The sequence below is a fragment of the Pempheris klunzingeri genome, chromosome 4 (genome assembly GCF_042242105.1).
Source record: "Pempheris klunzingeri isolate RE-2024b chromosome 4, fPemKlu1.hap1, whole genome shotgun sequence".
Lineage (NCBI taxonomy): Eukaryota > Metazoa > Chordata > Actinopteri > Acropomatiformes > Pempheridae > Pempheris > Pempheris klunzingeri.
In genome coordinates, this window is record NC_092015.1 from 13972439 (window position 1) to 14109448 (window position 137010).

At 42.0% G+C, this 137010-nt stretch overlaps 3 protein-coding genes across 3 annotated transcripts; all 3 read left to right on the top strand.

The window, feature by feature from the left end:
• The first annotated feature begins 6194 nt into the window (after positions 1-6194).
• elna (elastin a) lies at positions 6195-41800 on the top strand. The gene is made up of 32 exons (XM_070829392.1): positions 6195-6439; positions 16776-16856; positions 17200-17247; positions 18131-18220; positions 18507-18533; positions 29769-29819; positions 30040-30120; positions 31060-31089; positions 32140-32214; positions 32700-32774; positions 32957-33004; positions 33108-33170; positions 33572-33595; positions 34271-34345; positions 34538-34579; positions 34665-34751; positions 34833-34883; positions 34992-35090; positions 35359-35394; positions 35535-35756; positions 35927-36112; positions 36332-36481; positions 36703-36834; positions 38049-38210; positions 38321-38404; positions 38500-38541; positions 38784-38867; positions 38968-39006; positions 39794-39919; positions 40471-40605; positions 40797-40882; positions 41783-41800. The coding sequence occupies exons 1-32, from the start codon at positions 6364-6366 to the stop codon at positions 41798-41800; spliced, it is 2625 nt and encodes an 874-aa protein (XP_070685493.1). The 5' UTR covers positions 6195-6363.
• A 566-nt stretch (positions 41801-42366) lies between these two features.
• Positions 42367-54952, top strand: LOC139200160 (uncharacterized). Its single transcript, XM_070829396.1, has 17 exons — positions 42367-42448; positions 44378-44404; positions 44501-44515; positions 44653-44682; positions 44880-44906; positions 45523-45549; positions 45732-45779; positions 47693-47752; positions 47838-47912; positions 48047-48088; positions 48293-48328; positions 48669-48737; positions 49200-49238; positions 49736-49792; positions 51866-51901; positions 53185-53265; positions 53359-54952. Exons 1-17 carry the CDS (start codon positions 42367-42369, stop codon positions 53403-53405), a joined length of 798 nt encoding a protein of 265 aa, XP_070685497.1. The 3' UTR covers positions 53406-54952.
• A 1136-nt stretch (positions 54953-56088) lies between these two features.
• Positions 56089-104049, top strand: limk1a (LIM domain kinase 1a). Its single transcript, XM_070829531.1, has 16 exons — positions 56089-56198; positions 60364-60463; positions 79259-79397; positions 93723-93832; positions 95009-95224; positions 95541-95646; positions 96174-96385; positions 96745-96931; positions 97161-97247; positions 98707-98838; positions 98990-99049; positions 99501-99566; positions 99990-100158; positions 100323-100378; positions 101248-101405; positions 101501-104049. The coding sequence occupies exons 1-16, from the start codon at positions 56141-56143 to the stop codon at positions 101667-101669; spliced, it is 2025 nt and encodes a 674-aa protein (XP_070685632.1). The 5' UTR covers positions 56089-56140; the 3' UTR covers positions 101670-104049.
• Positions 104050-137010: the final 32961 nt, after the last annotated feature.

Sequence of the window (137010 nt, forward strand, 5' to 3'; positions counted from 1 at the left end):
CACACTAAGAGCACACACTAAGTAAACTAAGGTACTTAGTACTTATCACATGCGGTGAACTCCCTTGTGTTGGCCACAGAGCTGGCCCCAAGAGTTCCGTTATGGGGGACATAAGGAAGTTATAACAATGTCAAGGAAGTGTGTTAGTATGCCTGTCGGAAACAAGTGTCACTGCACTTAATTTGATCCCTGAGAAATGGGGTTAAACTAACCGCAACTGGATTTTTATTTTGTATATATGTAACTTTGATCTGTAAAAGCAGGAAATTTCAGTTTTGTTGTTCCTTAATGATCTCGGGGTTGGCTTTTAAAGTTGTGAAAAGTTGGTGAAATGCATGGGAATGCTGATAGTTTTGGGTTTCCCATGTCTTGGTACAACCACAACAGCATGTTGTTAACATCTCATTTAGTGGCTGTGGTATCTTAAGCATGTCTGTTGCTGGACACCATCTGACATGATGAAAAGTTGTTTCATCAACATTTTGTATTGCCCATGAATTCTGCTGCCTACACACTCTCTCACTCTTTAGTGGCACAGTGCCGGACTTTCCAGCCCCCGAGTCCCAAAGAAGGCCTGAGAAATACTCTGATAAGCCTGAAAATTAAACATTCTTTAAATAGTTAAGCGTTGCTTTTTACTGTGAATTGTGCCACTGCTTTACCCTGCCAACACTTTTTATAGGGCAGAGGCATAAGACATAAGGCAAAAGTGAGAACTTATGGTTGGTGCATGTGTCACTATAATTTGTAGTTGATGTGGTGGAAACCATTGTGCAGATTTTGAAATTGCACTCGATAAGAATTGACCTTTTCTTTTTCTTCTTTCTATTGTAAAAGTGATCATTTTAAGTGGGAACATAGTAGCTGAAAGTCTTAAAATGATCACTTGCAAATACCAAAGTCCTGTAATGACACAAAGTTGTTTTAATTTGTTATGGACACTGTTGGAGATGTTGACCATATATTTGGCAAACTTGACTGACCTGAGCTCTACAGCCTTAGTGCAGACTAAACTGTGTGCAACCCTCCTAAACGCTGTGTAAAGCCAAAAACATTGTACTTGAACCAACAAAGAAAAGAATGCACTCACACACTGCTTTCATAGTGGTGCTCCACCCAAACAACTAATAATGGAAATGACTGTCTCAATACACTAGTCATGTTTAAAAGATAGCATGATTCATTTTTGTTTATCTTTTATCCTAATATTTAAATTTTAAGCTGATAAATCCGTCTATCTTGTAAGCCCTAGCGAAGCTACACATAGACAAACCGAATAATAATGGTCATTCTACCAAAGCCAGATATCAAATCTGTGCTTTATTTTGCACCATATGTAACCAAACGCTTGGCCCGCCTCCATATGTGATTGAAACCTACTTAGTGAATTTAATGATCACTGCAAAGGCTGACGGAGAATGGATACTTTGAGACATGAATGTTTTACTTGAGTGCAGGCAAAGCTCTCCTAAAGTTGGACTGTTGTAGATTTTGATGCCAAATGTGAGTCACCCTGCTGCCTGGTCTGGTCCTTACCAGAACTCATCAGTTTTCCCTGAGTGCCTGGGCTTGGATCTGATGTTCACTGAAACCTGCCTCTTCTATGGAGCAATGTTAACTGCAGAAAAACCACATCTGGAGTGTGGTCTGGATGTGTGCATCACACTTTGGAGGTTGGCCAGTCTACTTGTCTGTGTGTGTTGGTGACACCACAGTCTACTGAAAGAATGATGTTTGTACAATACCAGGGAACTCTTCGTTTGCCAGTCTGTGATGGTTTTCACTGTGGTGTCCCACTGCATAACTTTTATGACACAGGCTGAAAGAACACCTTAATTTGCGGGCTGATCATTGTGATTGACCTTTTGCATGTTCTTTGGTAGCTTAAAACTAATACTGCGTGGATGGGCCTCAAATCAATGTGAACAGTGTCAGCTTTTGATCAAAACAAGATCCAAGAATCTTTGGCGATGGATATTATGCTCCAACGACCCAAATGGGCTGGCCAACTTCAACGTCTGTGATTATTGCATGATAACGATCCCAGAACTGATCCCGTGCAGCACCCCACAGCAAGATGTAAACACTTACCCTGTGAACAAAGGTTCATTGTACCAATGGTAGTACATGTGTAGCGTGTTAAACTGCAATTTCCCCACACAAGAAAACAACAACATCTGTATCAGCATGCTAGTCGTTTGAACCTCAGACCATCACAGGCAGCCAGTCAGAATCAGATCACCATGGATGCCACCAATAGAGGTAATGTGTTTCTGGTCAGGCAGCAGATGTGGGAGCTATCACTTCTGACATCATGTCCCTACAGTATGAGTGGGTTGGAAAGGAATAGTGGGTGGGTTCGAGCCATAGTCTATACAATTTACATATACCTGAATTAAGTTCTATAGTGTAAACATGTTGAAAATTGAAACCACCCCCTCTATGCATTTGTGCCAGTAACTTTAACTGATTATCTGCCCATTATTTCAGCATCTGATCAATTTGAATACACGTATTTTTGCCAGTAACTTTTTCTGTACTCTGCCAATAATTGGTTTAATTACCACCCCACCTCTCCCCATGAATTAAGCTTATATAATCTTATATAAAGCTTATATATAATCAGAAGCTACATTGCAATTAAATCCTGCATGGAAATGTTTTGGTTGTAACAACCCGGCAATTCTGTCTCACTTCCTCACAATCTTTGCAAACCTTCTGAATGATTTACTCCATACAAACATATGAGTTTCATTTGTAATTGTGCATGGCATTTAATACTGCCAGAAAATACATCCTCCTGTGCTTTACACTGAAGCACATCCTACTGTACTTTTTGGACTGAGAGACAGCTCTCCTAGCCTCAAGCTCATCTCAGCAAATTCACTAAATCAATCTGTTGTCTCATATTAGTTTTTAGAGAAATGCTGTAGTTGGTTGCTGAACTGGGGAAACTCACTCATTAAAGTTTAGAGCAGAGAAGTAATTAGTGTATCTGCTAGTGAATAAAGCCTCCATTGCCTTGGAATTTAATATACTTCTACCTCAGTGAGTTGATACGGTTTCTGGCGATGACCTCAGAAGTTGTCCTTACAGACTTAATTTCCCTTCCACGAGAGCCAAAAGTATTTGGAAGGTTGATGCGGATTATATTGTGATGCTCTGCCAACTGTGCCTGCAGAAGTAGAGCCATTAAAGCAAGAGTCTTTTGTAATCCTTCGTTGTCTCCAAGAGAGAACCAAGGATGCCGGCATATTGGGCAATGTAATGTGACAAAGACACAAAGTCCAAACTCTCATAGAGATTGTTGTCAGACCCATTTTACAGTGGATTCGATTGGCCAGCAACTCCAGAATTCATGCTTGTCCACTAGCTAACCACACATTTACATAAAATGATGTATGTACTTGTTTATATGTAAAGCTAAACAAACAGTAATACCGCCACTGTCATGAAATATCATTTATCTGAATTTTAAAACAAAAGGTACAGTTTGATCAATTGCTCAGAATATTGTAAAAGTTATTAAGGTAAAACACATGATTGAACACATTTTTCAATTGTGAACAAGGTCGCATTAGTTAACTATGAATGTGCTGCTGACTATACTGTAAACTTTAAATTCTATTTCAATTTCTCATCTTAAAAAAAGTCAGAAGTTATCACAGCAACATAATTATTATGAAGAATGCACACTTTATGGTATAATTAACAGTGAGTTCTGTGTGACCTCCTATCATCCTTCACCAAAGTGTGTTCAGTCTCAATCTTTTTGGCAAAAACACTGTTCAACTCAGCCCAAAGGAGGAGTACCAGACATGAGCTAAAATAGACATTAAGACTCGCAAATAAATGGAGAAAAACACTACTCTCATCCAGAATACACTTTTGCTTCCCAAACAGACTTCTCAGCTGGGGCTCTTGGTCTTAAATCAAACATGGAAAGAATAGCACCGTGCAGGACACAGCATTAGATCAGCGTCCTCCTGATGTTTGGATTGTATCTAATGATTTACTGTAATCATAAGAGCTGAGAGCACTTCAAATGCTTCCTTGTTATTGACCATAATTGATTTTTTGGACTTATCCCGTGTGGTATTTGCCTTGTATGTGATGAGTTCACTGAGAAAAACAGATGTTACGCTGGTTGAAATCATGACTCCAGTATGCATGATATAGGAATATTGTAAGCTGTGAATGGCGTGTCAGGGCACCTTAGCTCAGTGGGATCACAGGTGTGTCCTGGGAAAAGAAAAGCAAAATTAAATAGTTTAATAAAATCCAAACAAATCAGTGCGCTTATAAACAAACCTGTTCTGCTGAACTAATAACCAAATCTGGCAGCTCATTCTAATTACTCACTGGCCCACTCCATTTGTTTACATGCAGTTATGTGATGTATGTTAACTGCCTCACCTATTTTGACTACAAGAAGAGTAACAAGAATATTAACTCAAGTTGACGTCTGACATTTAGGTCACATGGTCTAGTCAATTAGATCCATGTAGTTTTCATCATCAATTGCTTTGTTTTTTACTGTACCTCTACCTAGCGACGCAATTACCCATTTATTTTTGATTGACTTAAATAACCAGGAACATACAGTCGTATGCTGTACATTTGTCCCCAAAGGTATGTTTATACTAAACGTAAGGAGAAAATAAGTTGCATCACAATTGTAAGTTGCACAAAAACAGATTTTCTCTATGCTGCACCAATGGTGACGGGGATTCATTGGCTTGAATGTAAGTTTTGACTTGAGAGAAAAATGCATCATCCTTCACTGTATGACTGTACTTCATAATTCAAGCAAAAGTATGCTTTGATTTCAGTCCGAACAAACCTTTAACAGCTGATATTGTTAGGGCGCCTGATCTAACTTAAAGGAAATGAGCATGAGGGAATATGAACACTAATGATGGACGTCACTACCATGAAGGATACTGTGTGTCTTGGAAAGCAGAACCCATTAGCATGCGTGCAACAGCCCAGTCTGTCAGGTTTGTGTCTGAGAGAGTAATGACTTTGGCTGCAGCTCATGCCAGTAAAAAGTACCTCTGCTCAACCTTTTCTACTTGAAATCCCAAAAATGTGTCCCAAGGCAGAACAAGAAAGATGGACAGTGACAACCCTGTCAGCGGTGAGGTGTATCCTAAGTAATGTCCACGCATATTAAGCCAAGATGAATCTGCTCACAGGTGTCTGTAGACTAGAGGATGTGTCCTCTTAGTGATAGATCTCCAGCGCAAATCTCATTGACGCAAGGTCTGTGAAACAGTTAGTCAGCCGGGAGTTTACAAAGTTGTTTTAAAGTGATTTGTTGATATTGCAGTTGTTGAATAAAGAGGAGTTTTAAAACATACGTTAGAAGATACAGTGAGGCTTTTTGGAGCAGCTGTTTTTTCTCACCAATCCTTATTTTCACCAGTGTGTTGAGTTACTGTTAAAAGTTACTGGTTATAAGGCGATGATTGATCAGTCAGGGGAGAAGTCTGTCAGTGCCTGGTCACAAGCATACAGGTGCTGAAGCCCTCTAAGGTTGAGAATGGACAGAAGTTGGTCCTTCCACTGCTTCTGATCTCTGACAGTGACGATTATCTTGCTGAATTGGCTGTGAAACAGCACCCACTATCAAACTGATGCTCCTTATGATGGTTTCTCATGTCTGTACCACTGTGACCAGCTTCCACTAAAGGAATTGCCAGACACTGCTATTTCCAGCTTACGCATGCAGCCAGTGACTTTGTAATGTCTTGTTCTGATATTGTGTGGACACACGCTGATAGTTGCTGCGGTCATTTCCCTCTGCCTCAAAGTTTTCTGGATCACTTGCTCAAGAGAAACAGTAAAAAAAAACAAAAAACAAACGTCACTGATTGTGTTGAAAACCAACCAGCTGAAAATTAGAGCCATAGAGAACAAGTAATTATCTGGGTTATGTGGTTTGCTCTTCCTCAGCCGCTCTCTTTACTGTTATAGATAAGTATGCTCAGTATCCATGCAAATGCTTGGCAGACAGTTCAATTCCTTCTGGATGGAGGGGGGGGAGGGAGGGTTGTCTCTCTCTCTCCCCCTCCTGTTTGCGTCTCTCTTCTCTTTCTCTCTTTCCTTGCTGGCAGCAGCGTCTGTGCTGTTGGCAGGAGTGACCAGAATAAAAACAGCAACACCAGACACAGAGAAGGAAAAAAGCAAAGTGATCCATTGAACCAGAGTCTTTGCCCTCTCCTAATTACGTCGCGTCCCATATCTTTTCCCTTTTTTTCCACCGTTTTCCCCTGTCTTTAAGAATCCGTGCTAGTGGTAATTAGTCAGAAGAGAATAAAACCAGCTGATCGGGAGAGGGGTGGTGCATTTTGAAGCGAGATGGCTAACAGAAACATTCTGTTGCTCTTCTGTGGACTCTTCCTCTTTGCACTGATTCAGCCCTCTCTTCAAGGAGGTAAGTGTGTGCTACAGGTGAATAGAGCCACAATCTTTGCTGCATCAGTCACAGACTTAGAGCAGGTGCAATTTCTCAGTCTGTGCCTTTTTATTCCTCACAGATATAAAACAGAACAAGAATAATTTTGTAGATGCTTCTCAGCTACAAGGTATCAAAGAATACTTTCACTCATTTTAAGTGAAACCATTAATATAATATACAAACCATGTATTATGTAAATGTTGCAGTGTAATCTAGTCTAAACTAACTGAAATAAAAGTAATGTGTTCATTGCTAACCTGGATTATTTTACTGTTTCTTCCTGCTTAATGTCAGCTATAACTTGAAAAAAACACAGTTTAGCAAATGCATTGTTATGTTTTTGTTTTTTAAATGATTTTGTTTTTGTAATTTAAAGCCCCCGTGCTGCGATCATGAAAGTTTGTTTAGTCCTGTGCACACTGAATCCCAGAACAGTGATGCTCCATCACAGCACTGTTGAAGAAGACACTATGATAAATAAAAAAGAAGTTATTTTTGCCTCATGTTTACATGTCCCCTGCTGTTAGTTGGAGGTGCGGTCCGTTACTGTCCAGAGCTTGGTCTGATATTTGTGTCCCATGCCTTTAAAGTGTCATTCGGGTTGATAGGAGGACATCACTCTGCTACATGGTTCTCTCCACTAGTTCATCATGGATGTGTGTTTTTAATGCATTTCAGACAGTTAAATTGCATTTACACAAACACATGCACACACCCATGCATATATGGGATTTTTTAACATGGCTGCAGACCCTGTCCAATAACATGTCAGAAAGAGAAAGCTCCAGCTGGCCCCTCTTACAAAAAAGTTTAAATCCACCCCTGACGAACTCCCAGGTGGAGAGACTGTATGTGTGACGCGTTTACAGCCTTGACCCGGTCTGGTCTTGTAGATAGAGGACTGCTCTGCCCAGAAACCATGCAGCAGCTACATACAGATTTGAGGGTTTAGCTTCAAGTGCAGTCTGAAGTTACGGCTTATGTGTTTCAGACAGAGAGAGAGAGAGAAGTCGTGAGCATGTCTTTCCTCCCACTCTCATTCAACCTGTGAGTTTGCCTTTTCTTCCCTCTCTGCACTGCTTTGATTTGGTTCTTGGTCTGTCTTTTGGCTGAGATTCTCTGAGTTATTCAGACCCCAACTGGAAAACATGTTTAGCATCTGTGGTTGGGTATGCTGCAGTCAAGTCCATTTTTTGTTGTATTTATTTGCTTAAAAATCACAGCTGTTTATGTTCCTTATGTCCAAGTGTCCTTTCAGATGCATTATGTTTAGATTGTTAGATTCCTCAAAGGAATGTTTTGTCCTTATAAAGTCTCATTTTCCCCTGTGTTTTGTTGGCCTCCTCTGATTTAATCATGTTGACAAAGTCTACCAAGTCTGTTTTTGTCAGTTCATAGATTGTATCATCTAAGAAAATATTCGCCCTTCTTCTCTCTGTCTCAAAGCAATATTTATGTTTACTTTTCAGTGCCAGCCACACTTCATTTGAGATTTTGAGGTGCATTCAGTCAAAATATATAGCAGGTAAAGGAGCCAACAAATATCAATATTGGCATAGCAGCTCAACTTTGATCTCAAGTGAGTGTTGAACCCGTCTATATCAAACCTTTCTCAAACTAGTTCCATCTGTGTCTGTGCATTATAACCTGGGGGGGAAAACACTCAGCACTAAAGGTCCAAGGTTCAATTATCTGCAAGTAACTTGAACCTCATTAATACCCCCTCCACTCATTTGATGCCTCTGCATAGAAAACACCTCCCGCTTGCAAAATTCGCAACTTGAATTATGATGCTGTGCAAGGCCTGTCTGACCACTGACAACTGTACATGAGTTACAGTCCCAGAGAAAACATCTGGGAAGCAGTTCGATAATAAGTATGCCCCCTGTCATGTTACTCTATGACCTTGTGCGGGTACTGTAGTACGGGTTCTCCGTCGTATGATGGAGGCGGCAGACTTGCTCTACATCCTACAAACAAACAACATCTGTCATATGGATACAGTGAGTTAGATGCTATTCTTATCAAAATAAATTCGTGTTGACACAGTTTGGCTACGTTTGATAACTGAATCAAGCTTCAGATGGTTTATGAAATTATTCTAATAGGTTCTTCGACTTAGGGCGAAGGTTAATTTAATCTTATTTTTCAATGCCCTAATGAAATGAAGAGTAAACACCTTGCAAATTTGTTGTGAAATTATACCAGCATTGGTTTTATAGTCTTTACTTGTATGTGTATGGGTGTGGCATGTAGTGTTTCAAGTATCACATATCTCTGTGTCTCACCCTCACATATGTTCCTCCAGACAACCTCAACAACCAACAGGTTGGACTTTTGCCAAAGTCATTAGTTTTTTAGGACGGACACAGTTAGTAGCACAACTCTGATGGGCAGAGACCGATGGGAGATGAAGAGGGAAAAATAGCTGCTCTGTTCCTTCACAGTCTCCAAAGAGTTAAAGAGGTTGTCTGATGTTTTCTTTAGTACTGCTGGAAGCCAGTTTGCCTCATTTGGCACTGGCCAGGTTCAACCCAGAGACTTCATAGGAATTTTAATACATTAATCAGTGACACTCGTCTGGCTGTTGGTGTAGTTAAACGAAATCAGTGCAGGCTGGATGGCATGCCCGAGCTGTCACAAAACACTAGTGATGAATTGTAGCACTATCCTAGCGCTGCTGATAGATACCCAAACTGATTGTCTCGATTCCACAAACAAGTGGTGCTTCAGGCTTTATTGGTAGCGTGTCTTATGGACACCTCTCTAGCTCTTATGCCTCCTCTGACGAGGTTCAGTGCCAAGCACAGCACACTGGATTAATGTGACACATAGGCATCCCAGTAGTCGACATCTCTACCCTGTAATTAAAGAAATAGACCATTTAAAGTGCCATCTGAGCAAGAAACAAGGTTTTTCTTCAGTTAGGTTTTTGTTTATTCTCTTCAGCTTCTTTAATGCTGGGCCCACCAAAGTAATTTAATTTGTTGATGCTGAATAGTTTGGTGTAATTTGCAGTTAAGTGACCTCATTCCGTACTCATTTGAGAAAGAGCCTTTGGGTTACAAGCACTGACTGACCAGTGTTTGCTATTGTGAAAGAACTGTTATTACATGTATTCGTGTCTTACTCTGGCACACACCCTGGGAATGTGTTAGGAGATTGGACAACTCCATCCACGGTTTAGTTTTACATCAAAGCATGTTGCCTGGCTGGGAAACCAGTCTCTGCATCAAAGCTTCTCGCCAAAAGCAATTACATTTTGGCCAACAGGTTTTCCTATCACCGTTTTTACTATGACTACTGTTAAGAGCGTTGTAGGGATCAGAGCAGAGGTTTGGGATGGATGGATGGATGGTTTTAATAGACACATAATTCAAAAGGACTGCACTGCAAATGTCGGGTGTACAAATCCTTTGCGCTATACACATCGTTTTTTTACTGTTGGTAGTCTTGCCTCTAATTTAAGGGTGTCCCACTTTCTTGGGGACGGAACAAAGTTAATCAGCGACAGTAACAAATTTTGGGATGGTCATGGGATGGAGGGTAGAAAAGTATATATAATTGCAATTAAACCGTAACATTAATCTCTGACGAAGTTGTACAATTGTGAAAGAGTACACAAATCAAGGCTGTGCATGTCACGCACAGCCAGAACTAACTTTGTAAACCTGATGGAGTGTTTAATGAAATCCAGTTCCTTCATAAATGGACTGACTCGTTGATTTGCAATCCAACGTGCACATGACTCTAAGGCCCACAGCGCTCTTACTTATGTAGACACGATTGCCCACGAAGATACGAGGGCCTTCATGTTGTGGGGAGTCCTCGCCATTGCCAGAAAACACATATTAGTTAGGTATTTCTTTAACTCTTACAGTTAAGTTGTGGATAAATGTCATTCCTAGCATCTCCCAGAGTCTGCTGCTTTGGTCCGCCATCAGCCAGTGCCAAGTGTTCGACAAAGAAGCACATTAAGTCAGATGATTCGTTCCAGCCACAAGCAGATCTAACCAGGCTGTTAACTGCTAGGAGCAGCCGCACGGGGCCACAGACCTGAAAAGGCTCCTGTCAGGAATGTTTTCATCCTGATCCGCCACTGCCTACCGATGTCCAAGCTCCTCTAGGTTTACAAACAACATGACAACATGAGCACAGCATTAGTATAAATATTGTTTTAATAAAAATCCATTGAACTGAGGAGAAAAGGTGGTAATAAAATGAAATTCTGATTAAACACATTACGTCAATATAATCAAAATCCTCTGGCATTAAAACACTGTATGCTGTGTTGTATTATCTCAGTGCACTTTTTTGTGGGAGAGGGAGGAGGTAAACGTGGCACCTTTAGGCCTTTGGCGTCAGCACGTTGATCTAAACCAAACAAATTAGGATTTCTGCAAGTGTTTTGTTGGGTTTTAGCAGCACAGATACGAAAGAACATGTCCAGTTTCCACATACTGACGTAAAATGTCTGCAGACTGGACTGGGCTGATCAGGAAGGTTTTGTTCTTTCACATAAATCATAGATTTTATACTTTCCCCCGTTCAAAACTGTAAACTGCTTATCTTTGCCAAGATAAAAGTGAAGTGGAAATGTCTATATCTTGTTCATAAATGTGATTGATGATTCCTCACCTGGTCACGTTCTTTCACACAAATCAGATACTGAGCTACAATATTTCAGAGAGTTCATTCCAAAGAATAATTTAAGTTATGAAAACAAAAACTGATTCATGTCCTATACTCAATATTTCAGCAGCCTATACAACTCATTTTTCAGCTGTTTCCTGGTGTCACATGTGTTAATTTTGCATATATTTTGTGGAGGAAAAAAGATACTCCACGTTGTATTTGGTCTGACATTTCAAATGTGATTAATGATGTTTCATACAAAGGCACGAGAAATGCAAGGCAAATAAAATTGTGGACATTATTTAAACAGTAAATAGTGAATTTAGCCCTTAATGGTCCTTTGACCCCATAACTGTGTCAGTTCTACTGTATAATATGATCACATAAATCATTCTCTGGAATGGAGTTCACATTATGAACTTTTTGTTCCACTAGCTTTTTGTGGCTTCACATTGCTGATGGTTATCTTCAACCGTGGCTTATGCTTTTGTCATGCTCAGCTCCGAAATACTTAGAAATGAGAGTCCACAGATGTTACAAAATCCTATTTTAGTTTCAAAACCATGTTTTTCCTAATCCTCTAATGATTTCCTGTTAACTTCAAATGGGATGGCTTCACCCAAAGACAATGATAGGATTAGAGTCAGGTCTTATATTGGCATATTGGCATCAGCAGAGGGTGAGTTTGTTTGACCGTGCACACTTTAAACTAATGTCGTACTTCAGAGACGTGACGTTGCGACGAGGCTGGGCAAGTGTTGATAGGGAAGGTGGAGGCAGGCTAAGAATAAGATGGATTTTCCAATTTAAATTTTTACTGTCTTTGATGCTCCTCACACTGTCCTCCTCCACCCTCCAACACACTGGAAAATAGACAGTGCAAGGGGTGACTGATAGCAGGCCAGCTGTCACATGTCTGATAACGGGAGATGTAAGGGTGCCAGGAACCACAGTGTTTGCTTCACTGCACTGTTGCTCTGGGTTGCAGTATGAGAGCTTTCCATGAAGAGAGAACCAAACCTCCACATCTGGGACAGTGGTTTGGATACGTCTGAACACAGCAAACAGCTGTTAGTTGCCAAAAAAATAAAATAACTGTATCAAAAGTGATGGAAATAGTTGTGCAGAATTGTGGAAATGTCAGGTGGTTGAAGTGGTTGTACACACATTTCCTCAGGACTTCCCCAACTATGTGAAACTCAGCACTGTGATCATGAATGGTAATGACCCTGTAAGTCTTTTGTAAAGGATGAAGAATGCTGTAATTAACTTATTTGATATTGCATGTGTGAGTGTTGGTTATGGACTTACTAGAGTTTGTTTTGCATGCCCAAGTACCATGCAAATCATTCAATCAACTCTAAGGCATTTCATTATTTAGTAAAAGGCCAAATATTAAACAACCACAGCGCAGGGTCGTGGAAATGTCACATTACTCACCAGCTTGATGTAAATGAAGTAAAACTAAACTCTTTCAAGTCACAAAGAGCAATTGTAAAAACTGTCATTAACATGGGAGGTACTAGGGAAAAACCCGTCATTGGCTGTGGGTTTTTTCAGTAACAAAACAAGTCCTGACTTATAATTTCCTAAGTTCACTTCTATTCAGTCATTATTTGTGGGCCCAATAACCCATATCCCCCATAAAATGAAGTGTTTGAAGCCAGTATAAATTTTCCACATTGACTGTGATTTGTAGATAAATTCATGAATCACATAGATTTCTTTTGCTGTTGGCTGTATCACTAGTTCTGATTCTCGGGCAACACATCAAATAAATGCTCTTGCCAGCTGAATAGTTGATAAACATGTCACCTCTCTTGTTCCAGGTTGACACTCAAAACATGACATGATGCAAAAGTAAACATACAAGGCGCTGGATACGTTCCTTTCCACCTGTTAGCTTGTGTCTGCCGGACTACGTCATTTAATCAAAATCCATAACAAAGGAATCTGAGAAAACAAAACACTCGCATACACATGTGTTGCAGTTTGAAAACGATTTTTATCTAATCCTTAGAGCTTTTTACACATTGTCCTCTTTTTGTTGTATAAATACAAATTTTAATCCCCTGGAAACTAAATTCTAGTTATGAAATTAATCAGCAATTGTGCTGCCTTATTAGTTTTGGGATTTATCTTGAAAATGTCAAGTGGTGATAGGAATTTCCTATCTAAAGGGAAAATTTATCCGTTTGGGTCATTTAAAAAAAACCTATTGACACATTAAGTAGGACTTAATGTTGTTTAGTGGAGTATTTTCTTATCCCTGATAAGAAGTAAATGATGTGTTGTGATGTTGAGATTTTCCGCACAGCTGCACAGACCATAATGCATTGCAGCCGTGATTGAGGGTGTGTTGTGAGTAAGTGGTGCGACTTGAAGTTTTACTGAGCAATGGCTATTACACTAGCTCTCTATCTCAAACCCCTGATTAATGGCCGTTCAGAAATGTTTTCTGGGGTCTGCTAAGGGATTTTATTAAATGTTGAAAATCACTATGACATTTTAACATTATATTCATTATATTCATATTATACATTATAACAATTTAAGCTGAAACAAAAATATTAAAATGCATTCAACATCAAAAATGTTATCCATCTTAGATTTTCACTGGATGGGGCACTCAGTTGTAACAAACACAGTCTAAAATGTGTGTTAATCCAGCCACCACGTCCCTGTGGACTTTCCAATGGGCTGAAACACAAGTGGAAATAATAAAATTTGCCCACCAGATCCATATATGTACTCCTTAGATATGCCTACATGTGTTAAGCATGTCTACAGTCACCCTCAAGGTCACCTCAGAACATACAAAGCTAAAGTAAAGTTTTGAGGGTTTGTTTTTGAATATTGCATCGGTTCACCTGTCGACTGACTTGTATCTCGTTTCAATTTTGCGTGCAATCGCACTGCCTCTAAAAGATGGGCTAAGGGTGGGGCCATCCTCCGGCCCCGTGCACACCAGCTCAGCGAAAGGTGGCAAATTATCACGGCCTCTCTCTGCAGTAGCTACTCCTACAGGTTGGTGGGGATATGCTATGGTTGGATGAGATTGGGCTAAAAAAAAAAAATTCAAAAAATTTAATTGATTATTTGAAATTGTTCACTAATCAATGGTAACCCATGATTATCCCACAAGGCAACAGCTAGATAATGCACTTGAGACTGAGGGTTTCCTAAATGGCCCCCACTTTTTTGCCCACATGCATTGATGTTCCCTCCCATCAATAACCCATGAAAAACCCAAATGGACATTTCGACAGCAGTATAATTTATAGACACTGATCCACCACTCGCTCTTTAAGCACGCTGTCTGTCAGTATGTCTGTCATTAATTACTAATAAAAGTAACTACGTGGAAATAAATCTTCAGGGTATTCAATTTAACCAACATTCATCATATCACAAACACTAAGGGCAAACTCTTGACTGGAGTCAACTGTGAAATAAATTCTGTCTCCTCTAATCCCTTGTGCTCTACAAGTCAGTCTTGTCCTTAACACACATTCCAGCACATTCCCATGACCTGGCTGAGTTCATAAGGAATGTAAGCGCATGATGATGATGATGATGATGATGATGATGATGACGATAATTAGGATAATCATGAAGAAATCTTCAAATTTATTGGGATAGGTCAGGTCACTTGGCAGAGGTCATTGTGTGCCTTATTTGGATGCACGGTCTCAATGAACCCAGTGCACTCTGTTAAAGTGGTACAGTAGCATGATGGGATTTTAAGAAAAAGGAAAACTGGAGCAGACACACACTCCCTCTTGCCTCGCTTCCAATGCCGAGACAGGAAATCCTCCTTTTGATTGTGAAATGAAGGAGCAGAATTGAGAACAATCACCCATGTGGTGCCTGCACCTGAGATCTCTGCCATGCAGCCAGTGGCATGGGCAAACACACACACATGCACACACACAGTTGCATTGACTTAGCGGTTTGATAATTAAATACAGAACCGTTGACATTACTCATTCCTCAATTTTATTTGAGCCTGCAGAATTTCGAGTTCTCTTTAGTTGGTCAAGGCCAAACCTCAAGAAATCTGATCAGGGCTACCATCGTCCAGCTCCCAGATTTTCTCAGTGAGGATGAGTTAAAAGGCAACCTCTGTCTCCTCTATCCATTTGTTCTTTCATGGAGTAAATTTTACATTTCAGCTGAAAAAAGCACAAATTATGACAAATTAGGACAAATATTTCACATGACCTTTCTCTGTAAAGCCCTGTTGGCACACTCCTTTTTAAATCAAAAACAGACAAATGTTGTTACCCCTTTCAAATAGTGCAGTTTTGGAGTTTCTAAGTAACGACTGATGTTGTCCTTGATCTGCAGTAATTCTGCAGTACACACTTATTACAGAGTTTGTACCTTTCTACCCAAACAAAACCATATTCTCTTGCTCATTTTCTCTACAAGCCAGTCATGCTACACTTCTTCGCTCTCAGTATCCTGTATATGCTGTAATATCTTCGCAACCCGCCCAACAGTTGCTTTTTGACACATGTTTCTGGATTTTGCACTTCACTGGTTTCCTGCATTGATTGGCATTGACTGCTCATTTTCTTAACCTTGGCATTAGAATAGAAAGAAAACTGATGTTATTGTGGCACAAACCCATTTAATACTGTATGTCACAGCTTGTTAGTGTAAAGGTCAAAGCCTTCTTCACTGCAATGGAGCAATAAGAGACTGCATAGATATTTACTTTTTGGCATGTCTCTCAGTGGCATGTGTCATGAATTTTCATCCAACTAGACTGGACACTAATACCTTGTAATGTTCTTCCCCTAATGGCCACACTCGGTGGACAAAACTCAAAGTGCAGTGTTCACACAGTATTCGCTAATAAACACATGAACGCCTTTGACATGTGTTCTAAATTAATTGGCCTCCCAACACATGTAAGAGCCATTAAACATAATCATTGTGGTCCTGCAGCCCCATTCTCTCCATTGCGTTGTGATTTTAGTGATATAAACCAGGTTTTTCTCTCAAAAAATACAACTTTGTAATTTTGGCCTTAGCTCACTGGTCCCGTTGGATTTAGCTTAGTTGTCCCAGAACAAATGCAGGCATTTTTTCATCCTCCCTGTCTTTATTTCTATTGCCGTTCCTTGCACACATGAGGCCACTATGTCTGGGATCCAGAACGACCATCTCAGGATTTGCTCTGGGCTTCAGCCAGAAATCAGGCGAGAAATGAGGCGAGGGGATGTAGGTGGGGGTTGAGGGTGTCCACAGTGTTGCAGCAGCTCTCTGAAAGAAGGTTTCCAACTGCAATACCTCATCAGGATGAAAACAATTGGAATTTACTCCTAATCAAGCCTTTAAATTTTCTTAATTTTTTTTCTTGCTTTTGCCGAGACTGAAGCTGCTGTGTTCACATTTCATAGTGCACCCCATCACTGCTATGACCTGGGGCAGATGTGCATGCCAAGGACAATTTTCAGTTTTGCTGTCTGGGTCACAGATGATGAAAGTGTACGAGAATGTTTATCTAATAAATGGGGTCATCGTTTAGAAATGCCGTTAAAAGTGTTGCAATTAAAAGAAAAAAAAAATCATTGATGGCTGTGAACTTTTTGGCCCCACTTTCAGCTCGTGTCACAGGTGTTAGTGATAGAGGATGATGTTTTGGTTTCTCTGTTGTGTGTTCCAGGTGTGTATGTACCACCTGGTGCTGGGATTGGAGGAGGAGGAGGAGTAGGAGGCACTGGACCAGGAACTGGATTCTTTCCAGGTAACAGAGCCTCCAATGACTGTCTGGATAGTTTAGATAAAAATAATCCAGAACACAGTCATAACAAACAAAGTCTGCTTATCTTTAGCAGAGGTCTAACAGTTAGATTATCCTGCAATAGGCCAGAGGTTTTGCTAAAAAGAAATACCAGTCTAAGAAAATATGAACCTGAAGTTAAAGTAAAAGAAGAGATGCTTACAAAATGTGTGCAAAACGGCACAAGATGCCACACCACACTCTCCTGGTGTCAGCTGGTGTAATGATGAATTGCTGTCTCCATCCGTACGTCACACCATGTAGGAATACCATAACTCAATACTCTGCATGATTATTGTTTTACAAGGGTCTGCTGGAGGAGTCGCCACAGGCTATAAACCAGCTAAAGCTGCAGGTGAGTAGAAAAGATGTTAGATTTATGATTTTTTTCCCCATATAAAATGTGTTTTTATGGATAGCATCTGGTTTATCACAATTTAGTGCATGCAATACTTTTTCAGTGATTTGGACAGAAGAAATTAAAATTGTTTGTTTTGTAGTAAATTAGATTGCAAAATGTTTAGAAAATAGTTTCAAATAGTGTCATTTCACATATTTATAGCAGATAAACTCTGCATGCAGAATCACAACAGTTCACTAACCGTAGGCAATGTCCTGGCATTGCCTCAGCTCCCATCTGCTTACCCTGTGCACCTTCTTTTAGCTACAAGTACTAAAGCCATGACTGGAGGAAGACCTGATGTGATGACTCTATTTAATTGTGATATTCTTATACCGTGAGTTGAAAATTAGTTGGATGTTTGTAAGTGACATCTGAGTGCTACGTGCAGACGAAAGTTGGAGCACTCAACAGTGTAACATTTACTGTATATTAACAAAAACAAGAAGAAACAGATTGCTGATCTAAAGACAAATTCTCTGTCAACACTCAGCTTTGGTTTGGTCAGATCTTGGGGAAACACATGGTGAGACTTCCTTGTCACACCACCGCAAGCTAAGAATAATTAAATCTCAAGGATATTGTAGTGGTAATAGCTATGTGCTCGGGCCCAAACACTGTTGTTAAACCGGTTTATTGGAGTACTTTATGAGGTTTGAGGATTGGAAATTTCAGGCCTGTAACACATTTCTCCCATACAAGCTCAGTGACTGTCTTAACAATGGCAACCGTAATGATAATGAAATAACTTGACGTTGTTAGTAAATGATAAATGTTGACCACAGTAATGACACTTGTGATTACATTGACACCTGTCTCTGTTTGACCCTGACTGTAGGAGGTTATGGAGGTGGAGGGCGTGGTCTGGGCCCGGGTGGTTTGGTGCCAGGAGGTGTTGGGCCTGGTGGCATTGGAGGACTGGGAGCAGGTACGAACAAACCTCCAGACATATTTTTGTGTTTTTTTTCTAACAAAACGGGCATGAATGTGTCATAAGCAGAAAGACTGTCTGTAAAACTGTGTTTGTAACACATGCATTTCTCTTGAAGTGACATTTGTATCTTTAAAAAATCACATTAGTTGAATTAAATCAGATTAATCACATTACAAAATTAAAATGGTTGCAATGTAAATCGCAAATGTTTTAATATTAAAGGGGAAAAGCATGGCCCCAAACAAACATTTTATTTTTTTACTTGTTTATCACCCAACAGGACAAGGTGGAAAGGCCCCTAAACCAGGTAAGGTGGTCCAAATTTTCTTGTGGAAAACATAAACAGTTAGTAGTCACAACCTTGTGCTCTTTCTTGGTTTACATTACAGAGAAACAGTCGTACTGTGATAGAGGAAAATTCCTCTGCATTACAACATCTGTCAAAGTGCCCTGAAAGGAAGGAAATAAAATGTATTCTTATGGGGTTGGTAAAGTGGGTTAATGTATAGACTGCATTACGTTCACACACTAACAGAATAGGGAGATCTGCACAGATGCAGGGCAGTAGCTAAAGAGAAATCGTCTTTTGATTGGTTGTCACCAAGTTTTCCTTATCACGCCTGTGTTTTCGTCTGTGTTGGTTTACACTGGCCAGGCAGCTGTTTGGAGGCGTCCTGACTGGGTGGGACAATACGGCGATTCCACCACTCCTACACCTCTGCTGTGTTAGGGAGTGATGATTGGCAGAGTGCAAACTGCCATCAACGCCTGCCAAACAATGGTGCCACAGCACTGATTAATGTTATTGTAATGTTAGACCCTTACAATATCTGGAAGCCTCCGTGTTGAAATGTACCACGACCCTTCTCTCCGATACCGTACAGTAAATATTTTCTTTTGCTGTATTAACAGTCTGCACTGCATTGGTGCTTCAGCAGTGTTTAGCCGTCATTTCATTTCTGTAAACATTGCTGATACCATCTCAGCCCACCTCTATGTGCTCAGAAAGATAAGGAACCAAGCAATCGTCTTATAGTCCTGATAACACATGGAGCAGGTTACAAAAGGGTTCCTCTGGAGTGCTACAACTCCACCCTCCAACAAGAGTTGCAGGGTAGCCATTTTGTGAAAATGACCTAATATCAAGTATTTGGTGGAAGTTGATTTTGGCTGGGATCAGCAGAGGCTCACTTAGGAAGTGTGGCCCTGGCTTTTGTATGCATTTCAGTCCTCCCTCTCCCTCACCAGGCATACATGGCAGAAATTACGTTAGTGAGAAATAGGAAGCTAAACTATGTTAAAATCAGCTCCTTGTGTTTTTGAAATTATAGCAATTTGGGCCTGGGTGCTGCCCTCCCACGCTCCATACTAATCTGCTGTGAGGAAAAAAATCCTCCAACACAGAAAGAGCAGCTTGGGATCAGCTAAGGTTTTACAAATTTCTGAAATGAAAGGAGAGGCTTATATTCACTAAGGGGTTCTAATATGTTCCGCTTCACAGTTGTAATTGTGTTCAGTATTCTCTGAATGTTGGTTTCCCATCTGTGGTGGTGTGTGATTTCCATTCTATCAGAAGAATTATCCAAATCTGGATATGACAACTTTCTTCATAACTTACAAGTATGAAGTTTCCATTAATATACATGTGCACACAAGTTCACCCGCAGGTAAGCCTCTCACAGTGGCATGTTGAATTCATCTGCATCAGTTAGTCAGTGTTTGGCTTGTGCTCCAGAAAACATGCCAGAAGAAATTATATGCTACCGGCATATGAAAAAAGTTGACCCTTTTTTTTTTTATTAATCGTCAATATATAAAGCAGAATTCTGTTACTAAAGAGACACAAATGCAAACAAAGGTAAACCACCCTCAGGTGCAAACTCACACATACATGCAGAAAGCTGCCATTCATCCTTATGTGGAAGCCAAGCAGTGACATTGCATTCCACAGATACGCACCTTGCCTGGCCAGTAATGGAGAACAGCAGCTGGCTATGTGAGTAGCGTGACTGCAGTGAATTGCAGCGTAGCTCATGCAAGACCTTGTAAATGTTACACTAATTGTGAAGCCTGTCAACATCCAGCTTTGACAATACACTGAAAGCTGGAAAGAGGAACTTTGTCTTTATGAACAGCTGTTGGACACCGTCTCCTTTCCTGTGTTCCCTCAAGCTAAGGTGGATTTAGTCCTAATGGTGTTATTGCCAAAACTTGGCTTTCGTAGGCTAGCCTCTTGTCACTTTCAGGCACTGCGAATGCTGTTAACGAGAAACATAGCGGTTACTGTTTTAGCTGTTGATGTAGTTTTATTACACCATTACAAATAGTCTATTTTTGGTTGAGAGGATATATCTGGGTGGGATATCTACAGTATGTGTCCATGTTTAGCATGCCGTTCGACTGTCCAAATTTAAGGTGATAGGAAGACAGACAACATGCAGTCTATGCCACCTTTCGGTCACTGTCTGGAAATTGACAATAGCAATGTCACACAACACTACATCAATTATAGAGCACTGAATAATGATTTAATATATGTAAGCAATTTCATTTAGCATACAGTAGATGGATAAAATCACTATTTTATTTCTAATACTTTGTCCATTCCCATTACGAGTGAGTGAATGACTTCAGTTCTTTATTAGTGTCAAGGCACATAAAGTGTGTGGGAGGTGTGTGTGAAAGAGCATAGTAATGACTAAAGGAAAGAAATTGAAGGCCGGCTGGCAGTGATTCTTTCGGGGCTTCCCTTGAGTTGACATCAGCAGTTAACTCAAACAAAGGCCCCATGAGCAGCCAGCCCATATTGTGTCATCATAGACATTCTTGTACTAGTTTTGTTGTTCGCGGTTGGTCCAAATGGAAACAAATCTGAAGGTAAACCACAAAAGATAAGTAGGAAGGTGGAGGCTTCCTGTCAGTCAAAATGAAGCTGAAGTTGACCATCAGTGCTGCTTTGCATGACCACATCATACAATGGGTCTCTGAAGTAACTCCACTACCATCCAGCCGATAGAAAGAAGGAAATTGAAAATGTGATGATATAAGCCCACTGCACAACCTAACATTGTAATGCAATACAACTCAGCAGCACCACAAACAGCAGCCTGCTACATGAAGGTCGGATTCAGTGCAAAGCTGCTGAATTAGTCTGCGTTAGTTTTAGATAAGCATACAAAATAAACTGGCAGCTGAGTATATAGTCTTTACTTCTTATCTCACCTTTATTTTGGCTCTTCATCGCCACTGAATAAACATACCATAAGAGAGGTCATGGAAAAATAGTAAAAATAGCCAACAATTAGGTGCAAGATAAAAATCATTTTCAGAAAATTCATGTATCATTTAAGGTGATGGATTATATTGGTCAACGCAGCAGCATGTCTCTGTGTGAGGCTTTTGTTTTTTTGACAAGAGTTCTGAAATCTTGGATCCTTTGACTTCTGTGATGACAGACCAGCCTGTAGTAAAACAGTGAGTTGAAGCTTCTCACTGCAGAAAATACGTAGGTGGTTTTGAGATTTCACAGCCTGGTGCCAACGCATGGCTCTAGTTTGAATCTGGTGCTCAGATTTAAGACAGTTGCTAGAAATATTGCTCATGTGCAGTTACTAAGAAAATTCTTATTTCACCACTCACACACTCATGGATAGTTTTAGATACTATGTGCATCTTGAAACCCTTTGGTTCATATCTGGGCCATTGTTTGAAGAAGCACCAAGTGTAGTTATCTGCTCCACAACAGGCAGAGTGAAAAAACGCAGAGAAAGGGAAAGATAGAATGCATATGGGGAGGACAGAGAAGAGACTGGGTGAAGCAAAGCGAGCGGAAAGGACCAATAACTTTTGCGAATGTCATACGTATGTGCATACGTATGTCATACGTATGCACCCACCATTCACAAACACGCACAATATTTCTATGCACATTCATTTGCACAGCACACATGCTCAGAGAGCTTACTCAAAGAAAGGACACTGATTGATTGAGGTGAGGATGAAAGTGTTTAGCCAAAAGAAGATGAGCTTGGAGGAGGTTTAGTCTGCTGGAGCACATGTGCTTTCCATTACTGGAGCTCAGACCTGTCCACTGAGCTGCCAGAGACTGGAAGCATCTGCATGTGAATGTGCATGACTGTGAGTTTATGTAAATATGTTTATGGTCTTCATATGTGCGTAATTAAAAGTGTGAGCACGAACACAAACATAAATACCGAATATGTATCCTGACATTGGCATGGGGGACGATACAGCATATCCTCCAGCACACAGACAAACATCCACAGACACAAACCATAAATTAAGTGCTGCTTATTTAGACAGACAAACTCACACAGATGGCATTTTCCTTTATTCTTACCCACTCATCTTTCCTCCCCCCTTCTGCTCAATCTGTTCTACACAGAGTCGAGCTTTCATTATTTGGAACCTGAACTATCTGTAGAGGAGACGTTTTTTTACAACAGGGTCACATCACCCCCACGCTCCACCCAGGCCGCTTAATATACACAAAGCCAACACAGCTTGTTCACTTTGGAAATGCCTGTAGCTTCCCAAACAGTTTATCTTGGACAATGTCACTAGACATTTCTGTTAGTGTGTTCAATAATCTCACAAATTAATCTCAAGAATTAAATTGATATCAGTGTGAAACAAGATAAGATAAGGGCTTTATTAGTTTTCATTTGTGTCTAATCAGTCACGCATGTCACACATTACAGTTTCAAATGGTGGAGTTTTCTCCCCACAGCTCCCCAGCCTTTCACCAGCCTGTTCTCTGTAATGTTTGTGTGGTTGTTCTCTAGTGAGCATGTTACCACCAGAGCAATTATTTTTCCATGTTCACTGTGTTAGTTGATGAGCCATCCCTTGGCACGCTCTCACAACCTCTCCCCTGCTCTGATTGCCAGCAGGTCTGGAGCATGAACCACTATCCTTATCCATCTGGCAGAACAGCTCAAGTATTGTTTATGTAGTGATGGAGAAATTTCGTGCTTTGATTTCCCTAAGAGTCCATCAAGACATGTCACCAGTTCAATGACCTCGTTGCAGTCATTGGTAGAAGTGGACGAAGAAGTCTGAAGAAGTCTGTTCGATCTGAGGTCCTGTTTTGTGGATTTGTAGCAGACATACGCAGGGCTGAAGTGTAATGTAATCACAGGAGAAGGTCTCCTTAGTAAGTCATTTATTCTATATAATATGTCTTGTATTCTCAGTGCAGTTTTTGTCATTTTCAAAATAGAATTCACTGGAATTATCTCATCTCAGTGAAATGCTTTGGATTTCTGAATTGCTCAATATTTATCTAAACTCAGTGCTGGACTAAATGACTGATGAATGGCTTTTAAATGACTTCAGCTTTGGCCCCTCAGGCCTCCTAGGTGTCCTGATGTGCTAGTGCATGTAGCAATACTTCTACATACATGTAATGTTCAATTTTGTAAACAGCTTTCCCACTGTCAGTGACACAATTTATCTCTTTCGCTAGTTTTCCTTTGTAGAGCCTCCCATATGTTTGTCATGGTGAAATGCCTCAGATGGCTGCACAATGATCATAGCCTTTATAATGACCGAGGACCTAACGTCAGTGTTTCAAGTGTTCTTGTGTTTAGTTGAGCCGACCTGTCGAACACTAGTCTCTTTTCTCAGCCCTGAGTTGTCAGAAAACTATTCAGTGGAATGGCAGTTAGATGCATATGTGGACCATCTGGGAGAGGAAACACACTTGGCCAACTTTACATACCGTGGCCGCAGGCTGTTTGTTGACTAGTTTTCTCACCCTTTGCATAATTTGTTCGACTAAACTTATTAGAAATTAGAAGATTTTAAGAATTGGATTCTCCCAGTGCACATGTACTGTACTCTGTGTACTGCTGTATACTCTTAATGCTTGCAGCGTGTTTCTGCCTTGTCTGCATGCCTGTACACTACATGCTCTGAGTGTGAGTGCCAAGCTAAAATGAGCGATGGTTTGAGCCCTGGGTTAGGGATACTCTTCAGACAAATTCAGGGGCTCAGTGCTGGCAGAGCAACTGTGACATTCCTTTAGAAGTAGATAAAAAGTAGAGCAGCAGAGGCTCTCAACTCTCACAGAAACAGGGAAAATGCTGTTTGGTAGACTTGAAAGCTTATAGCATAGCATGTTCTGCTTGACTTGTAGCATAAACAATGGCATCACAAACTCAATGCATTTGGTGTAAAGCATGGTGTACATATTAGCACAGTTTGAGTTAAGGGACAGCAGTAATGGTCTTTGCACAGATGTGTTTCAAATAAGGCATGTGTCTGGGGAGGTGAGAGACTCACAAGAGACTCAGCCACAGACGTCACTTGGCAAGGCAGCCTTGTTTGGCATGATGGCAGTGCATGTAATCCGCAAAACGTGTAATGGTGACTTTTACAGTTACTGTTAATTTGGAGCCATTTGTAAGAATAGCTCAATGCCGAGATGTGTGTGTGTGTTCTGATGCCCAAGTGCGTGGGTTGGTGGGACGCTCCAAAGTTGCTTCATCCAATGTTGCTTCTTACCACATAACGAAACACAGCACATTCTTTTTTTTAGTATGATGCTTCGCCTATGAAAATAAAGAATTACCACCCACATCAACAATAGCTAATGGAGCAGTTCAGAAGTTCAGTTTTATTACACCGATTTTGACCTTGACGCTGCCCTAAAAGCGAAGATGTTTAAGAATGTGGCAACCTTAGACCCTTTTTCCTGTTTGTCTGTAGGAGCACTGGCAGTTGTGCACTCGGGGTCATCTGGCAAAGAGGGAGGCTGAGGCTTTGGGACCTCTCATTGATAGTGTCAATGACTCCATGGAAAAGGAAAGCAAAAACAATAAAAGGCCCGCCGCCAAAGTCGGCTGGCTCACACCGGAGGGAGAGCGTTTGTGTGTAGTGGTGTGACTGTGTGAATGTTTAATTAGTCCAACATGGGACCAGTCCTCCTTCTCAGAGCTGGGTGCCCGTGACTGACAGCGCAGAGAACCTACAAGTGACAAGGACCAGGGGAGGTCACGGGAGAGGGAAAAGGAGAGGAAGCAAGGGGAGCGTCAGGGTGTCCACTTGTCTCACGCGATCTGGAATCGCTACAGCACCTCGCATCATTCTGCTTTCATCCAGCTTGTCCTGCGTCACCTCGTAAGAATGCAATCCATCCACCAAATTGGAAGTGGAACAGTGTGATAATTTGATGCTGATAAAAATCTGGTGTCATGACAGTGAAGGACATAATGATGGGCTTTGCTTTCAAAGTGAAAATTTATATGGGACCACAGCCGAAGACCCGAATCTGCCTGTCAATCAGGGTAAAATGCTGATTCTCTGGGGACCCCCAGAGAGCTTTTGAAGATGAAGATATTGTGAACATTTTCTATCTAATTACAGAAAATTGCAGCATTTGCAGTGCCACAGCACGCCTCTGTGCGTCTTGCACCTTTGTGTGTTTGTGGTTTGATCATTTGTGATGGTTTGTGCAGCTAATCCAGTGTTTGGCTGAACACAAGACTCACAATTAATCATTGTTCTGTGACCCTCCTGTCATTTTTGCATACGTGACACAGGTGTCCAACTGTATCAAAGCGACATATGAGCTGTGATCTCGTTCCTTGGCTTTTCAGTAAACAAACATTTGTTCTTAGACTGCCTTCCTGATTAAATATGAACTGAAACAAAGAATACGTTGAGAAACAAGTTCCAAACATTTCCTGGACATTCCTGAGCTCCGGCTCCGAAGTCTGCTTTCTGTGCGTCTGCCGTCAGTTACAGTGGATCTCTGCCATGGAATTCTTTGCTCTCTTAAATTAAACCCTTCACCAGGCCCAGCTGGTTTACAAAGTCGAGAGAAGGGGAGAGGTAGACGATGGAAAGGAGCGATCCATCTTTCACTTCTCACGTTTGGCTTCCTCTGGCTGCTGCTATTAACACCTCATGTCTGGTCAGCGCAACCCCTTAGACACCTTTTGGAGAAGAAAGAGCGGGAGAAAAAAGAAAAGGATGGAGAAATGGAGAACCAGAGTAAGAGAAATTTTGAGCTGAAGACAATGTTTTGATTAATGGCTCTTGTATTCCTCTGGTTCTGACACTGAGGATTACCTTACCTAACCCCAATGGAGCATGAGCAAGACATTTCATTTTTTAGATTGAAACCAGATATTTCTGTTCACACTGGCTCATATCCATCACTTGTACTGGACCCGAGTTTGAGAACATGACTGGTGACTGAAGGAACTAGCCATGCTGTCTGGCCAGTTTTATCCCAATGTCAGTCTTCAGTGAAAACACCAATGCACATGACATGGTGCAGCAGGAGGCAATGAATACGGCAGCCTGTCCTTCGTCACATTTTCATTCCTCTGAAAACAAGAGTACTTCTTTTTCAGAGAAGGTCTAGACTTGGGTTTGCTTGTGTACCCTCACTGAGATCATTCTCAAACCCGTCACCACAAATGAATCACCACTGTTGGGCAATGCTCAATTATTCACTGCCACACCATCCCAAATTTCATCTCAACAACCTGCTGGTGCACTTGTCACTACACAGCTGTGAAAGCCAGTGGTCTTCTCTGAATGGAAACTGGCTAGTAAACCCCGTTTCTGTCACACTTCTTTTTAGAAATCTAAATGGAGGAAACTATGATGCACTGCCGTCCTGCATCGTTTACCCTCCAAAATCCTTGGCCCCCGGTCCTCCCTCCTGTGTAGTATTGGGTTTCTGTCCCTTCCATCTTGTATTCGGTGTATTGACCTTTTGTAGTGTTCTTTTGTCCAAGGTCCAAAGACAGTTGGGGTTTCAAGTGGTCTCCCAGGCTTTTTAGTATGCCTTGAGGATCACCAAGAAAATACGCCACTACATTAGTGTACAGAAATCCTTCAGCTTGTCAGCAATCATCTAAATACTGGGAGCAGCACCAAAGAAAAGCGATGATTCGATATCAGGGCCATGGTGCAGACTTTCCATGTGTGTGGTTCAGGACAACAAACAACATTGGTGTAGACTTCCAATAATGTGTGAGCTAATACAGGTCTATTTGTGTGAGCTGACGTGCTGTGAGAATAGCAGTCCAACAAAAGCATGCTTGTTTGAGCTGACACGATGGTGTAAATATGGCTAAACACAGAGCTTTTGTACGAAAACTGTAGCATCTAGCTCCCTGATATACAACCAGTGGATGGATGCCAAACCGACAAAGGGTCCAGATATTGTTAGCATGTCCTCTAACTTTGACCCTGAAAATATACAATCTCCAGAGTAGTATTTGTTAGTTGAGAGCCTCTTATTTTCCCAGTGTCTAGTGATGTCAGCGCTACATAAGATAAACTTTCTTTTCCTTTCTTCCTTGTCTAAACCGTGTGTGTCTGCCCAAGGCCTGCACTCATGGTCACACACATGCAGACACACAGTCTGCTGGGCGGACTTCTGTGTGTCTGCATCTTGTCTCCTGGTCTCAAATCAGAGAGTTGAGCTCAACGTGGCAGGTGCTGGTTGACCCTGAGCGCTGCTGCCAGAGCCAGGTTGGGTCATGCACATGTGAGCACAGGTGGGCCAGATGATGGATGAATAAGCTAAAAGTCTCCACACTGCTGTCTGTCTTCACTCTCTCTTTGTGTTTTCTCCTCCGAGACATGCATAATCTCTCTGTTGCACAGACCATACACGTAGACTGGCCAAGGAAGCATTCTGTGGACCTGGAAGCTAGACCAGACCAGTAATTGTCAGCAAATTTACACATGTCTCGTAGCTATCTTGTTTTTTTGTCAGTTTCCTGTCAGTTCCTAAACATTTATATGGTATGTGGAGCACACTGATAAAAATGAGTGAGATGGATTTGTTGTGTCAGCACAAGAGACACTGGAAAAGGGAAATCCCTAGATCAGTCTGATTTATATGAGAATTGATTGCTGTTGTTATTACTGTGAGGTGTGTCTGACGATGGTTGAGCAATCGAGGAGAATCAAGCTGAAATGTTTGAAAGAGATGGATTATTGCGAGGGCGCTTAGCTTAGCGTCTGGGCTCGCATTGCATGCTCAGACCGTTTGCCAAGCCCTTGGCGAGTCCAGTGCCCACATTTGTTTTGACTAGGTCATGAAACTCCACACCTCCATCTTTTCTCTCCGTCTCTCCCAGCACACTCCTCCTCCCTGTCAGTATCATCACCTGCACTCTGTAGACTGGACTCCAGCCTCTCATCTCACCAGTCTGATCTGTCTCCCCCTCTCTCCCCCTTTCAGCTCGTTTCCCATGCTTACTTGCTTTCACCCCTAGACTTTTTGGCTTGCAAGTATTGATGAAAACAGGTCCCTTGGTGGATTGGCTTGCTGGCAGTGTTTAAATTTCTTCTTGCTTCAAAAACAGTCATTACTCCAACATGCTTGATTAGAGAGCGTGTTCAGCCTCTTTTAGTGTAACTGAGAAATATAACTCTGAGAAACATGCCCCTGGCATGTTATAAAACATGCAGTCCCATATGTCAGCCCTAGACTATAGGAATATATCACTTAGGCAGTTATCTGGAGAAACTTAAGTTCAACTTAATGAATCCACATTTGAATAATATCCCACCTTCACTCAATTTTTCCATATATTATAAAAACATTGAAAAGCATTACAGTTTATTATAGTGTGTTTTATGTTTTTGAATGTCTGACAAATCAAACATTCATCATTTTCCTGATGTGTTAAACTTTCTCTTTTTTATTTTAAATTGGACATTTTTACATATCACTCCAAAGGAAGGTGGCAGTTGGTTTTCATTGCTTATTTACATTTCTAGTTCATATTAACCATTATACCTTTATTCAAAAGTATTTTCCAATTTTCACTCCTCTAATGGAACTTATAAATATGTGTGTTTCCAGATTTATGGCTGAGATAAAACAGAACTTAGTTTAATATTGTCTAAGTGTTATTTTCCATACAGTGGGCTCCACCTTTCCATTTTGTCTCCTAATAGTAATGACCTTTCAATGCACAAGCAGGTGGTAAGCATTTTATTGTCAGTAAGCAGAAACCCAAGCTGGGATATGACTTTATTCTTATGTCAAATCAAGCCAGAAGGTTTTGCCGCCCATAGATTACTTTTGGACTTTTGGCCTCAGAAAGAACAGACTGCTCCCTCCAGTGTTTAGAATACAGCATAACCAGATGGTCAACCATGTTTGAAGTTTTGTCTATCATGTTTCTCAGTCAGCGGAGGTCAACTCTTTCCCCTGCGCCCAAGGTGCAGTCCTTGGCTCTAGAAACATAAGTGTAAGCGTTTTCAATCAAACTTAATGAGGCACACATGATCTTGTGTCATATTTCATGTGCTTTGTTTTTTTTTTTAAATGTGCAGTATGTAATATTCGCAGGTCCTGGAAAATGTTTTGATAAAAGATGGAGTGATGAATAAATCACTTGTTACTCATTATAGCCACAGTGAAGAAAAACATCTTCTCTTTGACTCTCCTTGTTTGTAGTAGAGTTTGTAGTATGGTAATTCTCTTACTGTTTCTGTCTCTGTACCTTACTGCCCGTCTGTCATTTTCTTTCCCACCCAGGTTATGGCAATCTAGGAGTTGGTGGTCTTGGAGGTGGCGGCCTGGGAGGAGGTGAGTTATTGTAGCGTGGCGCTGAAGCTGGAATTGGTGGTTTGTGCAAGCAGAGGTGTAACATTAAGTTGACAGAAGGTTAGAACATCATTTTCTCAGTATAGCATCATACATTTTAAAGCGTTCTCATGAGGCTTCACACCACAGGCCTAAAATGGATATGTGTGTTTGAAAGTTTTCACTGCTCCACAAGCCAGCTTTGCCCCTTTGTTTCATTCAGGTGGTTATGGTGGATATGGTGGATATGGTGGAGGTGCTGGGGGCTTTTTCCCAGGAGCTGGACAGAAGGCTGCTAAAAGAGGTACAGCACATGGCAGAAAATGTCTGGATAGAAATATGACTTTCTTTTAAAGGGAAATGACGGCAACATTTAAGTGGCGCCTTGAAGTGAATAACTGGTTGATACTGATTGGATGATATTCTATAATTATACTCATAAAGACATCTTTTTTCCCCCAAAGAAGATTGTATTTACATAAAAAAAAAAGATTTCATTAGTAATGTCATTCGAAATATGTTGAAAACTATGATTTTGGAAGGTATCAGTTACACAGCAGATGGTTTATATCCTAAATATTTCAATATGTTTGTAAGATTTAGGAAAGATTGTGCACCAGCGATTTACTGTAGGTTTGAATCCTGGCATCTTTTATTTATGGATGCCTCCATTAGAAACAACAGAAGAGCAGTTTTTTTTCCCTCAGTTTTTAAATGAGTATTCGTTCAAAAACTGCTGTCAGTGCAGAGGGCTCAGTGATGGAAAGTGGGGATGGATCAGTGTCATTTGTTTTGGTGGCTGTAGTGATATTATGTAGCTTTCTACTCAAATTCCTTTGACCCAAGTTTGATTCTTACATTTATTTTTTGGCTCGTGGTAAAAGATCCCTGTAAAGGTGGAATGGAAATGGTGTGCCATTTACAAACAACATCTCTTCTTTATGTTAAATTACCTTTTGTGTGGCTTATTGAAAACTCCAGCACTTGAAAGTTCATTATGAAAAACGCAGTTATCAGTACAGGTATCATCTAGATTAGTGGTCAATAAACACGATAAATATGGTTGGTTTATGCTTGGTGCAAGAATTATCCCACACTACAACCAGTCGCTGTTCTGTCACCAAAACACTGCAGAAACAACAACTAAGAAAACACAATCATTCTGGTAAAGCTCCTTGAGGGTTATTCCCTAAATCTTTTGTACTGACGAACACTGCTGAAAGTCTGGTTGTCCTAATCACAGGTGCAGGAGGCCCTCTGCTACCACATGGAGGTGAGCCAACCCTTATTGTATGAACTTGAGCTGTGCTGAATACTGGCACAAAGCTGTTTTAGAGCTTTGATAGATCTGCATGCTCGCATGTTATGAGAGAGCCAAAATGAATGTTTCGCATTAATAGTAACTCAGCATGAAAACAGGCTTTTTGGCAAATGCATTTATGTTTTTATCATGTACCTGCACACATCGGACAGTTTGAACGTCAGCAGTGCCCAGTCTGACCTTAAAGTCTGTGTATGTGCACATGATTTGCTTTAAATTAGGCAGGCTGATTAAGCATGGACTCAGGAGGGCCCAATCATGGCCAGGACTGTTCTATGGCAAAGAGCCTGCTCTTAAGTACTGGTTGGCAACTTCAGTCCCTAGAATCAGTCTATTCTCTTTTCATGACACTCAAAATAACAATTCATTCCTCTGAAAAAGCGCAGATAAAAAACTTTCCCTTGCCAAACCTTTCCTCACCAAATCTCCCAGGCCACATAGTTAGGCAGTGCGCAACGTCTGTCGGGCAAAGAATGAAGAATTCAAGATTAAAAATGTCTTAAAAATTTAAATAAATAAACCAGTGTGTTTTATCCTGCTGCCAACCTCTGTTACAAGTGAAACTGACAGCTCATTTCCTGCATGAGGAGATAGCCAAAGAAATGAGGCATTTGATGAGGCAAGGAAAATGCCATGCATACTGGCTGCCTCTCCTGATTAGATTAAAAGTCAGCTATGTTGCTTTTGATCATGAGGTGATGACAAGCTAGTAGGACCAGATTAACTACTCTTAATACCAATGGGCAGCCTAAGGATTGGCTCCCTCATGAAGAGGTGAAGTCTGGCACAAGCCTTACACCTGCTCATTACTCCTGTTCAGGATCACAGGGCCCTCTGGTGGTCATGGGATGTACATCGAATTCTTGTCTTGTAAGGTGTCATTACTCTGATGTTTACAAATGTGTTAATGAAGTCAGTTTAAATGAATGAGACTATAACCTCAAACTGGAAAGTGCATGTTTGTATCATATATTTATGTCTGTACGCTTGATATGCAAACAGGGACTGGAGGAACTGTGCTTGGTACAGGAGGAGTTCCTGGAGGCACAGGGACTGGAGCTGCTGTGCCTGCTGGAGGCAAGACACATACACACACACACACACACACACACACACACAAAAGATTTAAAAGCATTACAGTTTATTATAGCGTGTTTTATGTTTTTGAATCCCTGACAAATCAAACGTTCACGTCAGGCAGCATTTTCCTGATGTGTTAAACTTTTTCTTTTTCTCATTTTTCATTTTATTTTGCACCGGTAATGTTTGTCATACTGTGAAAGACCACAACCTTTTCAAGCCCCAAATTGGCTCTTTAATCAGGTACAGCGGGACTGATTTCTTTGACAAAGAGCCATTTTGGGCTCCAAACGCAGCCCCTTTTAAATGTAATAAAGGAAGAATTTTAAAGAGAGCAGTTATAAGTGTTGTGAGTCTTTGGGAAGCAGGAATAACAGTTATAGTTGTTTGGACTCAACACTTGGACAAGAAAGATGTGGGCATGTTTTCACACTATATATTTGCCATACTCTGTTCAATGAGCCATTTCATCTTTTTTTCAGCACCTGTTATTCCTCAGACAGGCCTTCCAGGGGGGGCTGGTGGTGCTGCTGGAAAGAAAGCTGCCAAAGTGCCAGGTCTCTGCTGTTTTTGTGGTGGTGTTTTGTCATAGTGATTGACAGAAAATGTAATTTTCCTAGTCAGCGTAGCCATGAATGCTTAGAAAAACACATTATTGCTGCTCATGCATGCCAGATGCCTTTCACGTTTTAAATGTGTATGCAGAAGTGCAGTAATATCCTCTCATTGGCTGTGGCAGGTGTGGGTGTGCCTGGACTTTACCAAGGTGGACTGGTGCCAGGACAAGGTTTGTTTCTTTCATAGATTAATCTCAAGCACATTTGTCACTATTTGTCAAGTATTTCTCCATGTGAACAAAGATTCTTTTGTGCTGGTTTTGGCTCTTTAAGGGTTTGGCGGACGGGGTGTTCTACCTGGAGTGGCAACTGGCACCGACCTGAATCCAAAATCAAGTAAGGTTTAGTTTTTTTACCCACGACTGTTGGCTGACTTTGTATTTCTTTCATTGTCATATACTGGCACTTGTGTTGTTTGTCTTTGAATGCCTTAGTTTTCAAAATAAAAATGTGGGGAGCGCAGCAGTTCTACCATGGTGAAACAATAATGAAATATAGTACATAATATACACAATACTTCAGCAGACACTAATACAAATATGTCTTCAATGGAGCACAAACAAGAACAATAGATAAAAATAACTAAATACATGAAATAAAAAAATAAGATAAGTCATTTATCCAAAAATGCTGTTTGTCTGTATGCAGCTTATTCAAAGAGTAATACAGTGCACTTCTACAAGGTGTGTTTAGTGTCATGGCCAGTGCTCAGTTTGCTGTGTTTTTGTCTCTTGCAGTTGGAGGACAAGGACAAGGACCAGGTAACTTTACCTATGATTATTGCTGTATTACAAACAGCTATATTTGTATTTTTGTCATTATTACTGGTATTTAAGCCAATGTTATCTTTTAGTAATACAGATAAAATGATTCAGTCATGCGTTCTTCTCTTCACACCTGTACTACTGTAGCCCCTTGTATACCAGCCTCAGTGTCGGAGACGTAACTCAGCCTGATATTGTGCAGAACGCTGAGGTCACCTTTGACTTTGCCTCACTTTTAGCCATTTCGGATTGGTTACCAGTGTCTTTTAGAATCCATTTAAAAAATGTACTCACAAAGCTGTACATGGCCAGGCACCAGAGCAAAGGGCCCCAAAAGGCCTCTTAGATCTGTTAGGTTGTTTGCTTTGGTGGCATTCCAGTTTTGTAATAGTCTTCCAGTTACTATTCGATCTGCTGACACTGTTGATGCTTTTAAATCGCATTTTAAGACACATTTTACAGACTTTACAGACCTTTTTGCCTTACAGCTACTCTTATTTGTTTAGAATACAGTTCTGCTGTACAACTGCCCAATTTTAAGTTTATTTTAACTTCTACTTTCTTAAAATTGTGCTCATATTTTGTTAAATGTATTTATATTTTATTCTTCTATTATTATTATTATCATCATCATCAGCTGATCAGGATTCCAATGTATTTCCTTTGTCACAGGAGGCCGTGGGTATGGTGGACCAATGCAGCCAGGAGTCTTCCACGGATACCCCCTCAAATCACCCAAAGCACAAGGTGCTGAATCTATACAGTTACTGTGTTGTTCAGAAGTTTCATCATGATATGATGTGTTCATTGCTACTACTTGAACTTTGTTTTTTCTCCAGCATCTTTCTCAAGCCTTGTGGCTTTGTTGTACATGATCATGTGTACATTAGCAGCATCATTCTACCTCTTCGTCCTATCAAGGCTTTTTTTTCTCTTCAGGTGGCTATGGAGCAAAAGCTGGAGGAGGCAAACAACCTTTTGGTACAAATATTTCCTTACATTTTTGCAAATATTTTTGGATTTAACTGGGGCGTCTGTATAAATCCAGGGGTTAATGATGTTTCAGCTTACGGCGGCTATGGTAACGGTGGCGCTGGACTTCCAGGAGGATTTGGTGGCCCTGGGTCAAGGGCCGGTTATCCTGTTGGAACTGGTGTGTGTTTTTACAAATATTCTGTTTATTAATATGCAGTAGAAATGTAGAAAATACCAAAACATTTTTTTCTTTCTGCAGGAGTGGGTCCCGGGGGCATCTCACCTGCTCAGGCTAAAGCTGCCAAATATGGTAGCACATTTCATTACCAAGATGATGCTTTCACATCAAAACAATATATAAGTTGTGTAATATCAGTACAAATTTGCACCTTACTCAAATCTGTGCTCTCTGCTCCAGGTGTTGGCGGTGTTGGCGGTGTTGGCGGTGTTGGCGGTGTTGGCGGTGTTGGCGGTGTTGGTGGTGTTGGTGGACAGTATCTAGGACAGGCACTAGGAGGTATAATATCTGGCAAAACACATAAAAAACAAACCTAAAAGTCTATAGCCATGCCACGCGTCATCTTGACTGAAGAGTTCATTACACACCAGGAAACAGAACTGTTGGATGGTGGAAAATGAAAACACAAATTTGGCAACCTTCTGTCCTGACTGTGGCCTGGGATGGCATGTTAGACCCAGCTTTACATTGTCAACTTTCATCTTTTAATATATTAGTACTATAATCCAAATATGTCACTCTGAACCTATCCTTAAATATTTTACAGGAGGATATGGAGCTGGGTCCAAGGCTGCTAAATATGGTGAGAACTTTCCTGTCTTTGTGTGTCATAGAAGCATATTTAACATCACACACTGTCACACATAATTAAGTACTTTAAGTGATAGAAAAGTAAGTAAAAAACATACTTACCTGTTTTTTCTAATGGTGTTCCCTCGACAGGTATTCCTGGGGGAGTACCAGGAGGAGTACCAGGAGGAGTACCAGGGGGAGTACCAGGGGGAGTACCAGGGGGAGTACCTGGGGGAGTACCTGGGGGAGTACCAGGAGGAGTACCTGGGGGAGTACCAGGGGGTGTACCGGGAGTAGTACCGGGTGGGGCACCACTTGGAGTACCAGGAGGGGTTGGTGGATATTCACCAGCAGCTAAAGCTGCTAAATATGGTATGATGTATAAATGACATTATCATATACATATTTGTTTCAACCTAACTTTATGTTGTGCTATGAGCTGTAAAATGTGTTATTATGTGTTCACAAGTACAAAATACTTAGAGTAAATATTAGCTGTGTATATGTTTTGTCTTTCCCTGCCTTGGCCATATGTACTGAAGGACTTGGAAGTACAGGAGGACAAGCACGACCAGGAGGATTTGGAGGACTTGGGGGTCAAGGAGGACAACTAGGGACAGGAGGATATGGAGGACTTGGGGGTCAAGGAGGACAGTTAGGGACAGGAGGATTTGGAGGAGTGGGAGGAGGTGGAGGATATTCTGCTGCTGCCAAAGCTGCTAAATATGGTATGAGATTTTTTTTTTACTCAAGTCTCTCTTGCAAAAGAGGTCATGATCTTAATGACATTACCTGATGTTTGTTATTGTGAATTTGTTTCAATACAGCTAATCAAGTTGCTTTTGTCTTCCTGATAAATAACTATTACGAGTGTATTTAAAAAAACATGTTGACATTATTTTTGACAGCAAAAGGATGGTGCAATTTCTTAAAATTGCTTTCCACAGGTGTAGGAGGACTGGGAGGAGTAGGAGGACTGGGAGGAACAGGAGGACTGGGAGGAGTAGGAGGACTGGGAGGAACAGGAGGACTAGGAGCAACAGGAGGATTGGGAGGAACAGGAGGATACTCTGCTGCTGCCAAAGCTGCTAAATATGGTATGAGATTTTTTTGTTTTACTCAAGTCTCTCATGCAAAAGAGGTCATGATCCTAATAACATTACCTGATGTTTGTTATTGTGAAATTGTTTCAATAAAGCTAATCAAGTTGCTTTTGTCTTCCTGATAAATAACTATTAAGAGTGTATTTAAAAAAACATGTTGACATTATTTTTGACAACAAAAGGATGCTGCAATTTCTTAAAATTGCTTTCCACAGGTGTAGGAGGACTGGGAGGAGTAGGAGGACTGGGAGGAGCAGGAGGACTGGGAGGAACAGGAGGACTAGGAGCAACAGGAGGATTGGGAGGAACAGGAGGATACTCTGCTGCTGCCAAAGCTGCTAAATATGGTAATTAGAAATTGCTATTATCAAATCTCAGACCTAGTTATGTGATCTGGACTTTTTGGCAGCTGTCATGTGTGAGGCTGAAAATACAGGATAGAGTGCTTTAACAAGAAAATCTAAAAACCAAATACTGGTCCTAGTTGCTTTTCACAATATTCATCTCTAGGTGAGATTTTGAAAAAAACTATACACAAGTATTGGTACATTTTGAGCTCTGATCCGCTACTTAAAATAAATTCAAAGATTTACCCAAAGTAGCGCAAACGTCCCCCTAACTAGAGACAACTAGTGGTGAAATCTGATCTCATCCCAGCTACAAAGGCTACTTTCCGTGATCCTTCATCAGCAAATTATTGGTGTGGTTCACACTCTCAGTGCAGTTTTACATAAAAGTACCACAACAGGCAAAATAATGAAAGTAAGGGGCACTCAGTCCTGTTCCGAAAGAAATCTACCTTATCAAATGCCCACAGGGTTTAGCATGTGTTGGGAAAAGATTAAGAGCGCTAAAAATAAGGATAGCAGAGCGCAGGAGCTGCATCCAGTCCCAGGCCCAGTGTGGTAAATCACCCACTGGCCTCTCACAGATGGTAGAACTATGACAAGAGGAGGTGATTGGATCCAAGGATCATTATTAAACATTTGTGACTTGGAGCAGCAGTGCAGGCAGAGAAAGCCCGGGCAGTAGGCCATGGAAGATACCTAAAAGGTGCTGAGATTGAATACAGAGGGGTTGAGATCATAAGCACAAGTCTGACTACTTTATTCTTTATAAGATAAGATAACCCGTTATTGATCTCTAGCCAGGAATGTGGTCGTTTGCGCAGCAGAAGGGTAGCAATAAGTTAAGATAAGTAGGGAAAATAAAAGAATAAGTATAAGTATAAAACACTACAATAGATATATCTTTGACACTGCTCCCTTTGAATTTACATGATCCCTGGCACTGACTATTAAACTTAAATAGAGGCTGCTTGATAGCACTTTAAGAAGCAAAGCCACTAAAATAGAGGTGATGTTGCAACCCTCTTAATGTAGCATAGACAGGAAAAGGCTAACTTCAGCTGCAGGTGTTTTTATTGTACAAATTCTAAAGTCTGCTCAGGTGAAGTACTTCATTGTTCTCCATACTCCAAGTTTAATTGCCTGCAAACTTCAAATTTACTATATCAAACCATAACAACAGCTTTACATGGAGATACATTTGTCTTGCACAGGAGCAGGGGGACTAGCGGGAGCTGGAGGACTCGGAGGAACAGGAGGATTTGCAGGAACAGGAGGACTTGGGGGAACAGGACTCGGAGGACCAGGAGGACTTGGGGGTGCAGGAGGTCTGGGAGGTGGAGGATACTCTGCTGCTGCTAAAGCTGCTAAATATGGTAACTAGAATTAAATCACTGGAAAAAAATCTTTCAGACTAAAATCTTTGCATTGTAAGTGGTGTTTTAAGTGAGTGCACATGATTATATGATTCAATTATGCATTAAAGGTCTGGGTGGTGCAGGAGTAGGTCCAGGCGGTGGTGCAGGTGGAGTAATTCCTGGAAGAGGTCCATTTTTACCAGGATATGGATGTAAGCATGCCACACACACTTTTGATCTACATGAGTAATGAAAGATATTTTATCAGAAAATTCTTTGATCACTTTTTAATGTTTTTGTGTTGCAGCTTTGGCGGGTGGTGGTGGTGGTGCCGCACCCTCTAAATATGGTGAGTCTGTGACTTTCTCATGAAGTGTAGACAGACTGTTTTCTCTTATGCAGTGCTGATCTTCTCACTGATCTGTCACTGATTGTATATACAACACATCTAATTTAACAATCACAAGTTTGGGAAAATTGCACCATAAATGCATTGGTAGATTTAATTTGGATTACTAAAATGTCATTGTTCATTAAATGTTCTTTCCAAACAGTGTAAGACAGATCAGATTTTTGTTCACTCCTCAACAGGAGTCCCAGGCGGAGCAGGCCTAGGAGCAGGCGGAGGTCTAGGTGGGGCAGGACAGGTACTTCCTGGTGGCGGTGGCTATGGTGGTAAGTCATTAAAATGATCCATCGGTGTAGACAAAAAGCTGCTGTTTCCTTTATGATAATTCAGTATCATGTAACAAAATCACATGTTGCCTCCTGACAGGTTTTGGAGGTGGTGCTGGAGTCAAACCCCCGAAGTATGGTGAGATGCCAGGGGCTGAGGAGGGTGGATGTGACATGATGTGATTAGATGCCGTTTACATTCTTTTTTTTTTAGATATAGATTTAATAGAATAGATAAGTCCCATTAGTTGACTCTATGTCAGCATTGGCCTTGCAAGGCTCAGGGCTGATTTAAAACAGGAGATGTGCTAAACCATTTTCAACCTATGAAATGAAGATTTTTATAGATTTTGTAAGAAATGTCAATATTAACACCAGCAGTGATTCATTTCATTCCGGTGCAGTCATTCATCATTTATCATCTCCCACTGGGTTATGCTGGTAATGGGTCTGTATGCAGCCCCTGTGCTCTGCTACCCTCGCTTTTAGTGCTCTTCATGTTTTTCCTACATATAACAAACCACATGGCCATTTTATAAGGTAAATTACATTTCTCTTGGAACAAAATATGGTGCCCTTTACTTTCGTTTTTTTCCTGTATTTTTAAGTGTGGAGTACCTCTTAAAGAAATTGTTTTATTTATTTATGACAATCATCTGTCATTGCTGTGCTCTCTGGATCTTAGACCCTGTTAATGCGATGGAGATACTAATGTGACAGACTGTTAAGCTGAGAAAAAATGTAAATGTGTAGCGGCACTGGTTAGAGTGCGTGTGTAAATGTAGTGTTTTGCTAAAGGTGTTACTCATTCAGAAACGTTTTCTCATGTATGAATATATTCCGATAGTAGGGAACAGTTTCCAATAACGACTTTATCTTATCCTAATGATGCAACCTGTTCCATTTCCCCCAAATCGGCGTTTCAGGAGGACCTGGAGCAGGGTTAGGAACTGCAGGACTTGGGGGGGCAGGAGGTCAACTAGGAACAGGAGGATATGGAGGACTGGGTGGAGGTGGACAGTACTCTGCTGCTGCAAAGGCTGCTAAATACGGTAGGCGAAATGAGCAGTGGAGGAGGAAGGATCTTTTAAGTAAAAGTACAAATACCACAGTGTAGAAATACTTACAAGAACTCCTGCATTGAAACTGTTACTTAAGTAGAAGTATGTAAATATAATCAGGAAAATGTACTTAAAGTATCAAAAATAAAAACACTGTCCCCTGTGACTGTTATACTACTCTATATGATTTTTGTACATAATAATGTAATAATTCTGAAAATCATGAGAAATGATGTCACAATTTCCCATAACTGAAAATGACACATTCACAATGTTTGATTTGTCCAACCAACAGTCCAGACCTCAAAATTATTAAACGTTCTTTAAAATTATTTAAAGAATGAAATTAATCAGACTTAGTTATGTTCCACTGCTGCAAATGAGCACATAAATACTACACAGTCAGAGACATTTTCTTGTGGATTAACTAATTCTGATAGGAAGGGTAACATTTTCTAACTTACAAATGTTTTTTCTCACCTACTATATCTTATCCTATTTATTATCCTAATGATGCAGCTGGCTCCATTTCCCTTAAATAGGCGTTTCAGGAGGAGCTGGAACAGGTTTAGGAGCAGGACAGCTGGGAGGGGTAGGAGGAGCAGGCGGACTTCCTGGTCAAGTACCAGGACTAGGAGGTGGACAATACTCTGCCGCTGCAAAAGCTGCTAAATACGGTATAATAACTAAGCACACAAACACCAATATCACATATTTAATGAAACTTTTTATTTGATTTCAATCATGAGTGCAAAAACTACACATCCGTTTTCTTGTGTATAAACTGATTTTCATTGCTGGGGCACAATTTTAGCATATTGTAACATTGATTCAACTTTCTGCATTTCCCTTAAACTATGTGTTCTAGGAGGAGCTGGAACAGGGTTAGGAGGACTGGGAGGGATAGGAGGAACTGGAGGAGTTGTACCTGGAGGTACTGCATGTGCATGTATAGTGAGATAAGGGTATGTTTTTATGAAGGATATCCTGATGGTGTGAAACCACCAAAATATGGTAAGGAGGACTTTGAAACAACTGTAATAGTTTAGTCATGTTATACTGAAGAAAAAGTTCCTTTTTAAACCACTTGATAAAATCATCTGTTTCTATCATTACCCAAAGCTTGTACAGCATCCCAAACCCGTCTGTCTTTATTGTCACCCCTCTTTATAAAGTGGAGTACAGTACACAAAATAATTAATGAATGTGTTTCTCCTGGTCCAAAAAAGCAACATTCATTGGGAGTGAAGCAGACATTCAGACCGCACATAAGATGTGGAGCACAAACAAGATAAAAAATAACATGCTTATAATTAAGTGTAAATAAATGTGAATTGAAGGAACAAATGTAAAGTGAAGTAGCGCTGTAGCAGCAGTAACCAACAGTTTAAAAGTAGTTTATGGGCCCATTAAGATATTAATGTGTGCATGTAGTAACCAGAAGGTGGCAGTGCAAACCTACCCAGTGTGCACTGGAGGTCATGGTCTGAAAAAGCAGGAACCAGATTCATCTGCAAAAAGCAGAGATGCTGCCATGCTAGACACACGCATTGTCGTATTGCTGCTCCTGAAGGTCCGACAGTTGTTATAAGCTTAAAAAATTATCCCCAACTCTGGCTTCCTTCCCAATAGAGAGGTGATCTTCCTTGCCCTTAGTGCAAGTTTTCATATTGTGTGGCCAGCATGACCGGACCCTCACATCTGGCAGGGTCATGGATACATGACAGATACATTGGAGCCAATACTGTTAGTACTGAACTGTACTGTATTTTAACGGGAGTCAGACTTTTACAACACAGGACAACTTTTACAGCTGTTGCATCCGCTTGCTTACCTCCTGTTTGCCTCTCGCAGGAGGCGTCACTGGGGTAGGACTCGCGGTGCCAGGAGCTACTCCAGGTACAGCTTTCGGCGGTGTTCCAGATGGTTCTGCTGTTGTGCTACCAAGTGGTGTTCCTGGAAAACCGGGTAAAGCTTAGAGTACAGTTTCTTAATTCTATTAGATGAGCCTTATTTTATTAGATGAGCCACATTGTGAATAATCTTTTCATTGCTTTTACAGCAAAAGATATAGGTCCTAGTGGAACTCCTCAGCCAGGTACATGAAATGCCAGTAATCATTTATTGTACACACATTTACTCACAGCATATGGGGCCATTTTACACAAGGCAAAGGCGTCATTTCCACTTTTTACTGTTTGGCAATTATACTCTTGGGATGACTTCACCTGTACTGCACCATCATTTGTCCCCTCTACATCTTCTTCACCCATTTCCTGCCCACAAAGCTCACATGTTGTTTGTATTGCTATTGCTACGGCTACTGCTACCAATTGTCCAACTCTAGCTAACGTCCTCCCAGCTGTGGCGGTATCAGGGTCCACCTTACAGCTTCTGCCTTTTCTAGTCTCTCTCACTCCACTCCTGTTTTAAGCACAATGGATGAACATGGAACCTGTTGTCTTTTGGCAGAGCCCACGCCTATTGCAAATGGCAAGGCCACAGAGGTCCCACAGCCGAGTAAGACTTGCTGTTTGCATGAAACCTTTGACCATGAAGTGATATCTGTGGTACTTAATATAAAATTATAGTTGAGTTGTAATGTATTTGCTACTCTGTTGTAGTATGGGACAGTCCACTCAGTATTTGTGAATATGATGGTTTCTCCAAAAAGAGACACTGAAACTATAACTTTGGAATTTTTAAACCTGGACCCTATTTTTACACCTTAAGGGCTGGAGATGACTGTGGTCCAGTAGATCGTCTCAGCCAGCAGCCGTGAGCAGGTTACAGTGGCTGTAATGTTGACCTTTGGGGCAGCCACGCCCTTCAAAATGTGTTCACTACATCTACACATCTGACTGGCTCAAAGGACACTGCAGCCATTACATCTCAGTCTCAGTCTCTTGTTTGCGGCTGCCGGTGGAGGTGACATACTGGACCATTTCCAAACTTTTTGTATCGATCAGTTATTTTGAATCCAAAATATAAAAAATCAGGCCCTGGTTTAAAAACACAGAATTTGTCCTTTAAGAATCTGTTCAGGTCTACATCAGTATTTAAAGCAACATCCAGATTCAGCATTTTAAAGGTTACAGATTCAAATCCTACAGGCACACTCTGTCCTCTAAATGTAAACAAAAGTGTCTCCCCACCACCTCTGGAACCTGTTAGTGCTTTTGGTTAATTCGTTATTGGAGACCCAATAGCTTTCCCTGCTTTATTTTCATCTGTCTGTAGAACTACATGTAGTTGATTAAACAATATGTGAATGTACTCTACAGAAATTACAGCATGGGACTTAAATCTTCTGATTTTTACCTCCTCTTCTCAAATACTGTTTGGAAAGATTTAAAAAAACTGTCCTTAGCGTCCATTCATTGTTTCACGAAGTAGTATTCTGCTTCATTTTGGGACCGTAAAGACAGGCACTGTTCAATGACTTCTTTCAGCATTACACAGGTGATCTAATAAGTGAATCTGGTGTTTTTTGCCATCAGCATTGTGTGCTCTGTCAGAATAACTTTCACATATTTACATGTAACCGCTCATCTGATAGGAAGGGTAAAATGAAGTCAGTCTTCATGTAGTGCTGAAAGAGAAGTTGATTTGCCTGTCTTGGTCCTGCTTACGTCCCCATTATTATCTCTGTTGTGGCCACAGGTTGCCTCTTCTCAACAGCACGTGTCTTGTGCACCTCTTTTCTTTTTACTAACAGCTCACTGAGTTTGATGGATTACTTTATGCAAATACTAGCTGTATTTTTTTTGGATTATAGCAAATCTAATGTCTTCATTTAGTAGGCTTTCAGATGGAGGTGATAGATAAATGCTGGAATGTCATTTTTGAGTGCTCTTACAGAAGTAAGATGTCTACCCAGGTTTGTTTTGACTACATGAATGCTTGCATCTGTCAAATTCTACAGCGGGGGATTTTTGCGATGTTACCAGGGTTTAAATTTCATAAAACCATTGCCATGAAAGTCTCATGATAATTTGATCTTGTTAAGTTATGCATGTATGTATGTGAAGCCCCTGCTATAGAACACCACCTTTCAGTGGATTGTTGTTTCGTAAGTCTGCCATGTTGACATGATTTTTCTTGACATGCTAAATGTTTGTTTTATATTATTTTGAAACGAACGTGTCCTACTTCCTGTTTTTCCCATTCCTTTCTTTCCAATTTGTTAAACTAGGTTCTGTTTTGTAGTTTAATCATTAATAGCAACTGATTGGCAACAGACAAAATTATTGTTTAATATTTTGAAAGACTATTTGACTAATTTTGCTTTTCATTCTTTTTTGCATTTCGTACTCCTGTGGTGGATCTGTGAAACCAGGCGGTGGGTTCAAATTAACTGCATTTACTATATTTAATTGTGTAGTTTGATTCAGCCTGTTCTAATATACTTCTATTCTAATGTACTTCTATTCTTGTCTGCTTTGACAGTTTCAGGTGGAATTATTCAGCCTGGTGGTAAGTTGTACATATGATTTTTTTAATCAATAATTTTACTGAATATATTTATACTCACTGTATCTTAACTTCATAATACTTTTTTTTATTTTGCAGCTGGCACAGGTGTTGGTAAGTTTGTCATAAAATTTGTCATATTGAAATACACCAAAGACTTACACTTGACAATCTATTATTTTGCACAATTCGCATGCCGACATTCGATATTCGTCAAAACTTAAAGCACCTTCGGTATTTAAATGTTACAGGTGGAGCAGGTGTTGCAGCACCCTCTGGTGGTAAGAGCAGCTTTCTTTTTCTTTTGCATGTGTACTGACTACAGTATGTGCCATTAATCAATTATCATTAAATACAATATTCTGTTGGATTTGAGTTAAGTATAATGTTTTGACCCCCTGTTACTCTATTCGCTCTCCTGTTCTGTCTATTATTTTACGCTGGATTTTGACTGACGTAAACTCTGCCTGTGTTTTAGTTGGTGCAACAGGCCAAGGTCCGCCTGGTAAGTAGAAACAAACTCTAATGTGTGTTTAGTTAAACTGTTCTCAGCACTATTCCTCAAATATGCTGCCCTTTCTGCACATTTTAAAGTAGAAGCAAACCAAAATAAGAAAAGTTAAAGATGCTACTCGTACTAATAGTTGGAGTGATATGTAACAAATATAACAGAAGGATTACACTGTGATAGTACACCTTGTAGATGACATCATTGTTTACCTGGTTATCTGACTTTCATAGTTACCTGAATAAACAAATATTACAACAAATAAATGATTATATGTTAAAAACCTTTATAAAAAGCAAGCATCATAACAGCAATCAAAGTAATTTAGCTGCAGTTGAGCCTTTGAATTATCACCCAGTCACTAGCTAAAGCATCCTATAAAGCTTTAATACTGGATGTACAGTATTTGCTTTGGTGTTTGGGTCTATTATGTTGTTCTTTTTCCTCAGAAGTCTTACGTCCTACACAATTTCTTTTCATTTTGATGACGTTTTTAAAGTAGTTTTAATAGGCTTTTTTCTGTGGGTTGTTTCATTTTTATTTAGTTATTTGAATCATTAAATGCAATGTGAAATGTTAGATTGTTCATGTTTTAGTCTCTTTTCTCCTTTAGTTTCAACTGGAGTCCAACAGCCTGGAGGTAGGTCAACATTTACACTCCATGTCGCTTGTAGCCCTCGAGTTATGTTTTGTTATTCAAACTTAATGGGATAGGATTGATCTATCTGGCCACATGGTGGAGACAAAGATAAATATGACAGTCATGGTCGTTTGTCTCTACTGCTGGCTGTTTAACGCTATACTAAACACTGCTGTTTTCAGGTGTTGGTGTTGGCACAGGTGTCAAAGCACCTAAACCATTCCTACCAGGTAAAGATGGCTGACATTTACCCTCAAAAGGCAAATCTTGACCATCCTGTTAGATCATGTTACTGGAAAACAGACAACTGACACACTTATTGACCAATTGTACATAAAGGTGCTCAATATTCACGATTACCATGAAACTAAACGCTCCTTATCTGTGTGACTCTGAAGCAGAAACAGTTGTATGTAAATAATGCTTAACGTTAAGCTAAGATTTCCTAAAGAATCTGATTTTGGCAGAGGTGCAACTTCTATAATAATATAATAATATCTAGATTTATATAATTTGTTATAAAGTGTTATATAAGTGAATGTGCTATATTTCAAATCTCAAATATTTTTATTGAGCCCAAGTAGATTACACAAACATTACATGCATCCATTCTCTACACCGCTTATCCTTGAGGGTCCCGGGGGGCTCGAGCCAATCTGACATTGGGCGAGAGGCGGGGTGCACGCTGGGCAGGTCGCCAGCCAATCACAGGGCTGACACATGGAGACAGACATTAAACTGTGATGTTGGTGCTCATTTTCATTTGCATAAAAGAATTATGAAATCATCTTCATGTACGTTCACATATGTAGAAGATATCCCGTAGAGGATGTAGGGTTGCACCTTGAGACTGGAACAGAAGAGAAAGGAAACATTTGAAAATAAACTAAGTAAATAGAAATAAACCCTCGTCCTCCCCCCTAGTCATCCCCCTCACTCACTCATCCATTCATCAAACATAACGAGAAATTTTAAGTGTAAATTACTGCTCAGGAAGTGCCACGTATAAGGTGTAACACAAAGGTTTGTCGACTTGTATTATATTGTGGGAGTTTGCCCTTTAAGGTATATCTACTTCTTTCTAAAAGAGATGCACTGATTAGATCAAGTTGGAGGTAAGAACCGATGTTTCATTGAAATAAGTACTAGTTCCTCTGCTGTGGTGAGGCAGTAAGGCTAAGAAATAACATTAATGTACATTAAAGTGTGTTGTATTAATGGTGCAGTCACAAGAGTGGGTAGTTGCTCGCTAATATCAGTACTGAGAATCGTTGCTGTCTGTGGATGCTTCCTCTAAAACACCCCAGTTTGTAGAGCAAACACACAAACAGCAAGTCTGTCAGGCCTCATCATTTCAGAATCAAAACATCCCAGTGACGTTATCAATACACTTCTTATGACCTTTTCATTGTGATAGATTGTGCTCTCTCACACCGGGCTGTGTTTATCTTACAGTGCACATTCTCTTCAGACAGTCAATGACTCAAACTTAAATCGATAAAAGCAGCAGTTAATATGCAGGAAAAGCTACATCAGGCATTTCTCTACCCAATTAGACCTCCGATAGACTGAACAGTCATCAGTTTTACTCATCTGCAAGTTTGCTATTCTGCACTATTTTACCTGTGATGGACATCAGAACAAGTCCAAGGTGTTTTTCCTGCATTTCATTCAGTCCGACTCAATCAGATGAAGATCAAGATAAATTGTATTGTCCCGGAGAGGGACATTTCTTTGGCTGCAGGAGGAACTGTAGAAGACAATAAAACAAACCAGGACACATTAAATACTAATATTACAAGCATAAACGTTGTGAGGACGATGTATAATAAAATCAGGGGGTCTTCCCTCTCAGAATCAGAGGAAAGACCCACTGATTTTTGTGTCTCCGCAGAAACAGAATTTTCAGAGTAATAAAACTTCTGATGATTTAAGAAACAGTTCACTGGACTGGTTGTTAAACTAAATCATGCTTTTAGAAGTCATTGAATGTAATCTAACCTAGTAAGATAGATGTTAGCTGGAGAGGATGAAGCCAGCACGGACCAGGATACAGACACTTTTATTCCTCAGTCTAACGGGGAAACATCTGTTCAATCTTCTGACTTCACACCTCCAGTCTTCTAACACTTTTACTCCAAAGGTACTGGAGTAGGTGTTGGTCCAGGCGGTGGTGGCTATCCCTATGGTGGAACCTATAGAGGCAAACTCCCTATATTTTCCTTCTAACATTTACAGAGTTGGTTTAAGTTGCAGTGAGTATGACGTCTATCCTCTCTGTGCTTTAGGCCCTTACGGTGTTGGTACTGGCACTGGAGCTGGAGCTGGAACGCTGCCTGGAGGGAAGCCTCCGAAACCTCCAGGTGCTGTGTGTGTTTGTCTGCATATATTTAAAAAAAAACCCACTACATCTAATGGGGGGAGGGGGTTATGTTTTAATCCTTTTGCATGTGAAGGCTCATACATTGTTGTTGTATTGTGGCTTTTTTTGTTGTAGTGGGTGGAGCAGGAATCCCACTGGCAGCAGGAACTTATCAAGGTCAGAACGCACCCATATTTAACTTAAACCTGAGAACACCAGACATAAGTGTCCGTCAGCGGGGAAAAGTGTGAAAAGCATAAATACTACTACTACTAATTTTTTAATTATTAGCGATTCTTGGATGAGCCTTCCCTCGACAAACACTGTAGGAGATAAGCTGACCAAACAATAATGCTCCTTTTCTCTGTCGCCATGATTCAGGGGGATACAGTCCATATCATCATGGTTATGGGCAGGGTATGTATGAGAGGAGAGGAGGCTGAGAGCACTAATACACGATCTCCCCCCCGACTTTAAAGAAAAACAAAACCGTTCTGCCCAGTGCTTAAAGTGACAGTTGGTCAGGAGATGCCATCGCACTGTATTTCCTGTACAGGAAATTGGCCAACATGCTGATAAGTTTTTTGTATGTGGGGCGTATTGTCAGGAATGAGAAGCCAGACAGATACTTTGATGGAGGAAATCAACTGGTGCTTTGGCGGAGGCAGTATTTACAGTCTTTCTCCATATGGTTTACAACCCTGTGCAGGAGAGCTATAGGTAAATCTCTAAGCCAGTCTTCTGTGTTTTGTGACAGGTGGGTTGCCGTATCCCTCTGCAGGTGGACTGGGTGGTGCTGCTGGTGGAGCTAAACCACCCAAACCAGGTAGTGCAGCAGGCCTGAAATTACAATCACCAAATGTATTGGAATTTATTATATTAAAGGATCATTTGCAGTGTAAATATTATTTGGTATTTATGTGCTAGTGACGTTAGCTTATCAATGTCTGTCACAAGTCTGCCATCCCACTAACATAACCAACAAATTCACAAAATCCACCAAAGGCAGAAATCTCTACAGCGTTAGAGCACCGTTAGGAGTTTGGAAATGGAGCAAGTAAACAACACAATGTTTCCTGATGCAGACAGATTACTGTGGGTAATACTGGGTACAACATCAAAGTGTGAGTGTCTGAAGATAAGACAAACCCCCCCAGAGGGTCAGATGAGGCTGTTAATGTGACCTCAGATGAGCCACTGGTTACATGTCACTTAGAGGGAGAAACAAAAAAAAAAAACATCATCATTTTATGCATCATTACGATAAACACATTATCATTATCAACAGGCTACGGCAGCCTTGGAGGTGGTGCTGGATATCCTGCAGGTGAGGAGCACTGCATGTTCAACACTTTCTGCTCCCCGTCTCCTCCTGTGTTTTCCTTTTTTTTTTTTTAACTTCAGCTGTCCCCAACACTCTTAACAGTTTATTCAGTGTAGCCTCTGATCCTGCCTCGCCTCTCCTCCTCCTCCTCCTCCTCCTCCTCCTCCTCCTCCTCCTCCTGCTGCTCTTCCTCTGGCCCTCAGTGAGGGATGAGCATAATCACACAGCAGCCTCCTCTGGCTGCCCCTCAGATATCGTACAGGCTAGTCATTAAAACTCATGGCCCTAATCCGTCTCCCAGTGGCCACGGAGATATTTGTCTGTGTGAAATGCTTCTTCATTTGCCAGATAGCTTCAAATTAGGCCAAGCTTTCATGTATACACTGTATGTTGCTCTATTAAGTAGCTAATTCAGAGCTATGGTCAGTTTACACACTAATGACATTTTTCTGTCCATGGGTTTGGTGAATTACCATGGTAACTGCTGTTTAATGTTACAGGTGTGGGCTCTGCAGTAAATGGTTATGGAGGAGGTTACCCCCAGCAGTACTACCCAGGTACCAGTCCTGCTTCCTGTGCATTTCTGTGTCTGCGCACAAAGTAAATGTTTGAACTCTCACTGGCCGAGGAAAGTTTTGTCACAGTTTCTCCTCCGCCTGTGGGTCTGTGCCAGATGGATACAGAATACAACAAACATTATATTTATATTTATATATTTATGTATTATATATGTGCTGGTGGTAAACAGCACTCTGTGCAGCGACCTCTATCATAAATCAGTGGAAAGGACCCAACAGACGACAGAATAGAGCCATTTATCTTAAGAGGCGGAGGCAAGAGAGGAAGGCAGTCGTAGGAGTGTGTGTGTGTGTGTGTGCGTGTGCTGTTGCAAGAAAAAACAAACACACTCCAGTTTGAAATGATGAATATGACATGATTTTGATTTGGTTTGATTTTGCTGTAGTTTAAATTGTTTTGAAGGGTTTTAAACCCTTTTTATTCATCGTTTGCCCCTCGTTTTTTTTTTTTTTCTTCTATTGGAAACCAAATATTAACCCAAACAAGTTAGCTGGCATCCAAACTGCCTCCACATAGACAAGATTAGAGCACAGATGAACTTTTCATCCTTGTTTCTGGATCAGGAAGCAGATTAATGCCCAGCTGCCTACAGCCAGGTAACACAGCTGGAGGAATGAAAGGACATGAACCCGAAGCCTCCTGTTTCAGAGACGAGCGCATAATGAAAGGCAGAACTGTGCAGAGTGACAGGACGATTCATTCTCCCCAATTTACCTAGATTCGTCTCAGCTGATAAAGGAAACTACATATATCAATATATGTAAATATATATGTAAATATGTGTGTGTGTGTGTACACTTTGACCTGAACACAATGATACTCCAGCTTCCACTCTGTGGGTTTCTTTCTAATCTCCCATGTAAATGTTGCCTGCTTACATATAATAGAGAGATTGTACACATTAAATTTGGAATTTGGATATTTGTGGTAATTTGATTACACATGTGCTCATGAATGCACATAAAATTACACACATTTATTAAAGAAATATGCTGATTTGATTTTCGGTGTAAGCAAAATACCATTGAGGGCTTTTAAAATTTTACATAAAATAATTCTAATTGTAATTAATTACAATATAATAATATAATATAATTTCTCTGTTGACTGTTAACACACACGGGAGGCCAAATGAAATCGTGTTTGAATGACGACGGCCTGCATCTTTTGCCCTTTTGCACCTAATCACAGAGAGATCAATGGGATTACTGCAGACAGCGGAGCAAATTAAAATAACATCAATGTTAATGTAATCTTTCTCTTTTATGCAAACTATATCTGAAGAAAATTGGACTGTGCAGTCAGTGTCAGAGCTCACTTTGTTCAAATTTAAAAATGCTTAAAGGGCCAGTATGTAAAATTTAGAGGGGATCTTTTGGCAGAAATTGAATATCCATCCATCCTTAACATCCGTTGTCAATACCACTTAGCCTTAAGGGTCGCAGGGGAAGCTGGAGCCAATCCCAGCGGACATCGGGGGAGAGGCGGCCAGCCTATCAAAGGGCCCACTCATACAGACATACAGATCAGTGAAGTGGGATTAAATCCTGGTGCAACCAACTCCACAGCATCTCTTTAGCACAGAATTATCAACTTAAATTGGCTTGTTTAAGTGTGGACGCTGTTACCAGCTCTCATCACCACGCCCCCTTTTGGGGGCTATTCTGGATGACGTATTGCTGTTCTGATCTTTAGGCAGTTTGAGAGAATCCTTTTATTTAGCACAAGAGTAACTACATCCCACACACTGCACCTTCAACTCCACAAAACCACAGGGATCAACTAGTTTTATTCTTCTGTATCTTTTAAATGCAAAACACAGACATGAAAACATCAGTATGTGTGTTTAATTCACTTAAAGACATTAAGAGCATCTCTGGACCAGCTCAGCACCACATCTAAGTGCCTCCAATGTGATCTGCTCTGATGTCAACGGTTTTTATTTACCACATCCTGACAAGGGCAAATTTATCACAGGCCCAAAGTGGTTTCATTTTAGCATTACTCTAATGGCACCATCTCATCCCTCATTTGTCTTTCATGTTGTGTAGGTGGATACGTTCCAGCCCCACTGACTCCTCAACAAGGTACCAAACACCCACCTCCTCACAGCTCTCCACACATCCAAAAAAAAACACCACAACACGAAGGGATAATAAATCTCGTCTCCTGCACCTCAACCCATTTCCCAGTTTCTCTCTGTGCTCGTTGGCAGACGATGGCAACGTGTCAGATTATCTGAATGAGATTGGAGTGTGGGTCGGTACTGTGTGTGCTCGTCAGTGCAGATGGCACGGCACAACCAGTATGAACACATGATAATCTGCGTTTTCCTGAACATCTGAGATTACTGCTGGTGGGATTATTTCAAGGAAAGCTCGCCTGAATTCTTAGATAACTACGTTTAACTGGTTTAACTGCTTGTGGTGAAGGCGCCTTTAAATGTAAAGAAAGTAGATGGTTGATTCTCACACAGACCAGCGTTTAGAGAATCCGTTTGTTAAATGAGTGAGGAAGGACACCATGATGTAAATGAACTTTGTGGTCTAGCTGCACCAGAACAGTTCAGTCAGCGTTTATGAAGTAGCACCGTCTGTTTCTTAAACTGGAAACTGGGCAACAAATCTATGTAAGTTAAGATGTCACCAGGATGGTGTCGCTCCTTTAACGCTGACTTGTCCCTGATGTTATTGGCCTGCAAGCTTTTTGTGTGAACCAGTGAAATTTACAGCCTGGTTTATAACTGTCAGCAGTGCAAATAATGAACCACAGTGTCACAATTCATCTTCACATCTTGTCACATCGATCTATAATCAGCTCTTGACTTTACATCCCATCCGTGTCACAAAATTAGTTTCTTATTTCAGTTTGGTAAAGAATTAATCGAATGAATTTCCCATAAACCTACAAAATAATCTTAACTTTCTTTGAAGCTTTTCAAGCTCTATCTGCTGTGACGTGGTCGAAAGCTCTGGATCTTGAATTAAGACTGTAATGTCAGCCTGCTGTTTCAAAGGTTGAACATGAGGCAGGTGTTTTATCAGCTGCTGTAACATCATCACATTCAGGGGATGAGATTCGATTTTTGTCCAGAGCATCAGCAGCCGTCACATCTTCACACTGACCTTATTAACAGAGTTGAACGTCCACTTAGATTATGTGAGTTGTTCTTTACCGATCACCTTCATCAATAAATCCATCTGTATTTTCATTGTCTGTCTTTAGTGTAATAACAGCTGGTGGTCAAACACCACATATCCACTCACCGTAAATCTCACTCAGCCAAGCCAGCAAACAAATCGTCTTCAAACATTTGTACACCAGAGGAGCAGAGTGGCTCTCATTGGCTGTTCCTGTCGTTGTTTTGCAGCCAAAGCAGCCAAGTACGGATCATTGCAGGGTTTCCTTGGTGGTGCAGGTGGAGGAGGAGGAGGAGGAGGAGTCTACAGAGGTAAAAGACGTGCATGCATTTTTACTAACTGGACCATGTGAGCTCGTCTCTGGTGAGAAGTCTGACCTGTGACTGTGGTGGTCTCTGCTGCAGGTGGAGCTGCAGGATGCCAGGGCAAATACTGTGGGAGGAGGAAGTAGAGGATCTCAGTGTGACCTCAAGAAGAAACCATGGTGCTACTGCATGATCTAGAATGTACATTTTATATGCAAACAATCCCCATTAGAAAACGTGTAAAGATGTTTGTTTTTTTGTTTTTTTTTAACTTACTTGACTTCAAGTCTGTTTTTATACAAACCCACCGACCTAGAATTTTGTACACGCTCTGATGTGACGTCTGTTATCGATAGTGCCTTTAATCATTAATGTGGTCAAGTTAATCAGCCCTAACTCCCCGTACCGCACCAGCCTACTTACAATACAGAGAGTGCGTTTGTGTCACCATGTGCTGTTCTTGTGCATAAATGTGTGTGTGTGTGTGTGTTTTATGTGTGTGTGCATATGGTTGTACTGTTGTGCGAAAGACTGAACCACCGGCTGCCAATGTGACCTATGAATGATTTCCCTTTCGGTTTTACTCCTAAAGCAAGGTGATCTGTCCTCAGCGTTACGGCGCTCTCTGTCTCACCTCTCGCTGTGCAGAGATCCTCTGACTTATCAGAGGGGTCGGGTTGGTCGAGGCTCGTCCAAAAACCCACAAAATCTGGCCAATCCCAGCGTCGCTTCTGGCCTCCCGTCTTCTCCGCTGCTATTTTTAGGCCTGCTGGGTATAAAGCAGCGGGAACTGGGGCTCCGGCCAGCCCATCTGCTCTCAGTAACTTCTGATTCTCGTTGCTATGCAGTTCAGTTTTCTCAGCATTTTTAATGTTGCCAAACTTGTGATGTATGAAGAGCAGTTTCTGCTCTGAGGACCGGTATGCTGAGACAATCAAAAAGTGTTTGATTCATTACAGGATGTTAAAAAAAAAAAACCACCTTGTAGTTCCAATTAGATGAAACGATACTATCTGACATGTACGTGATGTGTGTATGGATGTTTAATGATGTGTCACTGTCCTGAAGTGTGGGATGGAGCGCGTTAGTCTGCTTCAAATGTGTAGTCTCATTGCAGCAGTTATTTACATTTATGTAACTTGTCATTACATGATTATTCAAGATCTTTTTCTTTTGCACCGTGCTTTGACTCATAGCTTTATTGTTATCAGGAATGTGTGAACATAAAACGAGATCAATCCTTTGCTTCAGCATTTATTCACTGTTAAGAATCATAATACAGAATAAGACTCTGTCTAACGGCTGTGTTTATGTGAGGCATAAACTCCCATTGTTCTGCATTTACTTGAGCTGCTTTTAAAGAAGGCTTACTGACCAAAGGTTCATGAGCGCTGTTGCCAAGTGGCCCCATCTCTCTCTGTAACTGTGTACTGTATTTTGTACTAATTTGATGTTAGCTGGTTTCAGTTCCTCCACTCGGTGCTGTGTAAGAACTGTCGTTGAGCCTTGCTGGGTCAGACCTTGTCTTATGTGCCGTGGGATACTCTTCATCTTTATTTAAAACTGTTTTTATAAGGAGGAACAGTGTGGTTTTGCACTTTTTATATTTCCACGACACACATGTGACTTGTTCCCGGATATCCCGGCATTTTACTTGCTTCATTAAATAACTAAATAAAATGTGTTAAAAGATCTTGTGTCTACCTAGTTTTTCCTCTCTGTTAGAGCATCCCTCAGCAGCAGCAGCTTGTCCTGTGGGCTGATTAAAACCACCTGGTCTTGGGTGTCCTGGTGGATCAGTTTGCTACAAGCCACATGGCGATAATATCTTGGGCTCACATGCTGCCTTCACAGGATCTGTGTTGTATCTCAGTCCTGCCACATCTCTAATGTCTCCTTCACTGGGCAGCATTTATCGGGAACCTTCACAATGAGTCTATTTCAAAATCTGATGAAGAGCTCCTCATTGTAGTGACAACAAACTCCAGGTTAAGAGATGACATTCTGCCTCAGTGGCGGCTATAAACTCTGTTCTTGTTGTGCCAGCTGGACATAATGAACTCGGGCTGCTGGAGATCTCCTGGGAGAGCCACTGACCCGTGATCCATGCTGTAGAGAGGTAGCTTACTCTGTCGTTCCACTTCAGATAAACTATAGAACCGCAATGTGACGCTATCATACATGTAATAATTATAATTAGAGCTTATTTCTGCAAATGCAGTTGATTTTGAAACTAATTTTCCTGAAAGAACAGTTCATCCCCAAATAAATATATATTGGTCGTTGTGTTTGCCTGCAGGTAATCTCAGCTGACCTTCCTCACTCTGGACATTCAGATTTTACAAATTAACTCACATTTTAACTGCTTTTATCTCTTTCTATTAAACATTTCAGCTGCTTTCATCTCTTTTCTCTTTCACATTGTAACTGCTTTAATATCTCTCTCTTTCATCTTTGCTTTCATCTGTACCCTTCAGATTATGTTTCTAATAGTAACAGACAAATATCTGTGGGACAAACAGGACTAAATTATTCTACAGTTATTTTGGAGTGACTGGTCCACAGTGGTGTCTCCCTCCTTCCCTCCCTCCCTGTAGAAACGCATTAATTAACCGGGGTGTGTGTGTGGGGGGGGGTTCCTGGTTGGCCGGCCCCTGTCTTCCTCTCGCCGGCTCTGCAGCTTCATTGGTCAGCTTGCTCTGTTGAATGAAGCGCCGCAGAAGCGTGCAGGCAAGAGGAAGCAGTGCGGGCCGCCGCAGGGAGCGACCAAGAGACTCACAGCAACAACGACCGCCGGGCGGGCTGCGGTGGTGGTCGGACACCGGTTATCTGTCGACCTGAGGCGGCTGGCTCTGTCCCGGAGCTCGGTGTCGGAGAGTGAATGAGGTTGATGCTGCTCTGCTGCACCTGGAAGGACGAACGCATGGGAGAGGAGGAAGGTAAGCGGCTGCTGCTGGGCGGGAGATGCCGAGACAGCGGAGCCTCCTCTGCTGCTCCACACGCAGAGGATGCTCCGCCGAAACGTCGCCAATTTAAACGCTATTATTTTCCCCACTTTGGGCGTCGGTGCTTTGTGTCAGACGGCAGCGTGGTATCGGGGTGTCTGCGGGAGCGTCAGGGAGGGTTTGGTGCTGCGGCCGAAGCCATGTCTCCTCTCCGGGTGGAGAAGGATGCAGCTTCCTCCCTCAGGCCGTCCACAGCACCGACTGTCTGCTTATTAACAGGTTGTTGCATCGATAGAATGACACGAGGAGCGAGTTAATGCGGAGTTACTCATTTGATCAGGAGGAGTTTGAAGTTATGGCCTCACCCAACATCATGTGAAGTTTAACTTGCAGCTGCTAATATCTAATAGTTGAAACATTAAAATCCTCCCAACCTTTCACCACTATTTTCTTCCTTTTTGTGCGTCTGGTATAGATTTAATGTTGGTCATCAGCAGGTGATAACACCCATGTGAAAGAAGCATTTCATGGAGGAATCAGTCTGGTACCTCAGTCTCCTCCAAGCTTCTTATTTCTAAGTTACTTTGTGTTTGTTACATCTTCAGGGCATGAAAACAAGTGGGGAACAATCAGTTTTTAGTTGAACTGGTCAGAAAAAGGTTGGGAGCAATCGCTCTAGATTTGGTGTATTATAGAGAATATGGAAGCAGAAGATAGAGAATATTTGGTTATTTTCTGCATTAAGTTGTGATGTTACTGTATGTACGTTCACACACTGCACTGTAGCCGTCAGTCAGGTTCACTGACAACACAAGCTTTTTATGTGATGACTCACTTTGCATTACAGTGAGTTTAGCTCATCTCCAGGAGGAAGTGCTGCGAGGTTCTCTGAAAAATGAGCTGGGAGGAGTGGAGCACTTAGTCCTACACCTGCACAGGTTATTCTGTGTGTGTGTGTGTGTGTGTGAGAGAGAATCAGGGTGTGTGTTTGTTTGCCTTTGCTGAAGTATTTGAGTGTCCCCGCTGAGCCCTTTGCAGACAGCAGAGTTCAACAGGACACAATTATAGGGGAGAGAAAAGCTCCATAATAAGGAGATAAGGTGAAAACTATGAATTAGTAAAGAGGTGAGGTGAAAGGAGAGTGCGGGGGAGAGAAAAGGCGTCAGCACTGAGCAGAACTGTCAACGAGCCAATATGATCAATAAAAGCACCACAGTACAGCAGGTACTCGCTCAGGCGTTACAGTAATGAGCCGACCCCACCAAACCTCCTCCTGCCAACACAGCTTTAAAATAATCAAAGCTGCAGCGACTCCCTCTCATGTGATACAGCGTCGCTGCACAGTTAGCAGTGTCCAGATGTTGTGCTGCAGGAGGCGGAGGTGTCTTTGAGCTCTGAGCTCATCTGCATTCAGCATTTAACTTTGAATGCGTGCAGGTCCGTGTTTTAGTTCTCTGTCAAGTTATATGCAGTACATGTTATAAATGCGTCATGTGATCAATATTTGGGTGTGTTTTACTTTTCAGCTGCAGAAACATGATGATTTGTGGTCACCCATAATGCATTGTTATAGTAACCTTACTCATGATTCCCACACCTGCTCAGATCAAGGCTCATGTTTACAGTTTCCATTTAGAAATCAGTTTTCGTGTTGAAATGATAGCTGCTGTGTGTTTTAATGTGACAACACGCGTGTACTGATGCTCTAGTGTGGCTTCTGAACGACGTTCCTGTGGTTATTTTTCGGTGCAGGTTTAGTATTGTGAACTTGTCGACAATTTAAGTGTGAAAAAGTACAAGAACTCATCAATAACGCTGATAAAGAGAGAGAACTGAAGTTACACGCTGCAGTAATCATCTTCTTCCTCTCACAGATGATAATCCTGCTACACACACACACACACACACACAAGTTGCTTTGCATCTTAGTGATGCCTCACCATCTCCTGTTCGGGATGTGAAGGGTGCACGATTTGTCCTCAGGCAAATGAACAATAATTGTGTATGTAGCCTGATGTCACCCACACACACACCCACACGCACACACACACACACACACACACACACACTGCTTCTTCCTCTTTAATGCATCACAGAGTTAATTGCTCCAACTCTGCCAAATAGCTTTTTCTGGAAACTCTAATCATAATTAATGCTCTCCTCATTACAGAGGGAGGATCATCATCATCATCATCATCATCATCATCATGGAAACAGTTCTTATCGAACTGACTTCAAGTCCAAAGAGGAACTTAAATATTGAAAACAAAAATGCTTTCCAGAAGAAGGAAGAGTCGTTTTATTTTATTGCTGTTATTCTAATGTTTAAAGTATGACAGTTTAACAGAAAGTACGTAATGCTGCCTTCACATTGAACTTGTGAGCTCGTCGTGACAACATGGGAGGTCGTGTACACAAATATGACTACATACACTCATGTACAATATCTTATCCTTATATTCAAGTATGTGCAATACTGTTTTTCTGACTGGTGCAACAATTCATCATTCCATTCATTCTACTACAGTCCAATCTCTTTGTTACTGCATAGCTTTTTAATTCTAGTTTATATTATATTCTACTTATATAGGCACCTGTTGTTTAACTTATCTTTGCACTGTTGTTCTTGTTCTTTGCTGCTGCAAATTTGCAAATTTCCCTAATGTGGGTTTAGTTTTATCCTGTTGCCAGGCAACAGGGATGTCAAAAGAGTCCTTGTTGTCTTTTAGAAGCCACAATTTAGCAAGCTAGCAAGTGGGTAACGTAGCTTAATGTTTAATGCAAGAAATGTGAGGCTGTTGGGACGTTAAATTGACAACTATGCAACTAAAATAACAACATATTAACTCCCCATCTGCCGAATAATTGCCTTCTGTGGTGTCTGCCATTTTCTGAAAACCACAACAACACGTCACTTTTGAACTTTTGAACTGCTTTTGAACAAAATTTCCTCTTCCAAAGTCATGAATACAACAAGAGGAGGACATTCACATCCACGCCATTTTAAGGCACCAGCAGCTAAAAGCAGCAGAAAAAAACTGCCACCTAAAAAAGTCAGTTCTTCCTGCTTCTCCAAACTCCAAACTGTAATACACTACCTATGGATAAGTACGTGAAATAAACACTACTTCAACTTATCTGACCTCTCCCTTGAAGTCAGCCCCAGTCATGTGAAACCTTATCAGATGCCAAGAAAATATATATTTAAATATTCATTGGAGTAATTCACTAAATGTTATGATTTGATACAAACACTGAAGACTTTCCATTAAACAGTGGAACAAATCGATTGCTACGCCCTGGATGAGTAATACTCTCATTAAATTCGCCTGTCGGCCGTCACCGACACACAAGGAGCAGTCTGCTCACTGCACACAAAAAATGTTGGTTCTTCAGCAGTTCTTTGGGTTCTTCAGCACCACTGTCGGACAAGAACCTGTTAAGCCTCATTATGGTTCTTTAGAGGTTCTCTGCAGCTCAGTTAGTTTAACAGGTGAGAGGTTTTCATTTGACAAACTGTGTTGCACCAAAAGTGGTTCCCGAGCCAAAGAACCACTGTTAGTACTACCAGTGTGTAGAGCTGGGTATCAGTACTCGATACCTTTAAGGTATCGACTGAAATAACCCAGTGTAACGTCAAAACCTCCAAATGACACAGTTCAGTTTAATGTGACGTGGCCGACTAACTCACCTGCTGTAACCTGTACGGTCTGTGGTGGTGAAGTTGAGTGCAGTGACAGCTGTGTTGGCAGTTCAGTAGGGCTGCACGTCTGTTGGATCTGATGAAAATAAATGCATGAGATGTGGACGGATTGTCTCAGGAAAGATGAGAAATAAGAGCACATATTATAATGTGAAGAGAAGCACCTCATCAAGCACAGAGGAACTTTTTAGACGTATTCATGCTGAACGTGTCTGTCGGTGAAGGTGAAGGATTTTCAGTGTGTGTGTTGACATGTGGAGCCTCGGTGTGGATTATTTGCCAGCGGTGGTGATTTGCATTGAAGGCGAGATAAGAACAGAGAAAACAGTCACATGCAAACACACTTCGGCAATTATTACATCTTATCAAAGAAGTTTTATTGATTTTATGCATAGCGCACTGTAAAATCACAGATATCAGTACGTCCTTTGACCTCGTGTGCTGCTGTCATTCCAGCTGGAGGAAGTTTGCCCGTGTGTGCGGGATGCAAACAGAGGATCTACGATGAGCAGTACCTCCAGGCCCTCAACGCTGACTGGCACACCGTCTGCTTCAGGTATGTTCAACACACACTCGCCACACGCCGCACGTCAAGAGATCACATGTCTTATTAAAGGGCAGCGGTGGAGAGTCTCTTAACTGGAGTGGATGATTGAACAGATGAGTGCAGGACCCCCCTGGGTGTCCTGTGTTGCAGTTCCAGTCTTTTTGTCAGCACGTTTCAACTTCTCAGATGAGAGGATTTGATGCTTTTCTTTGTCATATATGACAGTAAATTGAATAACTTCATAGTTTGGACCTTCAATTTGAATATTTCTCCATCTGATCCGGAAGATTTTAACAATATTTGACACTATTTTCAAATTAACCATTTTTGAAATTAAAATTTCAAAATTTTATCCCACGCATGAATTTAGTTTCATGCGTGGGATTCAGCTCAGACTGATGATTTCTGGCCTACGTGATGGCATACATGTGCACCCGTGACGTCACTCAGACTGCTTCAGTGAAATTTGTAAACATGAAGCGTTATTACCAAACTCCTGTGACTCACATTCATCTCCTGTAAACATTACAACACCATCTAGCCTGAAGGCGCACACACGTACAGACACCACGTACAGACGGCTTCACAACGAAGATTTACTGATCTGAAGCTTTCTGGTGTTTGGTTGCTATGGCGTCCTCGAAAGCCACGGCAACAGACCTGAACAACCTGAAACCTGAAATAAATAATGTTTGTTATTTTAACATTATAGAGCATTTGCTTTGTGACTTGAGACTCAGACTGCAGACCTCGATGAAGCTTTTGTTGTGTTGAGCTCTGAAGTCAGACACATAGCTGCCACCATGACTAACATTTCCACAGTAGCGCGTGTGTTTGGTTTTCCTCCCCGAACGTTGTGTGTGTGGGCGTGTGTGAGATTTCATGTGTCTCTGTGAGAAAGAAATCTATTCACTGTCTTAAAAATGTATCCAGTATCTTGTCTGTTGACTGATCTGATCTTAGTGGACAAAAACACAAGAGTTTTCAACATTTTGGTGCCCAAAGATCAGAATTTAGGAGCCAGAAACAGTCTGAACTTATGTGTTCATTGATTGAGGTAGCGATAGCACAGCGAACTCCCTTGTCCTGTGAGCTAAAATTACTGCTTTTGTCAATGGAGTCTGGTGGCTTTAAGGTGAGTGAAGAGGAGGAAAACAGCTTCAGTTCCCCAGTGGGAAGGGCTACGTGTAAAGTGGTGAAGATATTCTAGATATATCGTATATTTAAGGTCAGATTGATTTCTCTGCATGGGCCTTTTACACTTTTCTGCTGCCCCTGTCAGGAAAGTTCAGGTGTCACTAAATCTTTAGATCAACACAGTCACCTCAGGTCGTATAACACGATGCATCTGAGAACGTGAGTGAAAAGAGACTCACAGATGGTTGAAACGTACTCGCGGCCATCGATTTCTGCAACTCGAGAGCAGCTTCTGTTGAGCTGAGAAATCATCTGTTCTTTTTGTAATATTTTAGATTCTGTAGGATATTATTATTATATGGAAGATTTTAGATGGTGGAATTTCCCTTTATTAAATCAAATCAAATACTTATTATTGTATGTACGCAGCTTTCTGTATAATGGCAATGACAATGGTGTGATCCCATCGTAAGGTGGTCTCCAGTTTTTAAAGCGTTATTTCTCACATGACTGGTAGCTTCAGCCGGGAAAAGTTATTTACTTTAAAAGTGGGGCAGCTTTTATGAAGCTGTTCTGTGTCTTATTAATAGGACACAGTTGTTGATGTTGCAGCTTTTGTTTTTCATGATCTTATATAATATCTCCTCTCTCTCTCTCTCCGTCTCTCACACCTTCCATCCAGCTAACCTTGTTTCTCACTAGCAGGAGATCAAACAGCCTCTCGTCGAGGAGTGAAACATTCAGTGTGCTGTTGTCTGACATGTTTTTTAGGCAGTTTTGCTTTATTGGATAGCGGCAGTAGACAGGAAATAGGTGTGGGAGAGCGGGGGGTACGCGCTCTACCAGGTGAGCCACCGAGGCGCCATGTTTGACGTGTTAACAACCCGCAGTATTCAGAAACCCAATTTAAAGGTGCACTCAGTGATATTTTACTCGCTCTTTACTGGCTACTGCACCAATAGACGGTAATACATCAACAGGACATGTGAATGTTTCTGCTCGTGTCTCTGTTTCCCTCAGTGGCTGTTAGGATGGACAGTTCACAATGCAGCAGAATCAGAGATATCGTCTTTTTTATTCCACACATTCCTCCTTGTCAAAACCATCTGCAGCCACAAAAAGCTTCGTCCAACTTTTTCCACATATGCAGCGTCATTCCCCAGGAGCTGGAAGCAGGCTTTGGTGCATCGTCCACGTGGCTCCTGCGTCGACGTTGTTAATCTGAGCTGGTCGACAGATTGGCTGCCGCTGTGTGGAAAACTCACCGCTCAGTGTGTCATTAATGATTTCCCCCGGCCGGATGTCTGAATGGGAAATCTGAGGAGGGTATCTGGGCGCAGGGCAGAGTCCACAATGGGTTTGTGGCGTGTGCGTGTGTCTGTGTGCGTGTGTGTGTGTGTGTGCACGTGCATGCGTGTGTGTGTGTCTGATAAGAGAGTGCAGATAGGGAGTTACATCTGGCCGCCTCAGCGTGGATGATGGATTGCACATCTCACTCTTTTAAGTGTGTTTCTGTATGTGAACTCCTTCAAACCTTCAGTTTGTTTGCATATTTATGCACTTATGTACTCTGGCTGAAAATAGAAGCACTACTATGCATTTCTTGGTAACTGTACCATCATTATGTGTGATCTCTGTGGAGCCCACAGCTCCATGGCACTCACATTATGAGGTGTCGGATATCAGCCTGCAGCTTTAGGCCCTTCTGCCCAACATGTAGTGACACAACACACCAGTTCTGTTGAATTACCACGAAAGAAGCCATGTGAGTAACTCAGGCTGTAAAAAAAAATGAGTTGCAGTGTTGATACTCCTGCGTATCACACTATAACTAGAAATTACATGGAATCATTCTCCGACTCAGATCGAAAGCAGGATTGTGATTTAAAAAAGGAGGATTTAAGATGGTTTCACTAGTCAGACAAGACTTTTGGGGAAAATTCTCTTTTGGGACTGAAGCTTAAAGGAGACACATTATGCTCGTATTTTTATTCGGAGGTCCTACAGGAACATGTTTAGATGCTGTAATGTTCAAAATTACATTATTTTTCAGTGTCTCATTTTGAACACGATTGCTTCACCTGTTTTCACCTTCAGTCTGAACGCTGCATTTTAGCTCCTGTCTCTTTCTCTCCCTGAAAGAGCCCTGAGCAGGACCCACCCACCAAAGTCTGCTTCAGCTCTGCCAGGGATTATAAAGACAAACCACATCAGCACACAACATAAAACATGACAAAACTTACAGCGTCCGAGTCTGAAGTCGGTTATCAATCCATCCTTGAGCTTGTAATGTGACCGGCCTTTGTACACACACATTCCAGTTTTCCAGTCGTTGTAGGGACATTTCCTTGTATCCATCACACCCTCAGATGGTGGGAGGTCATGCAGACGGCAAACAACAGTAGAGTTTGTGTGCTGTGATCGCACCTCTGACACCTTCGTATCTCTGGCAGCAGCGTTAGCGAGGGAACAACTGGCAAGACAGTAGAACGTGCATTTTGTTTTATATGTTTCCTTTAAATAGAATTTTTTTTTTAAAAAGTCCAACTGCAACTGGGAGTGGTGCTGTGACGGAGCATTACTCCAGTGAAAAGGAAGTGGAGTTAATAAGAGAAGAGGGGAATGCAAAATGAAAGTGCCCAGAGTGTTATTTGAAGACTATCCCTTGGGTACATAAAAAAACCATCTCCTCAGAAAATAGCAGTGGTTCGCTGTGCTGTAGCCTTCATGGGAAAATGCTGCCGTGTTCTCACTGAGAGGTTTTTTTTCTCTGACTTCTGTTTGTCCCAAAGTAGAACTGTAAAACACCACAGAGACTGTGTCCTCTTTATTATTGACCGTGCACCGTACTGAATTATCAGCGAGGCTTTTGTTGATCTGATGCTTTATGACTTTGTGAGCGCGGCGCTTACTTTTTCCATCATTCAACAAAATGTACTGATTTTTTGTTACATAGTTAAATAGTTATGTGGTGTCAGAGGGCTGTGTGAGAAACTTCAGCCATCTATGACATTTTTCTATAAATACCTCTCAGTATTTCTACTTGTTTAACTTGAACTCGGTTTTCACAACATTTTACATTTGATAATGTGCACATTCTTGGGGGGGAAACAAAAAGGGACTGCAACAGAACAGGAGTTTTTTTTTATAATAAACAGAAGTAGAACAGAGCAGTAAACATGACCAGACATTATAAAGCACAGTGGTTCTGAACGTCTCTCTGTGAAATGGAGTGAAAGGCGTCGCACAGATTGGAGCGACACCACAGATGGAGGCGAAATTATGTAAATATCAACAAGGAAAAGCTTCTTTGACTCTTTGCTCAAAGGAAAACTGTATTTCATCACAACTCGGTGTGGCCCTCATTTCCATTGGTCATGATAATGTTACACTGAACTGAGATCAGGCAGGTTTTACTGTAAACAAACCAACAGGTCAGACAAACAAATCTGGAACAAAATAAAGGCAGGTAGATTATTACCCAAACCATCTGCTGTAAACATCCATCACAGACCAACAGCCAGCAGCACGCACAAAACCAGCACCCTGAAACTGAAGCAGCTAAATGGAATTCAGCCAACTTTAATTTTATTATCTAAGCCGGTGCTTCTGCTATTCGATTCCATCTTGTCTCCTCTCATTTAATCTGCCCGTCAGCTCTGCAGTCTGACTATAAACTAGCTTCTCTGTTAAAACACACTGTTTCATTATTTTTAATTATTCGTTCATTCATTATTTCAGACACAAGGAGTTGGACTAAAGGCTCTCTAGATGCCTCTCATTAGGAGTTTTATTGCCTCCGCTGTGGATTTTAGGGGATTAAGTAAAAGCAGCTCATGACATTTGAGAAAAGACGCCACATGTAGTAAGAAGGTGTGCAGCGTCGTCATGATAGGACTCTGGAGTCAACCTCCTGGTGCCTCGTGGGAATGAGGAATAAGAGGATTCCTGGTCTTATTAGCCTTTCAGTCTCATGGTCTTATTCACCGTGTTGAATTTGCATTTTACATTCTGCTCCTGTTACCCGCAGTCTTCATTTAGATTATATAATGCAGTCTGGATCAGCAGATTATTGCAAATGAATATCTTCCACTGTTCTGTAGCCACATTAGTAAGAAAGCAGCTTTAGAAATGTGCATTAAACAAGCATGAATGCTGAAAACCGTCATCTTATCAATATGTATTAGTTTTTTTTACTACAGCTCCGCACACCCGACCGTGCTGCAGTCTCTCTGCAGCACAGTGCAGCACCGTCATGCTCCCAATAAAACTATTTCTGCCCAACACTCCCACAGGACAACAGAGGCTTGTGCTTCGTTAGCACTTTAGCTCACAGCCTCTGTCTTACATCCAATGAGCGTCCACGTCTCTGTGCTGTCTGATCACAGTGTTTTCCAACGTCAAGCACACACAGAGGAGTTTAAACTGTCAAGGCCAGGCGACTTTTTGTGAAGGACGAGCCGACTCGCAGCCTGCAGCTCCCTCACTGCCTCCCTGTGCTGCAGGACTCATCTCTGTCTCCATCTGTCCCTCCGCTCTGACTCATGTCTGCAGGAGCAACGCTGCTGCCACTTGTCTCGAGAAAAATGCCTCTTCTGATGATGATGATGATGATGATGATAATGAAAAAGATGGAAGCGAACAAAGGATCACAAAATAACCACAGCCAGAATGGTGCACATCATCTCGTATTTCTCCCTCCAGCTCCGTCATGCAGTGGAGTCGAAGCAGAAAGGGCTGCAGTGACTCAGCTGTTTTTACCTGCAGATGAACTCTGCCTGGTGACAGAAGCTGCAGGACGAGATGGATGAGTCACGGCGTGTTGGATAGTTTACTGAGCCGAGCCAGAAAATAAATCCTGGTGCATGACCTCGACGCTGAACTCCTGCAGCGTTGGTGGTTCAGGAGCGTTAATGAGGAGAGACGGTGGAAACAGTGACGGTTCCTCCTGGAAAACGGGTCATTATGGATGCTAATTAGCTCAGAAGCATTATAATTAATCACAAGCTTTGATAAACAAACAAAACTGGCTAGTTTGAGTGATGTTTAATCGAGCTGAAGCGATTAGTTGATGTGTCAGAAAAGATTCAAACATTTTCTGGCTCCAGCTTCTCAAATGTGGGGATTTGATCCTTTTCTTTGTCCCATGTGTTATTAAACTGAAGTATCTTTGGTGTTTGGTCCTGAGAGTGAACATCGAAATGGGAATGAAATGGGTCGTCCTTTTAGATTTTGATTCTGTGTCTGTGCCGCCTGATGCTACGTCAGTGTTTATAATCATCCATATTATTCCGTAGAGATCGTTGCTATGGCGACGTGTGGCTGAGACGTCCGTTTGGGAAACCAACTCCGTAATTTCCAGACTTTCTCCCCCAGACGCTCATTGTAACTAAAGTACTTAGCAGACCTCACCGGTGGTGGGAGAAGAATTTAGACACTTTATAAATACCTTAATGTAAAAATGTAACAGGTCAAAGTCCCACTTAAGTAAAAGTACATACAGTAAGTGCTGCAGTAAAATGGCCCTTGTGATCAATATATTATGATATATGACATTATAAGATTTCTATAGTAACAAATCAGTGTTTGAGGTGGATTTGATTTGTCTACTTTAAATGCAGTTTGGTCATTTTGTTCATTTTGTCCAAAGAGTCACAAGGTAAATCTGAGGGGTGTGAAAAGATTAATATGGCAGGAAAGAGGAAAACAAAAGTTTTACTACTGTGTATCCATTTTTTGGACTATTTGCCATGTCACATGTGAAATATTGGATAATTTGGGCATCAAACTGTTTAAATGATATTTTACAGATGAAAAATAAACTAAACTAAAAAGTCAGTGTGTTCTCTGGGACAAACAGATGATGATGACGACACTGTTTCTTTTATTGTTTATCGACCGACATACTTACACCAGTATATACTGAATATATTAGCTGATATTGGCTGATGTGTTGAGTGTTGTCCCGGCTGGTTTATCAGCGAGGCTCTACTGTGGGTTTGGGTCAAGAAGTCTGAGGATGTTTGGATCAATCGGAGCAGAAGTGCAGACAATGTCTGAGGCCGTGCAAACAGGCCGGCGTTGCAGCTCAAATGAGACTTCTTTGGGTGTCTGTGAGTCAGGTGACACTCTGAAGCACCTCTGGGCTGCTGGTAGGAGGCCAGTGAATCAGATGAGTTGAAAGGAGATGGGTGGGTTTAATACATGGTGGTTAATAGGAAGATTTGATTTGCGCTGCAAGGATCTCTCAGTGTGTTATACAGTGCAGGAAATGGGCAGTTCACATTACAAGGGCGGCTCTGCGCAGAGCCTTCATGAGGTCCAACAGAAGAAATAAGCAGCCATGAGGTGGGCGGGGCAGAGCACAGGAAATAGTTGATGCAGAAGCGTGACCTCTCTGTGCAGCTGCACTGAGAGAGGAAGTAGAGGAGGAGAGAGAGAGACGGAGCTCAGAGAGAGAGAGGGAGAGCCACTGATGGTTGTGACAGTGAGGCCGGTGGAGCCGGACGAGTTAAACATCAGAGCTGCTGACATGAGTCGGTTGTCTGACTGTCAAAACAAGGCCGGAGCTCCCACGGGTGACAAAATGTCAGCAAACAGCCAACACAGCAAGATGCAACACAGAAAGTAAGTGGACCACTGACAGTATGTGGCTGTGTGTTTGCTGAGTTTGTACTTTATTAGTTAAAGTTCAGTTTCACTGTATTAATCCTAATGTCAGCTCACTCACTTGTTCTGGGGCTTTTGACCACTCCACATGGTCTTCCTGGAGTTATAGATGTTCAACTTGTATTAATTTGTTTAACTGTCAGTTTGCAGTCTGTTGAATTGGGCAGCAGCTAACGATGATGGTTATTATTGATTAATATGCAGATTATTTTCTTGATTATTTACTGTATCATGGGGCACAATGTGACCTCACTAAATGTCTTGTTCAACTCCAAGGATATTCAGTTTACTGTAATGTACGAGACGAGTGTCTTTAGTCTTTAGGGTGAAAGGGCAGAGGAAGGATTTCACTGTATGGTGAAACTTGTTTTTATCTGCATTAGACAATAAAATGATTGGACTGGTATGTGAGTTACTGTGTGAGTTGCAATATCATGTAAAAGAAGAAAATGTCAGTTTTGCTTAAAAACTGACTGAAACGATGGAGAATTTTTTTTTTTTCCACTGACAAATCAATTAATTAACTACCAGATGAAGCTCCACTGTTGGATTTAACAGGAAATACAGATTAAATTTAGATTATGGGTAGTTTTGCCACCACTAAAGAAGCAAAGCAAAACAAACTAACAAAACTCATTCAAACACTTATTATATTTGAACATAAGTACTTTTTTGTGTGGTAATACAAATGTTACAACTAAAAGTTGTTGTCTTGATGGGTTAAGTAATCATTTGTTCTATATAAAGTGATAAACAGTGTGTAAACTAAACACCCTGCTGTGTTTCGTGTGACTGAGCAGGTGGATCAGCTGACTGGGTTTCATTTCCTCTCACGTTTTGACACAGAAGCTTTCAGACTGACTAAAACATAAAGCACAACCTCAAGTTTTAGAATCTTCCAAATCTACAGTACAAACATACAGATGCTGAAATGTGTCCCTCTGTGAGTTTAGATGATTCATTAAAGTGTCCCGATGACGGAGTGCACGTCGTGTCAGTCCCACTTCTGTCTTTCTGGATCCACGAGACTTCCCCAACAAACAGACAATGAATCAGACCCCGCTGTCCTACATGTGACTGACTGTCTGTGTGGTTTGGACTTTATTATTACTGTTATTGAATGTTTCCGTCCTGTTAACATCGTTAACAGCGTCGACGTCTGATCACATCATCAGCTTTAACCAAAAGTATGCATGTGAATGAGTTACTGACTCGGGGTCAGAGAATAAGGAGCAGTTTCTGGTTTTAACATCGTTTTTTTTTATGTCAGGCGGGAAGCTGACTGTGTGTGTGTGTGTGTGTATGTGTGTGTTTGTGAGGCAAAACAGATAAGCTTGTTATCCAGCACTACCAGGCTCTCAAATGACATTGTGCTTATACATACTTACTGTATGTTTATTTATGTGTGTGTAAATTAGTACATACAAGGGCATTATGATTAATTCATGAATACTTCTTTTGTTGTTCGTTTGTTGAAAACCTGAAACCGTCCTATTATATCCACCTTTTTTCTTTGATCTACAAGGTGTTAATCTGATATGAAACTGAGTTTGACACCACATATGTGGTTTTAGAGCTACATGAATAGAATAGAATTTCAAAATCCAAATATGTTAATTGAGTCCGTAGAGAGTAAATTTGATGAGAGAACGAGATCTGTGCTGTTGCGTCTCCTCCAGTCCGTTACATAAACTTTGATGTATGTTCAGTATTTTATCTGATGTCATTATAGCACCAAAATTGTATTTTTGAAGCTCGTCATTTTGTTCTGTTTCTGCACCAAGAACTCCTCTCCCTCCTCGCCGTGGCGTCCCCGGGTTCAAACCTGCTGATAACGTTTTCAGAGAGGAGAGCGCAGGCGGCCGGTGTGTTCGAGTAATCACCTGCTCTCGAGCTCCAACCTTTGGCCCTCACTGCAATATTTTAATCACACTTTGAAAATTCAATTTTGTTGCATTTGGGGTAGATAACGTCCAGACTTAAACCCTGCATGTGATCAAAGAAAAGCAGATTAACGCCCTCATTTTCGCTCAGTTTTTTTTTGGAGTCCTGTCACTTTTGTATTTGACCTTCATCGTTTCATAAAAAGTATGAAGTCTCTGCCAGCTCAGTGAAGTACGGATGCTGATCTTAATCACTGAAATTTTCATAATTAGGCGGCTGTTGGACAAGAAGCTTTTTGCGGCTCTGAGAACCAAAAAGCCGTGTTGACTTTATTTTGTGTTTAGATTTCACATTAGTCTCATAATGTTTAGTTGAACTCGGTGGTTTTGTTTTGTGTTTCACCTGCTAACCTGGTTAAATTGTAATTGTAACAGCAGATGGAGTTTGTTCAGGTGTCGTCGATAAATCTGAATATCAGAATATCACCTCAGTGTAGTGAGTTGTTTATTTGGGGTTACTGCTGGTGTTTAGGGCTCCAGCTAAAAGATTGAACCGGGTCGACTGTTGCTGCGGCACGATGTGAAAATGAAAAACATGCAAGCGCACATGCCTGGTAGAGTATTTTATGAAGTGTAAACATTGTATTTCTTCTGTTTACCCCACAATCGTCGTGATGAAAGATGAAATAGTTTTCCAGCTGGACTTTCTGGATCGTATTTCAGTCGGCTTCTTTGAGATCAGACAGACCTGCACGGAGCCGATTTCTGTCTCGATTTCTGCTCTGACATCATGCAAACATAAGCAGTGATGACCTCTAACATAACATCTGTATGGATGTGAAGCCCAGACTGTCTAAATATCTCACAGGTCAATAGGTCTCTTTCCTCTCTGTGTATTTTGACTATTGATGAATGTCTTGAATGTATTTACGTAGTTTGACAGGGACTTAGAGCGAAGCCTGTTTTCTGTCTGAATCCTGAATACTCTGCTTCACTGTAACCACTGGATGTGTGTGGTGAAATATTCTCAACTCAAAATGTGAGCAAGTGAACTTGTTGTCTCAAACACTGATGTGTTTTCCCAAAGTAAAAAATGTTGAAGCTTGTGTAACAACACTGTCGACTGTTGAAGCGCATTCACACTTCAGAATCAAAAAGATCGTTAGTGAATTCCCAGTTATGATCGATTGATTATTTGTTTGTGTGTTTGTTTCTGCTACCTGAGCTGCCTCACTGAGCTGGTTATTCACCCTCCGTCAGGTTCACTTCCTGTATTAACGTCCTCTGTTCGTGTTTAAGCTGCTGGAGAAACAGACCACACTCTGAACTATTTTGTAAAAGAGACCTGATAAAGAATAGGAGCTCTGCTGTCTCTCCCGAATCCGCTGAACGCCACTCATCATGGTTCCCGAAGCCCGCTGAAACCTTTTATCTCTTCCCCGCAGTGGAACAAGTGAGACGCTCCCAGACTGACTGTGCTGACAGTCGGTCAGTCAGGACGGCTTAACAGTCACAAAGGAAACTGCTGCCGTGCACATCATTTACTCGCAGTCCGCCAGGGCTCCTGTTTACCAGCTGAATAGACCACCGGGCCACAAATAAAGAGACTGTCTCCCACAGTCTGAAGCATTTGTTCAGCGACCAGCACAGAGCGGAGGCCAAAGAGGGCGCAATTATAGCTACTGTTTAAAATGCACAACTTGCTTTCTTTGCTTCCTGAAGTGCAGCAAAGACCGAGTGCTCGTGGGGTTAACGTTGGGGTGAACGCTGCTGAGCTTGTGTTTGCCAAGGTGAGGGGACAGAAACCAACCAATAGAAAGAGAGAGAGAGAGACTGGGGGGGGTGTTACCATGAGGTGATGAGGTAATGCCTCTATTTCATGTGAGAGGGTGATATCATCGCCATGGCATTCTTTGTTGCCATGGAGAAGGAGGAGCGAGAGGAGTGGGGGGGGGGGTTAAAAGAGGAGGAACAAAAAGGGGTGCGTGGGAATGGGACGAATGTGTCTTTGAATGTGTGGGAAGCGCTGAATGGATCAAACCAGACTAACTCAGGCAAATGAATGTAATAGTGGGATTGGTTGGTGGATGTGCTCAAAGGTAGATTCACCCCTGAAGTGGGAAATCTGAGAAGTTTTCTGGAAAATATTGGCAGCAGAAATCTTTGCACTGGACCAGGAGTCTCTGTCTCCTGTGAGGGGATAGAGAGGGGTCTCCCCCAGACATGTCTGCCATTTCCTCAGATCGACTTTCACTTGTACACGTGTGTGTGTGTGTGTGTGTGTATGTGCGTGCGTGATGTGTGTGTTGTCCATCCCTCAAACCCCCTCATCTCTTTCCCAGAGGTCGTATTTTCTCTTTGCCTGTCAGGATTTTTTTAGCTAAGCCTGCAAGTACGATAACAACAGCTGAGCACTTTTTCGTGCAGCAGACACATTAGTTTCAGGCTCGGTACACTTGACGTTTATTGTCTGATGTTCCTGATTTCGCTGTGAGTCAGAGCAGACCAGGTTATCGGCTTATTGATCACAAGTACTCTAGAGCGTTTCTGCTGTCTTTGCAGAGAGAAAGGAGACGGATGTCCTTCTGAGCTTGACACAGATGATGGAAGAATTAATAATTGATAAGGAGAGAAGCGTGTGTGTGTGGTTTGAGAGGTGTGTGTGTGTGTGTGTGTGTGTGTGTGTGTGTGTGTGGTTTGAGAGGTGTAGTCCCTCGTAATTCTCTCTGCTTTGCATCTGTCAGATTGTAATTAACCTGCTCACACCTCCACCAGAACACACACACTATTTCCTCCTCCTGCTTCCTGTAGTCGTGTCAGCCTGAGCACCATTTAATGACCTGTGGATACATGTATGGTACACACACACACACACATGCACACACACACACAACATAAAATGCTGACCAGAGCAGGGCGGTCAGCGAGGTTTGTGTGGGCGTCAGATTAAATTCTTGTTTGGTTTTATCTCACTGCTCGTCTCAAGAGGAGATCAGAGCTGCATGTTTGAATACAGCAGCTTCACTTGCTGCTTTGTTGAAATTAAAACTACAATAATTAATTGATCAGTTAGTTGATCAACAAAAAATGAATGATAAACATTTCAGCCATGTTTTTAAATAAAAATAGTGAAAAATATGCCAAATATTTTTCAGTTTTATCTTCCTCAATGTGAGGATTTGCTGCTTTTCTTTGTTGGTGTGAACTGATTATCTTTGAGGCTATTGGTGAACAAAACCAGACATCTTAAGGTGTCACGCTGGGCTATAGACAATTGACGAAAACATTATTGCAAGATTAATCGATAATAAGAATAATGGTTAGTTGCAGCCCCAGTTCAGATAAGATAAGATAATCCTTTATTTGTCTCACGACGGGGAAATTTACAACATTACAGGAACAGCAGCAGCAGACGTGAGCTATAGCGTAGGTACACATAAACACATCATCACCGTCTTATTACTATTTTAGGGGAGCAGCTGCAGGGTTGATTTCATATTTGAGACGGAGCCGACATGTTAAACCGCAAAGCTCCACATGTCAATTCAGCTTCGATACTACAGACAACTGAAATGCTAAAACCATTTATCTCTGATTAATAATTAATCATCTATCTGCATGTCTCCCTGTGTGCGTTTCTGTCTCATCACAAACTAATTCATATTGACAGACAGTCAACATTTGTATTATTTGTAGTCTTATTTGATTATTTTCCCGTTTTTCCAGCTGATTATTCATCATTTGGTTTAATAAACACCAGGGATGTGTGAACAATGTTACTATCACAGCTTCACACAGTCAAAGGTGACGTCAAAATAAATGATCAGTTAGTTTTCTTGTTGATCGACTAATTGATTTCATTGACTAATCCATACAGCTTCAATAATGTTAACAACACTAATAATCCCAATATTGTTTAACTGTTTTTATTTCACCCATGAAGAAATCAATTATGTAAAGTGTCTAGTTTATCTTTTCAAATTTAAACTACAGCTGCAACTAATGACTATTTTCATTACAGAAAAATCTGACAATTATTTTCTGCATTAATTGACTAATTGATTAGTCTATGAAATGTCAAACAATGAGGAAATAATTCACTTTTTCATTTCTCTGAGCCTAAAATGATGTCTTTACATGTATATGAACAAATTAAACAGACTAAAACCCAAATTTATTTGATTTATTATTATGATAACAGACAAAGAACACATTTTAGACATTAGAACCAGAAAATGAGTTTGATAATCAGAAGTTACAGCTTAATTTTCTGTTGATTTTAGCTTTAACATAAACAAAAAATGATAATAAACTGTTATTTTTATGTTTCTGTTGTATATGCTGATGAATGGATACATACAGCCTGTTAAAGCAGACAAGACACTTTTATCACTTGTTAAGGTCCCTGTGAGTCATCGTGCCTCGTAAATGTTTTTACATTTTCATCCTCTTCAGCAGTTCGGTTCCTCTGGGAATTAAATTCCATTCATTCGTTCAGGCCTGATGTTTTTCTCATTCAGCCTCAGCTCATTCATATCAGCGGGGACAAATTAATCACGTCAGGTATTGACCCGGGTCAGACGGCAGCGTGATAAATAGGACGCACCGTCATTCAAAAACGTATTACATCATGGTACGTCTGATAGAATAATCTCACTGGGAATAATAAATAGGAATAACGGCAGTCCACTATAGAGCAGCGCATGTGATGATAATTCATCTACCAGAATTAGGAAAAATTATTTCACACATTTGATGCCCACAACATTTAAATATGTACACTGATTTAAGTTCATATTTTTTTCTTGCTCACATATTGAGATTTACAACAACCTTTTTTGCCTCATGACCTCTAAAGTGAAAATAAATACTTGTGACTTGTGACACTCGTGACCTTCCCCTCTCTGATTTTTCCTTGAAGAATATGAAAAGCAGCCTTTGCAGACAAACACTCAGTCTAAGTAACTGTGTCGGTGCTCGGCTTGAGTCAAACGTCGCTGAGTGCAGACAGAGGGAGGTGAGAGGCCGGGGAACAGCCTGCCTCCTCTTGACCTCGAGAAGGAATTTATTACTCTCCCAGACACTTTTAGATAAGTCCATCAGGGATTTGAGCAGGAGGGGGGGGGGCAGCAAGCCACTCCCTGGTTCTCAACTCCCCAGTCATTGGTTGTTTCCTGACCCTTGGGGCATCCAGCTGGGCTTCACGGTGTCTGAAATCTGCTCTGCTCCCTCTCACTTGTTCATGACAGTTATTTATGTCTGAGCAACGTTTTCTTTGTCTTTGACTTTTCCCCTTTTGTCCTCCATCTGTTTTAAATCAGTCAAACCTTATTTAGTCTCTATTTTTGCCTGATATCAGTATTTTCACCTACTCTCTGACATATTTCTTCCTGTGACCTTGAACATCATTTCAGTCATTATTTCGATTTTTTACATTTTTTTAAGACATTTTGCACATTAGAGCGTGAGAGAGACTGCTAAGCTTTTCATCCAGCTAGATTTTGGGAGCATCATAGCAGAGTGGGCAAAGACTCTTGAGTCTTTTACACCGATAATCCTCTTACACATCCGTGGCAATCCACACACAAACACAGTCACACAAAAACGCCCATATGTGAGCGCAAACACACACATTAACGCACCAACTGGAAAAAAGAATTAGATTTTTTTTTTTATTGCTGTCATGGTTTCTTTATATTCATGGAAGTCTTGGCATCGCTGCCTGTCTCCTCCACCTCTGAGATAAGACTTGTGTCCTGCAGGCAGAAATTTGGCGTTTCCAAGTGGGACTCACTAATGTATTCACTCATATCTTTAATACTCTGCTGCTGCTCCCAGTTGTTCCCTGAGAGGTTTTGCTGTGAAGGAACTGAACCTTAGAGCTTTAAGATCACTCCTGTAGCCTCCCCAGGTACGAGGTAGGATGTGTCTTTGTGTGTGTGTGTGTGTGTCTGCAGTGAAAGGCCAAGACAGCTGAGTAGCTCCTGGCTCGGTGCTGCGGACGCCTTCTGAAAGCCTTGACCCACTTCCAAGTCTCCTCCCCTCCCGCTCACCCAAACACGCTGCATACTGAAGCAGCTCTGCCACAATCTGCTGAGCTGCACTGGAGCACTGCATGCAGATGCCGAGAACACTGGGTGTGTCTGTCTGTCTGTCTAATAAATAAATTGTATGTGTGTCTGCATGTGCTGCAAGGTTATATATGTGCGTGTGTGTGTAGTATGTGCAGGCTGACAGTAGGTACGAGACCTTCGGCAAAGTCAGAGAGTTGCTGCTTCTGCTGAATATATTAATGAGTCCCTCAGTAGTTTGAAAGGAAGCGGAGACGTATGACTGCACAGATTTGGGTCAGATTTAAACCCTCGCTGAACAGTTCTGCTACAGAGTGGTGTGTGTAGGGCTGTAACCAAAGATTATTTCATTATTGATCAATTTCTCAATTAACTAATCAATTGTTTGGTTCATTAAATGTGAGAAAATAGTACAAACTATTTCCTAAATGCCAATCCCTAATCAAAAGATGTTTAATTTACTATCATTATACAAAGAAATGCAGAAAATCCTCACAAATGATTATTAAAATAATTGCTGATTCATTTTGCGTCATTTCAACATTGTGTCTGTAAAATGAAATGATGCACGGACAAAGTAAGTAAGCACAGTAATTAAAATGTTTCATACAGTTTGGACCTAATCTGAGGCAGGAATGTCTGAAGTATGTTTTGGGGAATAAATCTAATGTACAGTTGAAGATTGTAACAAATGCAAACCTGATGCCTTTGGTTTCCTCAGGAGGACAAACCTGGAAGATGGTCTAGTAGGTTTGTTGCCAGAATAATCAGCAACCAGCATATTTATAATATTCACCTCAGAGCCACCAGACACTAAGAACTCAGCTATGTGTTGCTACAAAGCAGACATTTTATGCAAATGTAGATAGCGGGATATTGGGATGACACGAGGGACAAAGTGAATTGTTCCAGCCTTTGAAGCTATGCACACTGTTAAATATTTTTGGAGCAAACAGGCCTGGTTTCAAGCTGCCCTGAGCAGGGACGAGGCCAGACGGCTGGCTGACGGGAGGGAAGCTCCTCTGGGAAGGAGTGGAGACACGCTCTCAGTCGTGGCCATTAGACACAGAGATTTTTCCGGATTACAAACATGCACATGCTTCAAGTGTGCAGATGCAAGTGCGCTAACTCTTGTCCACAGAAATGCTTTCACCATAAGCAAAGGAATTAGCACAGGTTTTGATTCATGGCCACATGCAGAGCAAATGGGCGTATTTACACACATGAGCAAATACATGACAACATAATGTTTACAAACAAGTTATAATGAAAATGAAAATGATCAGTAAGAAGCTACCTGATTCATTCTGGTGTGTTTTTCCGCCTGGTGTGATCAACATACGGGACAGAGATTGTTAACTTCCTCTTTCATCTGATATCATTCTTATCATCAGTTACTGGGAAATAACCTTTGCTCACCCGTTTGTCATCAGCGTTTTGAATATGATAGCAGCGTGTGTGAGCAAACTGTGTTTGGGTATTTGCATTGTTTTATCCCCCTCTGTCTGTGTCTGAGTCCGACTCCCTGTCACCCTCCTGTCACTCTGTCAGCATCTGATGTCTATCAGGCTGACGCCACTCTGGACTTTTAGAGCAGCTCGCTATTGATTGAACTCTGGTGACAGATGGACAGAGCAGACAGAGCTCAGCAGATGAATGTGTGTGTGTGGCCGCGCTCAGCATCAGACTGTCTGTACCAAAACTGCACCAAAAAACTAGACTGGTTTAGCCTATAAAAGGTGCCATTGATAAATACAACCCGGAGCAAAAAAAAAAAAAGGTTCATTTTCATAGAAGTAAAACTCAAAACCGTTTTCAAAGAGTATAAAATTGTTTGGGGGGCATTTTTGTGGAAACAGCATCTCAGCTTCAGGCCTCTTGGGGGCCGTTTCCCATGGCAACGTCTGAGAGTCGGCGTTGCTAAGAGACGCACGTCGTGTGCTACTGACAGGATAAAGTCACGTCTCTGTATCGTAGGAAAGTTTGATATTTTCTTTAGCTTTTATGTATTTTTAGCTATTTCACACATCTGCCCCTTTTATTGTCAACATTTTGCGTGACTCACAGCGCTGTTGAGTTTGTATTACATTCCGAAAGTGACCTTAGCAAGCTAGGCTAACTAGCGCACGCTCCTTATGATATTTAGCCTAGCTTGCTAACATTAGCACCGACTAGCGTTAGACATTAGCTAACGCTAGCTCCTTTTTGTCAGCGTTACAACATCATGACAGCTTCTGCACACACTCAGCGCTGTGTTTGTCCCTCTTGGTTGAAGGGAGGGTGGCTAGCAAGCTTTAGCTAGCTGCTTCTCTTTCATGGGTTCATTCGCGGTGAAGGAAAGTGACCAGACTGTTGAACCCCACAGCTACAGGTAACTAATTTAGCCCCGTGACATCAAAACAAACACCAAGGATGTTTCTGTGCTGATTTTTTAGCACAACTTAATTTTAAATCAAGTTCGGCTTGATGTTGACTGATGGCATGTTTTTATATGGCGTCCGTGTGGGTGTTTGAGTGAATATGTTGTTGTGGTTGACTGCAATGACTCATGTGTGAGCTCATGTGTCTGTTCCACCTCTGTTGGGGTGGTGAGTGATAAATCCACAAAGGGACATATTATCACCATCCAAACTATAATTTTGGCTCCTGCAGGGTGTCATTAGGAGGGATAAAGCAAGATCTACATACTGTAATGTTCTGTCAACACAATAACATATTCATTTGGTGTGCACGTTCCTGTTTCTGCCTCCTGGAGGTCTAACCTGCTGGGTTATTCAATGACTGAATTATATCAATGACTAAGGGACTAATCAGAGTACAATAATGAATTGCATATGTAATGAGTACAACATGCCTTAGCATGCATCATTTGGAAATGTCTAATGTTCTCTCTGTTTTGTGTCTGCTGGCATGTCTGGATTTGTATGTGTCACTCATGTTCAGTGTTTATCTCAAAGATCAGTGACATGATTTTATCTTCAAATGTTCATTAAAAAGTCTTTCTGAACTGCTCATGTAGTTCTTTCCATCTCTTCCTCTGTCAGGTGTTGTGAGTGCAGCGCCTCACTGTCCCACTGGTATTATGAAAAAGATGGACGGCTCTTCTGCAAGAAAGACTACTGGGCCAAATTTGGAGAGCTGTGCCATGGCTGCAACGACCCGATCACCACCGGCCTCATCATGGTAAGTGGATCCATCCTCTGACTATCATTTCTCATCACCTCCCAGATTCTTTGTTTGCTGATACACCTCGGGTTACAGCTTGGATCTGTGACACTCAGCACTCACATACATGCAAGACGGCAAACACACTCCTGAGTCACACATTTACAGCCTCACTGATTGGTGTGTGCCAACATACGTGCATGCGCGTAGGATCAGTGCCAGACCTGTAACTGACCCCAATGCCTTTGGTTGCTTTATCAGATTATCAGATTGTTTTACAGACCTCCAGTGAAAGTCGGAGCTGTTGTTGTGACACAGGAGAGCAGAAAGGTTCATGTGCAGAATAGATGTGGTCACAGCACCGGAAAGCAAATGAACAATAGACTTAGCCTCTGCTGATAAGTGATGCTGCATTATAGAAAGGACAAGATAACAGCATCAAAGGAGAGTTGTGTCTATTTGTTGATTAGTGATGGAATCACACACATTCAAAGCTAGAAGAAACTTATTAAAACTGTATGTCAGTGAAATAGAATATGCTGTCTTTGTATGTCCATGGATTCTTTAGTCCTGCGGGCACAAAGCCAGGGGCTGTACAAATGCAGGTGCAAAGCAGTTTTCGTTGGGCAGTAATATTTTTATGTGCTGAAGCTGATGCTGTGTCAGTGCTGGTTAGGTGGGGCAGTGCAGTTTTGGTGCTCTTTCGTCACAAAAACAGGCTTTTCTGCCTGCTCAGACCAACCTTTGGTACACACAAAATGCCTATAATGTATGTTGAATTTTGCCCCTTAAATATACTTTAATGGCTGTGTCTTATTAACATAGCTGAAAGTATTAACATAAGGTAACATAACATAAGGTTAATCTGCAACTGTTTTGATAATCTTTTAAACATTAGTCATTTTTTGAGCAGAAATGTTCTCATATTCCAGCTTCCCTGTTAGGATCTGTGTCTATGTGTGTCTATGTAAATTTTTCAGGTTTTTTTTCAGATATTTTAGAGATCAAACAATCAATTAATTTGGAGAATAATCAGCAGATTCATTGATAATGAAAATACCCATTAGTTGCAGCTAGAGGTTGACTGAGTGTGGATTTTTAAAGGCTGATATAATAACGATAGTTTGAAGCAGGAAAAAGAATAGCCACCAGCCAACCTCACACCAGGCCCACATCAACATCGGGGTGCATCCTGCCACACACACATGGACAAACACAGACAGGGTCTGAAAATTAACACCTGTTAACATATACAAGTAATTCTAGTATCTTTTATAGGAATAGACTCAGTTTGAGACTTGAATTTGGCTAAAGAAAACAAACCCAAGTGATGCATCTTGTGACTAACAAACAATCATAGCGAAGCACAGCGAAGAGTTACCTCCATAATCCAGCCAGTGTGCTGCAGTCAGCTCCCGGGGATGGACGGCCTGGGAGCCAGCCGGTCACTATTGGAGCCAGCCGGTCACTATTGGAGCTTGTAAAATGTCCAATTGATTAATCAGTCAACCTCTAGTTGTATCATGTATTTCAGTGCTCACAGTCACCTTCCAGGAGTTTTGTTAGTTTGTGAGACTGTTTGAAAGCAGCTCGACTGTTGCGGGCTTCATATACTGTACAGTTTGATTACCTGATAAGAGGTTAGCTTTTTGCATAAGCTAGTTGGTGTATTTAGAAATGTGGTCGGTGTGTACGGTTCTCAACGTTCAACAACAGCAGGATTTATGAAGTTCTTATTCCTCCCTTCTCATACATCACTGGTAACTTTGTAGAGTTGGTTTTGGTAATCCTTGTTGTGTTCACCCAGTGAGCTCAAATTAGAATTATCAGCCATGGCAGCAGACGGTATGAAAGCTATGTCAGCTGTGTGTGGCTCATATTCTGGAAAACTACTGCCTGTCTACTTAGTGTGAAGCTTATATGACATGAAATTATCCACAGAAAACACTCACTGGTCATTAGCATTTTAGTAGCTGACAGAAAAATGTGCCAGTGCTTTTTGAACTGGGATTTAACCTAAATCATTTCTTTAAATTTGACACAATTTTAAGGTTTAATTTTTAGACAAAATATCAGCACTGTTTAATTGGTATTTAAATTTCCTTTTAGACTCATGAAGAAAAATGTACTAGCTACAAAATGTTTTGAGGTGAAAAAAACGGCCTTTCAGGCACTCTCATACAAAACCCAGATTATGAATTATTAAATCAATAATTCACTGAATGCTGTGCTCCTTTGATGAGAGAATCTGGTTAGAATAAAGAGCTCAAAGAGTTAATTCATTGCACATACGAGTGTCTTCTTGGACAGATTTACCTCCCGGGTCACATACAGCAGAAAGCAGCTTCTGGCAGGTCATGTGTCATGGCCACGATGAACAGAAATCAGTCATGGCTCGGCCGTTATCTGCCTCTCTGAGTGTGTGTGTGTGTGTGTGTGCGTGTGTTTTATCATTTACATTCCCTCCAGACAACCTGCCCTTTGCAGTGCAATCTCAGTAATGAAGCATGTAGGAGACTACAAAGTGAATTAGGTAGAGAGATTGCTGCACCACTTTTCTGCTTCTCTGGCCTATTGCTCCTCTTACAGTGCAAAGACACTGATTGACTGTCTCTGCAGTTACACTTAAGTAAATGTAAGATTGGTCAGCCAACCAGGCTTTACTTTCCAAGATGGCCAGACCATGGTCGGTTCCCTACGACTGTGACACACCCAGAGAAAAGGACAGGTCTCCCTCAGTCCTGCACAGTCACTGCGCAGATGAGCAAGGAAACACAATCCTATTTTCAAAACCCACTGATGCCACAGCACCTGAAAACGCTGCTGGCACAGTCAGTGAAAACATTTTGAGCTTGTGATGCAGCGATGAGTCAGAGTCAGAACTGATGTTCAGCTAGACAGAAACACTAAATGTGTTTGCTTTTCATGGAGTTCCATCATTAATTTCCTACCACAGTGATACGAGCTGAGTTTTGCCTTCTGTCCGCCTAGTTTGGATCTGGCTGGGGACCCTCTCCCTCTTCATATGTCTCCTGTCAGGCTTCATGTTATCTAATAAAGGAAAAAATAGTCCACATAAAAATGGAGTTTTTCCATATCATCATTACACTGACAATGTCAAAGTGACTAAAGAGGCAATTGCCAAAATATTGGATATGCAGTGTGTTGCATCAGGCCATTGATCTCCACAAAAGGTTTCCACAAAAATGTATTAATGTGTTCTGGAGCTTTTGACCATATTGCACAGTCCTCTTCAGCAGATTGAGTTTGCTCACCTCTCAGCCTTGTCTTCTCAATTGTTGAGCCCCAGAACAAATGAGTAAGTGGACCTTGAGTGCAGATTGTTTTGTCCACTGCTGTTTCCAAGCTCAAAAATCAACCGTCAAACTTTGTTTCTTGTCAGTGAACACAGACAAGAAATTCTCTCTTTTACTGCCCTGTGAATGTGACCATTGTCCTGGTTGAATCTGATCTCTTCGATTATGATATGATGCCAAGCAAACTGCCTTTGTGTTTGTACAGTATGAGCATGCTGGCGTGTGCATGTTTAGGTACAAATAGGAGTGTCTGCTCCCGTCAGCACCTTCAGCCTTGAGTAGTTCAGCCAGGGGACGTTACTCAGTTATTTACCACCCTCACTGAGACTGATTTATGAGATGAATACTGAGTTATCTGATGTAATTGAATTCTCTCTCCTCCCAGCCCTCCTTCGCTCTGTCCGTCCATCACACCTCCTCCTGACAGATGAATGTGCAGCTATCCCACATTCAGTTTAGAGTCAGTCAGCCCCTCTGCAAACAACTCAGGGCTGAGATTCAGGTGGTGGCCACGGAGCCAGACATCAATCTGGGCCTGTTAGATGCCCAGAGCTCAGAAGAAGCTCCTGGTTTCACAGTTTCTCACCTTCATTGCGTTGTCTTTGTGCTCTGTGGATATCAGTTCAGTGTTGACCAGCAAGACATTAACATGGCCTTGGGTCAAGGCTTCTTTGTTGATGTATTATGTAGCCCGTGATGGCCTTGAAGATGGAGCCAGTCGACGTCTTTGGATCTTTTCTTTATACATGGTTAAAAACGAGACATTTTTCTACAAATAACAAATGGAAGAGCAAAAAAAGAATGAGTTAAACATGGACTCCATCTGGGGTATTGTTTTAATTAAAAAAAACTAATGTGGCATGAATTCATAATTGAGGCAAAATTTGAGTACTTTTATGAAGTTTGTTTCATTTAAAATGTGAAAAGTTGTGATTTTACTCACTGCAGGGGGTTTCCTTTAGATATAGACTTGGCTCTCTTAATCAACTTTAGGCACTTTTACAATTGAACTGCTTATGGGATGGATCTAACAGTGGGTGACAGCAGCTGTGGGTTCAGTGCCTTCTTTATAAAACTATGGGTGGTGTACTTACACTGACTTATGTACGTATGTGGTTAACATTGAGAAATGGCGATATTTTGGGTTGGCCATCTGACAAATGGAAAGTCCCAGATCTTCAGTGTATCAACTCCCACTGGTGTGAGGTAGCTCTGTGGTTGAGTGGGAATCTGCCAGTTGATTCTGTAAACGACTAATGATTGTTGTGCCTCTAAGTGAAGACAGACGCATGTGTAATGAGTGTTGGGAAATGGTATTTGTTAAGATGTTTCTGTTGACATTGTTCACGTTGTTTTCTTAGGAACAGGATCAGCTGTCGATGATCTCATTGGTGAGGTTGAACACAGCAGTCGATCTGGACACAGCGCTCTGTCACAGTGTACAAACTTGTTTTTGCACAATTTTATATACTGAAATAGGTGGGAAAATGTTTAGCTATTAAAATGTCTCTGAGGTCAAAGGTCAGGCTTTATGTTGGTAGTCTGTTCACTATGATGTTGTGCAAAGTCATTATGTGTTCTTTTTATTTTGAATATTACAATCAGTATCAACACTTTGAGGTATAGAGAGATCATAACCTGTTCAGTAATCCTCACTTAAGTGTTTTTAAACTTGTTTGGCATTTCTGACTGGAAACAGTGATGAAGGCAGCAGCTCCTGTGGGCTGAAGCCCCCCTCTGTGGCTTGGCTGTGGGCTGCTGAGTTTCATGTCTGAGCTGACTGCCAGCGAGTTTCACTAAAGCCGATCACACCTTATTTAACCTGAAGTTACTGATACAACTTTTCACTGTTGATACTAAAACAAAGTTTGAAGCTTTAATGCAAACTCATGTTAAATTTACTGAACAGGCGCTGCCTTTCCCACAAGTGATGATTCCATGATCATTTTAAAGCGGATGTGATCATGTTTTTCTGTTTACTATGAATCATGTGTCTTCTCATATGTGGAAGGTGTTGCTCATATTGATGACACTTTTTTTTGTTGATAAAAAGCAAGTTTACAGTTTAAACCGCTCTAAAAATCCACCTGCCTAATACCTATCGAATCTACCTGGCCAGCACCAAACGCCAGACAGACATAATTAGCGGCTAGCTGGTGAACATAGTGATGCTTTCAGCAACTAAAGAGCAGACCAAGAGCATAGATAAACAGTGAATGAATGCTCGATGATATTGATCAGGTGGCCAGAAACACAACTCCTGAATGTAATGTTATTGGATTTGAGTGTTTGTTAACAAGTCTGCCATATCAACTTGGAAGGTGATGTCAGAGTTGTTGTATTCACAGCACTTGCATGTTAAAATGCACAAATATAATGTTACAGTAGCAAAAGTAGAAAAGAGTCATAAGGTGTGACAGAAATACCTGCGTAACGTTGGCTAACATTAGCCAACATTAGCATCCATAAGATACCAGTCATGACAGACCGAGTAAAGCTGTAGCAGTAAAAACCCTGAGTGCAATGATTTGAGCAAGAATTTGTTTTATTGCTTCTGAATTCAATGTTTTATTGTGAAGAAGAGGAATTCCTCATTTTCCTCTTCAAAAAATTACATAGTCAAGCTTTAAAAGAAAACTACTCCATAAAATACTTGAAGGCAGGTACAAAGGTGATAGAAATAACAATGCGTTCCTGGATTTGCTTTACTCATTAATTCAGATCGGATGATTGTAAGATATTTATAATGGCAATAAAGGCGTGTGTTGATAGTCTGTGGCTGTGTTTTGGTATAAGCCCTCTCCCAGTCCTCGATGGTGACGTGGTGTATTTAGCAGCTATTTCTTCAAATGACATCAGATGTTCACTGTCAGGATTGTATAAACCCCACATCAGAGCTTCATGGGGGGAGAAATAATTTCCTAATAGTGGAGTTACGAGTGAGAAAGAAGCAGTTTCCCCAGTATGTTTTTTTGATTTGGTGCCACATACCAATCATGTTTCTCACTATGTGATTTCTTCTCTTCTTTATAAGCTTTTTAATTTTAGAAATCACATTGTCATGATTTTGTATCAATTAATCAACATTTAAAACTGTGTCAGTCAGTAGATCTTTAACATTCTGATCAATCAAACTGAACTTAAACTCCACAGTAGTTGTATCGTCTGCCTGTTGACTTTTACTGTAGATGCTGGCAGCAGTATGGTGGCTCCATAATGCCCACAGTAAATTTATCTGGTTCTCTGTACCAGCCGACTCTCTCTGCTGTCTGTCCCCACAGCTTTAAGAACCAACAGGCAGGACAGAGACGGCATCTGACCGTCTATTAATATCTGCCCACTCAGATGAGATCGACAGTTGGCATGCAGGACATGTTAGGGACATGAACAAAGTCAGACAACAAGGACAAGTGAGAGAAGAGGGCGGGAGAAACAGTGACGCAGCAGCAAAAGATAAACCCAGAGAGAGAGATTATACGAGGAGAGGAGAGAACATCGGTCAGCTGAATGCTATTATTTAACATTACAAAAGCATATGCTGCGTCTTCATTCATGGTATTGATTGTGATCTGTTCTCTACACTCAAAGACAGACACTAACATTACACTCATACTGAGTGAAAGTGGAACCTTTTTTGCATTTTTTTGTTTCATTTTCACAGGGTGAAATGCTGCAGCTTGTGATCTGATCAGTGTGGGACACGAGGATTCACTTTTGCTTCATCGGTTTGTTTATTATTCACTGTTCATTTCAATATTTAATTAAGCAGTCCACAAAATGTCAAACAAGGACTTAGTTGGTTAACTTGGCTAAGTAATTTTAAGATAAGTGACATTATGCACTCTGTGTTTGTGTTTTTCGAAGTTACTGTGAGTAAAAGATTCTGTTTATGATCATAAATGTTTTATCCAGTTCATATAATTTTTTGTTGTTTATTTAAGCATAGTTGTCACACACCTTCTGGTCTCACCCCCTCAAATTTAAAGATTTACTGCTAATCTGTGGTGTAATATCATTTTAAGATGGGTTTTGGATCGTGGTGTGTTTTAGCAACTTGAAGACATCACCGTTGGCTCTCAGGTATTTTTCTCTATTTTCAGATATTTTTAATGACTTAACAATCAATTAATTGCAAAAAATAGACTTGTTGATAATGGAGATATTCATTTTGCAGTTCTAATAAAGACAAGTTATAGTGATCAGGGGAACAGAACAACGAGTGCATACAGTGTAGTGTAAGTTAAGCTATTTGCTACAGTGTACAGCACTCTGTTTACTAGAAATATACTTGAAACAATGCTGTTGTGCCTGTGTTTCACTTTAACATTACAAATATATAATAATGAGATTATAAATAAAACTAATTTATGTAAATACTAAATAAACACGTAATATAAACAAATTAGCTAATGAAGAATGGTATTCCCTCACACAGTCAAGAGTCACTCTGCTCATCTTCACTGGTTTTAAAATGTGATTGTAGGAATGGGGGCAGCATGAGAGGAGGAGGAGGAGGAGGAGGAGGAGGACTGAGGAATTTACCAAAGACACCAGGGGGTGGAGGGTGTGTGTGGTTAAAAAGGCCGGCGCATGTGCGAGAGTGGGCGGGGCCAAACAGGAAACGATGAGGTCATAGCAAAAGTGAGAGAAGAGGAAGGCAGGGAGGGAGGGGGAGAGCCGGGAGGAGTGACATTGATTCAGAGATGAGCTCAGCTGCAAAGGCGTGGGCTGCTCCCTCTCTCCCCTCCCTTCTCCTGCAGCTCTGTCTCTCCGGCCGGCTTGGCCGCTGCCAGTGTTTTGTTGTGACAGCGGGGGAATCGCCTGCGTCAGTAGAATGAACTAGAACAGCGAGGAGAGACGGCAGCTCTGGCTGACATGGTGGGAGACTTGTTTTTCTGGAGCTTCTGCTGTCTCAGGCTGTGGAAGAGGGATAAGAAGGTGAGGCTGCTCTCTGCTGCTCTGGGTTACTGGGTGTCTAATGGGCGAAACTGTCAAACACGAGCCGGCGAGGAGGCAGGGAGGCAGACAGTCTCATGTGGCTGGTTCAGATGGTTTGCCGGTTGCTTCTGCAGAGACTCTTTCCATCTTTATCTCTTTAATTCTAAAACTGAAGCCAAAGCATGATACTGTACGCCACTGTGGTTTTGTGTGTGTCAGTTTAAAACTGGGTCACTGTATTGCCTCGTAATTGCATAGCTGTTCCCCTTTTTCTGCACGACGCTCCAGTTTTTTCTTTTTTTCTTCATGTCATGAAAAACTGATGAGCCATGGCATGCGTGCTATTTTTAGAGCGCATTCTTCCTCACATAAAAGTAAGATTCAAAGTGTGTGAGTGCATGTGTGCAAACGTTCAGAGATGGACCACAGTTGTTTAATCACTGTGCCACTGTACTGTGTTATTTTTATTTACCACTGACATGCAGGCCACATTCTGCACAGTTTCCTCATTTTACCACCGTGGATGTGAGACTTCTAGAGAAAAGGGAAGGAGCTGAATACATTAGCAGTATTTCTAAAGCTGAGGCTTGTGGATACTGTGGTACTGTACTGTTTGTAGCTGAGGGGGGTTTCCATTCAGATAGCATCAATACGGCCCACTGTCTTCTCTCTCAGGCTTTCAGTGTAATTGTATTTCCCTAAATGATGTCTACTGTAGAAAGTCAGAAAGGGAGCCAGGATCATGTCTTCCTTTGACTATTTCAACCCCAACAGCCTTGATTGCAGCAGTTTGAAACATCTTGATCATGCAGTATATTGTGTTTTATCAGTCTGTTGGGGCTTAAGGGATTTCCTTTGACACATTTTTGGGATCTGACCCAGTTGTAGCTCCCTCTCTGGGGAGTATCAGGTACCTAATGCACATGCTGTTTTTGCTATTTCTTCTAAACATCCGCATGAAGTCATTGTTTTAACCACAAATCTTAAGCCACGTGTTGATTGTAGGAGCTCAGTCACATATGGACTGTGTTCTTTGAGTTTATCCAGTGGAGTAGGTTTTGGAATAAAGGTCATTACATCAAACATGAGGTTAAGCAGAGCCAGATCTCCCATCGTTTAATGAGGCCGTTCAGAAGCACCTTCGGCAGTGTTGTTATGAGGTCATCGTTCCACGTTTAGCCGAAGCGGAGTGAAGTCAGCCTTGTGTGTATGAGAGACCAGGAGGCACGCAGAGGTTCCCAATGAGTGTAAACACATGCAGTAACACACATGACCTGTAGATCTTTAGTCATATGATGTGTAAACAGTCCAAAACCCACAGATGTGAGATTAAGATAAGATTGTTTAGTTCACTGTCAAAGAGGACTAAGAAAACCAGCAAATGTTCACACTTTTTGTGGTGGCAGTGAACTTCTTGTTTAAGATAAAGCTGATTAATTGTCCAACTGATTTAGCTCAGATTAAACTGACCTTCTCTGCTGTGGTCCTGTGGAGCAGCAGATGCTCAGCAACAGGCTGTCTGATGAGTCAAATGTATAAATGAACACGTAAACAAACAATGTATATGATTTAGATACTCTAAAAGGGAATCAGATATTTAAAACTTAATATCATCAGTGTTTGCCATTGTCCATGTTGCTTTTATGATATTGAGGTAGTTTAATGCCTGGACAGTGATACTCCTCTACTTCAGTCTGAGGGAAAGTGCTCCGCTTCTACATGTCAGGATTTTATGAAAGCTCACTCAGCACACCTCACAATCCCCTGATTTCACGTTCAAGTAACTTCTGTTTTATTTGTCATTCAACAGTTGCTGCTCTTCATCTCTGTACTTTTGGGAAAACACACACTCACCCTTTTCTTTACCAAATGCAATCACAGATGAAGTGATGTTACTGGAAAATGTCACGGGGGAAATTCTGAAATGTGTTGAAAATGTTATAGAGTAGGAACTAAATGACTCGGTGTGAATCATGACAAATAAAAAGAACTAAAAGTAGAGTTGAGATGTTTTATTTGAGGAAACAAGAATTTATTGTTTTATTATCCATACTTTCAGTTTCAGTAGCCTGTGAGTGATTGTTACTTTCTCGTTCTCAACTCAAATCTAAGTATTTAATGTAAGGTGTTAACTGATTATAATGTCCAGATAAGTGATCACCAAGAGCTCAGCTCAGGAAAAGTCAACATGGGTGACTAAGGGTCAGAGGCATTTGTCAAGCATCCCTGACTTAACTACCAACGTGTTTCTTAGTTGTTTGCTGTCGCTGAGAGCATCAGAGCGCCATAAATTCCATACAAATGGCTAAAAAGGGTCTGTTCACATTCCACAGCCAACTTAAGGTCACACATATAAATCATTAAAAGCAAATAAGCTTAAGGCCCCTGACACGCCAAGCTGACAGCCTCTGTGGCCGACCACCACTTGGAGGGTTTTTTTGTGTGTGTGTCTGCTTAACCCTCCAGAGTCTTGGGGTAAAATGGCCGTTTTTTTACTACTTTTCATTTTACCTTTTGTGTTTCCCATTAAAACTGTTGAGTTTGCTTTCTTTGTGTTTGTGTCTTTGACGCCGACGGGCGGTCTGAGACTCTGAAGAGTTAAGCATGTTTGCATTGAGTAGAATAATGTTCATTTTGTAGGCTTTTCTCTAAGCCTCAACTTTTTTCTGTTCATTTGTTCAAATGCAAATGATTTTTTGGACACAAGTGTTGACTTACAAGTGGAGATTTACTCAACTCTGCTGAAAATTAACGCAGCTCTTCTGTAAAGATTAGTTGCGACTTAATATCAAAATCCACTGTCTGCTCGGTGTGCCTGCTGTGTAGCTAACATAAAGTAGCTAACTGACAAAGCTAACGTTAGCTTGCTAATGCTACCTGTTTAGAGAGAAGACACACGTCTGGTCTGACATTTAATTAGTGATGTAACCTGGGAGGATTTTAAATTACATTTCACAGAAATAACCAACACTTTACCCCAACATACAAATTGATTAGGTTAGACAGTTAATTTTGTTTGGTCCCTAAAGCTGTGATGTTTTTGTAGATATGTTACAACTTTGTGATGCTACGATGAGTTTCTGCTTATGTGGTTGATTATATTTTATTGAACGTTGCTGCAGATGTTTCTGAGTGGCCGATGTACACATTACACTACTTACATATAAACTTATTAGTAAACCACTAATTTGAATCTAGCTAGTCTAGTTGGTATCAACTGCGGGACATAAACTTAGAAATGTATTTACGAATAGCTGATTGCCTAAAAGATCAGATTAAGGATCATCTGAGGATGAGAATCACTGTGAACTGAATAGTAGACTTTGCAGCAAGGGGTCATCACCAAAAATGTCGGAATAAGTCTCATTTTTAGCTTAAGGTAAAAAAAAATAAATAAAAAATTAAACGGGGGCACATCAAATCAAGGTAACGATGTGGCAACTGAACATTGTGCTGCAGCTTGACCTGGTTACTGCTGGAGCCTGTCGACCCGCTCGCCCTCCCCTCAGGGAGATGTGCGCAGTATGAGACCACGAGGCTACATGAGCAGCTAACACACAGTCACACATTCATGAGCGTGATGAGCTAATGCCCAAATTATTAAATGCACTTCAAGACACACATGCACAGATAGACATCCGGTGGTGTTTTAATACATGTGATGTTTCTTGAATCTGACATGTGAAAGCTGTTTGTCAGACAGTCAGATGGTTTGACATCACACAGAGTGACTATTTATTTTTTATACTGTCTGTCGTTATATCTGCACTCTGGAGAGGAAGCATGTCCCAAATGTGAGGACAGCAGCTGTCGCCAGTCAAATGTGGTTTTAGAGAGGGTGTGGGAGTGTGTGTGTTTGGGTGTGTGTGGGTGTGTTTGTGGGTGTGTGTGTGTGTGTGTGTCATCCCCGCATGGCAAGCAAATGGCAGCCACAGTGTCAGGTTGTGCAGAGTCACATAGCCTTTTCATCACCGTTCCCAGCTGTCCTCTCTTCCTGTCTTTCCCATTTGTAGGGCTGCACCTAAGTGACACACACACACACACACACACTCACACACATAAAGAGAGAGAATACACAGCTATCCACAAACAGATCTGATGCTACAAATTATAATGGATTTATTGTATTTAGCTTGAAAAACGATCTTCCTTCCTCAGATTTTCTCTGGTCATCTCTTTTTCATACTTTCGATTTTGTGTTGCGTTGTGTTTACGCTTGCTGTCGATGTCAAACAGTAATTGTTTTATGGCTCCTTTTTATGAGACTGCCAGGAGGACAAATAAAGGAGGACAAATTAAGTTCTACGACTGCCTCGTTCCCTTGTCCATTACAAAGCCATTATGTCTCTGTTTTCTCCTCTCGCTCTTTCCGTCTGCTATGATGTTGTGTTGTGAACGTGACCATGAAACAACATGTGTAGCAAAGAGGAGGAAAAACCTTAATCTGCAAGTTCAGTATTAGTTGTTCTTTGTCTTTTGTTTGTTGCAAAGTCAGTCTTTATTGTTCTCACTCCAAAAAACAGGAAAGTGGAAGATAGAAAACCATTTCCTTAGAAAATACAGTAGAGTCTGGATGTTATCTTGCTCCTTATATCAAAACCAAGTGGTGGCATGTTCTCTTGGTGTTTAGCTGGAGGGAGCAGCTCAGATGAATTACTTGAAAAGCACTTAATTAATATGCTTGTTCAGTGTTTGCCTCCGTGCAGCCTGAGGACCCTCAGCATGTGTTTGTGTGCGCTCGTGGCTTCACTGCTGCTCTCCAAGGAGGGTGGGGCAGCAGACATATGGCTGAACGCAGTGATGTTATTGATTCTTTGATCTTCACATTTTCTTCCTTTATGGCTCATGTTTCCCTGTTTTCTTTCAGTTTGATGGACTGTTTAGAAGAAGCATTTGTCTCTTTGGGCGGTTCTAGTTCTGCTTTCATTTTCCAGTCACTTTTAAGGCTGCATCTCAGAGTTGTGCCTACATCTAAGAGTTATAATTTGCCCTTCAGTGATGTTGGTTTGATATACAAAAGCCTGTTTTACAAATAAATCTTAAAAATCGTAAAACTTTAATGTCTTTGAATTATGTATTTTATTATCAAAATATTACAGAAATATCTATGTTTTTTCTCGAAATGATTTGACTACAAAGTACAAAATTCTTTGATTTCTGTGTCTTTGTTTTGCATTTAATTGATTGTTCTTTGTTCAGCATCGGGCCCTTCAATGCCCCTCCTCACTCTCTGTATACTGAATTAGCATTGCAGATGATTGCAGTGGAGACGTGCTGTCAGGGGGACCGCTCCCTCCAAAATTTTCTGCCACTCAAAGCAAAAAATGAAACCACAAGCACAGCCTCAGGGGAGCGAACAGCTATAAGGGACTCGACCTTCGGTGCTTAACATCGTAGCTCATGTTTAATCATAGAAGCCATTAGGTGTTTGAGTGGGTGGGTCATTTACATCAGTGGGTGCAAAATTACCTGATGGAGTTAAAAGAGGTCGATAATGATGTATGTGGAGGTGAGGGCCCACTTTATCGATTTCTCAGTTGATCAGCAAGGACAAACAGATTTAATGAGCAACGGTAAAAGTGGGAAGGTTGTTACCCGATGGAAATGATAAATAGTTGACCGTGACCATTTCCTGGTGATTTATCTGATCATATTAACAGGTTTTGGTTTTCTTCCGTTGGTTTGAAGAGCAACCAGAGCCGAAACCTCCAGCGGCTGCTTCATCCTCAGATCTGCCAGTGTGATTAATCTGCTCATTGCCTGCTCTGTTTTTTGGCTATAACTCAATTCCCTCTCTTGTTTGCAAAACTGCCCTAAGCCCTGGTGGGGGATCTGGCAGCAGCAAATTCAATCTCTCAGCTCTCAGCATTACCCTCAGTCACCAGACCTCGCCCTACTTCCCCGACCAGTTATTAAAGCCTCATGTAGCCTGTTGCTTCGGTAACATCAAAACCACTGTTGTGAATTCCTGCCCTGGAGTGTTTTAATAAAAAAAGAGTTGAGAAAACAATCCCTTCGACATCCTTGTACATCAATTTTTCACGGGCAGAATGTTCTTTTAACCATGTCTTTGGTTTTTCTGTGACAGGTCGCAGGGGAACAGAAATATCACCCAGAATGCTTCACTTGTCTGAACTGCAGGGCGTTCATTGGTGATGGAGACACATACGCTCTGGTGGAGCGATCCAAACTCTACTGGTGAGCTTCAAGCAAAATATCATAAGAAATGCAAACACCTGAATGTCATAGTCTGTCAAAAGTCAGATTGTGACATGTAGGATTTAATAGTTCTGAAATGTTCTTTTTTATTGTTAATTATCTTAATTCCTTCTTCTGCAGCAAACTAATATATGTGAACCCCTTTGAAGTGCAACCAAAGCCACAAAAAACCCACAAGAAGCCAAAGCTGCAGTTGATTGACAAAATCTTCAATTTGCGCAGCTTATTTTGGGCTTCAAAGGACTTGTTGTCAACCACAGTTTTACCACAGATGTTTGAGCTTATTAATTGTAATGTGGTGCATTTTTGCGGTATTTAGAGCACCGAATTTTCCAGCAAAATAACCATAAAAGAGACTACTCAAAGTGCAGTTGTTTGAAGCAGGTGTCAGAGATGTGCTGCGGTGAATAACTCAAGACAAGGTAGAATCAGAGAAGATGGTCTGTATTAACATATTAACAGCTCCAACAGGATCAGTCTTGATGGCTGCAATAGAAAACCTGCATCATGAACATTATATAAATCATTCGACTTTCACAGGTCACTTATTGTGTCTGTTCGTTGTGTTAGTGTGACTGTCATAAGCCTTGGGCTTCAAAAACAACAGGGTTCAACGTGAAACAAGCTGCACTACACAGAGATACATGCAGACAGAACAGCCTTTGTCCTCCTCTCTGAGTGGAGGTGGATGATGACGATGTGATTGTCTCAGATCATTACATTTTTACATAAATTGCTTTTACATAAATTGCTTGTCTGATAGAGGTGAAGCATAAGTGAGAGAGTAAAGCATGCTGTGTGTCGTGTAAAATAGAAAAGGTAAATGTTCCCAGCATTCCTCAGGTTTTAGAGAAAATAGTCTTGTTTGTCAAAGTTATGAAACAGATCTTAACTCATCAGAGGTCACACCGGCCTTCAAATCTGAACAATGACAGCTAAGTGTTTTCTCAAACACATCAAGAGCATCACGTCAACAACATGTGATGCTGTTGTAACGAGACCTTGATGTTCCCCCTGATTTCCCATGATTTCATGGACGGTTGTAGAGCCAGAAACCGCACTACAATTTCTTCTTTTTTCATGACTTTGCCCCACCTTTCCATCTATCCCTCCTTCCTTCCCTCATCTTTTTTTCCTCTTCCTCTCCGGCTCCAGTGGTCACTGTTACTACCAGACCATCGTCAGCCCTGTGTCGCTACCGGACTCGCCATGCTCACGGATCCCTCACACCGTCACACTCGTGTCCATCCCAGCCTCCGCTGAGGGCAACAACGGACGCAGAGGGCGCGGTTTTTCCGTTGCCATCGACCAGCCCCTCAGCCCGACCAACGGCTACAGCCCTGAACACGGACACACTGTCAGAGTCTCCCAGTGAGTCTATGTTTGTATGTGTGTTTGCATATTTTGTGGTCGTTGTGTGAGGAGGAGAGACTACACTGAGACTAGGAGAGGCCAGTATGGTGGAGGACAAAGGATTCAGGGGGGTAGATTAAAACTGGATGACAGTGTGATAGATGAGATTAATTTAAAATGTATAATAGAGTGGTAGGAAAAGGAGATGAGTCACTGTTATTCAAATGAGCTAAGATCTGAGGTCTGTGTGCAAACAAAAGTGTTTCAATGTGCGCAGGAGGATGTTTAAAGAGTTCTTTATAATTTATTCTGCTGATTGTTCTTCTTTATTCAGGGTGGACCCAGACTGCATCAGTCCAGATGTGAAGAACTCCATTCATGTTGGAGATAAGATCCTTGAAATCAACGGGACGCCCATTCACAATGTCCCACTGGATGAGGTATTCACCACACTGTCCCTGGCACATTATTTACCTCAGTGGAAATATGATCATTGAAATCTTGATGAATTCAATTGTCCTGTGGTTGAGGAGGGAAACGTCCCAACATTTATCTTACAGCTATCCTAAAAAAGACTTCACATGTTCCCCAATTGTAAATAAGCAAAACGAACCACAAATGATCGTATCAACTTTTTGTGAAACAGTTTGACATTTAATTTTGACGAAATAATGTACGTAATCAGCTGTAGAAGAACAATTAATTGGTGGCTTTTACATTGAGTCGCTCTTTGAGATGCAAAGTCACATTTTCTGCTTTTTGTTTTTCGTTAAAGGGAAGTCAAACTTTCATCCCTTCTAGTAACCTTTAACTTCAGCTTTTACGTCATGAGATGTAAAGGTTGACTATCATTACGCAACGCAGCACTGTAACGCCTCCAGCTATTACAGCATTTCTTTTAGCTATAAGAGGAAACTGTTCTAATTTAAGACAGACCAGCTCATCTTAACTCCCTCTTCCTCTCCAGATCGACCTGCTGATCCAGGAGACGAGCCGGCTGCTGCAGCTCACCATTGAGCATGACCCTCACAGTCAGGGGCAGGAAGGAGGCTCCTCAGAGGCTGAGGAGCAAGTGGACGGCCCCCTGTCCACCCCTCTGTCAGAGGGCCCCAGCCCCATCCTGCCCATCACCCAGCCCCCCATCCCCGACATCAGCAGCCTGAGATCCCGCATCATCACGTAAGACAGAAGGCTTGATGTTTTTTTTTATTGAACCTTTACTGTATGAAACAGCTCTTTCAAAGGCGCGTTCCTATTGGCTGTTGAGTTTTTGAGCGACACGGCTGTGACCCGGAGGTTGTTCCCCTGTTTGCTTGAATTGACTCATTGAAGTTTTGCTTGAAACTTTTGAAACAAATTTGATTCCATATCTTTTTAGCATATAGTCCCTAGATCAATATTTCTTATTGCAACAGCAAATAAGTAATCAAATTCTCTACTCTTCTTCATCCCTTCCATCCTCTTCATCTCTCTTTTTCCCCTTTCCTTTTCTTCCTCCTCTTCCTGTCACACTTCTCATCGCCCCTCTCACCCCTCAGGAGGAGCTACAGCATTGATAAGTCGCCAGGCTCCAGCAACGCAGCGTCCCCCATCTCCCAGAGGAAGGACATCAATCGATCAGAGTCCCTCCGTGTTGTGTCCAATCGGACACACCGCATCTTCCGTCCATCGGACCTCATCCATGGAGAGGTGCTAGGGAAGGGCTGCTTCGGACAGGCCATCAAGGTCAGACCCTGTTTGCATATATTTATACCAGCCTGTATGTAAAGTACATCACATACAGCACTGGAAGTGAACAAATGTGGTCATACTTACATTGTCCAGAAGATGGCAGCAGTCAGATAAACAAGAGGAGTGTGGAGAGGTGAAATCTCACACACTTTGTGGTCAGCTTTACATCAGGAAAACGTCTCCTAGCTCGTTTTTTCAATGTGACCCGTCTGTGTTGTCATAGGTGACCCACAGAGAGACAGGAGAGGTGATGGTGATGAAGGAGCTGATCCGCTTTGACGATGAGACGCAGAGGACGTTCCTGAAAGAGGTGAGTGGAGATGGACGACGATCCCACATGTTGCGCCATCAAGGAGTGGAAGATTTACTCAGCTCTCTACTCAGAGGCTGAAGCAGCAGCTTGTTTGTCCTAAGCAGAAATCTAAGTGTTGACCTCAGATCATAACATAACCAGGATGTTCATAAATCATTTTCTTCAATACAAACCTAATTTTTGACATTAGTGATGTTTTAATGCTAGTCCAAGAGTTAAAATGAGAGCAGCCAATAGCCTGAAGTTAGTGAAGCAAGTTTGTTACAGGTTTGAATTCCTGAACCAGCTGGAAAAATCTGTCCTGAGGAGGTAAAACATTTTTATACATGACCAGACGCTGAATATTTTAGGTAAAACCAACAGCTCCTCTGTATGAATGTAGGGCACAAAGGAAGTGTTCTGTGGCTTGAATAAATGGAAGTGAAATACATAAAATTACCTCTGAAATAGGACGAAAGGGAGTGTTAACACAGTCCTCTCCCAAAAAGTGATGGGTTAGCAGAACCTATTTTACCTCCTACACATAGCTACACCTCTCCCCTGTCTCGCCTGTATTTGAAAAGATAATAGAGAATGACTCATACACAGACATTAAGACTTTTTGAATTATTGTTACCCTCGAATTATTCCTGATGTTCCCGTTTGATGTTCAGTATCTTAGACTCACTCATCTGTTAACAACCTTCTAATTGGGATGTTTGAAGTTCAGGAAAATTGTTCCCGTCTGGTTGAGTGTATGTATGTGTGGGGTGTTAGATTTATTTTTAGGTTACGATAATACTGAGTCTTTGCTTTGTAATCAGTGTAGATGACGACAGAGTAGAAGGAGCAGCTATAAAACAAACCCTCCCGACCACAATGAAGCATGATTATTACTCCCGCTGGCTGTTTGTTTGTAGGTGGCCCAAGTCTCACATTACGGAGTCTGTTGTAATTTTATTCAGTGCTCCTCAGCCTCTCTGGTCAACATTAGAAACGAACGCAAACTTTTCAGACAAAGGCATCATGAGGATAATATTTCAGGCTTATGTGCATGTAATATTGGCCTTCCACGTCCTCCTCCTCCTCCTCCAATATGTTTTATGAGGTGTCATGCTGTGGTAGTGCCCTGAGCACTACTTGTAATTTCATACACCACATCTATACAGGAAGTCTCTCTGTTGCGTGTAAAATCAAAATAAATAGAGCAGAAACGTGCAAGAGGTGCCAGTAGGTTTCAGTGAGAAAGGGACTTGGGGACTAAATTCAAACCCACAAATCATCTAAAGCTGAGATTAAAATGTCCGTTTGTGATTGTCGAACATTATTTGAACTCCCAAATGTTCATACTCAACTTGAGCATTAACATTTAACTGTCCAAATAAAGTGTTAATTTTCCTATCCAGCAAGTAAAGACCAAGCCAAGACCCTAGAACAGCATGCAAATGTGTAAAAATGTCTGCCGCTGTTTCATCAGGTGAAGGTCATGCGTTGCCTGGATCACCCCAATGTGCTCAAGTTCATTGGAGTCCTCTACAAGGACAAGAGACTGAACTTCATCGCAGAGTACATCAAGGGAGGCACCTTGAGGGAAATCATCAAGAAAATGGTGAGAGGGGAGCATACTTCCTGTTCAGTATTCAAAATGCACGGGGTAGACCTAGTAGTCACTTTGGTGATGGTCTGCTATTGCTTTGCCTCGGGTGGAGTCTGTGTCGTAAGACAATAACATTTTCATTAATCGTGGTTTTTGCTCACAGGACAGCAACTATCCCTGGAACCGGCGGGTCAGTTTTGCCAAGGACATAGCTGCTGGCATGGTGAGTTCAAAGACTTTTTTTCACCTGTAAATCTAACAAAGCCAGTGAAATTTCTTGATGGGTGCAGCAGTAAGGGAAGGTGCTGTGTTTCCTGTTATCTGCACTGCTGTCTCCCTCTAGTGGCCGTGTTAATGAAATACAACCCTTCTAATAATGTGCACAATCTTTTCCACCCCCCCCCCCCCCCCCCCCCGCTATTGAAATTACAGCATGAATTCCTGCAGGATTAGACAATCGGTTCTCAGTGTTTCCCCTTGATTGGAGTACAATGATGAATGTAGTGCATGACTGGTTTATTGTGTTTACACCAGCACCTACTGATGACATGAAACAAGGCACGATTGTTCCTCTTGGCACAGGTTTTAGATTACCACTAAAAGCATCTCTTTTCTCTCTTTATTTGTTTTATTCCTCCACCCTCCTGTCCTCTGTCGATCAACCTGTCGTTCAGACATATCTGCATTCCATGAACATAATCCACCGGGACCTGAACTCACACAACTGTCTAGTCCGAGAGGTAAGAACATTGTACACTGTGTGTGTGTGCGTGTGTTGACATACCTCTGCATATGTTTTCTTTGAGAAGTCACATGACCTTTATCACCTGTCATTTGCTGGGGCACCTCAGATACAAAAACAAAGGAGAGCTTTGTTAGCAGTAGCGGTAACAGACTAAGCCTTCTTAAAACACGCTCCACAGAAGTAACTTACAGCAAAAACTTCCAGCTGATTCTATTCAAACAGAGACGACATTGTACATGTGTCACATGAAAAAAAAGGTTTTATTGTAGTGCTCACATCTAAAAATGTGTCAAGTGAAATTAGTAGCTTGAATTTGAAGCTTCAAACGTTGAAGCTTTCGTCTCTTTTGTTCATTAGGCAGCGTGTATCTTTGCAGCATCACAGTAACATTTTATGACGCATCGTTTTCTCTGTGTAGAACAACACAGTAGTGGTGGCAGACTTCGGGCTGGCTCGGCTCATGGTGGACGACAAGCACGAGGAGAAGCTGTCGCAGGGTAAACTGCCTGGCCTGAAGAAGCCTGACCGCAGAAAGAGGTACACTGTGGTGGGGAATCCCTACTGGATGGCTCCTGAGATGATCCACGGTACGATCCACATGGACACTCTTTTTTTTTAATAATATTGAGAGGCTGATTTATTCATTTGAACCCATGCACAGTTGTTAACTACATGTGGAATTCCTCCTAAACACTTTCTTGAACTCATACCAAAAATTTCTAGCCACTTATTTTGACCGTTTCCCTCCCAGGGAAGAGCTACGACGAGAGGGTGGACATCTTTTCCTTTGGTATCATGCTCTGTGAGGTGAGTGACCTTCTGCTCTCTGTACTAATAAATGCCCATCAAGGTTTTCAGAGGTAATTGTTTGATCAGCAGAACTGAAATTGCTTCATACTTTTCCCCACAGGTTAAGATTTTGCTTACCTGTTATTTATAAAAGTTTCTTTCCTATGATACAGCAGTGGAAGGGATGAAGAAGAGGGGAGCAGTCATTTTCTTATTAAATCCTTTAAACCTTTTGGACTCTTGAGACGATTTAGCAGGTTTATTATTCATTGAATTTGGCCAAAGTTTACCACCTACAAGCTGTTTTTACAATCTTTTCCCAGCACAAGATTTTCATTTGTGCACAACCGCTCTTCACTTCATTTCACTTCTGGTTTTCTGCATAAACAGTAAATTTAGTGATCTGTCAAAATGTCAACTCCTCTCAATATTCGTAAAACACCCATTTCATTTAATGAGGGAAAAGTCTTGCCTCTCCAAAGTTCCATATTCCTTGGGAGAGTTTTCCAGTGCCCCAAAAAGTAACAGATCTTTGCTCTCTGAATGAAAACCCAGCCCCAAAGTGTGGTGAGCTTCAGGCCTGGCCACACACCATCCACATAATTTGAGCTTCGACAGTTTAGTTCAGTCAGAATATGACTTCCCCAGATGGACACCATTAGCCAGAGAACAGTGCAGGGATTAGAGAGAGCGCAGAAGAAAAGTTGTCTTCATGTGGCCGCTGACAGGCAGACAAATGGCAGTTGTGGTCTGTTGGGAACGATGAGCTTCAGTTTAGAGGTTTTACTGGTCTTCAGCAGATCGGCACAGGAGGATTGCCTTTGTTCTGACAACTCTATCTTTAACTCTTCTTTCTCCCTCTCTTTTTTTGTTCTTGCTCTCTTCAGATAATTGGCAGGGTAAATGCAGACCCAGACTACCTCCCCAGGGCGATGGACTTCGGACTGAACGTGTCTGGCTTCCTGGAGCACTACTGTCCCCCTAACTGTCCCCGCGCCTTCTTCCCCATGGCTGCTATATGTTGCGACCTTGACGCTGACAAACGGTTTGACATCTACGATAGATATTTGTAATTCTGAGCATGTTTTATTGTGTCGTGGGGTTTAAACTGAGACCCCTGTCTGCTTTCTTAATCTTTAGGCCTGCTTTCTCCAAACTGGAGGAGTGGCTGGAGAACCTAAAGATGCACTTGGACATTGGTCTACCCCTGGTGTCTGAAGTGGACCAGCTGCACAAGGCCTTCTGGGAGAACCACAGCATTGCGCGCCCTGAAAACGGCCTGCACACCCACCCCGAACAGCTGGAGTAGGGCTGAAGACGAAGGAGCGGGAAATTAGAGTTAACCCCACTAGGGCAGTGATCGCCTGCCTTGGGCAGCGCAGTGGCTGGGGGAGTCGTGTAAACACTCCGCCATGTTTGAAGCAGATGCTGCGGGCGCAGGCTGGCTCAGGCTTAACGAGTAGACTCAGGGGGAAAACGTGGATCTGAAAAGCCACCTGTGCGAGATGCACACACACATTCAAAGTCAAATCAAGAGACATTAACTACGATAGTGTGATTCTGCTGCACCCGAAGCTAAAGTGGAACACGTCATATGCAATCAGACCTGACTTTCAAATCATGACTCCACTCGTGAATCGTGTAGATTTAAGATTAGTGGTCATTCCATTCGATAACGCTGTACTTACTGTAGTGTGTATATTCATGTGGATAAACTAGTCCAAAAAACGTGAGGCAGACCTTCAGCCTCCTCATCTCTACAGTATATTGTACAGGTGTTTCTGTGTGAGTTTGGTTTGAGTTTGCTTTTGGTTTGGAATCAAAACTGAACTTGCAAAAATGCAAAGGAGAGGGGTCAGTCTGTCAGTTCAAACACAATGCTTGAGATTAGGGTTGGGCCGACCGTCCATTACCAGTGAGCCGTCTAGCGTGGAAACATTGTGATTTAAAAGCGCCCCAATCATCCGTTTGGTGAGCAAAATCATGTCTTTAAAAGTGCAATGAAAGCTTTGCGAGTGAAAAGCCAGTAAGAGTAATGTATAAAGTTGGGTTCATTATTAATATTATGATAGCTATAATAGTAGTAGCCCGTAAGACTCTCCAAACATTGTGATGTTTCACTGTGGACTTCGCCCAACCCCAGTCGAGTTCAACTTGTACAAGTCAAACAAAACCTCTGGAGCTTCAAGAAGCTCACCAAAGAGTGCATGACTGTAAATAATGCTGTTAGCAGGTCTCATCCTGGTTCATCGTGTCCCTCTGAGCTCGTTTGGTCTTAAACTACTAGAACCACACGTGTCCGTGCCGCTGCCCCTCTCCCTCAGCGTGTAGCACTGACTTATACCACCGAGGTACATCTTTTGCATAAATTTGGTACGTTGTCTCCTGATTTTAAGAGCTGTTGACGTATCTTGTTCATACTGACGTGGCATCTCATACATTCAAACACACCCCAGTGTACATAGCTGGCGACATTGTAAATGTTTTAAATATTGTAAATGTACAGACATATTTTATATACGTATGCTACATTGCCATATTTTTATTGGCCGACCAGTTGAAATTTAAGAGAGTTAAAGTTTGACTGCAGTTAATAGGGCACAGCTGAAAGCTTTATGGTTTTGTTTTGGGGTTTTTTCTCTACATTGTCACCACTGTGGCAAGGTTGTGGCTTTTTGCATTTATAAGACGAGGAATCTTGTCACCACAAATATCTCCTACCCTCAGTTCAAGCTCGGTAAATGTTACATTCTGTCATTTCCCTCCTTCCGAGAAGTATTTCTCCACATTTGATGGGTAATCTGGGAGGTCTCATGTCCCCACAGAGGTGTGCCGGAGTAGATTTAATCGTAATACTGGATCATCTAATCGCATCAGACTTGCTGAACTAAATCTGCATGTTGTGATCAACTCTTTATCAAATTATATGCGATTTGAGACTTTTGAGGGCAATCAATCTGTTGGTTTTTCACTCTCGTCTCATTTACTGTACAGTGGTTCAGGTGTGGGAATAATGTCACCAGATACTGCCTCATCGTGTCAGCTGTCTGTCCACATACCCGTCTCTCCTCCGGTGGATGACCCGCTGTGTGTTTACATGTAAATGCTAGCTGTAAATATCACTGTATGTATGCATCTGTCCTTACTTCTGTCAGTGTGCATCGCATTATTATGGGCACTCCTCAGAAAATAATCTCCTCCACTCTCAAATTTCTATCTTGCACCTTCTAACAAACATTTTCTCTCTAAAGAGCTTTTTTTAATTTAAATTCCAGCTGTTGTTTTCACGAGCTGCATGATGTACTAGCTAGGTCTGTTCAGCTTTTAAACTGAGCTCTTTTTGTCTCTAAATTATCATTTTAAAAAAGAAAACGAGAATGAAAGACAAAGACTCAACAGAGAAAGCCAGGCTAAAAAGGAAATGAGAAAAAAACACAGCATCTGTTTTTTTTATATATAACCACTGAAATCTTTTTGTATAGATTTGAGTACTTTAATTTGCACTATAGTACCAAATGGCTGGTTGAGGCCATGTTTGTTAATTTCCTCTCTTGGGCTACTTGTGATAAGGAAATAAATTATGTCGGTTCAGGTTGATATATGAATGCAAGACACTGATAGAGCCTTTCAACTGTAAAAATGGGATCTGGGAAATTCACCCTCTTGACAGCAAACCAGACCATGTGAAAATTATTGATTTCTGATCATATTTTGTTTCAACTTTTAAATACAGGAGCCTGTTTGATCCCACTGTGATCTTATTGTCGGTGAAGTCATGTGTGTTTAAATAATGACTGTATTTTCATTTTCAAGCCTTTAGCAGAAGTCTATGAAATGTAAAGTACCACCAGGTGTCTGGTCTTTGCTCCCAGGAGGATGTGATGTCCCGGCTCTGCCTGCTGCCTACAGACTGGTCCTTTGTGAATGATGTACTGTGCTGTTTCTGACTGCTTGGTTTCATGTGTGATGCGCACAGAGGCTGCAAACACCGTCGGTCTTTCTGGTAATAGAGCACTTAAACTGGCCTGTCTCACCTCTCACCTCTTCATCGCACTCTTTTGGCTCAGGGCCGTACTTTTTCTGGAGCTTTCGCCACAATTCAGTTAATTCAGCAGCTTTCCACAGTGACAGTGAGACTCAAACAGCATGTAACCTTCTGTCCGTGTTTAGGCTTATAACACAAAATACGCTTCTGTAGAACAAGCAGCCCCTCCCGGCTGATGTGTTCGTCTGTGGGCATGTACTGCACATGAGCAGCTTTGCCATGTTTCTGTCTCCATCCCCGTCCGAGCCATGTCGTGCATGTTAGGTGTGTCTGTGAGGGCGTGTTGATGATCAACGAGAATGTCGCCGCAGCACTTCTTTGCAAAGGATCGTTACCTCTGAACAATGCTGTGCCTTTGTTGTAAGCTAGCCTTGCCAACGACTCGAAAACGTGAACTGATTTCCTTTTTTATGTATCATAAGTGCAAGCCTGATTCAAGTGGATTGAATATCATTGCTGATACTATGTTGTATGAGATTTCATCTTGTTCTGTATCATATTTATATTTTCCAGATCTCCATTGTCAGTTTTGATATTTTAATATTATATTTCTTTTTTTTTTTGGTCTTATTTAATTTTTTACACAAGCTGTGAAAACAATTCTGCACTTTAATCCTGAACGTGAACATTTAGACTCTGAGGAGGCGACTGTTTTGTTTTTTTCCCTTTTGTCACAGCTAAAAATAAAATTGTTGCTTCTGAAACAAACTCAGGGTGTTGGTTCATTAATCATGATCTCTCTCAGTCACTGCTGCATCTCTGTGACTAAAAGCCACAGAGAGGCTACAGATTTGTAACCTCGGTGCCACTAAAGCACACGGGAGTATGACGGCTCCATTTATATCTGCTTCACTCACTGAGTTCACACCAGAAAATGTGTGGGCTACTTTAATGTGGTAAAAATACTGCAGGCGTTTGCTTGATTTAAAAAAAAAAAAGTGAATTAATTAGAAATGTGTTAACAAAGCGACCACCAGATGTCACTACATATCTCATGTTATTTCTAAGGTAAAATAAAAAGTGTAAGAATCATTAGATATAATAAAAACATTAAATACAGCTGCTCATCTCCCATTCAGTATTAATCCGAATAAAAATATGTTTTATAATCCTGAATCATTTGTGTCTAAACAGATTTTTCAATGTCAAATGCAAAATAAAATGCATCATAATCTCACAAACTGCTCATGTTTTCTATGTAAAAGTAAATACAGCTGTCAAACAACTACAATGAAGAAACACAACAAAAGTTCCTCCTAAATTGTTGTAGATTACAAGTATGACAGTTTAATGTAGTAATATGAAGATACTCAAATAAAGTACAAGTACCTCAAGTCTGTAGTACAATCTTACTGAGTCACATTCTACTTACTTATACTGCTACTGTCATTACTACTAATAAGAAAACTGTTTATAGAGATAAAATTGTAGCTTATTGGTAAACCCACCACCTTAATGCATGAGGTTATACCCATAATGATACATACCACTACTACTACTAATAATAATAATAATAAATACGTGAACTGAAATGCTGCAAGAACCTGCACAATTTAAACCTAAACTAAAGACAGTCATTATTGTTATTATTATTATTAGTATCATCATTACATAATGATAATCATTACTATCTATCTCTCTGTGTACTCTCTGATGTTAACACTTACCTGTCCCTCCATCGGCGCATTTTTTTTTTTCTCTTCTCGCAGGTGCACGTGACCCTCCTCCCGTCGCATCCACGTGCGATTGTTTTCATTCAGACGCTGCTGCTGCAGAGGCTGCTGTCCAGTGACGTCACCGGCCTGGCTGCGTGAGAGAGAGGGAGAGAGAGAGAGAGAGTGAGAGAGAGTGTGTGTGTGTGTGTGAGAGTGAGAGAAAGAGGGAGAGAGAGACGGGGGACGGGTTTGTCCGGTCACACACATACTCACAGACAGACAGACAGACAGACTGTCATCTCACCGCAGTTGTGTTCAGATTGAGGGAGGAAATTACGGAAATACCGAAGAAGAAGAAGAAGAAGAGGAAGAAGAGGAGGAGGAGGAGGACGAAGAAGAAGAAGAAGAAGGAGGAGGAGGACGCAGCTCAGCCAAACTTTGAGAGATGGAAAATTCGTCCGGCAACAACCGGTTTCGGTCCGCAGTGTTTAACCACGGTGAGTACCACGTCTGACGCCGCGTGCGGGATGGTGTGTCTCCTCTCGTGCCGCCAGTCACCCCCAAAATGAAGGCTGCACCCTCCCTTCAAAATCGCGTGCTTTAGTCAATGGGGACACGCGGGGCTGACGGCGTCAACACACACCGACACGATGTCCTGATGTGGGGTCACGTTTTATTCCGGTTTAATGATAAGAAGAGCGTGTGTGTGTGTGTGTGTGTGTGTGTGTGTGTGTGTGTGTGTGTGTGTGTGTGTGTGTGTGTGTGTGTGTGTGTGTGTGTGTGTGTGTGTGTGTGTGTGTGTGTGTGTGTGTGTCACAGTTTGCATGTTTTGCTCTGCAGCAGTTCTGAAACAAGCTCAGTTTGTTGTGTCAGGACGCTAAAGGGAGATTTCCAGGCAGCCCGAGCCTCTGCATGTTCTAGGAGGCCTGAAATAGTGACCGAGGTTGGTGTAGAATTAACTTGTCAGTGCTTTCTGGTGGATTCTCAATTACTGCCAACATATTTAGGCTTTTCTGCACTTGTACGCAGACACATCCACTGCAGTAAGTTGCTCTGATCAGCTGGAGTGTTGGTCCATGTTTACATCAGAGACACTCCTGTTTCTAATGCTGTAGAGAACAGATCACCTGCTTGTAAACTACGTCAGCTCCCACCTTGCCCCCCCTCCCATCTTGTGAGCCCCAGTCTGACATATTGGTCTCCACATGATGTGGAGCACCGGAGGCAGCAGTCACGCTCAAACATCTGGCTGGTTGTGTATGTAGGGGGCGAGTTGGGGATGTGGTGACAGCTCTGGTGCAGGTGGTGGGCAGAGATGGAGCCGGATCTCCATGATGCTTGTGTCGCTCCACAGTCTGTGATAGAAGCTTTTAATTGGTCTATTTCTGCGTTTAGTTGCCCCACCTTTTCCTTACTAGTGCTGTATTCATTTATGTACGACCAAAGTTCATGAATAGATCTAAATATAACGGTATATATTACTGCATTGGTTTACCCAGAAACCATCAAAGTGCCCTTTAACAGACGACGAGAAAAAGACATGTAATAAATCCATGTTGCGTGTTTCAGAGTTAATCTGGTTAGTCGTGTTATGTTTTCTTTACCAGAACGTGAAATTGTGCCCTAAGATTCACCTCTGTGGGGCCACTTCAGATTTTACATCTTGGTGATAAGTTCAAATGTTAGTTTTTCCACGTCTGACATCCGTGTGTGCTACTCAGGACTGTTTCAGCTCACTGGAAAGCTCTTCTTTAGTGACATTTGTTTGCAGCACTGTTGACACGTATCAGTCAGAGGGCTGAAAGACAAATTTAACGCTTGATTTCTCAGTTACACTCTTTTTTTTGTTGTTTTTTTTAACAGAACTGTCCTGCGAGCTGTAGTTAAGAGCCCATAACCCATTTAACAAATACAGCAACATGGCTCCTTTTCTAACAACACCAACCCCTGACGTTGGCCCAGCCTCACTTCAAAACAAAGTGTAAAAGTAGGAGAGTGATGGGTGGCACAGTCAGCAGTGGCTAACATTCCTCAGGGAAAGCCTTGTGGAGAGATGCTTCCATCCGCGTCTCCGCCTGTGGCCGCGCTGACAGCACCACTGCTGGAGGACCTCCGCATGTAGGTCAAGAGATGAACCACAAGGAGAATTAACAATCCGAGCAAGTAGCCATTACAGCACGGCACAGGGATTTAACGCTGATCACGTGCCCTGCGTCTCCGTAATAAGACGGCTTCAGCTCTAAGTTTGCAGATGTTTTTGCAGAGCTGTGGATGTTTAATTTATCTGTTCATTTGTTTGTTCTGTCAACAGTGCACAGGAGTCTTATTTGCATGTCATCCTGCCACAGTCATTTCACCCAAAGTGCATCTGGACTGATGCATACTGATGCCAGCTCTGCTTTAAAGAGCAATGTGCAGCTCATACATTATATATTGTCCATAGGCAGGGACCGCTGTAGTGCTGCCTGCCAGCTGTAACATTTCTGCTGCTCCTGAAGCGACGGAGGCTATAATGATATTTCAGTCCCCTGACCTGCTTCTCAGCACGGTCTGCTCTGTGAGCTCGCAGCCAGTCCCGAGTCTGAAGTAGTGAATCAATATTTGTAACACTGCCAGTCAGTTTGCCAGGACAGGCGGCTTGGAGTAACAAAAAAAATAGTTTTGCCTCTCATGAACTGACAGAATCAGTAAATGCCAACATTGTGAATAACTTGGACCGGCGTCTGCTCTCGACTAATCACTGGAGAGGCCAGCTGGGTGTTTTCTTTCTGTGGAAATGGTAGATTTCCAAACGTACCATCCAGTAATAATTAATATCCCACATTACTGCAGCCCCTATTCTCCTTGTTTTCAGTAAAACCAAATTTCTGGAGAAGCGACCAATGCCGTACAGCTGAAAACCAACCAGGAGCCCCAGCACCAATTTATTTGGGGAACACAAACACACGAAGGCTTTGAGGAGTAAATGTCATGCAGTCTTACATGCAGCCTTTGCAGAGCTCTTAATCTGTCAGACCCGGTACTGAGTCTGATCCAGGACGTGTCCAAACATGTTGTCAGGCTTCCCTTTCGTGAAACTGGATGATCCAGGTGTCAAATGTTACCTCAGCGTGTGTCAGCTTCAATCAATTGCATTTTATTCACATAATTAAGTTTTTTTTTTAATTTTTTTTACAAATGTAAAACACATTTTGTGAAACTCACAGAAAAAAACAGAAGCACAAATGCAAAAAAACTAGATATCTTGCATCTCTTGCTAAAGCAAACACTTCATTCAAAAGTTATGATGCAAATTTTTTGCATCATAACTTTACATACAAACACCCAATAAGTTGCTCTTTCAGTATTATCTAGGATCTGCTGCAAATATAGACTATCAGCATCAATTAAACGGGCAAACAAACACATTTGCTTCTTCTCAGCGCTCATATCAGACACAGTCACTTTGCTGTAGCTGAGGATGACATGAACATATTGACTTTGTTGTGCTGTAAACAAAACAAACCTCGTCCACCTCTTACTGAAAAACCTCTTCAAAACATGTAGTGTTCAAGTGACCTGATTGGCTACAGGTGTGTTCACATGTGCATTTTGGGTGCAGATGATTGGTAATTAAGTGTGGCCACCGCGCACACACAGGCTTTTAGTTTTGAATGATGTCGATAAGATTAGTGGTTATCGGCAGAAAGTGTGTTTTAGATTTTCAGTCATAAGGCAAAGCAGACGACGTGCTGATGGTGTACCGTACCTGCTCAATAGATACATGAGACAGTACGAGTTGTTATGTCTTGGCAACTGCAAAAACTGTAAATGTTGACGTAACTTGTTGTTTTCCACTGATATGTTTTCATATGTTGACAATAATGTGTTTCTGTTCCTCTCTATGTGTTCGACCTCCGCTGGATGTGGATTTTTTGATTATTTCTCCTGCTGATCAATCGCCCTCTTCTGACCAGACGATGAGGTAAGAAACCACAGTTTTCCTCAGTCCGGTTGCCGAAGACAAAGTAGGTCATTGATGAAGGGAGATTTGATGAATAGGGACGTTGTGATTTGTTGTCGGCCCATTTTACCCCTGATGGCCGCTGCTGCTCATGAGGGATTTTGTGCAGTTTGATGCATCAGTTTTGAATAAGTGGAAAAGTCATTAGACCTTGAAATGTCAGTGTTTAAAACTCAGGCGCACTGTTGGAGCCTTACTGTGAAGCATTTCACAATTAGCCATGTGACAAATGTTTCCCATTCAGACGGTGTTTAAACGGGGCATGTGATTTCTGCAGTTATTATTCTGAGTCCGTGTGACTTCTCTGTGCTTATGTGCTTCAGGGTTTTACTTGACACCAAAGATGAACCGGTGCATGAGAATAGGTGTGTTCTCAAAGCCCAGACTTTCTTGTTCCTTGTCTCACAAAGTGACAACTGAGAATCGGCTGTGTGTGTTTGCATTGTTTGTGTAGCTGCAGCTTTTGTCTGAGCTTCACTCTTTAGTGGTTATAGTTGCCGTTTCTCTCAGCCGACAGCCTGGCCCATCGTTTAGCAGAGTCAGCAGTTCCCCCTGAAGTGGAGATTCAGAGTGATGGTGCTCATCTGTTATCGCCCTTCCAGTAGCCAGTGGTCTGCCACCTTAGTGTCAAAACGCCCCACCACCTCCCTCTTTACTCCTCTTCTCCATGTCACCGTCTACACCCGCAGCTGTGTTTGGCCCGGCTGAGTGGGGATGAAAGAGGGGCGTGTTTGTTTTCAAGCCCAAACAGTTCACAGACGGGTGGGGAGGAGTGGATCCGTATGGGTGTGACAAACCCTGGTTCCTTCCTCAGAAACATTCCTAGCCTATGTGACAAAGCTGTAGTGTGTGCTGACAGAGGGAACACCTTGTGAGGAAACGACATCTGTCCCCTGGCCCAGAGGCGGCTGATGCTGCAGCTGCTGCTGCTGCTGGCCGGCTGACGGTGTTCACTGGTTACTTGGCACATCTATCACCGGGTATATGATTGAATAAGCAAATGTCCAAGTCTGCATACAATTAGTTCCTGATTTTCAAACCGCTCCCATTGTATCACTCTAATTAAGCACATTGTGTCTCCTCTGAAAGCAATAATTCAGTCCAGGTTAACTTAACTGAAGTGCCCCTCCCCTGCACCCACACCCCTTGGCTGTAAACCACGCAGGACTCTGGGGTGTGGTGGAGCAAGAGGGTGGCTGTGGCTTCCTTTTGTTAGCCTTAAAATGCCGCATAACCTCAAACACACACACACACACACACACACACACAATGACGTCGCTGTTCATGGGCAGTGCCAGCTGTGGGCAGAGGAGCAGAGGAGGGGATGGTTGTCTCTCTTGAGACGGTTTTCCCTCCACACACACACACACACACACACACACACACACATTCACCACGGCGCATTCCTCAGTGGCTTTTACTCAACTAGCCATTAGCCTCCTGTCCCTTAAACTGCTGCTTGCCACTGCAGCCAAACGCACAGGCAGGCTATACTTGGACTTTATTAGCCCATTAGCTTGCTAGCTACAGCAGTGGATGCCGGTTTTTTCCCCCTTTCCTCTGCTTCCCCTGTAGCTGTGTCTGTTTTTCTCATTTGCCAGTGTGTGCTCACTCAATGCATTCATCTGCAAACTGGAATGGGAGAATCTGGAAATATGCTGCACCACACCCGTCTGTCCATTGATTGACATTTCATTGTTGGAGAAACACATACAGTACATATTATTGTGACCAAAACACTGCAAGTAATTAAGCCAAGAGAATGTCAAGTGATGGGTGGGAGTCATGATCTGATGGCATTTACTCACAGTACGTTCAACTCATCACGTGTTGCATAACTCTAGTGCTTCTACTGCAGTTGTACATAATTATATAAGTTCTCTTTCTTCCTCCACACAGATCTAGTCGAATTCATTAGCATGTGAATCCTCACCTCCGTATAGTATCAAATGTCAACATTATTCTCTTGCCTGCATAGTAATTTTACCACTCGTTACATTATCTCACTGAATCCACACACTATCAGTAGTGCCGCTGTACCCTCAGTGAGAGAGGATGGCGTATCGTTCGTCAGTGAAATCTGACCCATCATTTCATATATAACTCTCCACTAGATAAAGTGTGTGGGTTTTATTCTCGGAGCATGCAGTGAGATTCACAGTGTGATGGCACAGTGGTGATGCAGACGCAGGCTGTAGCGGCAAGGGTTTGGGCCTGTGGCTTTGGCTTTGACAGGCGGCCCTGTGGGCTTTTTTTCAGTTTGATGAGAGGGCAAACAATCGGGTTACGGAGCATGCACGCAACACTTCACTGAGTGCGAGGCCGCCATAAGACAACAATAACAGGATGGTGAAAGATGAGCGCCTAAAGAGGGATTTGTTGTGAATGTGAGACACCATCGTGTGTTCAGTATTATTCTAAGAGCCAGTTTTTCCACCGGAAGAGAAGCTGTATTGAGAGGCAAATGTGCCTTTCAGTCATTATGAATCATGTAGGGTGTAAACATCTAACCCTATCACAACGGTGTGTGTCCAACACAGTATGGAGAAAAATACTGTGTATACCCAGAAGACATTTTGATTAGTAAAAGTGGGAAAAACACAGATGTAAATAATAAAATGAATGATTGCTGAGTTTTTAGCCATTGTGAATGCTGGTTCACTGTCACATTGTCACGGCTCAGTGGGTCACTTTAATAGACCAGAGCCATCGTTAATGTTGTTAGTAACACTTGTACTGTTCCCACTGCGTCTGCTGTGAGAGATGCATGTACAACACCAACTACAGCTTTAAAAGAGTTGATGCTTAGTTACACCACAAACACTCAAACCGAATGCAGCACAGAAGATGATGACTTTCCATTTACACATATGTTTCACAATTGCAGAGTTACTACAGAGAGCTGCAGATATTCCCTTTGGAGAATCTGCATGAAAAGCATTATTGAATGTTAAAGTCTTTGCCCCTTTTTCATAAAAGCTTTAAAATGTCTTGCCAAATCTCCCTATTTGGTCGTCGTCCTGACATTGTAACTTCCTTCGCTCACCGCTTCCTTCCTGTCCCTGCTGGGCCTGCTCACCAGACCCTCAAACTAATTGGCTCGTGTCTCCGTCTCTGCAGATGTCCCATGTCAGCCTGAGCTAGCCCTCCGACCTCCAGCCTCAGCACTCTGCAGAAGTTTTGGTCAGAGGGCGACCTTAGACATTCCTCTAAAGCCTCACAGAAGTGGCCCCTGCCAAGCCCCCCTCCCGCTATAAATAATCTCAGCCCAGTTCCCATGGCCCCCACCAATGTCCCAGCACTCGGCTCGCAATGCATGAAGTGCTATGGCGTCACCAGAGAGAGCGCCACCCTGTTCCACCAACCCAGGGATGATTAGCTTTCTGGTAGGAGGTGGGGCAGGTGTTGAGGTCTCGGCGGCAGTTATCAATGCAATCTGACCAACGTTATTACAGAAAGGAAAGGACTCTATCTTTTTAAAAATAGTTTGTATTGTGCTCCAGCTGTTTTTCCATCTAAGGACTGCATGTCCTCAACACAGTTAATGACGTAGCTGTGGAGCTGAGCTGGTTTGTTATCACGCTTAAACTTACGTCTCTAACATGACTGTTTTCAATGCTCACATTGCCCAATTACAGTATTTGCAGCATCCATTCCTAACCTCTAGGCCCTGTGGGACGACTCAAATTCCTTCAGTTTTTCTATCTGTGGTTTGGAGTGCAGTCATAATCCTTCTGGGATCAGCCTATTGAAAATGTGCTTACAGTGTAGCTCTCGTGTGTCTAGTTCATGCAGTCAATAAGCCATAATTCAGCATTTGGTGACAACAAGGCGTACCACAAGGGGAAAGTTCACTGTGACGCACTGTAACTCAGTCAAAACATCACCACCAGTGTTAGCATTTTGTAGTTTTTGGACATGTTTCACCATTTGATCGTTTACTAGTCTTTATCACACTTATATTGTTTCCATTGTAGCTACTGTGGAGCTTTAAAAAGGTGAAAACATATTAAGACGTCAGTGAGTATTGTTGAAAGGTATTTTAGGAAATGGCTGAACTCTCATCTATACCTTGTGGAGTTTTCTCTTACTGCAGCTCGCCATACTTGTGGTGGTGTGCTGCAGTGAAGGTGGAGCATCACCCAGACTGACGTCCGTTAGGATGCACAGTAGCCTGGGCTGAGAGCCAAGGCGCCTTGATCTAATCTTCAAACTTCTGGGAGCAAAGTCGGAGAGTTTACGCTAACTGCAGGCGCTGTGAAGACGGAGCTACACATCAGGCAGATAACGAAGGAAGACAGTTGTTAAAATGTTGGCATCAGAGCAGCTACATTCACATGGCCATGTGAAATATGATGTGATGTCTGCAGAAGCATTTATTTTTAGGTGGACTCAGTGTTTTGTAGGTCACATTTTGACCCTCTGATATGTTTTTAAAACCAGCAGATGTAATAATTCAGGATCATATCCAGCAACCCATCAGCAGCAGCTGATCACTCCCATTGTCTTCAGCCTTTCTGTTTGGCCTATTTTTGGCATTTAAGCTTTAAATATTACACGAGTTTGACATCTTCTGATGGCAGCCATGGGTGCTGAAGTGTGTGTTAGCAGTCTTGTATGCGAGTGAGTGTGTGTGTGCGTGCGCGCTAATGTATAGAGATGACAGTTCTGCGTGTCCAGAAGCAGCATGGTCCTCAGCTGCAGCACCCTCCACTCCCCTTAAGAAAACACAGATTCAGGGGGAGTCAGGAGTGGGAGTCAGATTCTCCCACCGTGCTGCGGGACAGTGAGAGGAAATGCCAGGCAAGCTGGAAGGAAGAGCGGTAGAGATGGTGGAGATCTTCCTGAGGACGGGGTGTAGTAAAGGATGCTTAATGCCCCAGGAGGATATAAGCCCGCCATCTTAAATTCAGTCTGCCAGCGGAAAGACACGGCTCCACCAACCCGCCGGCACCCAGCATGCCCTTATCTACAGTACAAGATGACTGTAAAGACAATCGCTCACCCCTCTGTATTCTAACCATCATACACACACAGACAAAACAGACACTTTAACAGATGGTGGTATCAGATTCAGGCACTAGGGTGTAAGTAAAGCATGGAATGTGTTAGCATGCTGTGACATGGTGGTGATGGATGGAGGAGAGAGGAGGCTGGAAGTTTAAGACGCAACCACAACATTTAGAGGAAAGTTACTGTAAGTGGGATTTAGAAGGTGGTTTAGTGACACAGACAGAGAGAAAATACCAATGTGAGTGAACCAGTCAGTTATTTAATCAGCTGTGGATTTGGAGTTGCCTTTTGGATCTTCTGTTCTCTCAGCATCGCAGAACATAAGCAGCAGACCTCAACTGCAGCAGACTGATAGGCACCACACAGTCGCTGCTCTCTCACTGGCAGAAATGTAACGGGGTGGCAGGCAGAGACCAGGTGCACTTTTATTGACCATCACATCGGCGTACAAGTCGTGTGTGTGTGAGCTTGTGTGTCACTTCATCCATATCACTGCACAGCCAGCGCTTTTGAAACCAGACACTGAAATACCCACAACACCCCACTGTGCAGTGACTGTTGTTTTATGATTTGGGACATGTTGTGCCTCAGCTGTTGGTGATTTGGCATTTTTGAATTATTGATTATAAACAGAAGATAATATCCTGATGATAGTGAGAATCAGCTGTGATCTGATCTGTTCCTTCCTCATACTGATGTTACTTATACAGATGTGCCAAAATCTCTTTCATCTCTTTTGGCATGTCGGTCTGCTTTCTTTGAAAATATCTGCACAACTTTGAAGTTTGAAATCTGACAGCTTTAAGCTTTTCTGTTGAGACGTTTTCTGCTTTTGAAACTCTTCATGTAAAGAAATACTAAAACTATTTTTGACATTCCCATTTAAAAGGCTTGTTAAGTGTCAGCTATTGATGCTCCTACTCCAACAGTACGTGGTCAGTATTGATGAGGATCGTTGTATGTTTGGATCACCTTTTGGCATGTTTGGCTCTGGGTATTGATCGGTTTCACGTTGCTCTCTGACATTACAGCCATGACTGAGCTCATTTGTTTTGTGTCAGGAGGCTGTCAGGTCGTCTGGAGGCTTTGAAATGCGAAGAGTTTGGGGAATCAGCAGTAGAAAACAGTAGTGCTGCGAGTGTTGGGCTTTGGGGCGGAAGTGTGTGAAGTGTGCCTCTGTGAGAATTGGGATCATACGAACTGGGCGAACACCACAACATGTGTGTCTCATTGAAGGATCAAAGGGAAGACATGTGGCTCCTGCCTCCCTCGATCCCTACAGCCTGCTCCCCCTCTCCCCTTTCATGTGCTCACTTCTTCATACTTGTTTCTTTTTTTCTCCTCTTTGTCTTCCTGTGCATAGAGGAGCTCCCCATCTATCTAAAATAGTCTGCTCACTCACAGGATTCCCTCCCTTTGGCTTTCAGGCTTTCTCTCTTTAACGTCCACATAAACACACTGGCATACCTGTGGCATGTCAACCTCCTTCTTATCCAGGAGCTCCAACCACACCAGCATCCCTCTTTATACCAATCTCCCTCCACGTGCCTCCACCCTCACTGCCAAGGAGCAAAAAATAAGCTGTAAGAAACAAGCATAAGGTTTAAGATTTTTATTTTCGGGGGACAAGCCTGCTTTAGACCTCCAGCAATATGAATGTATTTTATAGTAACGTCTGTTAGGCATAAGAGATTTTAATCAATCAATCTTCTGTCATGAATCTCTCACGATCACGGCTGTATCTGTTTAATAAATATTTGTTTCATGGACCCATCAGTTAGTTTTAACATCCTTAATTGCTGCTCATCAAAAGTGCACCGGAAATACCAGCCAATGGAGCGACGTCTGCGGCATAGTTCAGGCAGTCGACTTAACCAAAAAAGATTTTTGTCTGCACTCCCAATAGCTCAGAATAAAGCTGCAAGCTTCGCTGTGTGTCTCTCATTGCTCAGAGTAGAGGACAGGCTGGCATACAGTCGGATGACAAATGTCTGTAGTCATAGACAAATTATTTTAGAGACCAACATGGTCACACTACCAGGCAGGACACCAGGGGTTATCTAGTTAAACAAAATGCAGCATGAAGATCTGTAAAGCATATAGACATTATAATGTGGAACAACTATGATCACTGAATATAAAGAACGCTTTAAAAGACAGTAACAATAATCCCAAAGTTAATGAACCGACCTGAACAACTATGAATGGAATTGTATGTGTTGTGGCAGCCAATGGGGATCCAAGAAAAGAATTAAGAATAACTCGGTCCATGGCGGCCTATTTAAGACGCCAAGATTTCCCATCTCTCCCTCTGCCCTGTCAATGCCGCTGCTGCTCTTCCAGGCGCAGCATCCACCTGCAGACAATGGGGGGGGGGGTAATCATCTCTCCCCAATATCTCATGTAAACATATCTGCAGGAGTGATGAGGTCTGAGTCCAGATACTAAACTGTGTCCACTGCATGTCCTGCTGTTGTGATAAACATTTAAAACGTGAGTTGTCTGTCTGACATTGAGGCTGTGTTAAAGACACGTAGATAAACTACAAGACTAACACACAACTTGTGTTTTATACCACAGCTGCCTGAAAACATTGATCAAGGTGTTTTCAATTAAATCTTGTTACTACTCTTGGTACATTTAAAGATTAAAAAGTCACAAATGCTTAAAATCTACATACCTACCTATTTATATTTCCTAATTCAGGGGTACTCACAATAAATCTACAATGATATCTCTTGAGATTTAACCAAAATTGCTAAAATATAGTGTTTTAAAAACCTCTGACTGGCAGGAAACCACATACTCATTTACGGCTGCTCTGTGTGAGGTGGTTTTAATTACAGGTGTCTATCTCATATTTTGTGTGTGTGTGTGTGTGTGTGTGAGATCTTCAAAGGTTAAGAGGACACAGAGTATGGATGCCCATTACTGACTGCTTTATGAAGCTGGCCTTCGTGCTTAGGCGCCACAAGCAGCTAATGACTTCCTGATTTTTACTGTTGGAAAACCTCTTCCAGTCTCTTTTTAGACTCCTGGTCAATGAAAGGAGGGAGGAAAACGTCCGGTAGTTTTAGCAGATTAACAGGTTGCCACGGGCAACTCTTTATGGGGTGATGCACACTGGCAGTGCTTATGTGGACCTTTCTCTGAGTGTCCCCATTATTTGATTTTTATAGTTTTTAAAGAAATAATCTTACAAAGACTCAGGAAAGAAGGTTTTTTAACAGCAGGTGGATCCCAGCTCTCATCGCTTTCCATAAAATGACTGAACAAGAGAACGGGGTCACACTCGCCTCTGGGGATATTTTTAAGAATCACTGATGTAAAAAGAGACTCTGAAGAGACACAGAGAGCCAAAAACATTTTATTTTGTCTTGAAATAACTTACGTAAGAATATCTGTGTTGCTCAAGGTGACCACATTTTGTTACCAGCTAAATAAATCAAATCAGCTTCCCATAAAATCTGGAGCCCTCCAAGGTCAAAATAATGTTTACCCGTATTTTCAGCCTCACAAATAGCTCACATTCTGTAAACCGCTGCGCACCTGCTGGACTTGACCCAGGTCCGACTTTTGTAGTCACAGTAAGTCACAGTCAGTGTCTCCCTGTAAACTTTAAGTCTTTACGTGACCTCATTTGTCTGTAAATGAGTTCAGATTCACACAGGCTGTTATTATTACTGTGATCTCTGTCTGATTGTCAAACTGTCTGATTGAAACCGTGACTACATCGGATGATGGAGGATATTATAATGCTGTACTTTAGTGTGTGTGTGTGTGTGTGTGTGTGTGTGTGTGTGTGTGTCTCTGCACGTGTTTAAGAGTTTGTTCAACCAGAAGATCAGCTGACCTGAAACTGTCTGTTTCCTTCGGATGCCAGAGGACAGAACAGAAATAAAACTTCTTGCTTGGGTAAAATGGGAGCTTCTGATTAGCTATTGAAGAATAGATGGTGGATAATATTTTAATTAGTGGAGGTCCCTTGCCTGCTTTACTGGTGCAGTACCTGCGATTTGTTTTTACCAGCTTTTTAGTGTTGATTTAGGGACCCAGACTGAATGTTATTCTCATGGTTATCACAGAAGACATGAGTAAACTCAGGTTTGGGTTTACAAACAATGCAGTGTTCCTGTAGAGTCCCACAACTGAGCGGACCACTGGGCAGTTAATAAACGCCCTCGGTGTCCTTGCCCTTCCACTCCACCTGTTAACCACTGCCACAGTAGACTGCCAGCCGCCTGTTTGTGATATTTATGTTTGTGAGGAATGCGACGTAGTTTAGGAGCAGCCTTAGAGAGGTGGAACGTGTCTAAACTTTGATGTGTTGGATCAAATTGCAAAACACCCAGAGGACATTTAAAAACTGTGTGTTTTTTAACATATGTGACCTTGTAATGGGTGAGGCGCTCAGTGTAACTTCTCATTTAAGCAGTTAAAGTGGGTCTCAGAGGCGTCACATGACACTGGGACCGTTTGTGGGTGATGTAGCAGACAAGAGTGTGTATCTCAGGCATTGTCGCAGTTGAGCGCGGCTGGAACTTGTGTAGCTTTCATCCCATTTTGGTTCCAAGACAACAAGGAGGCGGACAGTAAGATGTAGTTTTGAGGCCATGTTTGTCTGTAATGACACTTGTGGCCTTTTCCACTCAGCCACTTTGGTTATGACATTGTTTTCACTGGGAAAATGACAGCATGTGCGGGTCGGGAAAAAGATATCTTGGCATTACATAACATCCCAAGACAATGAGCACCAATCCCCCGGTGCTGTAAAGAAAGCAAACCTCCCACAAACGCACCAGTAGGAATTCCTGTGTGACACGAAGAAGCTTGAGCGGTAAATTTCTGTCCCCATAAAACACGGAGTCATAGTATATAGCATGAAGGAAGTTTGGCATGTCTAAGAGCATGTATCTGAAGCCTGTCAGAAGTCGTTAATCTCTGCTGGATTTAAGAAAGCTTTCCATAGATTTACAACTAGCTTGTTAGTGTTGGAGCTGCAGTGCACCCATGTTCTCTTCATGTCTGTTTTTCAGAGTCTGTGGAGGCAAACGTTGCCTCACTCTGAATGAGCAGGATGGCATCGGAGTGTCTCTCTCGCATTGCTGCCCAGTTTCCCTGGGAGTCGTGCCAAAAGGGGTGCCCCCTTTAGCATTAGAGGGAGACGCTGGAGGCCTGTGCATTGTCATGTTGCGAGCACACTAATCTGCTTAAAAAGACGCAGATGTCATGCCAGATTTTGTTGTCTTAAAGTGTGAATAACGTGATTGTCATGTGATTTTTGCCATGTTTGGATTGTATTGTAGATTTTTAGCTTTGTTGCACTTTTCCTCGTGAACACTGAAGAGTCACTAACTTGAATGAGTTGAGAAGGCGATCCTGGAGACCTGTGTTTTTTTTTTTTTGTTTTTGGTTTTTTTTCTAATCATCCAGAGCCAGACTGAAGCTTGGCCTGGTCAGCGAGCTCTGGCTGCTGACTTAGGAGTCTTGCGCTTGCTGGTGTCTGGGCTATTTATAGAGCTAGCCTGAGAATTCAGACGAAGGTCAGCAATCAGATTCCTGCTCCCAAATTGTGGAAGGGAACAAGAAGGAAAAGTCCCTCCCAGAACTTATGCATTTTTCACATTTCTATTCATGTATGTAAACTTCCACTTATGCAGGATTTCGGCACCGTGAGGTAGAGCTACCATCTGTTGTGTCTACATCAGCTCTCCTGCTGCATCAGCACCTCAACTCCATTATGACTTTTTAATCCATGAGGTGAAACATTTTCATTCATTGGACTTGCAGCAGGTTCAAAGGCTTCGGGATGAAATGTCCTCCTTGTTTGTGTTCAAGAAGAAACAAAACGACTGATGTAAAGAAGCAACAGGCGTCTATATTTGGGTTCAGGTGCACACCATTACCTAACAGCAGCTTTATTAGTGAACATGATGGATCAAATGATGGCTTAGATTACGGCCTCTGCGTTTATGGTGGATGATATTGACAGCGTGACACCACTTCCTGCTAAACGAAGAGAGAGACAATTGTTGAAAAGTTACTTCAGCACTGCACCAATACCATCAGATATTCAGATTATTGTATGCAACAAGTTATTAGGTTGGTATTTTTTTTTAATGGCATCTTTTTTATATCTCTTCTAACATACAGTAGCTGTGCTTTTCTTTACATTACAGATGTGGCTGACTGGATTATTGTTAGTAGCGCAGCACAGCTGCTGGCTAGACGATGGCAGCTTTGTCAGCAGACTGCCCACTCGCACAGATAGATAAATAGACACACAAGCGTTGGTGAACATAAACACACAGTCACACGCACATCTGGAGTTTACAGCTTAACTCAGAGCCACACAGGGCCCGACTATCGCACACTAATTTAAACAAATATCAACACAGGACTGCTTATTCCTCAGACACAGATGGTCTGCATGAACCCAAAATGGCCCCGACAGGATTAAAGCGACCAACTGTCCACCCCGTCTGTACATCATGACCCACACAGATTACAATCCACTCCAAACTTACACAGCCAAATGTTAAATACTGCACGAGCTGCAGTTTGACAATAGTTAACCTTTGGCATCATTATCTCTGCGTCTGTGGTCCATATGATTGTGTTTCTTTTTCATGACTGTATATTTACAGTGACAGTAAAGTGCTCTGCTCAGTGTGTGCTTCGGCCACTTTGTGTAACATAAATCTGCTATTTTTGGTTTATGGAGATTATACTATGAACATCTGGTGGAATGACGTTTTGCGTGCCGCAGAGAGCTTCTGCTGAAACACAATGCTTTTTTTTTAAAGTGGCAGAGGCCTTTTGCTATGTGAAGTTAACCTATTTTTATGGTTATTATAGCTATGTTTAGCTTTTTCTAATTGAGCAGAGTTGAATGAAATGCAAGAATGTGAACTTTATGACACTCAAGCACTTCATAGGCAAGCTGATCATTTTTGTCCTTTTGGGGTCATGCCTGGGAAGGATGGAGCGAACGGAGCCAAAGGGGGAAAAAAGAACAACAACCCTGGAGGAGAGTTATTATGAGATGTTTGATTTTGGGCCTCTGATCTCGGGATCTCTGTGCATCAGTCTCTGCATTGCTCAAAGCCTCTCCTCTCCTCTCCTTGCTGTCTTCCTGTCACTGTTGTTAATTTGTCCTTCACCCACATCCTTCTCTCCACATCACTGTCACATTGTGCCACAGTGGCTCAGTCCCTGCTGCTCCCTGCAGCCATAAAGACCCCAAGGCTGTTTAACAGAGGAGTTCATTGCTCCATTCAGCTTTACTCACAGAACAGAGTGTTTCTGATGGGAGCTTCCTTTTAAAAGGCTTCTTACAGTCCCAGATGAGCTGAGATGCTCTGTGCCATTCAGCATTGTCTCATCTGCCAGGTCAAACTCACTTCATTCTTCACTCTGCAGCCATAGTTTGTGTGTTTGGTCTTTGCTTTGCTGCTACAGACATCAGCTAAGAGCAAGCCTAAGTCCAAGCTGGGTTAGTTTAGCTGTTATCCCGACTCCCTCCTGTCTTCTCCTGTGGCGGTCGCACCACTTGCTGTAGCGTTTGATACAGTTTGTTTGCTGGGTGGTTAGAAGATGCCATCAGCAGTGATCATCTCAAGGTCCACTGCTCTTCATCCAAAGCCCACTAATCTTTTTTTTTTTTTTTTCAGATTTTTCAGAGCAGATAAAAATCTACATGCTACTGTATGTGTGTACACTGTATATATTCACATTTAACGATGCTTATTCAGATATTTCGTACCTTTTACTTCACTAAATTCTGGATCTACTCGACTGCACGCAAAACCTCTGTGATGGTGCAGTGACCCAGTTTCAGAACGAGGACAACTTAGAGATTGTTTTCTGCTTTTGCCTGTTTTTTCCACTGTAACATGGCCATGACAGTTATTGACTTACCATTGGCAGGGAAGTCGCGCATGACATAAAGCCAGCTACTGTCAGACATTCAAGTGTTTTCACATCTGCTTCAACATTTACACATTTACTTCAAATCAAAATGTTGATGTTGAAATACAGTTTTTTCCATGTAAAAAGTTTGCCAGTTAAGTTGCCAGTTAAACTTTAGTCAGTGCACTGTGGTGCAGATGTGCACCTCAACACCAATGATAAAAGTCAAAGTGCCAACAAAAATTAATTCCTCATCAAATCATCACTATGTACAGCACAACTTAGAATTCAGCTCCATTTGTTAGCTCCGGGTTCTGGGTTAAAACGTCACGCTGGGTGAGACTCTGCAGGACGGTAGGTGTCTCACTGAGTCTGAACCATTTCTTCTGGCGCTCCTTTGACACCTCAACTGCGTGAGGTGTGAGCGCTGATGACGCACACCATGTGTTATACATAATTTCATACTCCTTGATTTTGGATCCACGAATTGTGCAGCACTCTCCTAGAAATCTGCAGCAGTGCTCTTCTGACAACTTGATGTGTACTTGTACTGCCTTTTCTTTGGTTCATAGATAATTGAACAGAAAAGCTCAGTGGAAATGGTGTCGGTAAATATTTTAGCACAACTGAGGTCATAAAAACGAATGTAATGAACTGCGCTTTTACCTACAGGTCCTGTGACAAGTTTGAGCTTAAAGGGACAGAAGTGCTAACTTTGACGCTGCACCATCAGAGGCTGTCGGCTTCTGTTCATGTGTGAGTGAGGGAGCATGCTATGCACAGTCTAAATAAATATTATCATGCCCCACTGAATGTACCCAAACACACAGGACAGGAGTTACCTAAGCAAACCAGAGGTGATGGCTCTCTCTGCAGCTTTTAACACGAAGTGGTTAACCTGAACTTTGTTGTAATGTCCCACTGCAGTAACCTTGGGGTTATTTGCTTTCAACAAACAATAAAAATGTGTACTGTGGTTTTGAGATGAATTACCTGAGAGAAAATAGAGTGGTAAAAAGTACACAGGTATAGAGTGTGTGGACATTCATTGTATTGAATTATGTTTTATAGCTCAAAGTAATTTATCATTTTTCTGTTGCAGACTTCTGAAACATCTGAAAATCCATTAAAATCAGGTTCATGATTAATGCTCATAAGAATAGGATAAGCTATGAAGTATCAAGACTGTAAAAAATGTTATATATATTTTTGGATTGTGTGTTTTCTGTTGCCTTCTGTTTTGTTTGGTACTTTAAGATTACTGGGTTGTAGTGATTGTAGTTCTCTGAAAGTTGGGCCCTAGTTGTGCCTGGTGTTTGATATCCTGAGGTCTGTCAGTGAGCGTGATCTAACACACTCAGTCGATCCTGAGCCTTTTCTCCTTTTCCGCTGTCACCGCTCCTTTTTGCAGCAGCACCAGCCAGTCAAGCCCAGGATGTAGCATGTGTCTGTGTGCAGCATCACGTTATTAATGTCTGCCTGCAAGAGTGCGTAGCTCTGCCGCAGGCGGAGACACAAAAGGTTTATCCGCACAGACCTGGAGGAGCTCACGGTCGGTTGCTGTCCTCTACTGGGTCGTGTGTGTGTGTGTGTGTGTGTGTGTGTGTCCTGGCCATCTGCAGAATGGTAAGTCTGGCGTGGCATCTGCATTGTGATGACAAGTGAGATAAGCTCCTGTCACTGACAGCGTCTCGTGCTTCACACTAGTCATGTTTTCATCAGCTACAATGAGACTGACTGTCTGATGCTCGTGCTTCTCTTTATCTTCATTCTTTGGACCATTCAGGAGTCTCTAGCAAATTATTACAAGCACAGTTTTCCTATTAATGACACGTTTACCAGCAATGTGCACGTCTTGAAACTGATATTTCTATTTGATAAGTTTTAGTGTTACTGATGCCAAAGGGATGCGCAGTATTTTCAGCTTTTCTTCTGTATGGGACTGCTCCTGGCATGCATATGTTTCACTGCAGCTGTACAGAATGTATGGCAGCTGTAAACCAAAGAGGTTAATCAAATATGTGGCAGTATGAATCCTGTATGAAGGGGAACGTATGTTTGAGTTTGCTTGTGCTACAGTCACTTGCGTCACAGATGAGTCAGATGGCGAGGCAGCCCATTGGTGTTTGGGCTCGTGTTGAGGTGTCCAAGCTTTTGGTGTGTGTGTGTGTGTGTGTGTGTGTGTGTGTGTGTGTGTTTGTGGCTCCTGTTGTGTTTGGGCATCAAGATTAAAGAAACAGATTACATCCGAGAAGAGGAGAACAGATGGAAAGAGATGGAGGAAGGGGACAATTATGTGTAGTTCATGTTGGAGCTCAGGCACCACCTCAGAAGTCAGCAGCGCCATCTGCTAAGGGTACAAGTCACTGATAGACGCGTATATCCGATTCCTCAAAGAATTTGTAGAAATCCTTCACTTTTACTAATATTCTGTGTTTGTCGTGGAAAAGAACACACTCACAGACCTCGGAGCCGATCTTAACTACAGAGAGTGTTCAGGCCACATGGTGGGAAATAGGCTCATTCACATGTGAAGCCCAGATCTAACAGCCATGTTCCTCCAGCACGGCTCTGCTGTTAAACAACCTTCGAGCCTTTACACCAGCTTTAAGCCCCAGCATGTTGAGAGATTTTTGAACTGCTAACCTGATTATTTCCTTCATAATCCTGAGCACACTGGGATTCTTCATGTGGTGTCAGCCACAGGTTCTTGTAGACTCAATTTGGGGGCTCAGTGATGCTGGTAACAATCTTTGACGTATGAGATAAACAGTTCAGTCATTGGGGAGATGACCCCAGACAGCCCAGAAGGGTTGGCAGGGAAACCAATATTGGATCCAGATGAAACATGATAATCTTGTTTATTTGGGAGAGAAATGTTAACCTATTGTATATTTATCTTTATAGTCACCCCAAACTTTATTTATGGGGGTCTACAGACCAGAAGATGTCTGTGTGGTAGATTTCTTAAGTGATGCTTTCTTTGGAAGGGACTTGGTTCAGAAGATTATACCTTCACACGCTCAAGTATTTTCTGCTTTACTGGATTTTAACACTTTCAAATATCTGACTTCTCACTCGAAGTAACGCTTTTGCGGTTTAGTGTTGGTGAGAACTATTGTGTAATGTCTGTACCAAGAGTGTACATGTACACTGACCATCTGATTTAAGGCCTCTTTTGTGTATTCAAGTGTGTGAACAGAATTTGTAACAATGACACAGCAGTCTGGAGCCCGTTTATGCAGCGATATGTAAAAAATCCTTCCTCCTTTTTGAAATTGTTAAAGATGTTGGAGGGTTTTCTGTAAAAAAGCCGTTATGAAATGAAAACGTGTTCAGTGCTGTGAGATCCTACGTAACACTTGATTTTAAAACAATGGCGATCCACACCGAGCTCTGCTAACACTGAGTCAAGCACTTCCACGCCTCACCCCGTTCGATAGCTGAACTAGAACTGATACAAATCCCTCCTGATCTATCTGCCAGTCATTTTCTGCCTGGTCTTTCACTGTTACCGACCCTCCTGTCAATTCAGACCCAGCCTCACCCTCCCGTCCTGTCTCATGGCACGGTCACACGTGCAGCCAAACGACCTTCGCCTGCTGTAGCAAAAAACATATTTTTTCGTACTGAATGTGGGCAGTGCAGGCTGTGATGCACATGGGCATCAATGACAGCCAAGAGGGATAAACCATACACACTTCATTGCTATTGGTTAAAGGTTGTGAATTGGCAGGTTAAAGTTCACCAACGTGCAACTCCACTCAAGGGTAAAGATGCAAATTTGCCCCGCTTCAAATGTTTGAGTCTCCCCTGAAGCAAATATTCATTAAGTTAATTTCCTGCATGTGTGAGCGTGCCCATAACCCTATTCCTGCCAGTTTCATCACCTTACCTGCTCCATCCACTTACTCACCTGCTCCACAGTTTCTTAGATTGCTCCAGTAGTATATTAAATAAATAAATATTCCAGCTTTGTTACCTGTCTTCCTGCTCCTGCCTGCATCATTCCTGGACTTTTGGACAGAGGTTTTGACCTCTGCTTGTTTTTGGATTAAAGATCTCGGACTGTGCTCTTGTGGGATTCTGCCTGTTCTGAGCCAGCACCATTTAAAAAAAAAAAGACAATATAAGATGTGTAAATGCCCTCAGGAGGCCTGTGGTTTGGGAGTATGTGAGTATGAAGAGATGAGCAAACAGGTGGACATATTTTTATCTGTGAACTGAGAAATTTCCCATCTACATCAAAGAAATCTTAAACCCTACAGAACCTTTTTCCGTGAGGTACAGTAGCTCCTAAACCACCTTTATAAAGCACTTCTCTTTAAAGCGCCATCTTTCATCCATGTAAGACATTGACCTAACCATCAGGAGCAATTTAGGATTCAGCGTCCTTTCACATATGGACAGAAGAAGCTTTGGACCGAACCACCTTGATTAGTGGACAAGCCCACTTTCTGTCACCACTCTTAGAAAAAGTGATTGTTCAAGGTGATGCTTCTAGTTGCAGAAATAGATAGTGGTTAGATACTGGAAAACAATGTTGAATGGTTTGATTTGTCAAAACACTGTAGGGCTGATAATGTCGTAGTAAAGCTGCAAGTTGTTAAACTTCACAGATTATCTCTCAGGCAGGTGTTTTGCTTGTAGTGCAAACCTAAATGTTTCTTATGCATATTGCACGCGATGTCATGAAGAGTCAACCCCCAACACCATTGGCCTGGGGACTGCCGACTGCGCTTTCTTAATCAATTGATGAATGTGAGAATAGTTTCGCTACTTACTGTTTGTTTCCACTCAATTGGCACCTTTTGGCAAGACAGGAAACCCAGTCCAGACGCTGATGTAATTTCTCTTATTGAATCTGTTCAAGACACAAAGCCAACACTGTTTCAGCAGATCTGTGGCTCCGACTTCAGACTTCACCCTCTTCAGTAGCATTGTGATAAGGCCCAGCAGGAGCCAAAAAAATCACATAACGTATTTTTGTGTTCATGTAATGTGGGAGTTCGACTTGGCTGGATTTCAGTGCAGCAGAGGCGAGGCCACACAACAACTCACTGACTTCCTTCCACCGGGGCACCCAGAGTTCACCTCCCAGCAGATGTTGGGCTTGTTTTGTCTGCTGTCGCCTTTTGTCTCACAGGTGTTGGTTTTTCTCCGCTCTGTTTGGGTGCAACAACCCTAAATAAATTTTGATAGCACCTTTCTAGGCTGGATCCAAGTCGTGCATTGTGGTCTGTGGTTTCTTTGTGATTCAGCCTCAGTTTGTTCAGTCAGTGGAAACCAGCAGACATAAGAATTCCTGGTTCTCATTTTGAAGTAATGGCTGAGAATAAACAGTACAACTCATTAAAACGTCTCTCTCTGCCAAAGGTGGAGGAATAAAATGCAATTACTGAGTTCAGGGGGAAAGCAGAGCCTTTGTTGTGGGTTCTGAGGTGTAATTTCAGCATCTTGTGTGTGCTGATTTTGATAAGCTCTAAATCTGTTCAATATCTCAAACAATTCTTTCTTAATTTAGCCCAGTTTCATTACACCATCCATGCTTCTGCTAATGATGCAGTTCAGACTTCTCGAACTGTTGGAAAAGATTACAACCAGAAGGGTGCAAACCTTGAAACACCGTCCATATGGTCATCATTGCCTTATTTTCTGCTGTTTTCCCTCCAAATCTTTGTGCATTTGTTTTGCAGCTCTCTCAGGAGTAATCAGTAGAATAGAAAAAAATTAAATTGCTGCTAAAATGATCTAGAAACAGATTCTGGGCCAGCTGGAAATCACACTTTCTGCAGGCAGAGCTGGTGGGAGTCCATGTGACGTCCACGCTGGACAGACCACTGATGACGCCGTCTGACCACATAAACCTGGCGGCCCATGAACATACTGTAGATACCAGCAATGTCCCTCCTAGATTTGTGTGAACCTTTAGTTGTAACATAGGCTATGATTAAAATGAACAAAGGAATTCCTCACTTTTAATCTGGAAAAGCCTCTCCCTTTCTTCAAGTTGTCCAGTGGAACCGCCCCACCAGAGCCACGAGAGCCTTTGTTACCTCATGCCTCCTTTTTTACGGCGGAAAAAACAAAGTGAGAAAATTCTTTAGCTGCTTTCCAACAGGAATCTCTCTGTGTCAGATAAAGAGCCTTAATTGAATGGAGGAGGAAGTGTAGGAAGTGTAAGTTCAGCAGATCCAGCGTCTCCTCGTTTCTCGCAATTTGGAACAATATTTATGTTCCTGCATTGGTGGATATCTGCTTCAGAGGGCGTCAGCATCCACTGCATGTTACTGTGCTGTTGAGATGTTTTCTCCCAGTTTCTCAGGCAGCTCAGGAGAAAATGTGCATCCAATTCATATTTTCTGCATATTTCCTGTCTGCCGTCAAGTACACAGGTTTACATTCTTTCCAGGATTTTCCTCTCAAGTGTTCACGTGCACAAAACACCCTGCTGCAGATAAACTCACGCGACTGTTGTCCTCGTGGTCAGAGCTGATGTGTTTGCAGTATTTGCCTTGTAATAATGCTTCCGTCAGAGATAACGAGCCAAATGTGCTGGACATAAACCAAGTCCAGGGTTTAGTTTGAATTTTTCTGACTTAATGCTTAAATGCTCATAGTTTATTCAATTTAACATCAATTAGATCCTTTTAAATGTGACTTTGCCTACTTTTTCCCACATTATGATACTCTGCCATATATCGCCCAGCCCTATTCTGGTTTATACCACTACATGTCTGTGCAAAAACAACTTGGCTTTGCTGTAGATGCTCAGTCATGAGCAGCAGGTGGCACTGCCCTCCCTCCTCTGTGTGGTCCCATGAGGCGCTGTGCCAACACTGCATCCTCTGCAATCAGTAAATTACATTTTGCACTTACACAGCTCTATATACGCATAACACAGACAGTCACGCTTTGTGCAGATGCAATTAGTAGATCAGAGTCCTCTCTGGCTTGTTGGCTGGGCTCTCGGACATTTCTGAATAGCAGTGTTTGTTGGCTGCTGATGCTGGTCTGTGCGCAGTGGCTTTTATCAAGGAACTCATTCCAGCCATGCTGGACCCGAGCCAGACGACTTTACAGTGTAAACAGGGACAAAGAGACATTTTAATTATGGCCGGCAACGTGATCCTCACAGCACTTTACTGTCATGTCTAGTGTGTCTGAACCTTGTGCGTGTGCAGGCCAACATGTTAATGCATGTACGTGTGTGTGTGGTTGTGCATGCAGCCTGAGATTGTATATCTAAAGCCATCCATCCTTTGGGCAGTGTCAGCCCTTTCAGATGGTCCATGATAATCACCCTTATGATGAGGCCCAGCCAGAGAGGATTAAAGCAGACCCGAAGTCATCTCCCCAGACACCATCTTTCCTTACAGGAAGTAACGTCTCCTGTCTGTTAGCCCACGTTTTTGTCTGCATCCTCTCATCCAGGCCAATTCTCTACATGTGTCACATTAACATTGGATTTAGTGAGGTTTGCTTACTGTGTGGTTTGTTTGAGTGGCACGTCTGCGCTGACCTGATACTATTTGTGTTACTCTCTGTCTACTACTTATGGTAGTTATTACTGTTGTATAAGTTGGCACACTTGCAGTGAGAGCTTTTAAGATTGGGATCATGTTACGTTTAGTTCTTCCTCCCATAGGCAGAAAATGAACTCCCAGCTGAATTCTTCCTCTGTTTTTGCTCTCCCCCTCTCTCTCATGTTAAACTAAAACACTGAAGATTAGATTCCAGACCAGAAACGAGCTGAGCTTTTCAAACTAGATCTCTGCCTTTGTTCTTTAGACAGTATTTGGCTAATATAAGTCACCGGGACTGCCACAGTCTCCGAAATGCAGGAATGCCGTTATGCAGTGCTTTATTTCACTCCTGCTTGGCTTTTTGGTCAGTCTTATAGAACATAGCTCACACCCGTTGAGCCCATTCACTTCTGTACAAAACCCAAAGCAATAACTTAATCCTAAAATCCTAATTCCTTAAGAATGAGTGAGCATTATAAGAGATCCATCAAGATTAATGGAAAAGCTTTGTGCTGTGGCCCACTTAAGTGTGTGTGGGGAGGGGGGGGGGGGGGCAGAGAAAGTGTGTATTAGATAAAAAGATTATTTGTAGCATGTAGGCCACAAGTCACCTCTCCTCCCCAACACTGACAGACACACACACACACACACTTGGTACCACTCTGGCCCTGGCACTGCCAGCTGGGAGGTCTGGGTTGGATGTGACGGCCATTGTAAGAAGTTATGTGCGTACCACTGTTGTTCTCCTCTGATGCTCAGACCCCATATCTTTGAATTTTGATCTGATCCGATAGATTCGTGTTTCTCCACCTTTGTTTCAGTCACAGTAGTCTCTGAATCATTTGAGACATAGCATGTGTGTTGGGGTGATTTTGCGTGTGTGATCTTTAGTGTGTTGAGGTCTCACATGTGTGGCTTTAAGAATGAGGGCACGAGAGGCTTGTAAGCGTGGCGACGGGGCAGATGTTGTCGAGCTTCTTACAGAGAGAGCATCACCTCTTCTGAAGCCAGGACGGATCTGGACGCACGAGCTGCCGACACTTCGGCTGCAGCTCATCTGCATATCAGCTGCAGATTGGCCAAAACCAGAGCAGGGCGGAGCCATTTAAATGCTCCAGATGCAGAGTGGCAGAGATCGAAGGTGTACCTGTTTTTAAAAAAGAGACGCCTCCAGTCCCAGTCTGAAGGGGGGTTGGAAAAGAAAGCTGGGTGCCATTTGATAGGTGAAGCAGGGAAATAGGTGTGCTTATGTAACGTGGGGTGCCCTGACACTAAGGAAGTGACACTTAGCCTGAGGAGCTTTCCAAGTCCTTTTTCACTGGTTTCTGACTCTTCTGTGGCAGCCTGGTGAGGCTAAGGGAATACCACTGATTCTGAAGGGATAATATGGCAGCAAATTCAGAAACAAACAGTGACACAGAGGTATGTGCATGTTGATTTCCTTCTTGCTGACCCTGAAGTGTATGTCTCTCTGTGTGTGTTTTTTTTTTTTCCTCCCCAACTGTCAACAACAGCTAGTTGTCTGTAGCTGCAGGTTTTCCCCCATGCATATACAATAAACCTGAATCAGAGCATAGATCTGCACAGGCTGGACCGTTCACATGAATGCATGTGACCAGGCTACGTGCTCAAACATGATTTTGCACAAATAATGATAATTTTCTGCTAGTATATCTGTTTTGCACGTGACTGCAGTGGAGTTGATCAGTCTCTGAGCTCCTCCCTGCTGCCCATCTCTAAGAGTTAGAACATACATGTATTGATCAGGTGTTAAAGCTTAATACATTGAGAGTGTGGTGAGTATTTAGCCTCTGATGGTGGAAGACATTGTGGCTTAGTTGCTCCTTAAGGGTTCCTTTGACTTAAGCTAAATACACTGGTAAAGCACAGAGAAACTGTCTTAATTGTGTGCAGTCTGTTGTGCTGAATCTGTGGAGTTTTGGTCACGTGGAAACCTGCATCAGCTCTATGGCTGTGGGAGTGTGTGGTGAGGGGGGACTATTTCTGTCTCTCCCTCTCTCTGTACTGAGCCAGCTTCACACAGAGCCCTGCTATAACTATCCAAACAACCACAGCATTCACACAGAGCGCACATGGCTCGCTCCACCACCTGCTACTGGCCTCGCCACAAGGGCAAACCTCACTGGTATTCAGTCTGTGCATTCCACAACATTCACTAAAGAGGAATAAACATGGAGCGTTGTTTCAGAGCCTTTGAATAGCCACTTTTATATTCATGCTTTTTCTTTCAAACAGCCTAAAATTCAAGAGGAGCTTAAGATCATGGTGTATATAAATTGGTAACATCTCCCACACTCCACCAGTGTACAGTTAAGTAAGCATTCCTGCCAACAGGAGCGAATCCTGCCAAGCAAAAATGATTTAGCACTCACCGAATAACAGCACAGTAATTATTTTAGCTGGATTATAAACGAGTCTGTCGACTGCATTTCCTCCCGAGCTGAAACCTGCTTTCATCATAGCTGGTCAATAACAACATGCCGTATAGTTTCTTTATGACTTCTGGCAGCGTCCGATTGCATTTCCCATGTCATACAGGGAGAATTTGAAGTGGGCTTTTCTCCTGAGGGCCGCGTTTCATGAAACAAATCATCATCCATCAGCACTGCGGCAGCCAAAGTCACTACCACGATCCAACAGTAACACACCACCATAGTCAACCACACAACTTGTTTATGTTGAACTGGGTTTCATGTCCTTCAATTGTTTCTCGTGGACTACATGGGCTCGCCATAAGGGTTTCAGTCCCATTGTAAAGCATGTCCCACATCTCTCTGAGATACTTCAGAGGTTACTTGTCGTACAATGAGCCCGTTGATAAGCTTTGACCAAAAAGAGTATCGTTTGTTTCTGGAGAAGTGCAGCAACCTGCCATTTGCCCCTCAGACTGCTTATTAAATTTCATTAGAAATGATGGGATCCCACAGTCTGTATATGCAATAAACTGCTCTGCGGTCAAAATTGTTGCTTTAGTCCCACAACAGGACATTCCAGGCCAGCATCTCCTCTAGAGGGGAGATCTTAGATAGGGCAAGTTCAGCATGTGAGTCTTTTTAAGAGGCATCATTTCATGGAGTACAGGAAATGCTAAAGAAACAGCTGCTGACAAACTGAGATATGCTTTAATGTTCCTGTCCACATACCTTTGCTTAATTTCCCCGCTCTCATTTATTTGTGAATGAATTTGTTATTTTCTAAGTAATGAGAGGAAGTCTTTAAAGCTAAGTGGTCTTGAGTTGTCCCACTGCACATGAAGACCTATTTATCACACAGCCTGTATGCTTTCAGCTTGTCTGAGTCATGGTCGTGGTTTCACCTGGTCTGCTGCTTATTTATTGTGTTTCATCTCTGACAAACCCTGCGTGGCATCACTAATCATAAAGGTTGCTCATTAGGCACGATGGACCCAACCCTCAGGAGGAACTGAAATGTCAGTTTGGCCAGTTATGGAAATTGTAATTGGTTCAGGTCTCAGCTGTGACTCGATCCAGAGGGAGACAGACTGTGTGGTAGCCTAATGAAAATGTGTGAAATTGATGTCAGAGCCCATTTTTAATCTTGCTATAGAAGACTGTTTTCACATCATGTAATTAATGTCACAGAATAAGGATGAAGGGACATTTCTGTTAATCTGACACAACGTTAGGCCTCAGTTTTTAGTTGTTAAAGACTTATTTGTTGCTTCTCTTTTCCAAAGTTTCAATCATCTGTTTTTTTTAATAGGTGGGTCCAATCCAATGCATGGTATGGTTTCTCTGTGTTCACCAGAGCTTCATTGATGTTTGCATTGCCCGTCAATCATAATCAGATGTTTCACAAGTATATTGATTTATCTGCTTTGCACACAATAGCCACACTTGTTGGCTGTGGTCAGACAGCAGGCTTAAACAGGTTTACTCATAGGAGAAACCTTACTGTACTCATACTACTTACTACCATTACCGCTAGTTTTGATTATATTAGCACAGTCTACCATTTGTCTCATGTGGTGTTAGTTTATGGGCCATTTGTGGAAGAGTTGTCAATTTACAGCAGATGATCCAGCGCAGTCAGACTCCCACCTGGATTACGGTGGATCTGTGGAAAACGGGAATTCAGTGAATGACGCAAAAGTAGCAATTCAGTAGTATTAAATTCCAGCAAAGGATCAAGTGCTACTGCTTCTGTGTGACAGGAGAAACTCAGATGGCTTAATAAAGTTCGGATCAGGAGTAGTGGAAATGTTTACATGTGGAAAAAGCGCACATGAATAAACCTGATCAAATCTCTCTTCTCGGTTGAACTTAAAGATTAATTAAGTGTAATAACTCCTTTTTCCTGAGGAGGAGGGAATACAAACGTCAAACCTTTTTCCTACTTCACATGTGCTGTGTGCCAGGAGCACCAAGTGGCTCTGATTGGACGGTCTGTCCCGTTGGAAAGCATGATGTCATTGATAAAAATGACTGTCTGTAACAAAGTCTTTTGTTCTTGAGCTGTGTTCATCTCTTTCCATTATATATTCTTTCTGTTTTTTCTTCCAGCTGACTGCCATAAAATCAAATACGTCGTCCCTTTTACTATGAAATTCCTTCCCTTCTCGAACACCTTACATATTTTTTAGCTCTGACTGGACTGAAGTCCTGGCAGGTTTAGTGGGAGAGGAAAAAGTTGCACCATGTGCCAGTTTGGACTTGGTGCTAGTTTTCTATACAAAGCTGCTCCAGAGTGCTTAGAGGACAGTGAGTCTATTACCTGCCTCATCACTTAGACTTCAAGACAGTGTAACCAGATAGTGTGTGTGTGTGTGTGTGTGTGTGGCTAGGAGAAGAAAGTAGTTCAAAGAGTCGGCCCAGCATTCAGGAATGGCTCTGGAGGAAAGTGCTTAAACTTAATATAAAGTAAAGACACAATCCTACAGAAGCTAACATACATGGAGTTTAGAACATGCACATTGAATCTGGTAAGCATTTATCCTGAGTGTGTGAGAGGTTTTATCCCAGACATTTTGTCATCAGGCTGGTGTTTGTCTGTCTGTAGAGTCGGATTACATCTCGGAGAAACTTGCTCCATAAATTTGCATACGAATGAGTAAATCTCCTTAATGCTTAATGTGGTACACTGGCATATGAATAGTTAATGATGAATTCATCTATTTAGTTTAATTAGTGAACTCATTAGCATAGCAAGTTATGTTTAATATATAATTTGATCATAAAGAGGCGTTAAGCAGCTAAAGTGGCTTGTCTTACAACGTGGTGGACGCACAGGTTGCAGTCAGTATGCAGGTTTGTTAAAACTCTGCCTTTGGTTCTTCCTTTGTTGGAGTGACCTATTAATATTTAAGTATGTCTGACTAATGTCAGATGGAGAGTCGTAGATGTGAAAAGTGTTAATTGTTTCACTGCAGCAGAGTGGGTTGGTCATTAGAGCGTGCGCTGGCCTGCGTGGCCTGTTAATGTGACGTGTGGCTCGTCAATGCTGCTGATCAGGTCCCCCCGGGCGCTGAGCGGCTCGATGGGGCTGAAGGGCGCAGTGTCCTCTGGGACAGAGGCGTATAAATGCTGGAGCCTCTGGTCTCTCTGCTTCCTGCCGCTTGCTGGAGTTGGCATGACGAGCAGCGCACGCAAGAGGCAAGAAGAAGAGGCTCCACTCACTGGCAAAAGGTACCACAGGTGAGGCACTGCGGGAGGAGGAGGTGAGGCTGTCTGTGCAGACGGAGGGTGGGGGTGTGAGTTTGAGATGCAACGTTTATGATCTACTTTTCTAAAGGGAAGACATGGTTCGTGTTTTTACTGTTTCTGTACACGCTGCAGTTGTGATTTTAGCAAGAGGTTACATCTGAACAAAAATTAGGAAAACAAATGACAAACTTGTCTGCATTTCTGCTCCAAAGTTGTCAAAGGTTTGAAATCGAACATCTATTCTATGTAGGTCGCACGATCCACCATGTTGGACATTGATCTCTGTGCTTTGGTTGTAGCACAGGAAAGCAGGTCACCTAAACTGTGAAACTATCAATTTCTTTTCTGCCCTAAAGCTCCAGATCCCAGCATAGTTAAATCTGCAGGCCATGATTGGAGGACATTAACCATGTAGGGATTACATGAGAGGGTTTTTTAACTCTGGAGCAGTGAGGAAGGAAATGAAATCTAAAATTGATTAAAAAAAAAAAAATAATTAAAAAAAATCTGTAAAACTAGCATCAGATTTGAAGTACTTTGCAATCGGGATATTATCATGTAAGGGAATAAAACAAATCCAGAGCGGCTCTAAACGTGAGTGAAATCTTTGGGCAGAAGCACGTCTCAGTTTAATTTTGGTGCTTGAATCTTCATCAAACTTTTCATGACTCTGCATTATGTAACTGCGACTGACACAGATAATCTCATCTGCAGGAACTGACATTGGTGCATTTTTGGCAGTGCCTGAAACACTGAATAGGGCGATATCAGAGGAACTAATAACATTAGGCAGCGCTGTAGTGGCAGGAGGCC

What these genes read in the sequence shown, in the direction of transcription:
- elna (XM_070829392.1), top strand. Translation starts at nt 6,364, where the DNA reads ATGGCTAACAGAAACATTCTGTTGCTCTTCTGTGGACTCTTCCTCTTT. An exon ending in ACAGAAGGCTGCTAAAAGAG is followed by an intron (nt 30,121 to 31,059) that starts GTACAGCACATG and finishes TCCTAATCACAG; the next exon opens with GTGCAGGAGGCCCTCTGCTA. An exon ending in ATTTTTACCAGGATATGGAT is followed by an intron (nt 38,405 to 38,499) that starts GTAAGCATGCCA and finishes TTTGTGTTGCAG; the next exon opens with CTTTGGCGGGTGGTGGTGGT.
- LOC139200160 (XM_070829396.1), top strand. Translation starts at nt 42,367, where the DNA reads ATGGATGAACATGGAACCTGTTGTCTTTTGGCAGAGCCCACGCCTATT. An exon ending in TGGAGTCCAACAGCCTGGAG is followed by an intron (nt 45,550 to 45,731) that starts GTAGGTCAACAT and finishes TGCTGTTTTCAG; the next exon opens with GTGTTGGTGTTGGCACAGGT. An exon ending in GAAGCCTCCGAAACCTCCAG is followed by an intron (nt 47,913 to 48,046) that starts GTGCTGTGTGTG and finishes TTTTTGTTGTAG; the next exon opens with TGGGTGGAGCAGGAATCCCA.
- limk1a (XM_070829531.1), top strand. Translation starts at nt 56,141, where the DNA reads ATGAGGTTGATGCTGCTCTGCTGCACCTGGAAGGACGAACGCATGGGA. An exon ending in CTGAGATCCCGCATCATCAC is followed by an intron (nt 96,386 to 96,744) that starts GTAAGACAGAAG and finishes CTCACCCCTCAG; the next exon opens with GAGGAGCTACAGCATTGATA. An exon ending in AGGACATAGCTGCTGGCATG is followed by an intron (nt 99,050 to 99,500) that starts GTGAGTTCAAAG and finishes CCTGTCGTTCAG; the next exon opens with ACATATCTGCATTCCATGAA.